A 144179-nucleotide genomic window follows, 5' to 3' on the forward strand; every position below is an offset into this window, starting at 1 on the left:
TGTTTTCCCCAGAATTTAAATTGATTAAATAAGCCTATATATGGTCACTTTAGGCTACATACTTTAATTTCTAACAAATCCTAAATTCATCAGTGTACATTCCTCCATAGAATGGTGGTGGATTACAAAGTAGAAAATACTGTACAAGTTTTGGTTGACAAAAATATTTAACTGCATAGACGTTGCTAGATTGTCCAGCTTCATGGTTCCAAAATAAGTTGGTTACTCTAAGAGGCAACATCAAATTTCTGATGTAAACTAAAACCTGATTGGTTGAAATTAATTTATGGGAATGCAAACTGTCTTAAGTCTCCCCTGTTCCAAGTCTGCCTGCTCTCCCCTATATAAGAAAGCATTGCTTGTTTGCCTATTATCGCAGTAAAACTCATTCTGGATCTGGAGAATATCATGAAGACATGCTCCAGTTTTTGTGTGTAATGTGTTGTATGCTAATAGCAGTCATTGTAAGACTTGTCCAGTGTTAATTACCTTGCATTTTGGATCTTTTTGCAACATTAGATTTGTTAAAGAAGTCAGTAATGTTCACTTGCTGCTTCAACATGTTGGATGTTGTGAGCAGAACATGTGCGGTTGCTTTCGTTTTCTGTAGAATTTTACCCACACAACAAACCCTCGATACCTCAATTATGGAACCACCATGGAATAAGTTTAGAACTTTCTGGTGCTATCTTATGGGGGGCTTTTACGTGACAACATTGCAACTGCCGATTTGTTTACATGGCCATTTGGCCGGGCATGCTTTGTGTTGGACAACGACTGGCACAAGTATACATGAGTGATTGTAATCCCAATTCAGTAAACATCTACAGATAAACTTGTAGAAGTTACATTTAAAAGAACAATCCCAGAGACCTGTAGGTGCTTTTGGATGTAATAACAGACATGAAAATAAGCCTGGTTTAACTTTTTACCGCTTCCCATTGAACCCAGAAAAATGAGAAAAATGGTGAGCTGCAGTTAAATGAGAAGGCTGGATGCCAACAAAACATTCCCATGTGTGTGTGGAGAACATTTTACATCAGGTTAGTGTGAAAGCTTTGTGCAACATTAAAATGTTTATCTGGATGTGGGCTTTGGATGCAATACATTTTATTCGACCTAATGCTTGGCTAGACTCACAGCATGTTTATGTACTGATCATGTAGACAAGGCTAAACACCATAAAATATGCTAGATCTAGGCCCTGGCTTGTTTATTACTATTATAAGTCCATGTTTCAGCTTACTTTTGTCATAATAAGGCATTTTTCTTTCTCGGTAATTTCCCATAACATTCCAGTGTGCACAAAACCTGCCTCGAAATATCAGTGGGCAGATGTACTTTTGTCTGCCTTTAGCATTTCTCTGGTGTATTTAGAAGTCCCAAATACTAAATAGTTCATGATGTCATAGTATCTCAAATCCAGTAGCTGGTTTGCTGTACACTTTTTTTTCAAGTGGAATAAATACATTTGTGGTTAAATTAAGAAGCCTTTATTTTTGTCACATGTACACTCAAGCACAGCGAAATTCCTCCTCTGCATTGTCATCTTTTTTTCAGCTGCTCCCATTGGGGTTGCCACAACGGATCATCTGTTTTTGTCCTGATTTATGGTCCACATATTTGATTTGGCTTTTTTTTTTTAAATTGGATGTCCTTCCTGACAACCTTCCCCAATCTATCCGGGCTTGGGATCGGCACTAAGAATGCACTGACTTCTGCAACTCCAGTGGCTGGGTGTACAAATACAAGAGATGATTAAAGTACTGAAAAACAGCAAGGCTCCTAGTTCTGAAAGCTATCCCTATGAGTTTTATAGAGCTGTTTCACAATCATGGTTGTCTTTTTGAATACCACCAACTAACTCTTGCAACTACTGTTGGTCCAGTGTATGTACAGTTGTGGTCAGAATTTTATGTAACCCGTGTCTCCAGGTAAGTGTACTGATAACTGATTTAATTAGCTATGAATTAAAGCTGGGCTAACATCAGAAAACTCTAGGTATGACTACGGAGCCTAAAATAATAAGAGGTCAGCAGAGAACAGACAACGCAGAGCAGGTAAGTTTGAAAAATGTATTATGCAAAATTATAGACAATTATTCACATTCCCTACCTATCTAAGCCAGCTTCCTGAGTGCACAGGCGCACATTAAAGGGCCCAAAAATAAATAATTTCAAAATAAAATGTCCTTTTGTGAGATTCTTCTTGGAGTTTAAGGAAACAAAGTTGATTCATTGTCTAGTTCTTGGTGTGTGTGTTTCTTGAAGTATGTATGTTGTTCTACTACCTGGGTAGGTTTACATGTGATCTTATCTGTATCTCAAATGAAGGAAAGTGATAATGATGGTTCCAAAGACGCCACGGCTGGCCACACCAGGCTCTTGGTCCGTTCACTGTCGACTTCTGCGGTTGGCTCGCCACTGACCGCCAGGGTCAGGTTCAAATGATCTCTCTCTCTCATCAAAAAACAAAACAATCTATGCATACAGTACAGAAAGTCGCAAGGTCACAAACTGCTGGTAATTTGTGTTACATGGTGAAAAATGGCCATTTTTTGATATTTGGGTATGTCAACAGGCTACTCAAGGGCTTTCAGAAAATGTCTTCCTTTCTCATCAATTATTATCCATTAACGAGAAAATGCTAATTAAGCATTAGGAAATAATAGGAAAATGAGTTAAAAGATAGAAACGTTTTCATTTTCTCAAAATGGAACACCGTCAGAAGATTGTTTGTAAAAACCTTAATATTTTACCTAACTAAGTTCTGTTTGTTGCATATTGGAGAGGAGAGTCTGCTCTATCAAATGCACTAAGTCACTTTTCCCTATCTTAAAGGGAAAGGGTTGATGTGGCAAGGGGAACATGAGTAAGAAAATACGCAACCCTATTTCCCTGAAAATGTAAGGTTTCTAATAATGACTCAAACAATGTCACCAGGCAAGTTCAACCAGTCAATTTTGCCTCTTTTCTGATGTGTGTGCCTACTTTAAACAGTTAAAACAAGTTTACAGAGTAAAGATTCCACACATGATGTCTTCATGGGCTACATTTTCAAGAATGTAATTCTGATCCTTATCTTGTGTCATTTCTATGCCAACATATATAACACAACCGGCTGGATTTAAGTTTCTCTCCTGACAGTATGCTTGACATTGGAGGGCCTTTTAAAATACTGGTTTTAACCATGGCATGATTCCAATCCTAAATTTTCTACATTGACAACGACCTGCGCAATGGCCCTAATGAAGCACCAGAGAAATGTTCACTTCATGTACTTGCTCCAATGCATTGCATGTGGATTATGCAATATCTGGCTAAAGGCTTAAAACATTTTACAAATAGCATGATAATGCAGTGGATCACATAGGACATCATGTTGCTTACCAATTGACAGGTCCGGATTTCGAGAAAATGCGATAAAAATCTTCGAATGGCTTCAATTGCCTCCACTGAATTGAGGTGACCCACATGGTAAAATGGCTTCCTGGGCTTTATGGCTTCACTAACAGTGACATCTGGTGTCAGAACAATGAACTAGACTGAAATGCTGCTGACAGAAACAGTGAAAACAGCTATCACCAAACCATCACCTCCACCGCCACCTGCTCCCCCACTGACTTATTTTTTTTTTCATCAGCCAGTACCATTACTATTAAGTGTGTTGCTTTGAATTTGGTGTCATTTGAAAGCTAACAAAACAAGCTTCAAAATGATATCTATCTCCCCTCCATAGCTTTCCTACTTCTCAAGAAAATTGCAATTGAATGACAAAAAAACATCATGAATGTAACAAATCCACCTTTTTCAATACAGCAGTATGTGACTCACGACCAGAATGCATTAGTTACTATTGTCATTTCAGTTTAAATCCGGGGCGGCACGGTGGTGCAGTGGTTAGCGCTGTCGCCTCACAGCAAGAAGGTCCTGGGTTCGAGCCCTGGGGCCGGCGAGGGCCTTTCTGTGCGGAGTTTGCATGTTCTCCCTGTGTCCGCGTGGGTTTCCTCCGGGTGCTCCGGTTTCCCCCACAGTCCAAAGACATGCAGGTTAGGCTAACTGGTGACTCTAAATTGACCGTAGGTGTGAATGTGAGTGTGAATGGTTGTCTGTGTCTATGTGTCAGCCCTGTGATGACCTGGCGACTTGTCCAGGGTGTACCCTGCCTTTCGCCCGTAGTCAGCTGGGATAGGCTCCAGCTTGCCTGCGACCCTGTAGAAGGATAAAGCGGCTAGAGATAATGAGATGAGTTTAAATCCGATCAATTTATTTCCATTCAAATATCAAATCAAGTATAACCAATTGTAAAGGATATAAATACTATACTCTAATCATTATGTAAATGAATAGGTACACATCACACCACATAAGATAGGTCAGTTCCATTGAAAAATCAGTCAATCATGTACTTCCATCTCACAGCATACAAATAAAATCATGACCGTTCTGAAACCAGATATTTGTTTTTTAACCCTTTAAATCTATTTATGCTTTTTAACTGCACTTTATAACATATTTTTAATCAAATGTGTCCTTTGAACATATTCTTAATCAACCACATATCCTTTAATATATTCACCTTTTTTAGACTTAAGATGAACTGCATAGCTCTTTTGTATTCATATCAAACACATTTTAACCATTAAAATGACATAAATCAATGATATCTGATCAATAAAAGGGCAAGTGCTCCTTCAATGAAATAACTTTAAACAAACAACTAGGTATAGGCACCTTCAATTGTGTGAAACTATCGATGATCTGCTACAGTGGTAACTAGCTTAGCTGGGCTAACAGCAGAACTAAACAAGTTCACATTCAAATGCTTTGCGATTACCATGCCGCCAACGCGAATAGCATGCTGCTAGCACGATTAGCGATCTTTTATAAGCATCTTCAACAACATAAAACCTGAATCTGTCTCTACATGGTATCAAACAGCAAGTATCAGGGTCACAACTCCGATTGGTTTTAAAAGAATGGTGTTCCATGACAAAATGGAGCTAGACAGTTAGCATAACACTCGCATTAGCATCCTTACTGGAGGTATCTTGAGGAGCTCGCAGATTCATGCGGCTCAACTCTCTCTCTCTCTCTCTCTCTCTCTCTCACACACAGCTTTCAACCTAATGGACACACAATATTTCTTTGGTACGAGATTTTATGATTTGCTATCCCTCAGAGGATATTTCCATACCAGTAGTTCTCAGTAGGATGACTGTGTGCTCTCGGGCAATGTCTCGATCCAAAGAGAGTGAATACAGGCTGAAGATTTTCTTTACAACGCATGCACCACCCACTGGCAGGGCAGAGGATTGCAGTACCTCACAAAAGCAAGCTCTGTAACCTGATGTGGGTTACACTCTCCCCTCCAATCTCATGCATGTCCCTGTGCCTGGCAATGTTCAGATGGTTATTACTTGAGGGGACAGGGCAGGGGAATGAGCTGGCACTTCACTCTTGCTTATGATGTCGTTCCAAACAGCATTCAGCCCTTGGAAGAAAGACTTCACCACTGTGACTAAGAGGTTTCCCAGTTCGGTATAGTCAAGGCACCTAGGTGGCTGACGATTCCTCTCAGACCTCCTAATGGGGTCATCAATGTCTGCTTGCTCCTCCATCTCATTAATCTCCTCTTCTCCTTCATTTTCAGGGACATTTGTCTCATCACATTCTGGCATGTCGGGGAGGAATGTAAGTTGTTCAGGATAGTCCTCATCTGACAAGTCCATCACAAGGCTGTCGTCAGGTAAGTTTGTCTCTCTTTCCGCAGGTTCACTTCCAGGTAATTTTGGTTTTTCCACAGGTTCATTTTCAGGGTTTTCCTTTTCCACAGGTTCATTTTCAGGTAGGTTATTTGCACTAGCTGGAACATTATCAGCCACCTTGTTGGGGCTTGTCATCAGATACTCTTTAGAGTGGCTTGGACCACGGTGTCTTGGAACATCTCACGAGACAATACATCTGGTTACCTCTGGAACTGGTTCTTTTTGGGACCAGGTAACAGGAATGGTATCATCCTCGTCTGAGGATTGATCAACTTCTCTTGGGTCACTGCGAGTGTTCTGGCATGTCTTGCGGTGCTTGGGTGGTTTGGGTTGTGTGCACTCTTCCGTTGTTACAGAGAGAAACCAACGTGGGAGCAAGAGGTCTCGATGCAGCATGCGCCAGGGGCCTTCTCTGGTCTCTGGTTTGACTGTGTAGACGGGGAAGTCTCCAGGTTTCCTCACTACCACATGGACAGTGGACTCCCATTTATCAGCGAGCTTGTGCTTTCCACAAATACATACGTTCCTGACAAGTACTCTGTCTCCAATGTCCAAAGCAGGAGTCACCTTGTCGAACCTTGTTTTGTTCTTTTCAGCTACCTTGGCAGCACTCCTTGTAGCTATTTTGTAGCTCTCCTCGAGGTGGGATCTGAGGTGCTTTACGTACCTCAGATCCCACCTCGTGTGACTTCCATTGCTCTTCTTTGACAGGTAAGCTGAATGCAAGGTCAACCGGCAGGCGTGACTGGCATCTGAACATTAGCTTATATGGTGTGAACCCAGTCACTTCACTTCTGGTACAATTGTACACGTGGACCAAAGGCTTCACAAAGTCCTTCCAGTGTGACTTATCCTGGTTTTCCAGAGTGCCAAGCATGTCTAACAGAGTGTGGTTAAAACGTTCCACCGGGATACCCCTTGGGTGGTACGGGATTGTTCGAATTTTCTGTATGCCTGCAACTTCACACAGTTCTTTGATCAGCTGCAACTCAAAATCAGGACCTTGGTCGTTGTGCAGTTTCTCTGGAATGCCATAATGGACGATGAAATTGTCCCATAAGCACTTTGCAACCGTTCGAGTCTTTTGGTTTGGTGTTGGGATAGCCACTGCATATTTTGTGAAGTGATCTGTGATCACGAGAATGTCCTTTGTGTTACTTCTGTCCGGTTCAATGGGCAAGTCGTCCATGAAGACCAGTTCAAGCGGTCATGTTGTCATGATGTTCACTAAAGGTGCGGCCCTCTCAGGTAAGGTTTTCCTGCGCACACACCTGTTACATGTCTTGACTTTCTTCTCAATGTCAGAGGCCATCCTCGGCCAGTAAAATCTGGCTCTGACCAAGTCCAGCATGTGGTCTCTTCCCATATGGCCCATGTTGTCATGCAGGCTCATTAAGACCGTCTCATGAAGTTCTTCAGGTAAGACTAACTGGTACTGTGTGTTGCCTTCTTCTTGGCGTGTTCTATAGAGGATGCCGTTTCGCAGTTCAAGCCTATTCAATTCTGTCAACAACAGAGATAGGTCTGGGAGCTCAGTTCTCACAGCGGGAGGTGCTTTCTCACCACACTCAATCTGGGAGATGACATGTTCAATGCACTGGTCAGCTCTCTGTTTGTCTCTGAGATCTGCCTTTGATAGATGCGGAACAATGGGAAGTCCTCCGAGCTCATCTTCCTGCTCAAAGCTGTCAGGTACAGCATCTCCAGAGATGGTAAGGCTCTCGACAAGGGAGATACTTCCATCACTGCCCATTCCATCATTGGCACAATAGACAAGTTGTCTCTCACAGATGGCATGAACGGCCCCATGGTCCATGGCCTCGATGTTATCTGGATCCAATAGATGGTGTTGTGTGAACTGGCGGATCCTGTCCCACTCCTTTTGAGATGAGGGGTCATCACACAGGTCGCCATGGGGATGTCGTGATAGTGCGTCAGCATCTCCATTCTGCTTCCCAGGGTGGGATTGGAGCTTAAAGGAGAAGGTAGAGAGGGCTACTAACCACCTGTAGCTGGTTGTGTCGAGTTTGGCTGAGGTAAGTATGTAGGTTAGAGGGTTGCTGTCGGTGACTACTGTGAACCGGTTGCCACAGAGGTAGTCACTGAACTTCTCTGTTACAGACTATTTCAGCGCTAAAAACTCTAGCTTGTGAGCTGGATAGCGTGACTCACTATGCAATAACCCTCTGCTTGCATAGGCAATGACATGCAGCTGTCCCTCCTGCTCCTGATATAAGGCTGCTCCGAGGCCAGTGGAACTCGCATCCGTGTGAAGGATGGAAGGCAGTACAGGATTTGCGAAGGCCAGAACTGGGGATGTTGTCAACTTGTCTATGATCATCTTAAACACCTGTTGGCAGGCAGGAGTCCAACGGTTCAGAAATGGTTCTTTGGGGTGGTAGTATTGTCCACTCCTTTCCTTGGACTTTGGATGCTTCCCTGGAGGTGGGTAGCCAGATGGTAAGTCATTCAGGGGTTTCATTATACTTGAATAGCCTTTAATGAACTTCCTATAATACCCACAGAATCCGAGGAAGGCTTTCAACTCTTTTAGATGCTGAGGGACTGGCGGGGTCTTTAACGCTGCAATCTTTTCCGGATTGGTCTCCACTCCCCACTCCAAGACCATATGCCCCAAGTACCAGACTGAGGACTGAAAGAATTTCCATTTCTCTGGAGACAGCTTTAGTCCATACTCCTTCAGGCAGTTGAGAACCTTGGTGAGTCTGGCTTCATGATCTTCTAAAGTTTTCGAGAAGACTATCAAGTCATCCAGGAAAACGACAACTTCCTTCAAGTTCATGTCTCCCATGCACTTTTCCATCAGTCTCTGGAAAGTACTTGGGGCGTTTGTCACTCCCTGAGGCATGAGATTAAACTCCCAGAAACCAAGTGGGCATACGAAGGCAGTCTTTGGCTTGTCAGCCTCGTCAACTTCGATCTGATAATAGCCAGACTTTAGATCAAGGATGCTGAACCACTTGGAACTGGAGATTGCTGTGAAGGTGTCATCCATCCTTGGGAATGCGTACGCATCTTTCACCGTCTGCAGGTTCAGTTTCCTGTAGTCAATACAGAGGTGTACCTGGCCATTCTTCTTCCTGACTACAACGATTGGGGATGAGAATGGAGACTCACTTTCATGGATCACCCCAGCATCGAGAAGCTCTTGAAAATGTTGATGAACAGCTTCTACTTCGTGTGGGTGTATCGGCTGAGCTCTGAGTTTGAATGGTGTCTCCTCGGACAATTTGATGTGATGCTTGACTTTGTCTGTCCTTCCAAAATCAGTGTCATTCAGGGCAAAGACCTCAGGCATGCTGCTCAGTTTTTGAGTGATTCTGTCTTTCCATTCTGGAGGGACTGGGGACTCACCAAAGTCAAAGGCTAGGTCAGCTGCCTTGGAGTGTTCTGATTCAGATGGCTTGGTCATGCTCTGTTTGTGGGACAGAATGGTCTGGATTGCACTGAGCTCTACAATCACAATCTTGGCTGGGATGGTAATGTCATGATCTGACTCATTGGAGATGACAACTGGTAGTTTGCCTGGCTGCCTGCTTTGTAGCTCAATGAGACAGGGCTTTACTAGCAGTCCTCCAGGGAGAGATGATGAAGGGTACTCCACGATGACAGACCTCTCAGTATGGAATTCCTTGACTGACACCATTCCCTCCAGAATGACTGTTCCTCCAGCTGAAATGACTTTTCTGTCTCTGCCTTGCATCCTCACCAGTCCGATGTTACTGTCATGGCTTTGTTCCCATCACAGTTGAAGTACCTTCGGCACCGTCTTGTAGCCATTCAGGACAGGATGGTGGTTTGCTGAGTTTCTCTCTGCACATGCCATACACTACATCGAGTGTGTTTGTACCAATCAGTAAGTGGTACCCTGAAGTGCCGCTGTCTGGAACAACCAAGCCCAACATTAGGACTTCGTATTCAGCTCCAAGGAACTGTTTTGGGAAGGTGATTGCGACTTCAACATATCCGAGGTAGGGCACAGGTTGACCATTGGCCCCTTCAACTTCCAGAAGGTTATAGAGTGGTTCGATTGGTTGTTCAGGTAAGTATTGGTCGTAGAAGGACTTGGTGACTGTGGTTACTTGCGAACCTGTGTCAAGGAGACAGCTGAACTGCTTGCCATGAATTGTGACTTGAGCTGTACTCTTCATGCCAATCAGTTTTTGCGGGACTTTGAAGGGGTGTTTTCTGACATTGGATTGGTTCAAGGCAGCACGGAACTTGGGCTTGACATCACTTTCATCTTTAGCAGGGCATTGGTGAACTGCTCCAGCCTCAGTTTGCCCTGCAACTGAGACTCCATCTAAAAATCCGTATTGTCTGGTGAGTGTTCTTTGGCCTCCCAGAGGCGCTGCTTTTCTCTTAACTGATCTCTCTTTTCATTGACAAGAGTAGGGTTTGGATTGTTACTGCAAGCTGAGGAAATGTGACCATCCTCGCCGCACTTGAAACAGTACCAAGGTCTCGGCTGGGTGCTTGTCTTTGAGTTGGTAGGCTTCCAGCTTGATGCTCTATGGTCAAGTTTAGATGGCGCTGGTCTGCTTGGTTGTTGTTCAGAGCTCACCTTGGGTGTCGGGGGCTTTTTGGCTTTCTTAGACATAAGCGTGGTGAGTTGGCTCTGCAGAGATGCCACCTGCTGTTTAAGCTCTGTCAATGGGTCGTACTCAGGCTGGAACACTGCTTGTTGACTGCAGGTGCATGCACTCTGAGAGCTTGCCATAGCCCGCTGCTGGTGTGAGCCAAGGTGCTTCTTCATACGCGTGGCTTTAGCTGCCTGCCTATCCTTTTCAGTGCGGATTAATAACAGGAGCTCTGAAAATGCTGAAGGCTGACTTTTCTTCGAGGTTGAGGTCAGAGAGCAAGGTGTTGTCCCAACACCCGTGACAAAACTGTTTGAGAATGTGTCTATCTGCTTCTCCAGCAGCAGCTCCTCCTCTCTTCACAGCAAGGTTCAGGGCAGCTTGAAGATGGCAGAGGTAAGTAGAGGCCTTTCACCAGGATCCTGAAGAGTATTCATAAACTGGGCGAAAAGCTCTTCGCCATCCTCAACGGTTCCAAAGGCTGCGTTCAGCAGTTGAAGGTAGGTTTCAGGAGTAGCTTCAGGGCTTAATCTTTTGACAATATCTGCTGCAGGGAAGAGCAAACTTTCAAATATTTTCTATGATTTCTGAAGACTAGACATGATGGGGTCTTTCCTGAGAAGCTCAACATGTGAACGCCATGTGTCGTAGTCTGTCTCACTATTGGGTCTGGGGATCTTTCCTGAGAATGAACGAAGCTTGATGGGAAAGTGTGAATGTGTGTTGAATTCATCTCTCCTCACAATGTGCTCAACGATGACCTTTTGAATTTCAGGTGGATTCAGGTCGCTCTCCACACTGGACAAAATCCGCCTCAAATCAGCTGGTGTACATGGCTCAGCACCACTGTGTACGAACCTTACCTGAGGAAAACCTGGGAGCACCTGGGGGTGTGGGGGTTCAACTGTGTTAAGAGATGTGTTGAGCTGTTTGGCTCCAGACTCATTATCACCACTGCCATCAGTCTCGATTGTCTCACTGATCTCTGACATCATGTCTTTCATCACTTCTTCAAAGCCTCTTCCACTCAGTTTCACTAACTTCTTTATTTCATCAAGGTAAGTTTTGGTAACACTGCAGCCAACTTTAGTAGTGTACACGCCAGAGCTTGAACATAGTATTTTACATCTGGATTGTCTTTAAGTTCATGCGTGTAGGGCAGAAGAGGGGCTAAGGCTTCAATGGCAACACCATCTTGATACTCAATAATCAGATTTTTATAAAACTCTGAGTTAACATCAGTGACTGGGACAAGTCTCATGGAGCCATACTTCTTAAGGAAGTCTATGATCTCCTTATCTTCTGGTGATTCAAGCAAACCACTCACCATCACTGCATTGGGGACTTTGATACCTGAGCTCATTATGAACTCCATTTTTACTAAAGAGTAACTTATACACAGATAACAAAGAACTTACACACTCAAAATTGTTTCACACCCTTGTAATGTGGTTTACTGCTGATACATAACTAGGCTCCTGGCTGGCTCGCCACTTGTAACCCGTGTCTCCAGGTAAGTGTACTGATAACTGATTTAATTAGCTATGAATTAAAGTTGGGCTAACATCAGAAAACTCTAGGTACGACTACGGAGCCTAAAATAATAAGAGGTCAGCAGAGAACAGACAACCCAGAGCAGGTAAGTTTGAAAAATATATTATGCAAAATTATAGACAGTTATTCACATTCCCTACCTATCTAAGCTGGCTTCCTGAGTGCACAGGTGCACATTAAAGGGCCCAAAAATAAATAATTTCAAAATAAAATGTCCTTTTGTGAGATTCTTCTTGGAGTTAAAGGAAACAAAGTTGGTTCATTGTCTCTAGTTCTTGGTGTGTGCGTGCGTGCTTCTTGAAATATGTATGCTGTTCTACTACCCGGGTAGGTTTACATGTGATCTTATCTGTATCTCAAATGAAGGAAAGTGATAATGATGGTTCCAAAGACGCCACGGCTGGCCACACCAGGCTCTTGGTCCGTTCACTGTCGACTTCTGCAGTTGGCTCGCCACTGACCGCCAGGGTCAGGTTCAAATGATCTCTCTCTCTCATCAAAAAAAAAATCTACGCATACAGTACAGAATGCATTAGTTACTATTGTCATTTGTAAAGGATATAAATACTATACTCTAATCATTATGTAAATGAATAGGTACACATCACACCACATAAGATAGGTCAGTTCCACTGAAAAATCATCAATCAATCATGTACTTCCATCTCACAGCATACAAATAAAATCATGACAGTTCTGAAACCAGATATGTTTTTTATCCCTTTAAATCTATTTATGCTTTTTAACTGCACTTTAAATATAACATTTTTAATCAAACGTGTCCTTTAAACATATTCTTAATCAATCATATATCCTTTAATATATTCACCTTTTTTAGACTTAAGATGAACTGCATAGCTCTTTTGTATTCATATCAAACACATTTTAACCATTAAATGACATAAATCAATGATATCTGATCAATAAAAGGGCAAGTGCTCCTTCAATGAAATAACTTTAAACTCAAACAACTAGGTATTTCACCTGACGTCACAGGGTCACGTGACGCCCCGGTGTCTGCCATTTTGAACGTCAAGCTAGCTAATGTCAACAACAGTAGCTGGTATGTTACTGTAGCAATGTTTACGTTCAGTCATTTGGATGACTGTTAAAACCTTTCAGTCTCAAGTTTTTCCTTTACTGGATGTACTAGTTTACTGAGCTAGCGCGCCGGCCGCCGGCAGGCTAGTGTGCGCTAGCTCCCAGCTTGCCCGAGCGCGCTAGCTCAGTAAACTAGTAAATCCAGTAAAGGAAAAACTTGAGACTGAAAGGTTTTAACAGTCATCCAAATGACTGAACATAAACATTGCTACAGTAACATACTAGCTATGATGTTGTTGACATTAGCTAGTGCTAACAGCTAGTTGCTAATACACTGCTACAACTACACTGACCCTAATAATACAGTTCTTGGTCATTGCCTGGTAACAGCAAATTTATAACGGGCCATGTCTCAACAGACTAAGAAGTTATTTCAATGACATTTAATAACATTTTGTTTATCCTGAGGACCAAAAGTAAATGAAAATGTGAACAAACCTTAGCTGTAATAAGATGGCGACCACCGGCTCCAGGGACGACCTGCTGATGTAGGCATGTTACCCAGCCTGACACAAAATATTTGTAGGTATCCAAACTCTTATACACTTTCAGGTCAATACATGTGTATGGCGATGGGTTTTTAACGACATAGGTATACAGATCATGTGGGCCGAAGTCAGGTAAAGACGAGGGCTTCATGTACTTCCGTACGTCAGTGAACAATCCTGGTGGAAGCAGGTAAACGTCATTCTCTAAGCCTGCTAACCTCAATTTTTGCAAATACCTCTCCCTCTGCTCACCCTGTAAATGCCCTACGTCGCTGGATAGTGAAGGTGTTTTCTGCATCTCGCTCCTTTTTCTTTTATGTTTTTTGTTTGTCGCCTTCCTCACATTCAAACTGATTCGAGCCGTTCCGTCCAAAATGGCAGCATCACATGACTTAGTCACGTGGGTGAAATACCTCAATAGGCACTTTCAATGGTGTGAAACTATCGATGATCTGCTACAGTGGTAACTAGCTTAGCTGGGCTAGCAGCAGAGCTAAAACAAGTTCACATTCAAATACTTAGCAATTAGCATGCTGCTAGTGTGATTAGCAATCTTTTATAAGCATCTTCAACAACATAAAACAACTTTAATCTGTCTCTACATGGTATCAAACAGCAAGTATCAGGGTCACAACTCTGATTGGTTTTAAAAGAATGGTGTTCCATGACAAAATGGAGCTAGACTCGCATAACGGTCGCATTAGCTTTAGCATCCTTACCGGAGGCATCTTGAGGAGCTCGCAGATTCATGCGGCTCAACTCTCTCTCTCACAGCTTTCAACCCAATGGACACACAATATTTCAATATTTGGTATGAGATTTTATGATTTTCTATCCCTCAGAGGATATTTCCATACCAGTAGTTCTCAGTAGGATGACTGTGTGCTCTCGGGCAATGTCTTGATCCAAAGAGAGTGAATACGGGCTGAAGATTTTCTTTACAGCGCATGCGCCACCTGCTGGCGGGGCAGAGGATTGCAGCACCTCACAAACGCAAGCTCTGTAGCCTGATGTGGGTTACATTTACATACAGTGACATGAATGTCATCTTGGATTGAATGTCATGACAATATTTGGGCTTTCAATAATTTCTTTGAACTGTTCTTTTTCTGTGGCAGAATGTACAGCATGCATCTTTAATTAAAAAAAACATGACTTTTGTGCACAAGTTTTAATTTTCTTTGAGTGTTCTGAAATCAACACAAGGTCAAAAATGTACATACAGGGTGAAAATTTACATACACTCACTTAGATTATTAATTCAGACATGCTGAAACTTCCAAAATGTCTTTTATCTTGCCAAGGCCGAGGTCTCTTAACTTCCTTTTAGTGATCATGATTGACTACAGCTGGTAGCTTCTCTGTGCCTTCATAAAAAGGGTTTGTTTACAGCACTCATTGGATTGACCAACACACAGTAAAATGGGAAAGTCCAAGGAGCTCAGTGCAGATCTGAGAAAGAGGATCGCAGATATACACAACTCTGGAAGCCACTTCTAAACAACTGCAAATTCCAAGATCAGTTCAAACAATTGTATGCAAGTTATTGTGAGGTGTAGTCACTTTGCTAAGCCACTTTGCTTCAAGAAAACCCAAACTGTCACCCTCAGCTGAAAGGAAATTGGTTTGGATGGTCAGGAACAACCTGGGAGCCACTATGGCACAGCCCTACCATGAACTGGAAGCTGATGGATCACTGCCTACAGTTCAGATCACCATGGACTAAGAGGCTGCTATCCAAGAAATAACTCCCTGCTCCAAAATTGACACCTTCAAGCTTAACTAAACTTTGAAGCTGACCACACGGACAAAGAAAAAGCCTTCTGGAGGATAGCTGTATGGTCAGATGAGACAAAGATTGAGTTGTTTGGCCACAATGACCACTATGTACAAAGGGACACTGTACCAGCTGGTGGTAGGATCATCATACTCTGGGGCTGTTTTGCTGCCAGTGGAACTGGTTCATTGCACAAAGTGGATGGAATAATGAAGGAGGAGGACTACCTCAGAATTCTTCAGCATAAACCATCAGAAACTTGAACACGACTTGGGACTTACAACAGGACAATGAACCCAAAAGCATCAGAGCTGGTTGTGAAGGATAAAACAGGCTAACATTAAGCTTAAAACAAGTCCTGACTTCAACCCTATTGAAAATATATGGACCATGCTTATAAGTAGAGTCCATGCCAAGAAAAAAAAATTAATTGAACTCTACCAATTCTACCATGAAGAGTCATGAAATATCCAACTAGAATTCTGCCAGAAGCTTGTTCATGGTAAACAAAAATGTTTGGTCAAGGTGAATCTTGCAAAGAGACATTTTACCCAAATATTAGGTGTGCTGTATGTATATTTTTGACTCTGTATGTATAATTTTGACCCTGTGTCGATTCCAGAAAACCCAAAGAAAATTAAAACTTTTGTACCAAATTCTAGTGTTTTTTTTAATTAAAGATGTATGCTGTACATTCTGCCACAGAAAAAGAACAGTTCAAAGAAATTACTGAAAGCCCAAATATTGCCATGACATTCATATCCAAGATAACATTTATGTCACTGTATGTAAACTTCTGACGACAACTGTATATAAGCTGGAGTTTCTTATACCTTATTTTACAGGGACGCACCAGCCCTACCTACAACAGTAATGTCTCTTATAAGTTATGTTTGTAAGTCAAATGTTTTGACATTTTGATCATTTCATTTAATTCTACTTTAAATTATTACACTTAGATTTTACTAGGTAAACCCAAAATTGCATTTTTATTTATTTTTTTTTAGCACTAACTAGGTTTTACTTTGGGATGGATACTTTCATTCACAATCGAAAGCTATTTAAGTGTAAGTTGTTGGGTTTTTTGTAAATTAAATGCCTCCAACAGTATCCTCTGTCCATCAAAAAGGTCCTCTTTGGGAAACACTCACCATGTGTCTGTCTGCTGCCATCCTCATAGTTGAGGATCAGCAATCCAGGAAGCCATCAACTAGCTTCCATGAATTCTCTTGGGTGATTTATAGCACACAAGAGGGGCCCAAACACAGGAAGGTACACATACATGCCTAGGGGTAATTTAGAGTAGTCATACAAAAAAAGTATTTGTATGACTACCCTAAATTACCCTGTGATGACCTGGCGACTTGTCCAGGGTGTACCCCGGCTTTCGCCCGTAGTCAGCTGGGATAGGCTCCAGCTTGCCTGCGACCCTGTAGAACAGGATAAAGCGGCTAGAGATAATGAGATGAGATGAGACTCTAAATTACCCATAGGCATGGTAAAAGATAAAAGTATTTAATCCAGCCACTGGGGGTGCATAAGCGTACTCTTGGTGATGGTCCCAAGCCCGGATAAATGGAGAGGGTTGTGTCAGGAAGGGTATCCGGCATAAAACTGTGCCAAATCTAACATGTGGATTGAAAAGAGAAATACCATACCGGATCGGTCGGGGCCCGGGTTAACAACGGCCGCCTCTGGTACTGTTGGTCAACAGGGTGCTGGTGGAAAGTATACTACTGTTGTGCCAAAATGGAGAAGGAGAAAGAGAGGGGGGAGGCGTGTTAGGAGAGAGCATGAAAGATGGAGGGGGAGGAGCTTAGAATTGAGGGTAGGAACATTGAATGTGGGAACACTGACTGGTAGAGCGAGAGAGTTAGCAGGTATGATGGAAAGAAGGAAGTTGGACATTGTGTGTGCAGGAGATAAGGTGGAAGGAAAGCGAGGCCAAGAAGATTGGAGGTGGATACAAGTTGTTTGATTATGGAGTTGATGAAAAGAGAAATAGTGTTGGTATTGTTTTGAAGGGAGAGTCGGTCAACAGTGTGATTGATGTGAAGAGGGTGTCAGATAGAGTGATAGGCATGAAGTTGGAGATTCAAGGAGTGGTAATTAATGTTGTGTGTGCATACGCCCCACAGGTTGGATGTGAGAATGAAGAGAAAGAGAGTCTTTCTGGGAAAAGATGGATGAAGTGGTAGAAAGTATACCGAGGGAGGAGCGTGTGCTGATAGGAGCAGATTTCAATGGACATGTTGGCAAGGGAAAGGGAGGAGATGAGGACGTGATGGCAGATATGGTGTAAGAGAGAGAAATGTGGAAGGGCAAATGGTGGTTGATTTTTCAAAGAGAATGAATTTGGCAATAGTCAATACATACTTCGAGAAGAAAGAGCAGCACAGGGTGACGTTTAAGAGTGGAGGAAGATCTACACAGGTGGACTACATACTCTGCAGAAGGGGTAGCCTGAAGGAGACTGAAGACTGTAAAGTGATGGCAGGGGAGAGTGTAGCTAGACAACATCAAGTGGTCGTGTGCAGGATGAGCTTGAAAGTGAAAAAGAGGAAGCGTGAAATAGTGGAGCCGAAGATTAAGTGGTGGAAACTAAAAGAGGTTGAACATCAGAAGGGGTTTAGGGAAGAAATGAGGCAAGCATTGAATGGTAATGGAAGTCTGCCAGAAGATTGGGATACTACTGCTATACTAGTAAGAGAGGCAGCAAGGAAGGTGCTAGGGTGGTCATCGGGAAGGAGGAAGGAAGACAAGGAGACATGGTGGTGGAACAAAGAAGTGCAGGAAATTATAAAAGAGAAGAGGCTAGCAAAGAAGAATTGGGACGATCAGAGAGATGAGGAAAGCAGGGGGTTATACAGAAACCAAAAAGAGCAGTAGCGAAGGTGAAAGCAAATGCATACCAGGAGTTGTATGAAAGACTGGAGACCAAAGAAGGAGAGAAAGACCTGTACAGACTAGCTAGGGATGTACAGCAGGTAAGAGTGATGAAAGATGGAAATGTACTGACAAAAAAAGATAATGTATTAAGAAGGTGGAAAGTACTTTGAGGATTTATTAAATGAGGAGAATCCAAGACAGAAAAGGTCATATTCATTGGATACAGCAAATCAGGAAGTAGAGTTGGTAAGTAAGGATGGGGTGAGGGCAGCCATGAAAAGAATGAAGACTGGGAAAGCCGTTGGACCAGATGGTATCCCGATTGAGGCTTGGAGATGTTTGGGTGAGATGGCTATGGCGTTCCTAGTGAGGTTGTTTAATAAGATCCTAGAGAATGAGAAAATGCTGAATGAATGGAGAAAGTTTGTGCTAGTCCCAATATACAAGAATAAGGGAGATGTACAGAGCTGCAGTAATTACAGAGGGATAAAACTGATGAGCCACACCATGAAGTTATGGGAAAGAGTATTGGAGGTGAGACTGAGAAGAGAGGTAGCAATCTGTGAACAGCAGCATGGATTTCTGCCAAGGAAGAGCACGTTGGATGCAATTTTTGCTTTAAGAATGTTAATGGAGAAGTACAGGGAAGGCCAGAGAAAGCTACATTGTGTGTTTGTAAACCTGGAAAAGGCATACGATAGAGTGCCGAGAGATAAGTTATGGTATTGTATGAGAAAGTATGGAATGAATGAGAAGTATATTAGAGTGGTGCAAGACATGTATGAGAACAGTGAAAGAGCAGTGAGGTGTGCAGTTGGAATGACTGAATGATTCAAGGTGAAAGTGGGACTTCATCAAGGATCTGCTTTGAGTCCTTTCTTATTTGCCATAGTGATGGATAGCTTGATAGACGAAGTGAGGCAAGAGTCACCATGGAACGTGATGTTTGCAGATGATATTGTGATATGTGGTGAGTGCAGGCAGGGTGGAACAGTTGAAGGATTTCGGGAGTCATTTGTGCTAGGAAAGTCCCAGCAAATGTGAAAGGTAAGATGTATAAGACAGTAGTGAGACCAGCTGTGATGTATGGATTGGAGACAGTACCCTTAACAAAGAGACAGGAGGTAAAGTTGGAGGTGGCAGAGTTGAGGATGTTAAGGTTTGTGATGGGAGTGACAAGGTTGGACAGGATAAGGAATGAGCACATAAGCAGGACAGCACATGTGGAGAGCTTGGAAATTAAGCTAAGAGAGATGAGACTGAGATGGTATGGGCACTTCCTGAGAAGAAATGCAGAGCATGTTGGAAGAATAATGTTGAGGATGGAGCTGCCAGGTACACGAAAACGAGGAAGGTCAAAGAGGAAATACATGGATGTGATGAGAGAGGACATGGAAGTGGCAGGTATGGTAGAGAAGGATACGGAAGACAGGGAGCAATGGAGACGAAAGATCCGCTGTGGTGACCCCTAATTGGGAGCAGCTAAAAGAAGATAGAAATAAAAGTATTTGTCTGGCATGCTTGAAACTGGTACAGGCTTTTATTTATTTTACCGATATTTTAAAGCTGTATTTATTTTAATTGTACTAGAAATGCCAAAAAAGGTCACGTTCATCTATCCGAACACAGATATCCTAGTGAGTTGTATCTTTGTTGTTTTTTCTCAGCCATCCCATCAATCCATCAATTTGTTGACTTAATGCATGTTTTATATATATATATATATATATATATATATATATATATATATATATATACACACACACACACACACACACACACACACACACACACACACACGTGTGCGCGCATGTGTACCATAAACAATTTGTACACTCTTAAAAAGAAAGGGTTCCTTAACAGCTAAGGGTTCTTCACTTCCATTTGGAACCCACTCTAACAATGTTATAGTGTTTATGTAGAGTTCCCCCAGAGAGACAAGGTGAAGAAACTATCAGTGTTCTAGATGCAATCTAGTGTCGCTAGCTCATGTGTGCTTTCTCTGGGAGTTTCAGCAGATTCAATAGCATTTGAATTTAATTAGCCAGTTTGCTCAATAATTTAGACTTTTTCTGTGCTTGTATCTGGCAATGACCCATCTGGATAAACCGTGCATGTTCTTAGCTATTACTATAGCACATGGGTCAGAAAGATGTTTACCAAACTGAAAATGAACACATCATAAATGTTTTGTTTTTAGTATACTTGATGTTTACAGTAGTTTTCAGGCCTAAAGCTAAAATATTTCCATAAACAGATCACATATGTGCATTTGTTAAACATATCATTAATGGTAAATGCAAATAGATATAACTGCCTTTTGCACTGTAGTTTTTGTATGTTACATGACACTAATGACACTGTCAGTGTTGAGTACTTTTACAAAAAATCAGTTTCCTCTTTTTGTTACCAAAAAGGTCAAATGTAGGAAGGAGATCATTTTGTAAAACAGGAAAAAGAGAAATAATGGACCTTCCCACACAACAGGAAGTGCATTACTAAAAGCTTCATAAAAAGCAAACTGTCTCACCCACGGGTGATTATCATCTCCACATCTTGATTATCATCAGCCAGACCTGAGATCAGCTCTCACAGTCAAGCAAACTGCTCATCCTGAAAACATGGACGAGGAGGTGATGGAGCATATATTTTTACTAGTACTGGTCACACTGCTGAGTGTTATGCAGAATGGTAAGAATTGTAAACTATCTAGAACGAAATCCAACATTTACTGTATGTTTTTAACTTTGAATATCAGCATTTGCAATTAAAATATTTGTTCCTTTTAAATTATTTCATTAAAGCATTGTTTGCTCAGAAAGTTGAAAAGGAATGTAAGGCAAATAATGGCAAATCAGCTGCATTTGACCGACTGTCTTGTGCCAGGTGAGTATGATAATTTGAATTTCCATCATATATTAACTAATTTGCTAAGAAAATAGAGTTCAGATCTAAAATTTTATATCATTATAAAGTTTTCATGTTACATCTCTGAGAATTCTTTGTGCTTGTGTAACAGCTCTTTTGCATAATACCACATATTCCACTTTGCATGTTATTTGCTTCAAGAGAACAATATTGACTTTATAGAAGAATCTGTCTTGCTCAAGGATTACTGCTTAATATAAACACACTCCCAAACTCCTACATAAATTAACTGAAAAGCTATCATACCAACCAAGCCACATTAAGTAAACATGTAGAAATTATGTGCCAAAAAAAAAAAGAACCTTGCCATAAGTTAGGGGTTTCTCCACATCCTGTCCACTTCCTGAATGTTGTGGGGCCAGCTTGTGTCAGTATTTATCCTGGCATTTATTAACTGACAATTAATTAATTAAGAATAACTTATTTATTCATTATGACTATTATATGCACTATGCATAAAGCAAGAGGGTGTGGAGTATGTACTGGAAGTATTAGCCCATAATACAAAAAAAAAAAAAATCCCTTATCTAACAGGATGTATATTCTTCGTATCAAGTCACTGACCTCTTTCTTCTCAGTCGAAACTGTATGGATGCATATCCAACATTCCTGGCAGTCATGTGGTGTGCTGGAATCTGTGTCAATCAAGGTAAAAGGTTTTGATTAATCTGCATCTGATGTTTATATGAAATTTAAGTTTTAATCGCTTCACATTCATATTTAAAACTTAATATATTATGATACAATAATTTAGTAATTAAAAATAACATTAATATGGTACAGATAAAATAGAAACTGGAGCTGAAGCTATAGATCAGCGTTCATCTTTATGGGAACATGATTACTTTGTCGAGGATAATTGTGATTCTTTGATCAACTGCATTATAGATGTGTGGGTGGTAATGTGAAAATTGGAGAGAGTGGTTTTCCTGAATTTAAAAAACACATAATAGTTTAAAACATGGCATAGATGACTATGAGGTTTTTTTTTTTTAATAAAACATGATATGCAAGTATCAGTTTATAGCTAACTGTAAACTAGTGATTGAGAGTTTGCAAGACGCAATAGCTGATGCATTTTTTAACTGGGCTTGTATGTTTCATGGAAACAGTTAGAAATATACCGACAAGTGGTAATTATCAGACTCCAAGTGCCTTCAACGAATACATCACCCCATCCCCCCAATGGCCAGTTCTTGCAAAGTTACAGTGGATATAAAAAGTGAACACACCGTGTTAAAATGCTAGGTTTTTCTGATGTAAAAACATGAGACCATGATAAATGATTTTAAAACTTTTCCCACTTTTAATGTGACCTATAACCTCTACAATTTAATTGAAAAACAAACAAATCTGTTAAGGGGAAAAACATAAAAAATAAAAAATGTACAATAAGCTGGTTGCATAATTGTGCACACCCTTAAAGTGCCATTCCACCATTGGATGTATTCTTTGGCATAAAATACAATATATTTTGACAACATATATAAATGGTATCACTAGATAGAGAAATCTTTTAGCTTCAAAATAATATATCAAACATAATTTTTTGACAACGACAAGTATATTAATTTTGCGACCAAAGTCACCTACCCTTTTAATTTCCGCGTGTGATGTTATCAGCAGCTTCCCCTTCTTGTGTACCACGTGATGTGTGACGTGGCACATATTATCAGCAATGGCGGATAGAACGCGATAAAAATAATACCAATAAATCTAGCTAATACCAATAAATCTAGCTAACTGAAAGATTAACTCAAAATTTTTCGCAATTTTTTTGGCCCCCATATACGAGGAGAAATGACTCTCTCACTTTGGGGGTTTCCTGGTCTAAAAATAGACCGACACGTGGTACACAAGAAGGAGAACCTGCCGATGACATCACGTTTCACTACCGCACGGAAATTAAAAGGGTAGGTGACTTTGGTTGCAAAATTAATATACTTGTCATTGTCAAAAAATTATGTTTGATATATCATTTTGAAGCTAAAAGATTTCTCTGTCTAGTCATGTTGTCATAAAATATATTGTATTTTATGCCAAAGAATACATCCAATGGTGGAATGGCACTTTAATACTTTGTTGAAGCACCTTTTGATTTAAATACAGCATTCAGTCTTTTGGGTTGGGAGTCTATCAGCCTGCCACAGCTAGACTTGGCAATATTTGCCCATGCTTCCTTGCAAAAGTGTTCCAAATCTGTCAGATTGTGAGGGCATCTCTTGTGCACAGCCCTTTTCAGGTCACCCCACAGATTTTCAATTGGATTTAGGTCTGGGCTCTGGCTGGGCCATTCCAAAACATTTTTGGGGTCATTGTCATGCTAAAAAATGAAATTCCTCTTTATCTTCGGCTTTCTAGCAGACACCTGATGGTTTTGGGCCAAAATTGACTGGTATTTAGAACTGCTCATAATTCCCTCCACCTTGACTAAAACCCCTGTTCCAGCTGAAGAAAAACAACCCCAAAACATGATGCTGCCACCACCATGCTTCATCATGGGTATGGTGTTCTTTTGGTGATGTGCAGTGTTGTTTTTGTGCCAAACATACCTTTTGGAATTGTGGCCAAAATGTTCAACCTTGGTTTCATCAGACCATAACACATTTTCCCACATGCTTTTGGAAGAGTTGATGTATTTTTTTTTTTTTTGCAAAATTTAGCTGGGCCTGGATGTTTTTCTTTGACCCTACCTTATTCTCCATATGTCTGGACTATACAGGAGATTGTTCTCACATGTAGTACACAACCAGTACTTGCCAGAAATCCCTGCAGCTCCTTCAGTGTTGCTGTAGGTGTCTTGGCAGCCTCCCTGACCAGTTTTCATCTTGTCTTTTCATCAATTTTGGAGGGACATCCAGTTCTCAGTAATGTCACTGTTGTCCCATATTTTCTCCACTTTTTGATGACTGTCTTCATTGTGCTCCATGGTATATCTAATGCCGTGGAATTTTTTTTGTACCCTTCTCCTGACTGATACCTTTCAACAATGAGATCCCTTTGATGCTTTGTAAGGTCTCTGCAAACCATGGCTTTTGCTGGAGGATGCAACTGAGTAAATGTCTAACCCCAAATAAAGTTCAATCAGAGTAATTTCAATTGATGGCAGGTGGGTACGCAAAAAGACTGAATGCTGTAATTAAATCAAAAGATGCTTCAACAAAGTCTTAGTTTAAGGGTGTGCACACTTGTGCAACCAACTGATTATACATTTTTTTAATGTTTTTCCCCCTAACAGATTTGTTTGTTTTTCAGTTGAATTGTACAGGTTATAGGTCACATTAAAGGTGGGAGAAGTTTTGAAATTATTTATCATGGTCTCAGGTAGGGCGGCATGGTGGTGTAGTGGTTAGCACTGTCGCCTCACAGCAAGAAGGTCCGGGTTCAAGCCCCGTGGCCGGCGAGGGCCTTTCTGTGCGGAGTTTACATGTTCTCCCCGTGTCCACATGGGTTTCCTCCGGGTGCTCCGGTTTCCCCCACAGTCCAAAGACATGCAGGTTAGGTTAACTGGTGACTCTAAATTGACCGTAGGTGTGAATGTGAGTGTGAATGGTTGTCTGTGTCTATGTCAGCCCTGTGATGACCTGGCGACTTGTCCAGGGTGTACCCCGCCTTTCGCCCGTAGTCAGCTGGGATAGGCTCCAGCTTGCCTGCGACCCTGTAGAACAGGATAAAGTGGCTAGAGATAATGAGATGAGAGATGAGATGGTGTGAGAAGGTAGCTCTGCCCTTCTCACGAGTGTAGTGTTTTATAGATTTTATGGTGTTTATATATGAATTATGGACATTTGTGGACTTTTTCCTTCTTTGATTAACTGTGTGTATTACGGTAGCACTGTGAGACAAGGAGGGGCTACGAGAGACATTGAGCGCCTGCACGCATGCATACACACGCACACTACACACATGCTACCCACATACACACAGTCTTTAAAGTTTGCCTACACTATTTGCAGCATGAAAGTTGTCTCCAGTTGACCTATAGCCCTCAGGTATGTGTTCCCAAACTCACTGTTCATTATGTTGCATTACCCCTGTCATTAAAAACAATTAGTGCTTGTCACACTAATAAACAAACCAGCCATAACACAGATATCTCCGGCATTAGGGTGAGGTACCCACTCTCATGCAACACTTTACACCCATATAGCCATCTAAATCTCCGGTTCATTCATGTGCACAAACGCCATACTCGCCTTATGTTTCCTCCATGCTCTGTCACCATATCTGTACTGTCAAACGGAAGCGCGCGCCATATTGGTAGTATTTCTCCAATCATCGTGACTTTGGGTAAGGGGGGGAAATGTTTGTGAAGGGGGTGTGAAAGTGCATGTTGTGTTTGTATTTTTTTTTTGGTGTGTCAAAATATGTATCACCTTTGTAAATAGTGTTTATAATGTGTGTGGTTTATGTTTGGGTTATATGGTATTGTTTTGTATGTGTTAGATTTTGTTTAACTGAGAGTGTATTTACCTGTCAGTTAGAGTGGTATGGGCCAATCATCCTATTACTCAATGATTGGTCCAATTTTGAGGGAATGGATGGGTGTATTTAAACTCCGCTCATTTTGCAGTTGGGGTGTGTGTAGGGAGGAACTGTTTACCAGAGAGAGCTGTGTAGTCTTGGTGCTAAGTGATTTTGAAGCCTAGTATTTTGATTTTGTGTTTAGTATTTTTGTATTGTTATTTTAAATACTTCCCGAGCTTTATTATTTTTGGACATTTTGGTTTGCTGGTGGAAAGTACATTTATAAATAAAACACCTATTTTTGAAACCTATTTTCGCGACTTTGGACATCTTGTTTTACTCCTTGTACCCCTGACTTCCAACCGTATCGGCATCCTGCGAGTCAGGTGGCCACTTGGTCCCTCACATTTGGTTTCCTGAAGTGGTTTCAAACACCAAGAGACACTGGAGTCAAAGGGGAAGCGGTATTTGACAAGGCAAGAGATGGCCTACCGCCGACTGATTAGAGATGACCTGGACAAGGATGCAGATCCAGCAGAGGACCATGAGGACACTGGAGTCATGGATCCAGGTGGGAGTCATACGCAGGAGTCAGAGCTGGCTGCTCTGCAACGGCTCCTGGAGAGGTCATTGCAGAACCAGGAAAAGGAGGCCTTCAAACAAGAGCAGTGCTGGAGGGGCATCCAGGTCCAGTTGCATCAGCTCCGCAATGACTTTGAAGTAGAGAAGCGGGCACCAGCATCACCACCGGCAACGGCGGCAGCAGCAGCAGCACCAGTACCACCACCAGTGGCAGTGGTGGCAACACCACCATCAGGGGCAGCAGCGGCAACAGCACCATCAGCGTCAGTGACACTACCACTCCAGTCATCCAGGGGAGTGGCATCGGCGGCAGCAGTACCTGAGTGGTCCAGGCATGCCATCCCTAAGTTGGAGGAAGGGGAGGATATTGAGCAATATCTTACTACATTTGAGCGGCTAGCATGGGTGTATCGTTGGCCAAGAGACGCATGGGCGGTGATTCTGGTCCCCCACCTTACAGGGAAAGCCAGGGCGCAGGGCCGGATTAACATGGCCAGGGGCCCCTAGGCTACAAGTTGCTGCAGCCCCCCCCCCGGCCACCACCATCTTATCCCATCTATCTGTAAAGAACTGTCTATTTTCTACATTTTAACATTTTTTTTTGGTTTTTTTTTTGGTTTTTTTTTTTCATTATTAAACTTTGTACAGCTGGGCCAGCAAAAACAGAACACCAAAAACTATAAGGTTTAGATTGACAACTTATCACAACTTATGCAACTGTCAATTGAATGTGCCTGTAGGCCTTTTAGGCAACTGAACCTCTCAAGTACATGATGAAGAGGCTATAATGAAAGGCAGTAAAGAAAAAGTAAACAAACTAATGATCAACAAACAGTATCATTCTTAAAAGTTTGTCCTCCTAGATTTTCTTGTAGAAAAGTCATCAATTAGACTTGAAAAATCCAATGAACACAGAATGTCACTTTCAAGAGACATTAGAGACAGGTGATTCAATCTGTATTGGCCCATGGTGGATCTCAGTCTACTTTTAACCAATCCCAGTTTAGAAAAAGACCGCTCTCCACTGGCATTAGTCACAGGCAAAGTCAGAAAGAGTCATAGGGCAATGTCAACATTTGGGAACACTGGCAGCAAGTTCCTCGTTCTCAAAACTTGCAGAAGAGATCTAGCAGAGGTGCCCTGGTTCTGCATTTCACTAACAAACTGTCTAAACTGCACAAGTTCTTCCACAAAATTTGCTTCCACATCACCAGAATATAGTTTCTGGAGCTTACAGGCATCCCTGTGGAGATCTGGCAAGGGCATGGACATGATGTTATTCAAAAATCCGAATGTTTGGTTAATTGTTTTGTAGGAATCATATCTCCGATCTAGTTCTGCATCAGTTCGATAAACTCCAGACACGTTGTTGACGAAAGGTAAGAGGGTACTCCCTTGCCAGCATTGCCATATTTCTCGATATGCATTTTCAGAAAGGGGTCGAATTCGCTAATTACTTCCAGCATTCCCATAAAGTTGCCATTATCCAATCTGCCAAAGATTTCACTATTCCCCCTGAAAGGCAGCCCTCGCTCTGCTAGATGTCTGACCACCACAACCACTCTCCTCAAAACCTCTCTCCAGTATGCACACTCACTATCAAACTGGCTTCTCAGCTCATGGTCAATGCATCCAACATTAGCACACCGTTTAAGGTAAACCATCATCACGTCTCTGTGGCACTTTGATCCTTCATGCTCAGACAAGTGCAAGTATGCATTTTTCCACTGTACCCACACGTCAACGGACAGTTTATACCGAATAATTTGCATGCAAAACAGAAGATTGTACCCTTTGAAGGAGAGTAGAGGAGCGACTCTCTCTGCACAAGTTCACCATTGCCAAGTTTCCTCATGAATAAAGACTTTGAAAAATACCTCTTCTGCTGCTTGTGGATCCTTTCGGTTGCTGCATTATCAGGGTCTTTGTTACGGCACTTATCAGGTCCCATTTTTATCCAGTATTTCCTAGTAGGTTCATCTATTTCGCCCCCAAACCCTGGATCCGAATTTAAGTTAGCATCAACATGGCTAGAATATCCCAGAGACATGTCACAGGCAGCCGCCTGGTCAGATAAGCTAACATTGCATGAGCTTGCGGTCCCAGAAACAGAGGGGGGATTTAGATGTGAAATGTTTGATGTTGATGCTTGAAGGAAACTATCATGCATATCAATGTCATCGGAGTGAGTGTGTGTGTGTGTGTGTGTGTGTGTGTGTGTGTGTGTGTGTGTGTGTGTGTTTGTGAAACTAGTGGCAGTGGCACACTCATCCACAAATGGGACGGGGTCTGAAAGGGATGGTCCTTCACCCTCACCAGAGTTAGTAGTACTACTGGCTGCAGCTGCAGCTAACATAACATTTGCTACGCTAGTGTCATGATGACTTGCACTTGCCAGTTGGGTTTCATTAGGTTTAAAAAACCCTGTTAGTTTTGGTATATTGCTCAATAGAGCTTTGTCACGTTGGGCTTTTTGCCATTGCGCCTTGCGCTTTTGAGCACTGCTCTCGTATTTTCTGTCACACGTGTTCACTGTTCAACCATGGAGTGACATCGTGTGTGACGTCTAACATTTATATATGGAAGGTGGATTTGCCTCACCCAATCAGCATCCGTTTATTTAAATATTCATTTTTGAGCTAATGAATATGAAGTTTTTTTTTTCTTTTGACCAATTGGGGGCCCCCCTGCGAGGCGGGGGGCATGGGGGCCCCTAGGCTGAAGCCATATGAAGCCTGTGCGGTGATCCGGGCATGCCAGGGCAGCATATGTGGCAATGGACCCTGACTGCACCATGAATTATGATCAGGTGAGAGAAGCCATCCTGCAAAAATATGAAATTAATGAGGAGACATACCAATGCCTGTTCCAAGGGCCCGACATAAAGCCTGGTGAGACACCTAGAGAGCTCTACAACTGACTGAAAGATCTGTTCCATAAATGGATTAGACCAGCGATTAAGTCGGTTGAAGAAATCTGTGAGGAGATGATACTGGAACAGTATCTGTGCACCTTGGCCCCAGATATCAGAGTGTGGGTCAAGGAATGTCACCCAAAGAGTGGCCAGAGGGTGGCGGAATTGGTTGAGGACTGTGTTGCAGCTCGGCAGGGACACACCAGCTTTCACCTGAACCATGACAGCAGACCAGCGGCCAGAGGTAGGTCTGATGGTTTTGGTCAGGGTGGTGGTCATCAGCCTAGCAGTCGCCCTAGAGATGGTACTCTCCCCATAAGGCCTAGTTATCCCATAGGTCCCAGAGCACCTACCCAGAGTTACCCCGTTGGTCCCAGAGCATCCACCTTGATAGTGTGTCATCACTGTAATAAGGGGGGACATGTTATGCATGACTGTCCAGCTCGAAAACCCAAAGGAGCTAGTTATAGCTGTCTTCCACGTCCAGAGGGGGAAACAGTGGGGGTCCTGGGGAGGTTGCAGACAGTGCAGGTTTTGGTTAATGGGAAGGAGGCCATGGCAGTGTTGGACACGGGGAGCAATCAGACACTAGTATAGCCACACCTGGTAGATAGGCGAAACCTGTTACCTGGTAGTAAGGTTTCTATTGTTTGTGTTAATGGAGATACCCATGATTACCCAGCAGCAGAGGTGTACCTTGAAGTTAATGGTCAGATTTATCAGTTGACAGTTGGGGTGGTAGAAAGGTTGAGTCACCCAGTGTTAATTGGTCAGGATGTGTTAGTGTTGCCAGAGCTCATACTGTCCAGTAGAGCGGTTAACATGGTCATAGCCAGGTCCCAGAAAGTTACAGGAAGGGCAGAGCAAGATGGTGCCAACACGTTACATGAGTTACCTTTTGCTAGCAGTGATGTAGAATGTGTTAGTAGGGGTAGACTCAGAAAGTCCCAGCAACAGAGACAGAAGGACAGGCTAGAGGGCACTGTTAAAAGAATCAAAGAAATGCAGGTCACTCAGCCAGATGAAGATTGAGAGGAATTGATAACTGATATTAAACAGTTGCAGCAGGAGGATGGGTCACTTAAGAAGGCTTTTGAGAGAGTCATTGAGGAAGATGGGGTCAAGACAGGGGTTCCACCTACTTTAGCTGGGGAGGGGTATGTCCTAAGAGGGGGAATACTCTACCATCAGCCAGAGGGGGGCAGAGAAGAGCAGCTGGTAGTACCCACACAGCTACGTAGCAAGGTGTTAGCCATGGGGCATAGCATTCCCTGGGCGGGTCACCTTGGTCTCCAGAAAACATATGCTCGCATTGTAGCAAGATTTTTCTGCCCAGGGATGTACAAAGAGGTGCAGGAGTTTTGCCAAGCTTGCTCAATGTGTCAGGTCACCAGTAAGCACAAAGCTAGCCCTTACCCCCTTCAGCCACTTCCTTGTATTGATGTACCATTCACACACATAGTCATGGACATTGTAGGCCCACTAGAACAAACACAGACTGTTTTTAAATATATTTTAGTGGTGTGTGACTATGCAACCAGATACCCTGAGGCATTCCCACTTCGCAAGATATCTGCAAGATCCATTGCACAGGCTTTACTGCAGTTATTTTCCCATATAGGCATCCCGAAAGAGATAATAACTGACCAGGGCACAGCTTTCCTCTCCAAAAGCTTGAAGCAGGTTTATGGCGTGTTGGGCATTAAGACTACCCCCTACCACCCTCAGACTGATGGCCTTGTTGAATGTTTTAACCAAATTTTGAAGAACATGTTAAGGAAGTTTGTTGTTGAGACCGGAAAGGACTGGGACCGTTGGCTGCCCTACCTCCTTTTTGCATATAGGGAGGTACCCCAGGTGTCTACTGGCTTCTCGCCGTTTGAACTGCTGTTTGGCTGGCCAGTGAGGGGGCCTCTGGACGTGCTGAGGGAGGCCTGGGAGGGTCCTCAGACTGCAGATACTCAGTCAATTTTGGCACATGTCCTCAAGATGAGGGAGAAGATGGAGCAGATGACTGAACTTGTGCGGACTAACATGGAGAAGTCCCAGACCAGGCAGAAGACCTGGTACAACCAGACGGCCAGGCAGAGGACTTTAGTGCCTGGGCAGAAAGTGCTGTTTCTTTTGCCCACGTCAGAGAGCAAGCTGTTGGCCAAGTGGCAAGACCTGTACAGGGTTGTCCGGCGGATGGGTCCAGCGACATATGAGATTGAGCTACGAGGGAGGAGGAAGCCAAGGCAGACCTTCCATGTGAACCTGCTGAAAGAATGGAAGGAGCCAACAGCTACCCCAGGATTACAGCTCAGGCTGCAGGTGGTGGTGCAGGAAGACGATAGACCAGAGCAGTTCTTCCCTAGCAGCCAACCAGCTATGGCCCTGGACGTGTCACACTTGTCCTCACAGCAGCAAGCAGAGCTGGCTAAGATCATCCCACCAGACCTGTTCCAGGAGGGGCCAGGTTTCACCACAGTGGTGGAGCACTCCGTCACTTTGAATGACACAACCCCGGTGCAACAGCGAATGTATCATGTGCCAGAGCATCTGTTGCCTTCCCTCAGGGCTGAGGTGGAGGATATGCTGGCACTGGGGGTGATTGAGAGATCGACCAGTGAGTGGAGTAACCCTGTGGTGCTGGTTCCCAAGAACCGGCTCACTGAGATTCTGCATTGACTTTCGGCAGGTTAACGCCCAGTCGAAATTTGATACATACCCCATGCCACGTCTGGAGGATTTAATAGAGCGGCTGGGAAAGGCCACTTACATTACAACACTGGCCTTATGTAAGGGCTATTGGCAATTTCCCTTGACAGAAGAGACCAAGCCCTACACAGCATTTCATACTCCCCAAGGATTGTTCCATTTTAATGTTATGCCTTTTGGGCTGCAGGGGGCGCCAGCCACTTTCCAGAGGCTTATGAATATTGTGCTCTCAGGTACAGAGTCATTTGCAGCAGCTTATTTGGATGACATTGTGGTCTATAGTGCCACTTGGAGGGAACACCTGGAACATCTGGAGGAGGTACTTCACAGGATTAAGCAGGCAGGCCTCACCATCCATCCCCAGAAGTGCGCCATTGCCTAGGAGGAGGTGCACTACTTGGGGCATGTGTTGGGCTGGGGAGTCATCCGGCCACAACAGGACAAGGTGGAGGCTGTGCAGAACTGCCCAAGACCTCGGACAAAGAAGGACATCAGGTCATTCTTAGGCCTGGTGGGCTGGTACAGGAAGTTCATTCCGGATTAACCTGACCCGGAAGGGTAGCAACCTTCAAGTGCAGTGGGGGGAGGAGCAGGAGAGGGTCTTTGTGGATTTAAAGGAGGTTCTGTGTAGGGGTCCAGTGCTGCAGAGTCCCGACTTCACCAAGCCTTTCACTGTACATACTGATGCCTCGGGTGTTGGTATTGGTGCAGTCCTTCTCCAGGGTGAGGGGGAGGACCAATGACCAGTGGCTTTTATTAGCTGCAAATTGTTTCCAAGAGAAACCAGGTACACTGCAGTGGAGCTAGAGTGTCTGGCAGTGAAATATGCTCTTGATTCATTCAGGTATTATTTGCTTGGTGGGCACTTCATGCTTGAGACTGATCATCGCGCCTTGCAATGGCTTGGGTGCATGAAAGACACAAACGCAAGGATTACTCGCTGGTTTTTGGCATTGCAGCCATACCGGTTCACAGTGAAGTACCGTGCTGGAAAGTACAACACTGTGGCTGATTTCCTGTCCCGTCACCCATGTGGGTGACTCCAGAGGCGGAGGGCCTGTCTCTCCACTCCTGGTTCTGAGACTGCAGAAGGGGGGGGGGGGGGGGGGAAATGTGAGAAGGTAGCTCTGCCCTTCTCACGAGTGTAGTGTTTTATAGATTTTATGGTGTTTATATATGAATTATGGACATTTGTGGACTTTTTCCTTCTTTGATTAACTGTGTGTATTACAGTAGCACCGCAAGACAAGGAGGGGCTACGAGAGACATTGAGCGCCTGCACGCATGCATACACACACACACTACACACATGCTACCCACATACACACAGTCTTTAAAGTTTGCCTACACTATTTGCAGCATGAAAGTTGTCTCCAGTTGACCTACAGCCCTCAGGTATGTGTTCCCAAACTCACTGTTCCCCTGTCATTAAAAACAATTAGCACTTGTCAGGCTAATAAACAAACCAGCCATAACACAGATATCTCCGTGCCAAGCATTTAGTCTAACATCTCCGGCATTAGGGTGAGGTACCCACTCTCATGCAACACTTTACACCCATATAGCCATCTAAATCTCCGGTTCATTCATGTACACAAACGCCATACTCGCCTTATGTTTCCTCCATGCTCTGTCACCATAGCTGTACTGCCAAACGGAAGCGCGCACCGTATTGGTTGTATTTCTCCAATCATCGTGACTTTGGGTAAGGGGGGGAAATGTTTGTGAAGGGGGTGTGAAAGTGCATGTTGTGTTTGTATTTTTTTTGGTGTGTCAAAATATGTATCACCTTTGTAAATAGTGTTTATAATGTGTGTGGTTTATGTTTGGGTTATATGGTATTGTTTTGTATGTGTTGGATTTTGTTTAACTGAGAGTGTATTTACCTGTCAATTAGAGTGGTATGGGCCAATCATCCTATTACTCAATGATTGGTCCAATTTTGAGGGAATGGATGGGTGTATTTAAACTCCGCTCATTTTGCGGTTGGGGTGTGTGTAGGGAGGAGCTGTTTACCAGAGAGAGCTGTGTAGTCTTGGTGCTAAGTAATTTTGAAGCCTAGTATTTTGATTTTGTGTTTAGTATTTTTGTATTGTTATTTTAAATACTTCCCGAGCTTTATTATTTTTGGACATTTTGGTTTGCTGGTGGAAAGTGCATTTATAAATAAAAGAAAACACCTATTTTTGAAACCTATTTTCGTGACTTTGGACACCTTGTTTTACTCCTTGTACCCCTGGCTTCCAACCGTATCGGCATCCTGCGAGTGAGGTGGCCACTTGGTCCCTCACAGATGGTCTCAGGTTTTTCTGATGTAAAAAACTATCATTTTAATGGGGTGTGTACACTTTATATCCACTGTACATAGGACAATGAAGATTCCATCAATGAACAATTAACATGGATGAACAAGTGTTGCCAGGCAAAACAAACCTCGCCCGGCAGCACTTATTTTATACCTATATGTTGATAATGGTAATATATCTCAGTCACCAGCTGTCAGGTTATAGTGCTATGAAAATCCATGACCTTGAGTTTGACATTTCAAATTCATTCAAGATCAAAGGTCATGGTGCCAAATGAAAGCCCATATGGCACTTCCTATAAGTTGATAATGGTAAATATCTGTCTACCATCAACCTTTTTCAAATTACAGCCCTCTGAAAATCTGTGACCTTGAGTTTGACCTTTCAACATCACAGATCATGGTGCCAAATGAAAGGCCATATGGGAGTTCCTATATGTGCATAATAGTAAACATTTGTTTATCGGCAACCATTTTTGAGTTATAATGGAAAATGTTATTTTGACCGAAATATTGACCCTTCCGGTGACTTTGACCTTTACCTTCACCCAATTACCCCCAAAATTTAATCAGGTATTTTACAGACCATTGGCTACCTATCCTGAAAATTTGAAGTCAATCGGTGCAACCATCTAGATGCTAAATTGTAAACAAACAAACAAACAGCACTGATTACAATACCTTGCCCCACTTACTCCATCACAGGTGAGGTAACAATGAACATATACCTCATCTCATCTCATTATCTCTAGCCGCTTTATCCTTCTACAGGGTTGCAGGCAAGCTGGAGCCTATCCCAGCTGACTACGGGCGAAAGGCGGGGTATACCCTGGACAAGTCGCCAGGTCATCACAGGGCTGACACATAGACACAGACAACCATTCACACTCACATTCACACCTACGGTCAATTTAGAGTCACCAGTTAACCTAACCTGCATGTCTTTGGACTGTGGGGAAAACCGGAGCACCCAGAGGAAACCCACATGGACACGGGGAGAACATGCAAACTCCACACAGAAAGGCCCTCACCGGCCCCGGGGCTCGAACCCAGGACCTTCTTGCTGTGAGGCGACAGCGCTAACCACTACACCACCGTGCCGCCTTGAACATATACCTATTATACAAATATTCATAAATTTGAGTCAGTTAGCCAAATTGTCCAAAGGCATTTTTTGTGTGTTTCCAGCCAAAGTATTATGAGGAAAGATATCTGTGAAGATTCTCAGCCATCCAGGTCATAGTAACCTGTGGGTGGTAAAAGAGAGAAACTGGACTTGCTTGAAGATTCTTGAAGACGTTTTACCTCTCATCCAAAAGGCTTCTTCAGTTCTGTCTGACTAATAGGGAGTATCAAGTATTTATCCTCTCATGGATGAAAAGCAATCCTAAGGTGTCGTTGAGTCATCCTGTTGGTGTGGGTCACTGGGTGTGAACGGTCTCGAGAGTTGTTGGGGTGATCAATGGATTGCTGGTTCTGTCTGTCCTCCTGTGAGTCACTGAAAACAGCTGGGTTTTGGTGTGCATTCAGTTGTCTGGGAAGTGTGCCAAGGACTGCATTGTGGGTGGCTGATAAATGATATCTTAGACCCCCACCTCTGTTCAGTGATGGCCGTTCCAGGTTGACAAAAATGGCTTCTTTAACTCCTCGCTCATACCAACGATCCTCTCTGGCTAAAATGCATACGTTGCAATCCTGAAATGAGTGTCCTTTGTTGTTAAGATGAAGATAGACAGCAGAGTCCTGGCCTGAGGAACTGGCTCTCCTGTATTGAGCCATGCGCCTGTGAAGCGGTTGTTTTGTTTCCCCAATATATGAGTCCGTGCATTCCTCACTGCACTGAATTGCATACACTATGTTGTCTTGTTTGTGTCTGGCTATTCTGTCCTTAGGGTGGACCAGTTTCTGCTTCAGGGTGTTACTGGGTCTGAAATGTACCGGAATGTTGTGTTTGTAGAAGAGCCTCCTGAGTTCTCAGATAGACCAGAAATGTAGGGAATGACAATGTTCTTGTGTTTGTTCCTGTTATCCTCCTTGTCCATTATGTTCCATTTTCTGCTCTTGAGGAAAGACCAGTTGGGATACCCGCAGTTCTGAAGTGCTTTCTTGATGTGATTCTGCTCCTTCTCTTTTCCCTCTACCGTTGTAGGAATGTTCTGAGCCCTGTGTTGCAAGGTCCTAATGACCCCCAATTTGTGTTCCAGTGAGAGTCGAAGAGTAGGTACTGGTCTCTGTGTGGGGGTTTCCGGTAGACCTTGATGCTAAGGCTTCTGTCTTGTCTAATGTGTACATCACAATCCAAGAAGGCTAGATTATTCCCACTGACATCCTCCCGAGTGAAAGTGATGTTGATATCCACTGCATTGATGTGCTTAGAGAAGGCTTCCACCTCATGGGTTTTGATTTTAACCCAGGTGTCATCCACATATCTGAACCAGTCGCTGGGAGCAACTCCTGAAAAAGTGGTCAAAGCTTTATGTTCTACTTCCTCCATGTAAAGATTGGCTACAATAGGGGACACCAGTGAGCCTATGGCACATCCATGCTTCTGTCTGTAGAAACTTTCATTAAACTGTAGAAACTTTCATTAAAGGCCCCAACTGGGCCTTATTCAAGAGCAGAAAAAGGAACATAATGGACAAGGTGTTAGGGTTTTGCTGGGATTCGAACCTGGTTCGTTGGTGTGATAATCCAGCAAACCCCCACTAGGCCACCAGGGGGATGACTCAAATGCAGAGGCGTGAGGCGGAAGTAGAAAAAGAATCAAAAGGTTTATTTAAACTATAAACACTATATACAGGGCAAAACAAAAGACAAAAAAAAAACCAAAGAGTATAATCCAAAAGAAAAGCAAAGTGCAAAAATACAAAAGCTAAGAAGATCAAAAAACACAGTACAAAGGAAACTGGAGATAAACATAACAGCACAAAGACTCCGTGACAAGAGGACTGAACTCAGGGGTATAAATAGACAAACTAATTAAGGACACAGGTGAAGATAATTAGGCAATTAACACAAACTCAAAACACAGGAACAGTGGCGGCCTCTAGAGGCCAAAATGAACACGACATGAAAAGGAAATAACAGCGGCCTCTAGAGGCCAAAACAGTCCTAGTCCTAACAGGACCCCCCCCTCTAGGAGCGTCTCCTGACGTTCCCAGGGCGATCCGGATGGGCCGAATGGAAGTCCCGACATAGTTCTTTATCAAGGACATCCCGAGCAGGAACCCAGCAGCGCTCCTCAGGACCATAGCCCTCCCAGTCCACCAGATATTGCAACCCGCCGCGGACCCGGCGGGAGTCAAGCAGGCGATTCACAGTGAACACAGTCTGCCCCTGGAAGATGCGGGGGGGTGGGGGGTTCCTAGGGGCAGGGGCATACGTAGACGTCAGTACGGGCCGTAACAGGGAAACATGGAAAGTGGGGTTGATCCTCAGAGTCCGGGGCAACTGGAGCCGGTAGGAGACAGGGTTCACCCTGCGCACCACCTTGAAGGGGCCAATGTAGCGAGGAGCAAGCTTGCGGTTCTCCACCCGCAGTGGAAGGTCCTTAGTGGACAGCCAAACACGCTGCCCAGGGCGGAAAGCGTGTGCAGGTCTTCTATGGCGGTTGGCCTGAGTCTGGTTGGTTCTGGAGGTCTGTATGAGGGTCTTCCTGACCTTGCTCCAGGTCTTGCGACACCGTCTCACATATTGGTTGACCGAGGGCACCCCCGCGTCCTCCTCCTGGTCCGGGAACAGAGGTGGCTGGAACCCGAATTGGCACTGGAATGGTGACAGCTTGGTGGCCGATGACTGCAGGGTGTTGTGGGCGTACTCCGCCCATGGCAGCCAGGTGCTCCACGATGTCGGGTTATCCATAGCCAGGCCTCGCAGGGTGGTTTCCAGGTCCTGGTTGAGCCTCTCCGTCTGACCATTGGACTGTGGGTGAAACCCAGAGGAGAGGCTGGCAGTGGCTCCGATGACCTTGCAGAACCCGTGCCACACTCGGGAGGAGAACTGGGGCCCTCGGTCTGAGACGATGTCCTGTGGAAGACCAAAGACTCGGAAGACATGATTAAACAAAAGTTTCGCAGTTTCAAGAGCAGAGGGGAGTTTGCACAGTGGTATGAAGCGGCAGGCCTTGGAGAATCTGTCAACTAAGACCAAAATGACCGTGTTACCTTGTGACTCAGGGAGACCCGTGATAAAGTCGACTGCCACGTGGGACCAGGGACGCCGGGGAATGGTCAGAGGATGCAGGAGACCCTGGGGACGCTGTCGTGGGTTCTTGGTTCTGGTGCAAACCTCACAGGACAGGACAAATGACCTTACTTCCTTCTCCATGTTAGGCCACCAGAAGCGTCTTTTCAGGAAGTCCAGGGTCCTCCGAGCTCCCGGGTGGGCGGTGAGAGGGGAAGAGTGACCCCACTGGAGAACCTTGGCCCGGGCTTGATGTGGGACGTACAAGAGGCCTGGTGGCCCCGTCCCAGGACCGGGGTCCTGGCGTTGGGCTCGTCGGACAGCCTCCTCAATACCCCAGCGGACAGGGGCCACAATCCGAGACACAGGGATAATAGGCCCGACTTCATTCTCCCTGTTAGTGGCAGAGAACAGTCTGGACAGTGCGTCAGGTTTGGTGTTCTTGGAGCCGGGGCGGTATGAGAGGGTGAAGTCAAACCGACTGAAAAACAGGGCCCACCTAGCCTGTCGAGGGTTCAGTCTCTTGGCTTGCTGGAGGTACTCCAGGTTCTTGTGGTCAGTCCAAACCAGGAATGGATGTTGTGCTCCCTCCAGCCAGTGCCTCCACTCCTCAAGGGCCAGTTTGACCGCTAGCAGTTCTCGATCCCCCACATCGTACCGGGACTCAGCAGGACTCAGGCGGTGGGAGAAGTAAGCGCAGGGGTGCAGCTTTCCTTCCGAACGTTGAGAGAGCACCGCGCCGACACCACTGTCCGAGGCGTCCACCTCCACGATGAATGGTTGGGAGGTGTCCGGGAGAACCAGAATGGGTGCCGTGCAGAAGCGGTCCTTGAGGTCTTTGAACGCCTTTTCTGCCTGAGGAGACCAGCCATAAGATCCACCTGTCCCTTTGGTGAGGTCTGACATGGGTGCTGCCACAGAACTGAAGTTCCTGATGAACTTGCGGTAGAAGTTAGCGAATCCTAAGAACCGCTGAACCTCCTTAACGGATTTGGGAGTAGGCCAATCCCGGACGGCCAGGGTCTTGGCAGGGTCCATTTGGAGTTGGCCTGTCCGTACAATAAATCCCAGAAAGGAGACCTCGGGAACATGAAATTCGCATTTCTGGGCCTTGGCGAACAGATTGTTCTGTAGCAGCCTCTGGAGAACCTGGCGGACATGGTGGCGGTGCTCCTGCACGGTCTTGGAAAAGATAAGGATGTCGTCGAGGTAGACAAAAACGTATAGGTTAATCATGTCCCTTAAGACGTCGTTGATTAGGGCCTGAAAAACAGCTGGTGCGTTGGTGAGTCCGAAGGGCATCACCTGGTATTCGTAGTGCCCAGACGGGGTGTTAAAGGCAGTCTTCCACTCGTCTCCCTGTCGGATACGGATGAGGTGGTATGCGTTCCGTAGGTCCAACTTGGTGAAGACGGTGGCGCCTTGGAGCAGGTCGAAAGCTGTGGACATCAGCGGAAGGGGATATCGGTTGCGCACAGTGATCTTATTCAGGCCCCGGTAATCAATACATGGTCGGAGCCCCCCATCCTTCTTGCCGACAAAGAAGAAGCCGGCTCCAGCAGGTGAAGTGGAGGGTCGAATAAACCCAGAGACCAGGGCATCTTTGAGGTATTCCTCCATGGCCTTGCGTTCTGGCTGAGAGAGTGAAAACAGTCTGCCACGAGGAGGGGTAGTCCCAGGGAGCAAGTCGATGGCACAGTCGTAGGCCCGGTGCGGAGGAAGAACGGCGGCCCTGCTCTTGCTGAATACCTCCTTGAGATCCCAGTACTCTGTGGGAACTTGAGATAACTCGGTGAGATCAGGGGGCTCGGCAGGAGACACAGGAGAGCTAGAGAGCAGACAAGAGGCATGGCATGCAGGGCCCCATTCCACAACCTGGCTTGTTACCCAGTCTATGCGAGGGTTGTGGCGAGTAAGCCAAGGAAGGCCTAGAATAACTGGGAACTCAGGTGAAGGAATCAGGTGCAGGGATATTTCTTCCTTGTGACCTTGAGACTGGAGGAAAACTGGAGAAGTAACTTGGGTGACTCTTCCATCACCTAACGCTTGGCCATCGAGGGCAGACACAGACAGTGGGACTTCAAGAGGTGCAGTCGGAATATTGATGCTTTGGGCGAAGTGAATATCCATAAAGTTCCCAGCCGCCCCTGAGTCTATCAAAGCTTGACAAGAGTGGACAGACTCACCCCAGGAGATGGAGACCGGGATGTAGATTCCTTGGCCAGGGAGTCCGGGAGAGAGGGTAGGCCCCGTCACAACCCTCCCTCGGCTGGACGGGGCGGTCCTTTTCCCAAGAGTTCGGGACATGATGCTCGGAAGTGACCAGGCTTGCCACAGTAGATGCAGCACTTGTCCCTCCTTCTGCGCTCCCTCTCAGATGCGGAGAGGCGAGTACGACCCACTTGCATGGGTTCTGGACAGTCACTGAAGGAGGTAGACGGTCTCCAGGTAGAGGTAGGGAGGCTGGGGGGGCTCAAGGCTTGGTGGCGTTCTCTCATCCTGTTGTCCAGACGAATAGCATGTGAGATGAGGGTTTCGAGGTCACTTGGGCATCCAATAGAGGCCAGACCGTCCTTGATGGGGTCAGACAGACCATGGTGGAAGGCTGACACCAGGGCAGTCTCGTTCCATCCACTTACTGCTGCGAGTGTTCGGAACGAGATGGCGTAATCTGCGACGCTTCCTCCTTGCCGGATGGACATGAGCTTTCGGGCTGCGTCGGTACTGATGTCTGCCTGATCGAAGACCCGAAGCATCTCTTCAGAAAACAGCTGGAAATCAAAGCACTCAGGTCCCTGTCTTTGCCAGATAGCAGTAGCCCAGGCTCGCGCCTTACCAGCTAATAAGGTGATCACAAAGGCAATCTTGCGGCGATCCGTAGTGTAGGTGGTAGGCTGAAGCTCAAAGGTGAGTTGACACTGGGTAAGGAACTCTCGGCACTCACTGTGCTTGCCGTCATACCTCTGTGGTGCAGGAAGGCTGGGTTCGCGAGGTGAAGAAGGCAGCATTGCAGGAGGCACTGGAGCAGGAGTGGGAGCTGGATCAGGAGCAGGAACTGGATCAGGAGCAGGAGATGCAGGCAGAGATGTCAGCTGTGCCAGGGTTTTCCCAATTTGCTGAAGCAGTTCCTCGTGGCGAGCGAGGGCCTCACGTTGGCTGGTGAGCGTACGTCCATGAGCGTCCATGGTCGCTCCGAAGCGTGTCAAAGCTGCCATAATTCCCTGAAGGTTGGCCGGGTAGACAGTTGAAGCAGCCTCTGCTGAGTCGGTCATGACGGAGTCTTTCTGTTAGGGTTTTGCTGGGATTCGAACCTGGTTCGTTGGTGTGATAATCCAGCAAACCCCCACTAGGCCACCAGGGGGATGACTCAAATGCAGAGGCGTGAGGCGGAAGTAGAAAAAGAATCAAAAGGTTTATTTAAACTATAAACACTATATACAGGGCAAAACAAAAGACAAAAAAAAAACCAAAGAGTATAATCCAAAAGAAAAGCAAAGTGCAAAAATACAAAAGCTAAGAAGATCAAAAAACACAGTACAAAGGAAACTGGAGATAAACATAACAGCACAAAGACTCCGTGACAAGAGGACTGAACTCAGGGGTATAAATAGACAAACTAATTAAGGACACAGGTGAAGATAATTAGGCAATTAACACAAACTCAAAACACAGGAACAGTGGCGGCCTCTAGAGGCCAAAATGAACACGACATGAAAAGGAAATAACAGCGGCCTCTAGAGGCCAAAACAGTCCTAGTCCTAACACAAGGAGGATAACAGGAACAAACACAAGAACATTGTCATTCCCTACATTTCTGGTCTATCTGAGAAACTCAGGAGGATCTTCTACAAACACAACATTCCAGTACATTTCAGACCCAGTAACACCCTGAAGCAGAAACTGGTCCACCCTAAGGACAGAATATCCAGACACAAACAGGACAATGTAGTGTATGCAATTCAGTGCAGTGAGGAATGCACGGACTCGTATATTGGGCAAACAAAACAGCCACTTCACAGGCGCATGGCTCAACACAGGAGAGCCAGTTCCTCAGGCCAGGACTCTGCTGTCTATCTTCATCTTAACAACAAAGGACACTCATTTCAGGATTGCAACCTACACATTTTAGCCAGAGAGGATTGTTGGTATGAGCGAGGAGTTAAAGAAGCCATTTTTGTCAACCTGGAATGGCCATCACTGAACAGAGGTGGGGGTCTAAGACATCATTTATCAGCCACCCATAATGCAGTCCTTGGCACACTTCCCAGACAACTGAATGCACACCAAAACCTAGCTGTTTTCAGTGACTCACAGGACGACAGAGAGAACCAGCAATCCATTGATCACCCCAACGACTCTCGAGGCCGTTCACACCCAGTCCCCAGTGACCCACACCAACAGGATGATTCAGCGACACCTTAGGATTGCTTTTCATCCATGAGAGGATAAAGACCTGATACTCCCTATTAGTCAGACAGAACTGAAGAATCCTTTTGGATGAGAGGTGAAACATCTTCAAGAATCTTCAAGCAAGTCCAGTTGCTCTCTTTTACCACCCACAGGTTATGAGGAAAGATATTTTATTATTAACCTTATTTTCCCAGAGATTTAAGAACAGTGCTCACAGTGGTCAATTTGAATGAGTCACATGAGTTATTAGTCCTGTACATGACTTACATTTTGTGTGAAACCATGAAAGCAATCATGAGAATTGTATGTGTAAATTAGTCCCCATGTCCTTTGATCAAATTATGGTGGCCATATTATTTACAGATTATGTTTTTGATAATTTGAGTTTTATACTCACCTGAGTATTTTAATATCAAGATTGTGGGCAAAAAAAACCCTAGAAGTAATTTGCAATATTATGCAAATTATCACACATTTCTGAAGGAATAGCTAAATGGTAAAAAAGTAGTTTTTTTTTAAAGAGATTGAGCAGATATTTTAAGGAGATATTGTTGTTGTTTGTGTGAAAAAAGGCATCTCCCAGTGGGAAATTTGACTAACACTACATCAGATTGCAGCGGTTCCCTACCCAAACATACCATTCAAGTTTTATGGCAATAGGTCAGTGTTAACCCTGTTAAATGCCTGCGGAAAGCTGATTAGCTGTTGGCAGTGGGTGTTTTTAAGTAATCAGGTCATTATAAACAGTCCACATACAGATTAGCCCAGATGTGCACTCTACAAAATTTTAGCTCAACAGGACTTGTGGTTTCTGAGAAACAGTTCTATGAACTTAACCCCTCCTCCTATATTTGACCACACCCAAAACTTTGCATACTTGTGTATACATTGAGGAAGACAATCAAGCTAAAAAAGAAATTTAACTGTAAATCTCATTTTCCAAAAATGTGCTTGATTTTGTTTGCCGAAGAATCTTGTCCTGTATAAGAATTTCAAGTTTTGTGCAAATCCATTCAAGCAATTAGGAGTTACAGCTGTTTGAATAAAATAGGCTCTGCCACCATCAGGCCTATATGGGTCCCTTCATGTGCCTGAGTAGTGAGGGGCATATTGCATCTTCCCTTCAAATTGGTGTACCTTTGACTTGCAGTGTTTGCTTCCCATACCATTTTAGTGGGGAATAATAATGATCCATCCATCCATTATCTGTAACCGCTTATCCTGTGCAGTGTTGCAGACAAGCTGGAGCCTATCCCAGCTGACTATGGGCAAGAGGCAGGGTATAGCCTAGACAAATCGCCAGGTCATCACAGGGCTGACACACAGACAAACAACCATTCACACTCACATTCATGCCTACAGTTAATTTAGAGCCACCAATTAGCCTAACCTGCATGTCTTTGGACTGTGGGGGAAACCGGAGCACCTGGAGGAAACCCACACAGACACGGGGAGAACATGCAAACTCCACCCAGAAAGGCCCCCATTGGTCACTTAGCTTGAACCCAGAACCTTCTTGCTGTGAGGCGACAGTGCTAAGCACTACACCACAGTGCCGCCAATAATAATGATACTAATAAATAAATATAGCCACAAGTGATCTGCGGAGTCCAAGCACTCTTCGCATGTCAGGTAAGCGGCAGTAGACGGATGTAATTGCAGGAAGTTTTTTTTATTTTATTTACAAGTGTGCATTATATACAGGACATGAGGCAAGGTCAGAGTCACAAACACTAACAAAACTGAAAGCAGAATCATGAACATAAACCAGTCATTAAAGGTGAGAAACAAATGTGACAGTAGCAGCCAAGATAATAATTTGCAGTCTGTGAGTGAACAGCATCCTTATAAACGTGCGGATTGTGCTCCAAATAAGCAACAGGTGTGTCCAATGATGCATCTAAGGGCATGCGCAACATGCTCCCTACGGCAAAGGCATGGCAGTGTCTGTCACATCTGAACCTGTGAGCACTCATGACTCCATTTCCCACAGTTCACCTCTGGCTACCAAAATGACTACCATGGACTACAGCACCCATCCTGCACTTCAATGCTCACAATCCCTGATTATTAATCACACACACACCTGCTCCTGTTCACAGCCACACTATTTAAGGATTCTTACTTTCACAGTTACTTTGCAAAGTAATGCTCAGTGTGATCCTTGCCTGATATTACCAAGCCTTAATAGTTCAGTAATATTCTGGGTTTGACTTTGTTTATTGTTTTTGGACTTTGCTTCTTGTCTCTGCCTTTGAAATTCTGTTTGTGTTTTGCCTGATTTTGATTCACATTTTGGATTAGTCTACCTGAGTGCCTTAATAAAGTCTGCTTTGCTTTTACCGTACATCCATCTGTTGCCTGCAGATCTGACAGGCCACACTCTCCTGAGTATTTTTCACCAAATATGTGACAATCTAACAAAAATCCTAAAATATTATGCAAATGAGCAAAAAAAAAAAAATCCATCATGGTGGAAATTAATGGGCAGGGTCTAGCTGAATTCAGTTGAAACACTCCATGCAAATAATGCACTCAGTGGCCAGTTCATGCCAAGATACACAGAACAATAGAGACCCTAGATGAACATATTTATCAAGTTTTATGATAACTCAGTGCTAGCTGTGTGGCTTTTTTTAGGATTGACTGAAGGTGGCCATGTTTTTGAATTAATTCAGTGATGAATAAAAATCCAGTTACAGATTAGGAGTTCAATCCAGCACAAGAAGTTTCAAGCTCAACTGGACTTTGGTTTCCTGAGAAAAAGTTATTTGGACCTAACTCCATCCCTAATTAACGACCAGCTCAATCTTTGCGGATGTCCTCAGATTCTTGTTCTGAACATGTCTTTCAAGTTTGGTTCAACTCCTTTTAACCAGTCATGAATCACATAATTATATATAAATAAATAAATAAAGCTCCATATAATTTATTGGTATATGGCAGCCATATTGTTGAAATATTTCAACATAATTTATTGAGAGTCATACTTTGTTGAGAAGTTTGGCACCACAAATGTGACGTTCTTAGGACTAGTTCACAAAAGTATGTTTAACATATGCAAATTATCACAAACCTAAGTATATTGGGCTCAAGTGTCCAAAAAGCTTTGTGTGTGTGTGTGTGTGTGTGTGTGTGTGTGTGTGTGTGTGAGAGAGAGACCAAACACATGAACCTAAAAATTGTCACTATACACCTTATTTTCCCAAGAGACATGCTTGGTTTTGTGTGCACAAACATGAATTGAAGTGCCCTCCACACATTGAAGTGCCTTGCAATATGGCAAAGGCTATTCAAAATAAAATTACCACACCATACTTGCCAACCTCCAGAGAATGAAAAGTGGTAGATCAGACTGTGCAATGCAGCCGTGCCCTTCTAGGAGGTCCGGGGCATCCCCCTCCCCAGAAAACTTTGGGGGGAAAAATGATGTGGTGATTAAACATCATTGCACCATTCCGTTGGCCCTCTGCTTCAATTAATATGACTATTTGACGCTATATACTTCTATCCCCTGTGCCGAAAATAGCTGAAGCAAGGTCAGAAGAGCAAATCCAGTGTTCGCATATTATTTTGTAATGCAGTAATTTTTTTAGAACTAAAATTGGTAGGCAGTATTCACCTGTCAAAATCGGTGGACTACTACATGAATCGGTAGGGCTGGCAAGTATGCATTGCATGTAATGCTAGTGCAGTAACAAGTGTTTGTTTTGGTTGAGATCTCACAAAATGTGAGCCATATAAACAAAATTCTTATTTCCACTGTTTCCTTGCATTCTCCCAAAAAAAACAAAAAAGAAAAATCTCATCAAAAATACATATTTAGCTTTGCCCACTTTTAATTTTTTGGTTGAAATACATGTTCTGTGCAATGTTTTGAGGATGTGTAGATTCTGTCTGCAAAGGATGGGGTGTGGTCGTTGAAGTGAGGGGAGGGGGGAGGTGAAGTTAGCTTAAAATAGCTGTTTTGCAGGAACCAAAAGCCAATTTGAGCTGAAATTTGCTGTCATATGCTACATCATTCTATTCAGCTGTAACTGGATTTTTAATCATCACTGAATTACTTCAAAACTATGGCTGCCTTCAGCCAGTCAGATTTCAGCAGGCATTCCACACAGTTAGCACTGAGCTATTGTCACAAATTGTTTAAGTATATTCACCTATGGAGTGTGTGTGTGTGTGTGTGTGTGTGTGTGTGTGTGTGTGTGTGTGTGTGTGTGTGAGAAAAGTTATATCTGTCAGGGTGCAGGCACTTACGGATGTATGTACAGGGAAGAGCGGGGAAAGCAAACTGGAAACAAAGCCAAAATGCAAGACTAGAATCAAGGCCGTGGGACAGGTGAGGGTTGATTGATCGGTGGACAGGGCTAGAGAATAACAAGAAAGATACAAGAGTGAGGGCTGAGAACACAATAAAGCAGGCAGTAAAATAAAGGCTCAGTATGACAGGAATGAACACTGAATGATACTTCGCCTCGAGTGAGAGTGGGAGAGGTGTTTATATAGCAGGGGCTGATGAACCAGAAAATGAATGACAGGTATTTAATAAACAGGTGATAGAGGGTGCTGTGGTTCGTGGGTGTTGTAGTTCTGAGCTGCCATGTTTGTAGTTGGGTTCGGACTGGCGCTGTCAACAGCATGACTGACAATATCTGAATGAGTAAATGGGATACATGTAATTATACAATAATCAGGCATAGATTCAGATAAATGCAAATATATGATGTGATAGAATAATGTATTATGAATGGATAAACATGAAGCCAACAAGCAATCAAATTTGCTGAGATGAATGGTGAGTTTGAATTAATGCTGTACTTGTGTATAATAATGTTGAGAACTACAAATCAGAATAATGATCTGTGTGACTATGAAGTGATGATGCAGTTTGTGATTGGATTGCCCAGACTCAGGTCATTTAAAGACAGCTAGAAATGCAGATCTTCATTATAGCAGTGGCAACTGTGGAAAAACAACTGAAGAATGATCGACATGGCAGTTTGAACTATCATGGAAACCATGGTCCACCCCATGATGACAGCCATGAATTCAAAGTCCAATAGCCTTCCTTGAGGGACTGCACCCATTTGTGAATATCTGTCACAAAAGAGGAAATGTTTGCGGAGGTGTCTGGAATGAATGTGCAACATTCCTTGCCAATAACTGCACAAGCCCCCCCCCTTTTCTGCTAACAAAATATCTAGTGCCATTGGATTTTGGAGAGACATTTTAATAACTGCTCCCAATTCTGAATATATTTGAGTGAGGGCTATAGCTGTGTCATTACCAATGCATTCCATAGTATGTATAATGACTATCATCTAGGGCTACATTTACACAATACTGTAAAATTAAAGCTGTAAAAAAGCATTGGGTTGGACTGGCTGTGACTTCAGCATTACCAAACAGGTCTTTTTTTGGGGGGGAATGTTTAGGGCATGGGCGCCGCCAGGGGGGGAAAGGTTAGAACAATTCTAGGGGCCCAGCACTGCCATGGGGCCCTTTAAGGGGCTGATAATATGCTGTTAATGATTTTAATAAGACTTTTGAAATAACAACAATGCAATATTCCATCTGGTAAAATGAGCTAATTGAACAAGGTTGTCTATTTCTTGAGTTCTTCAACATAGTCATTTAACCCTCCCCCTTTTGCGAAATGGTACGGTCCAGTTCTGGTAGAAGCGCGATGCATTAAATCTGTGTGCTGATCAGTGCAACGCTACTTGCTGCTGTGTTGCGGTGCAGCAGCCAGCCAGCAGTGGAGTGTGTACAGTCTATGATCGCTAAATATGAAGAGTGGCTGTCAAAAACATAAAGAAAGGCAGCTGAAAGCTGAGAGGGACCGGAGAGGCAGGCAACTGGTTACTCAGTTTTTCCCAAAGAAAGGTAGCTATTGCTCATATGTGTGTTCAAAATATTAGCGAATGGTAAATGAACAGTATGAACGTGGTTGGATTAGCTTATCAAGAGAACACTTTTACAGTTTGTACAGTGACATTTTTCCATTTTAATAACTGAACTGACTTGTGTGATAAACAAGATGAAATATTACGTTATGCTGGTGCTAATAACTAGTGCTAATAATCAGTTTCATAACTAATGGGGTGCCCTAAATAAGCACAGATTCAGCCTCAGGGGGACCTCCGCCCTACCAAACCACTGAACCCCCCTTTGGAGAAGGAGGTAAGCAGCAATACAACCCATAAATGCTTTAGGATTGAAGTTTTTAATGAGCGAGCGCCATATACAGTTTGCTAGATTAAAGTGTTGCTAATAACGGACACCAGTCAAGTGTTTGACATGGTTACGTGTGTGGAATGTTCACACGTTCTAAACCATTGGTTTCAAATTGAGGAGCTGGAGAAAGCGCAGCACACATAAAAGAGGGATAGAGGTTACAACATATGAAGAAGTACGTACATAATTTATCAAAATGAAATGCAAAATCTTGAATTTTCATTTGTGATTGTAAATGCACCAGAATTAGTCATTGACCAGTTTTCATCTAGTCCCTGGTAGGTTAATACATAAAATGTAATAAAATCACAAACTTAAGGTCCATGGGCTATCAAAAGTCAAATAATGACAATAGTGCAATTGTGACGAGGGTGGGCAAAGTTGGGGGGCCCAAAATTCTAATCTTTCATGGGGCCCAAAATTTCTGGCGGTGCCCCGGTTTAGGGTATGTCTTAAGGCTAGCACTGTATAACCATAATAGGATGATCCTGTCCAATGGAGCACTTGCATGTGACGTCACAGCCGATCCAGATTGTGACAGACACCATCTTGTAGGTCAAATGCCATATTCCACCTTCTACTTCTACTTCTGGTTCTACTTCTGCTTTTACTTCTACCTTTTCTTCTGGAAAACCCTACTATATACAATTCTACTACAACGGCTGCGGCTACAAGCTCTCCCTACCTGTGCACGTTTTTTATGTTTTTTGTGTGCATTTTTGCGTGTTGTTCATCTGTACCGGACTTCAATATCCACTACAACCGTATGGACTTACTGGACATTGGTTTCCAGCAGAAAATGACGGTTTGTAGCGATTTCCATCGCATGCACAACATTCCGGACGAGATAGATAGACCAGTGGGGTCTCCGTGGATTGTTATCAGAGGCAAAGCGAAGGGGGTGGTGTCGGGAGCGGAAACAACAGCGAGGCTGCAGGCAGAGCCGGCCTGTTGACTAAGCTCAGAAAACAGCCACTCAAACCTCCACTGCTAAGCCTCTACCTCTCCAACGCCAGATCCATGTAAACAACACGGACGATTTGGAATTACAGCTGGAATTACCTTATTCTATTCTATAATCGGCTGGTCAGTGCTATACTCAATATTTAAGTGACTTACCCATCCAATGAGGATTCTTGTTTACAAGATGCCACATCTGAGTCGCTGACAAATCCTGAATTTCTGTAAAGATAACTGTCCAGAGATTTATAAGCATGCAGTGCTTCACCACTGAACAGCGAGGGAAAGTTAATGAGGTAATTATACACGTCCGGGTATTCCACTGGCAGTTCAAAATCCAGTCATGAAAACTCCGTCCGGAAAGCCATAAGGGTCACTAATCTGTAGATCATTTATTTTAGACATATATCTAGTTATCTGTTCATTAGAAAAATGAGCCGTGTAGTCCGTCGGTTGAAATTGATCCATTCTGTACACGAGTGCAGCAGTATTCAGCGGTGTTTTTGACCAACAAGATGGTGGTTGTGTACTTTCCGGTCACGTGACTGCAAGATCTCTATTAGCAGGTAGCACATGATAACTGTGTCTACCACAAACAGAGTACCATTATGTGCTGGTTGGTCCTCACATGATGGTGACTTTAGAGGCAGTTAATGTGAAGGTGTCTGTGTCCCCGTGTAAGAATTTTAACACATTCAATGTCATTACCCAAATAGTAAAAACAATCACTGTGATCCATTTACGGGCCATTACCTGTATTTTGAAAACAAAGCAGACCTTTGGGCACATAGGACAGTGGAATGGGTTCTCTATCAGCTGTTAATGGTTTGAGATGGAATATGAAACCTGGTTGAAAATGTGGTCATGTTCTTCTCCGTAGGATGGTCATATGCTCATTTAAAGAGAAAGGGACAACTATTTGGGGGTAAGTCTCAGCACTTGTAGGCAGAAGGCCAAAGATCCAGCATTGGCTCTTGTTCAAGGCTTATGCAAAGCCATGTGCGGCTCTCCAAAAGGTATTGTCTATGGCCAATTCAGTGTGTTCATCATACACCTCAGACTGGCTTTGGTTATAACACATGAGGAACAATAGTATATTATGAGTGTTGTTATGTGACTGACTGAATGGGTGCTTTATCTTACCATTACTGATTCTTCCAAAACACTGACCAGTCTCAGCAATGTTAGTATGCACCATCTCTTAAATCTGTTTGAACTCAAAGTTCATGGTTAACAACTATTAACTAGAGAATAAACTTACCCCAGAAACAACAATTATAAGGTTATATAATGATTATATGGTGATTCAAAGAATTTCTCTAACTACATGGATTATATGATTGATTACATGTTATGACAGTGTAACTGGACTGCTAAAAGTTCTTGAAGATCTTGAAACTTCTTTATTCTGGCTTATTTATGACTTTACGCCATGTAGAACAAGCATGTGTAGGTCAACTGGGACAGGTTACGAGCACCTGACCCAATGACTTGTCATCTTGTTACTTCTTTTCATTGTCCTCTGGATCATCCACAAGCTTCACATGTATGGCTTGAATCCACCACGGTTTTCCTTTCACTGCTGCTTCAGTAACAAGGAAAATTTGATAGGGTCCTTCAAACTTTGGCCTAAGTGGTGTTTAAGTGTTGTGGTTTGGAGATCAGAACCCTCTGTGCTGGTACCAGGCTGTGTCCACTGGGTCCAGGCAAGGTCCAAGTGTCTATCACTTGCTTTCTTGCTATATGAATTGAGTCTGTAAGTTGGAAACACTACTTTAGCAACACATCACTTGTCAAATGGACATCAGCAGTACACAAATCAATTGTTCCCAGTAAAGACATGGGTCGGCCTGTAATGATTTCATTGGGGCTAAGCCCAGTGTCTTTGTTGCAGGTGGCTCTTATACTGCATAGCACTACAGGGAGTGCCTCTGGCCATGAGAGCCCCTCCTGATGCATTTTGGACAGTCTCTTTGATAGTTTGATGAATTCACTTGACCTTTCCTGATTGAGGATGATGTTGGGCAATGGAGATTCCATTCCATGCCTAGCATATGACACACTTCTTTACAGATCATGTCCATGAAGTGGGTTCCTTGGTTGGCGTCCACAGTCTTGGGGAGGCCCCAGGGAGGAATGATGTCTTTGACCAACACTTGCAGTGTGAGTAACTCTACCCTGCCTCATGGGGAATGCTTTCACCCATCTGGAAAACTTGTCCACCACAACTAGAACTTCAGAGTATCCATGTGACTTTGGCAGTGCTATGTAATCCACCTGTAGATGTTGGAATAGCCCTGGAGGGGCTGGAGTTCTCATCATAGGTGTTTTCATTTTCCCCAGGATTGTTTTTCAGACAGAACACATCATACGGCCACACTTTTGGCTTCTTTTCTGAATGCTGGATTCCTACTTTCACATGACCCACAGAGAGTATCTGTGTGGCCAGATATGGTAGTAGTTTTGTAAGAGCAAGAACTTTGTTTCCATGTTTCCATAATCCATTGTCATGTCTCTTTGCCCCATTTTCCATCTAGGTCCATTTTTCCTCTCAGCTACAATTGTCTTGTAACTCTTTATCAGAGTATGTGCTTGTAAAATCTTCACATTTGCTGTTTCAGTTTGTCTGGTGCTTTGTTAGCCCCTTCCTTGGTGGCTAATTTTGGGGCCTTGTCTGCTAGCGCATTTCCTTTTCCTTATTCTGTTTTGCCACATGTGTGCTTTGACTTTGATGATTGATGCTTCTTTAGGCAGCTGCAATGCAGCTAATAGTTCTTGGACCAACTGTCCATTCTTTACTTGGAGTTCCAGCAGCAGTCAAGAAACCTCAGCTTTTCCATAATAGACCCCTTGCACTGGCATCACATTTATGTTAGCAACTATTGCTACTCTATACCTGGGGGACAAGCGAATTTTGTTTACATACTATTCACATACTGAAGCCAAGCGCAGATGTCTGGCAGCTGGTGCTGTTGTTTGAAGAAAACTACAGCTAAAGAAGCTTTACTACTGGATTACTTGGATAATCTTAGTCAGAAAGAAGCAAAGGATAGATATATGTGGAAATTAGAGTTTATCAGCAGTTATGATCCATACAAAAGTCTATGAAACGACTGGAGTGATGTAGATTAGTGGCCTAGCATTAGCTACACGTTGGAATATAGCTTCTTTCCCTCCCAAAGAGTCCCAACATGGAAGAACAGTTTAAAAAAAAAACAACTACAAAAGCAAGAAAAGCTTCTTTGAGAAACGACTTTTTTCCCAACGTCAGCTTTTAGGAACAGAATGCTGCAAAAGCCAAAGCATTTACCTTCAAAGGACAACTACCTGAACTGTTGGCTAGATTGTATTCCTGGCCCTCCATGTCTCACCAACCCCAAGGACATCTAGTGACAGAGCTATTTGCACTCTGTCATTTATACATTGATACTTATTATTAAAACAATATCTGAAGTGTTATTTGTAAAATAAAATATATTGCTGTAGACTTTCAAACAATATTGTAATATTTTAAATTGATCCAATAGTGAATGGTTCAATAATTATAAACATGAACAGAATCAGCACACTCCAGTGTAGCTATAGTTATATAATAACTATAGTCACCCCTGTAATAATAATTTCAATAAACGGTTAATGTTCAGTTCCCTCTTCATTTATTCTCTATTCAAAAGGCACAACTGAGTCACACAGGTTGATAAGTGTGTAATGGACAATAACAATTTTACCCAAAACAGGGTTTCCTGCCTTTGTCAAATTATTTCCATTTCACATGCATGCAGCTATTGTAAAGTTCACTCTGTTTGTGTAGAACACTCCCAAACTGTACAGTGGTGCTTGAAAGTTTGTGAACCCTTTAGAATTTTCTATATTTCTGCATAAATATGACCTAAACATCATCAGATTTTCACGCAAGTCCTAAAAGTAGATAAAGAGAACCCAGTTAAACAAATGAGACAAAAATATTATACTTGGTCATTTATTCATTGAGGGAAATGATCCAATATTACATGTGAGTGGCAAAAGTATGTGAAGCTCTAGGATGAGTAGTTAATTTGAAGGTGAAATTAGTGTCAGGTGTTTTCAATCAATGGGTTGGCAACCAGGTGTTAGTGGGCACCCTGTTTTATTTAAAGAACAGGGATCTATCAAAGTCTGATCTTCACAAATGTTTGTGGAAGTGTATCATGGCATGAACAAAGGAGATTTCTGAGGACCTCAGAAAAAGCATTGTTGATGCTCATCAGGCTGGAAAAGGTTACAAAACCATCTCTAAAGAGTTTGGACTCCACCAATCCACTAGCCTGGGCCCGCCCATCCTAAGTGTGAAGCAACACGGGGGGCTGTTGCGAACTTAGTCTGGCAAGGCAAGCTATCTCCAGCTCCTCCAAGCTCCCGAAAAATCGGGAGCCAATCAACTTTGAGCATCTCCAACGGCCCTGGGTAGAGGCGTGTTCAAGGCAGTGACGTAGTAGAACTGCGACTGGAAGCCATAGATTGTTTACAGAATCTATGCCGGAAGCAGTGTTGCCAGATTGGGCGGTTTTAAGTGCATTTTGGCGGGTTTTGAACATATTTTGGGCTGGAAAACGTCAGCAGCATCTGGCAACACTGGCCGGAAGCGTTTCATTCGCTAGAAACATTACGAACATGGAGCAGCGGCAAGCCTTTGACACAGTGGTAGATGCTGTATTGAAAGCATTCAACGGGAAGTTTCTTAGTTTCTTGTTGCTCAGTTTCTATTTGATGACAAACCTGGCTAGTAGAAAGGCTCAATGGCTACTACAAACCACTAGCCACAGTGGCAAGTGAACTAAAAAGGTAGCCTAATGTCAAGCCCTCGATCATAATCAACCACACTTAGGTCAACTTCGGTAGGATAATATCAAACATCAGAGATAACATGTCATACAAGTGCCATGATAAACAGACTAGGCTGCTTTGTGGTTTTACATTTTACTCACAGCTCATGTATCGGATTAAGAAAAGCTCACCTGTGTAATGCTCTTCCGAGAGGAGCTCTGTTATTATCGTCCTCTTCCTCTTCAGCTCTTCCTTCTTCTTCCTGTTACTCAAGCAGTTTCCGTTGAGGAAAGAGTGATGTGATTGGTTTAAGCTTTGTCACAGCCTTTTCTGGCTTCAACCAGTAGCAAACTGAGGCATTTCAAGGAGGTGGGTCAACCACACGCTTTGAGAAACGGTTGGGCTTAATATCTATGCCAGACCAATGCTCTCAGAGCTTTGAAGTTGCGTTAGCCAGACTACCAATCCACAGTCAGACAGATTGTGTACAAATGGGGGAAATTCAAGACCATTGTTACCCTCCCCAGGAGTGGTCGACCAACAAAGATCACTCCAAGAGCAAGGTGTGTAATAGTCAGCGAGGTCACAAAGGACCCCAGGGTAACGTCTAAGGCCCTGTCCACATGGCAACGGATTCAGGTGAATCCGATAAAATTGTTTATCGTTTCGGCCTGGCGTCCACACGGCACCGGCATTTTGGGTGCCCCAAAACGAAATCTTTTGAGAACGGGTTCCAGAGTGGAAAGATCTGGCAACGGAGCTGTTGCGAAGTCGTCTGGATGAGTAGAACGGATTTGTTTACAATGATGTCACAACCACATGTGCTTCACGCCGGGTAGAAGTGTAATGAACTCGATGCGAGTTGTCAACAAATCCTATAACTTGGTTCATGAAACGCGCTTACAAAATATTTTCACTGTGAATATTTATTGTGTAATGGTGCAAAGTGAGAGAGAGAGAGTGAGAGTCAATCCCGCCAGCAAAAATAGGGAAAAAAAGGAGCGATCTCACCTCTTCAGATGTTGGTTTAAGTCCTACAATACATTCCTCAAAAAGGGCGTAGAAGAACAAATTAATCCATCAACGTGTAGCATTCAATTTATTCCGGACCATTAAAGACGCCGCCTTCCGCATAGAATCATACGTCATCCTCGCCGCCATATTGGATGGGTCAAAGCGGAGAATAAAGATGCCTCATTCATGTGCTGCGTTTAACTGTACCAACAGGTTTGCCGTCCAAACGAGATCACATGGGATTACCTTTCACAGGTGAGACTGGAAAAATACTTTTCATTGTATTTGGTCATTATAATGTAATTTTACGAACAGATTTTTCTGACTTTGTGGCTAATATGAAGTCTCGCGCATAATAGTTTATGTGCATGCGTCCTTACTTCTTCTATTGTTCTGGTGTCTCCGAAGGGACCGTCTTACAGCGCCCCTAGAGGTGTGGCATGTGTATTGCATCGTTTTCAGCAAGCGTTGCGTTGCCATATGTACCTGATATTTTACTGATCCGTTGCCCATGTGGACGCAATATTTTTTTAATAACATCTCGTTGCCGTTGTCGTGTGGATGTAGCCTAAGAAACTGAAGGCCTCTCTCACATTGGCTAATGTTAATGTTCATGAGTCCACCATCAGGAGAACACTGAATAACAATGGTGTGCATGGCAGGGTTGCAAGGAGAAAGCCAGTGCTCTCCAAAAAGAACATTGCTACTCGTCTGCAGTTTGCTAAAGATCATGTGGACAAGCCAGAAGGCTATTGGAAAAATGTTTTGTGGACAGATGAGAACAAAATAGAACTTTTTGGTTTAAATGAGAAGTGTTATGTTTGGAGAAAGGAAAACACTGCATTCCAGCATGAGAACCTTATCCCATTTGTGAAACATGGTGGTGGTAGTATCATGGTTTGGGCCTGTTTTGCTGCATCTGGGCCAGGACGGCTTGCCATTATTGATAGAACAATGAATTCTGAATTATACCAGCGAATTCTAAAGGAAAATGTCAGGACATCTGTCCATGAACTGAATCTCAAGAGGAGGTGGGTCATGCAGCAAGACAATGACCCTAAGCACACAAGTCATTCTACCAAAGAATGGTTAAAGAAGAATAAAGTTAATGTTTTGGAATGACCAAGTCAAAGTCCTGACCTTAATCCAATCGAAATGTTGTGGAAGGACCTGAAGCAAGCAGTTCATGTGAGGAAACCCACCAGTCCCAAAGTTGAAGCTGTTCTGTATGGAGGAATGGGCAAAAATTCCTCTAAGCCGGTGTGCAGGACTGATAAACAGTTACCGGAAATGTTTATTTGCAGTTATTACTGCACAAGGGGGTCACACCAGATACTGAAAGCAAAGGTTCACATACTTTTGCCACTCACAGATATGTAATATTGGATCATTTTCCTCAATAAATAAATGACCAAGTATCATATTTTGTCTCATTTGTTTAACTGAGTTCTCTTTATCTACTTTTAGGACTTGTGTGAAAATCTGATGTTGTTTTAGGTCATATTTATGCAGAAATATAGAAAATTCTAAAGGGTTCACAAACTTTCAAGCACCACTGTAGATTCATGACTACACTCTGGCTCCATGTTGACATTTTGCACAGGACTGGGTTCCTCTGATAACAGAAACAAAGCTTCAGTGCTCTCTGCTCTTAATCTTTTCTGTTCTTTCAGGATATATTGTGCATGTCACTCCTTGTTGGTTTTTTTACCGAGTTATGTCAGAGTGGTTTGAAACCAATCTGGGTTTTCCATGTCAAATAAGAAAGCTGCTTCACCTGTAAGAAATCAAACACACTCATGAAGAAGCTAACTTGAATGCGAGCAGAAAAAAATCAAACTAGATTCTTAAGCAAACTTTTTCATGCTCACTTCCAACTTTCTATTAAAAAAATACATTTTAAATATAATTGTGAATTTCTCTGGAGTATTCAGGCTTAGCTCCTCTGGTCATATTCTCTTTAACCACTCATTTCTTCATTGTCCTTGAAGAATTTGCTTCTGTTTGTTAACATTTTTCTTGATAGTGGGGAGATGGTAATACCTTTTATCTATTTCTCTATTTGAACAGCCAACAACACTGCAAAAATGAACATGTCTATGAAGATTCTCAGTCATCCAGGTCATAGTAAACTGTGGGTGGTAAAAGAGAGCAACTGGACTTGCTTGAAAGTTCTTGAAGACGTTTCACCTCTCATCTGAAAGGCTTCTTCAGTTCTGTCTGACTGGTAGGGAGCATCAGGTATTTATCCTCTCATGGATGAAAAGCTCATCTAAGGTGTCACTCAGTGTGTTTACATGCACATAGAGAAAATCGAATTTCTGCCGTAGCTCGACTGAAATCGAAGTTCTAAATGCCATGGAAACACCTTAGCTCGGCTGAAATCGAACCAAACTGGATTTCTCGTAATCGAGCTACGCGACTGTAGCAGTTCGTAGGAGGGGGAGGAGCACAGAAAGACGGCCGGCCAGAATAAAGTTCCGTAACTCAATTTATTTGTTCTTTTCAGACACAAATACTCTCCCAGTCTCACACACACACACAAGTTGGCTGGTTCAGGAGAGAGCTCACTTCCTCTGCTCTCTCTCTCTTTATATAGGGCGCGGTCACTGGGAAGACACACAAACACAGATTAATTGACATCAGGTGTAGTGATTCTGCCACTTACCTTCCATGACTCCACCCTCCAGTCACAGACCGGCACTTGACCACGCCCCCGCTGCCACATATCCCCACCGCCCGACTCAGGCCAGGCAGCCGTCCGGCCTGCAGCAGACTCCCCCCCCCTTGACGGGAGAGAAAGTCTGCCACAACCATCTGCGCCCCCGGCCTGTGGATCACCTTGAAGTTAAAGGGTTGGAGTGCCAGATACCAACGGGTGATCCGCGCGTTGGCATCCTTCATGCGGTGGAGCCATTGGAGGGGCACGTGGTCCGAACAGAGGATGAAAGGGCGTCCCAGCAGGTAGTAGCTGAGGGCGAGGTCTGCCCACTTGATCGCAAGGCACTCCTTTTCGATCGTGATGTAGCGCCCCTCGTGTACTGACAGCTTTCTGCTGATGTACAACACTGGACGGTCCTCCCCCTCCACCTCCTGGGACAAAACGGCCCCCAGCCCCCTGTCCGACGCATCCGTCTGTAACATAAAAGGGAGAGAAAAGTCATGGGAGTGTAACAGTGGCCCCCCACACAGTGCAGCCTTTACCTCAGAGAAAGCCCGCTGGCATTGCTCCGTCCACTGGACCGGATCTGGTGCCCCCTTTTTAGTGAGATCAGTCAGTGGGCTGGTGACATCCGAATAATTAGGTATAAACCTATGATAGTAGCCAGCCAGCCCCAGGAACTGTCTCATCCTCTTTTTGGTCTTGGGCCTCGGGCAGGCCGCAATTGCTGTTGTCTTGTTAATTTGGGGATGCACCTGCCCGTTACCCAAGTGGAAGCCCAGATACCATACTTCCACCTGCCCAATCGCACACTTCTTTGGGTTGGCGGTGAGACCCGCTCGCCTCGGCAACCTAAGGACGGCCCTCAGGTGTTGTAAGTGCCGCTGCCAGTCATTACTATAAATAATGATATCGTCGAGGTATGCGGCTGCATAGGTGGCGTGGGGGCGGAGGACCCTGTCCATCAGCCGCTGAAACGTTGCGGGCACCCCAAACAGCCCAAAAGGAAGTGTGACAAACTGGTGTAAGCCGAACGGTATGGAAAAGGCCATTTTTTCTCGGGATAATGGAGTCAAGGGGATCTGCCAATAACCCTTTGTCAAATCCAGCATCGAGTAAAAGCGAGCCGTGCCTAGCTGATCGAGCAACTCATCAATACGAGGCATTGTGTACGCGTTGAATTTAGACACCGCGTTGACTTTTCTGTAGTCCACACAGAACCGGACCGACCCGTCGGCCTTGGGGACCAAGACCACTGGGCTGCTCCAGTCACTGTGGGACTCCTCGATGATGCCCATTTCAAGCATGGCCTCGAGTTCTTCCCGAACCACTTTTTTCTTGTGTTCAGGTAGCCGGTAAGGGCGGCTGCGCACTACCACCCCCGGGGGCGTCTCAATGTGGTGCTCTATGAGGTCGGTGTGGCCGGGCAGGGGCGAGAACGCATCCGAAAACTCGGTCTACAATTGGGCAACCTCCGCGAGTTGGGTCAGGGAGAGGTGGTCTCCACAGGGGACCAGAGAGGTATGTGATGCCAATGCTCCCTTTTGAACCTCCGTCCCCAGCTCCGCCTTCTCCGGAACCACCAACACCAACGCCTCATTCCAGAGTTTGAGCAGACTGAGGTGGTAAATCTGTAGTGTCCCACCCCTGTCCATTCGCCTCACCTCGTAGTCGACGTCCCCGACTCCTTTTCTAGTTGTTGCAGGCAGCTAACAACTTTCTTTTTGTAACAACAAAACAACTTTCAACTAACAACTAACTTTCAACTAACAACTAACTTTCAACTAACAGCTTTCTTTTTGTTGTTACAAAAAGAAAGTTAGCTGCCTGCAACAACTAGAAAAGGACCAAGCCATCAACCAATCTCTGTACTACAGATTGTACCCTGGGGAAGCTGTTCCTCTCATATACAGACTCCCCAAGATTCACAAGGAAGGAGCTCCACTCAGACCTATCATCAGCAGTATAAACTCTGTTACTTACAACATTGCCAAACACCTAGCCACCATCCTGGCTCCTCTCATTGGGAATACGCCACATCACGTCAAAAACTCCCAAGATTTTGCTACTAAAGTTGCAGACCTCAAACTAGACTCAGATGAAACCATGGTTTCCTATGACGTCATTTCTCTGTTCACCTGCATTCCCACCACAGAAGCAGTTGAATCTCTTAGAAAATGACTCCTTTGAGACAGCACCTTATTGGATAGAACGAACCTCACCACGGACCAGATTTGCACCCTGCTTGACCTCTGCCTGACTACCACTTATTTCCAGTTTAATGAAAGTTTCTACAGACAGAAGCATGGATGCGTCATGGGCTCACTGGTATCCTCTATTGTGGCCAATCTTTACATGGAGGAAGTGGAACATAAAGCTTTGATCACTTTTTCAGGAGTTGCTCCCAGCCACTGGTTCAGATATGTGGATGACACCTGGGTTAAAATCAAAACCCATGAGGTGGAAGCCTTCTCTAAGCACATCAATGCAGTGGATATTAACATCAACTTCACTCGGGAGGACGTCAGTGGGAATAATCTAGCCTTCTTGGATTGTGATGTACACATTAGACAAGACAGAAGCCTGAGCATCGAGGTCTACCGGAAACCCACATGCACAGACCAGTACCTACTCTTTGACTCTCACCACCCACTGGAACACAAATTGGGGGTCATTAGGACCTTGCAACACAGGGCTCAGAATATCCCTACAACGATAGAGGGAAAACAGAAGGAGCAGAATCACATCAAGAAAGCACTTCAGAACTGCGGGTATCCCAACTGGTCTTTCCTCAAGAGCAGAAAAAGAAACAGAATGGACAAGGAGGATAACAGGAACAAATGCAAGAACATTGTCATTCCCTACATTTCTGGTCTATCTGAGAAACTCAGGAGGATCTTCTACAAACACAACATTCCGGTATATTTCAGACCCAGTAACACCCTGAAGCAGAAACTGGTCCACCCTTAGGACGGAATACCCAGACACAAACAGGACAACATAGTGTATGCCATTCAGTGCAGTGAGGAATGCATGGACTTGTATATTGGAGAAACGAAACAACCGCTTCACAGGCACATGGCTCAACACAGGAGAGCCAGTTCCTCAGGCCAGGACTCTGCTGTCTACCTTCATCTTAACAACAAAGGACACTCATTTCAGGATTGCAACGTACGCATTTTAGCCAGAGAGGATCGTTGGTATGAGCGAGGAGTTAAAGAAGCCATTTTTGTCAACCTGGAATGGCCATCACTGAACAGAGGTGGGGGTCTAAGACATCATTTATCAGCCACCTACAATGCAGTCCTTGGCACACTTCCCAGACAACTGAATGCACACCAAAACCCAGCTGTTTTCAGTGACTCACAAGAGGACAGAGAGAATCAGCATTCCATTGATCACCCTAACATGCAATCCATTGATCATCCTAACGACTCTCGAGGCCGTTCACAACCAGCCCCCAGTGACCCACACCAACAGGATGACTCAATGACACCTTAGATGAGCTTTTCATCCATGAGAGGATAAATACCTGATGCTCCCTACCAGTCAGACAGAATTGAAGAAGCCTTTTGGATGAGAGGTGAAACATCTTCAAGAACTTTCAAGCAAGTCCAGTTGCTCTCTTTTACCACCCACAGTGCAAAAATGAACCAAATTGAAGACAGATTAAGCCTTGCTTACACAAAAGATGGTTTCGATGACACCTGGGGGTCAATCAATCACATGATGCATGATATCATGCACAAGGGGTCTATTGTCTAAAATCATGTGTCACTCCAAAAGCGTATCTGATTCTGTGTAGATGTTCATGGTGCACCCGTTGGCTAAGTTACATGCTTCAATGAGTCCTTTCAGTTCTGCTAATGTATTTGTTGGCAGGGCCCCTTACGCCAGTACTTCATATGTCGATGTTACTGCCCAGCCTGCCCAGCCTGATTGTTCTGATGTTACTGCCCAGCCTGATTGTTCACCACTTGTGAAGACCCGTCTGCAAACATCAGTTCTGGATTATGCAGAGGTTCTTCCTTGAGTTGTCTTTGTTCCTCCATCATCTGAACAAGTTCAACACAGTTGTGATCTTCATCGACTTATAGCTCTGAATTTGCTGGGTTGACTTTTCAATGATGACATTGGGCAGCTCCATCATGCTGCAGTGACTTGTGACATGCGACTCATTGTGATCATGTGTGTATCTCATTGTGAGCCTTTGATCCATCACGATTGTTAACCTTCCTCTGGTGTTAGCTTTCTGTTACTATCTCTGATGTTAACGGGTCGATTTTGACCCGTGTCTTAAATCAGCCATAAAATACCCTAAAAACAATTATTTATCATCCAATTTGTTTCTTACCTCTTGGTTACCTTGTTAGGCTCCCTTATCCATGAAAAGATTGGTTTTAATATTTTTGTTGTGGCCCCCTGGGCCTTTCTTTTAACAGCATACCCCTCGTTTTCAATATAAAAAAGTGGTCAAATGAACCTCAAGAGAATAATGTAAACAAATAAAAGGTTGTTCTGTTACCTGACTATTACTGAGGGGTATTAGATCACATCTCTTAAATGTTCAAAAAAAAAAGTTTTTAATTTTAATATTATCAACTATAGTAACATCTATGGTGTTTCAGGTCAATTTCGACCCATATATATATTTACTTCAAGAAAAGGGCAAAAAACAAGTCTTTTTTTTCTGTTGACTATCAGTGGCCTCATTGCTGGATCTGTACACTCCAGCAAGGAGAAGAACACCAATGTAGGCATCCAGGCATGCCCAGATTTTTATGCCATATTTGCCTGGCTTACTGGGCATGTATTGCCGGAACAGGCATTTTCCACAGAAAGGGAGAAAACATTCATCTATTGTCACCTCTGGCCCTGGGTTGAACATCAGTGGAAGGAGCTGCACCCATCTTTCCCAGACATCCTTGATGGGAGCAAGCTTGTCAGATTTTGCTCTGGTGTCTCTGTTGTCAAATCTAAGGACTCGATATCATTTGAAAGGTCTGAAGTGACATTGTTGCCCGGAAAATATTCCTGCCTGTCGATGCATCCCAGAGACTATCAGTGGCCTCATTGCTGGATCTGTACACTCCAGCAAGGAGAAGAACACCAATGTAGGCATCCAGGCATTCCTCATCAATGTCATTCCACATGTTGTCATGGACTTTTTTTCCTTCAAGGTTTGTCATAGCAATTATGACTTTTTTTTAGTGACAATGGCATAAACAGATCAAAACATGACTTGATGTCACTTACTCTCATCACAGCAAACCTTGTGATCCCAGGGGTCATTTTGATGACATTTGCAGCAGCTGTCCTGCCATGTACGTCAGGAGGTACTGAGCTCCAACAGATGTTGCCACTTTTGGATCTGAATGTTTCAGCAGGAGCAGCTTCAGCACCGGTGACGACCTCATCAGACTGATCAGATGTGTCTGTGTCTTCCGGTTGATACGCCACATCATCTTCCTCCTCAGAGACCTGCTCATCTCCATCGGTATACTACTCTGTGTCCTCTGCCTCATTATCAGCAAAGATATGATCCAGAGCTTGGCTTACATTCAGTCCTCTTCTCATTGTTGCATGCTGTAAATTGGAGATGTGTACTCTGCAAGTCACCAACTCTAAACTCAATTGGCCTTACATGCCTGGACATGTCTGTCTTTGTTTGTTCTGTCAAACAGGCAAAGAGAAAAGCCCCTGACTGAAGCTCAAGTGGTTGGAGGAAGAGCTGGCTTGTAGGCTGTTGGCTGATTGTGGGTTTATGATTTCAGTTTTGGCATTTATTATTGTTTTATAATCTTATATTTTAACTGGGTTGAAATTGACCCTAACCACACAAAGGTCACAATTTTCACCAGAGCATTTTATAATTTAGTAAAATTATTTTTTGGGATTTTATTTTGTTTAAATAGAAGTTCCTGACAAAGTCAAAAAGTCTTGATGCAATAAACAAATTTATGTAGTACTTTTATGCACGCTAAATGTAAAAATGGGTCGGTGCCAACCCGAACACTAGAGGAAGGTTAAAGCAGACTTCACGGCCAAATATGTGGCTTGAATCACTATCAGACATGGCCCCCATCCCTGTGACACTTCATCCAGTCTTGCTGAGTAATATGAGACTGGTCTGCTTGTTCCTCTGTGTTTCTGGGTCAGGACCACCATCATGTACCCATTGTGTTCATGAACAGACAAGATGAAGGGTTGATTGGTGTCAGAAATTCTGAGAGCTGGTGTTGGCACAAAGCTTGTTTGAGGGTTTTGGAATGCTTTCGTCTGCTCACTGTTCAGCTGCAATTTTTCTCTGGGGTCCTTTCTTCCTTTCAACATGTCATTCAGTGGTTGAGCTATGATTGTGGACAAATCAACCCATGCTCTGTTAAAATTGCAGAGTCGTAGGAATGATTGTAACTCATGAAACGTTGTGGGTGGTTTGGCCTCATAGACTGCTTTTGTTCAGTCAACAGTCATCTCTCATTTCCCTTGTGAGATTTTCTGTCACATATAGATCACCTCTTGTTGACAAAGTTGAGTTTTGACAAGCTTGCCTTGTGGCCCTTTTTTGCCAAGAAGTCCAGGATCATCAGTACATTCTTCTTGTGGTGGTGTTCTGTTTCAGACACAATATGTCATCCATGTAATTCATGATTACATGATATTTCTGGGGCTTCCCTGAGATGATTAGATTAGATTAGATTAGATTAGATTAGATTAGATTAGATTAGATTAGATTAGATTAGATTAGATTAGAAAGGTCTAATCTAATAAAGATCTAATAAAGGTCTGATCTAATAAAACTTTATTGATCCCTTTGGGAGGGTTCCCTCAGGGAAATTAAGATTCCAGCAGCATCATTACAGATAAACAGAGAAAAGAAATAGAGAAAATTTATTTTAATTTATCTAGAAGTTAAGTGCAGGTATTTACATATACAAATATAAAAGAATAAAATATGGGGAAGGGAGGAAGGGGGAGGGGGAAAGGGGGGAGAAGTGGGGTTAGGGTAAGTGTGTGTGGGGGGGGGAGAACAGGAAAGATATTGCACATTATATTGCACATTGTCCGGTATTGCTTATTGTTAGGCTAGGCTACTGCTCCTTCCCGTCCTCTGTCCTCCTGTTACCCCTCCTCCCCCTCAGAAAGGAGTTATACAGTCTGATGGCATGAGGGACAAAGGAGTTTTTGAGTCTGTTTGTCCTGCACTTGGGAATGAGCATTCTGTCACTGAACAGGCTCCTTTGGTTGCTGATGATGGTGTGCAGAGGGTGACTGGCATCGTCCATGATGTTCAATAGTTTGTCCCTAGACCTCTTCTCCAGAATGCCATGCAATACACTGTAGGGCTATTGTGAAGACCTTGAGATAATCTGATCTAGGTGTACTGTGTTCCATTCACTGTGAATGTTAGCCATGGCCTAACCTCTTCAGCCAGTGGCACCAACCAGAAACCATTTGCCAGGTCAAACACAGTAACCCACTGATGTTCTGTCTTGAGAACATTGAACAGGGTTGAATTGTCTGCCACCAGTGGATTTTGTTTGTCAATATGTTGATTGACAATGTGGTAATCCACTGTGAGCCTCCATTCACCTGAGGTTTTCTTCACTGGGAACATGGGACTGTTGGACACACTGAGTCTTCAACAGAATGCCTCTGTTTTCCAGTCATTGAATGATAAGAAGGACTCCATCCATCGCCATTTTACTGAATGGATTTTGCTTGGTGTAAGGAGGAACTTAGCCTGTGAATGTCACTGGATCCATTTGAAGGTTTCCACAGTCATCCTAATCCTTAGACCAAATCAGACGATTTTCTCACTGAGGTTTTCCCCAGTTTTTTCAGTTTCCAGACAACTTTGCCACTGAGTCTTCCTTCAAGCTGTAACAGAACGTCCAGGCCTCCAAGTAGGTCTGTGACATCACCCACTCAAACTGGGTGTCAATAGACTTTGGCCCAAATGACAAACTCACTGGCACACACTCTTGTAAAAGGATGTTTTCTCTTCTTGCTCCAGCAGCTTGTTTTGTGAGATTCCAAATTCTTTGTGTACCTAGATGGAATACATATAAGTTCTGCTTCTATGTCCAATAAAATGTCATGTTCTTTTTGTCCATTCACATTAGTGCATACACAGGCCATCTGCTCGATGTTGAATAATGCTAGTAGGAGCCTGAAGGAAGGGACCTCTAAAAATACCCTGGGTTTCTTGGTGATGTATTTTGTAACACACCTGTTAGCTGAGACAGTTGTTTTGCGATCTGCATGAAGGCATTCAAATCCAGAGTGTTTGGAGAATGTGTGCCCTCTTTCTCAGTCCTCCCAAAATTTCTGTTTCCTGATCTGCAGTATTTCACAAAGTGACCCATTTTCAAGTCAAGTCAAGTCAAGTACATTTTTATAGCACTTTTAACAATAGACATTGTTGCAAAGCAGCTTTACAGAATTTTAGTGACTTTAAACATGAGCTAATTTTATCCCTAGTCTATTCCCAATGAGCAAGCCTGTGGTGATGGTGGTGATACACTCCGAAAAAGGGCAAGTACCAGCATTCCTTTGTGTCATCGATTGGCGGTGCAATCTCTGCATGGGTGTTTTCAAACAGCTTTTCCATGAAGGAAGAAAACTGCTGCTTAATCTCAGCATTTTTGTTCAGAGTGCGCCGTAGAGAGCTGAGATGGGACAACGCTTGCTCTCTGTTGCTCGGGAGCAGAGGATGAGGTGACTTGAATGGTAGGGGAGCTACCCAGTTGTTTTCATCCTGCTGGAATTCTTTTTCCATTATTTTCAAAAAGAGTTCATCCTCAAAGGATATGGCACACTTGTTGTCACTGTCTGTCCGTTGGAAAACAGTCAGCACGAGCTGTTCCTCAGCTGGCATAGGCTTCAATGTGTGCGTAGAGTGGCCATACCTGTGCTCCCCGCCGTAGCATGGTTTCTCTTTCACGCTGATGCTGTTGTGGCAAGGAATGAGGAGTGACGGACGTCCATTCTGGAGCACGTGTGTTTTGAAGATGATCAGGGCTGGTTTGTGAACATTTTCAAGGCAAATTCCACATATAATGACCCAGCCTAAGTCTAGATGCTGAGCGAAGGGTGTGTTATGAGGACCATTGACTTGATCTTTCACCTTGTACATACGTATCATGTCTCTCCCTAACAGGATCATCATCTCGGCATCAGGATCCAGTTTGGGAATATGAGGAGCAATGTGTTTCAGGTGAGTGTGTGTGAGGGCTACCTCTGGAGTTGGAATCTCAGATTTGTTGGTCATTATTTCGTTGTACTCAATGAGAGGTGGAAGGTCTAGGCACACACCTCCATTCACTGCTTCAATCTGAAAACCTGCTGCCTTTCTTCTGGTCATCTCCATGATGCCGGTGCAGGTCTTCATCAGATAAGGGAAGAGGCTGCTCTTGACTTTGAACAGATGGAAAAATTCAGAGCAGGCCAGTGAGCAGTTACTCTGATTGTCGAGTATGATGTACATCTTGACGGAGCGCTCTGGCTGGCCCCGAGGGAAGACGCGCACTAGGCACACCCTTGCGCATGAATGTGGGAGGTTGCCCTTGCCACAAATCTTAGTGCATTGTGATGTCACTTCAAGTTGGGAACTGCCTTGTGCCGCTGTGTCTGTTTGTGGAGGGGGCGATGGATGGGAAGGCAGAGAGGTGTCTGGGTGCATTGCAGAGCAGTGTCTTTTGCTGTCACACACCACATTTCAGTGGTGCCTGACAATCCTTGGCAAGGTGATTTGGGGCGCAGCATTTAAAGCAGTGTTCCTTTAGAATGTCTTTTCGTTCCTGCAATGTTTTTGTCCTAAATGATCTACATTTTTCTAATGGATGTGTTTTCTTGACACACAGGGCAATATTGAGCTGGATCACTGTCTTTCTTTTCAGTGTCTGCGGAGCTTGCGGTGTCTGCGTCAACGGTAGCAGATAGGTCTGTCTTGTGCACAGATACAGCAGTCTTGAATCCACATTGCTTGAATGGAGTTCTCACCTTTGCTGTACGGCTGGCTACTGATTGATGGTGAAGTTTGGATCATTTCGGGCTTTGGCTTGGCCATAGATGAAGTCCACAAAAAATGAAAAAGGAGGAAAAGTTGTTCTGTGCTGTTCCTTGTACTTCGAATGTATGCTGAGCCATTTTTCCTGCAGGCCCATAGGCAACTTCTCCACTATGGGCTTTATCCCATGAGGCGTGTCAAGGTAGGCCAGACCAGGGAGATATCCATCATTTTTGGCTGCTAACAGCTCCATGAGAAGATCACTGAGCAATCTCAGCTTTGTGTTGTCTCTAGCAGACAGATGGGGAAGCTATCAAGTCTTTTGAACAGGGTGTTTTCTACTATTTCTGGTGTGCCATAGCATTCTATCAGTCTGTCCCAAGACAGATGTAGGGCAGCTTTGGGGTTTGTGACATGGACGGCACGGACCCTCTTCACATGTTCAGATGAGTCTTTACCCAGCCACTTCACTAGGAGGTCCAATTCTTCACTATATGATAAACCTAAGCCCTGTGTTGCATTAAGGAATGATGACTGCCACGCCCTAAAGTTCTCTGGCATGTCATTGAATTTTGTGAGGCCAGTAGTCACTAATTCTCTGCGTGCAAGAAACTTGGCAAGTCTATCATAGGTGGAGTGCTGGCACGAGGAGGAGAGTTACTGACCCTGTTGTATATGTGAACTGTTCATTGGCTTTGGGGCAAATGTGTGTCCCATTGCATATGGAGGCTGTGCTGAGGGTCTGAAGTCATCCACGGGAGGCCTCGTTGTAGCTGAGGGTGCTGACTGTCATGTGGAGCTATACTCACATTGCCTGACTGCACTACAGGATGTGGAGCCATAATACTGCATGCTGATCCCCTCTAGGCACTGCTCACATTCCTCACGCTCATTCACTGATGGTCTGAAGGAGTTCCGTGAGGGCATCTCCTCAGCTGCTACAGGCGGTGGCCTCTGTGTGGAGTTATTCTCACTGCGCCAGACTCCATTGTAGGCCAAAAAGGACCGTGAGTTGAGCTATAATTGGCATTGCACATAATCTTCAGTGCGCTTTTGAATCACGTGTGGCGGCACATGACTTCTCACACTTAGCACGTCTTCATTTCCTATAGCTGCAGCTGCTTCTAAAACTTCTGCTTTCACCCGTGCAGCTTCTGCTTCCTTTTCAATTTCTAATTCTTCTAAATCTATGTTTAACCTAGCTCTTTGCCTTTTAATTTCCAACGGCTTCTTAGCATAGGCTACCTTGGTTGCCGCTGCTTCAGCCGAAGCTCTGGCTCTGGCGACAGCCTCCAGAACAGATTTGTAAGAAGATGAGCACTTGGAGCTAGCGCTAGCTCTCGATGTCCCGTTGACCGATGACTTAGGGGAGGGCGGTCGTCATGAATTGGCGATGCTGGATACATCGTTGGTGGCCATGCTTGAGTCTTTCGTCATTTCTTCAACTCACTGTGGTGTGGCTTTTTACTATACTGGTCTCCCTGTGCGTTAGGTACTTTTGTGTATGTTATCACAGTTCAACAGTCAGCCAAACTCAGGTATACCACTACACTTGAGCCAGGTTCAGAGCCTCTTGCTCCCTTTATTCCTTTTTTAAATGGTGAAATACCACAAGTAAAACTGCAAATGGAAACAATACAAACCCATAGTTTCTTTTACAGTATGTCACAAATAAACAGTATAAAATTATGCTATTTTCTAGTAATGCACAAGAACTACACGCCAAAGGTGAGCCCTTCATATTAACAGGCTAATACGCTAATCACTGCTAGCACACAACATAGTTACACGCTTACATTAGCTCATAACATCAACTTGTGTATGACTTTCCAATCAATAAACTTCAAACTTTATAATGCTTAAAATTACATCACATATTCCTATTTACTCATATAAACTTCTACATTAATAAACTTACAGCCATTGCTTTCGTGAGCAAGAGAAGATTCATTGAGTGACCAACTTCCTTACTGCCGGCTGCTACGTGCCTCAAATATAAATATTCATTGCTTACTGTTGTGTTTCAAAATAAAAGTCCAATTCACTGCAGAACTATTGAGGTTTTTCACCTGACGTCACAGGGTCACGTGACGCCCCGGTGTCCGCCATTTTGAAGGTCAAGCTAGCTAATGTCAACAACATCATAGCTGGTATGTTACTGTAGCAATGTTTACGTTCAGTCATTTGGATGACTGTTAAAACCTTTCAGTCTCAAGTTTTTCCTTTACTGTATTTACTAGTTTACTTTAATTATGATCCAGCAGCTATTTACACCGGATCCAGTGTAAATAGCTGCCGGAGCGCGCTCCGGCTTGCTCCCCCTCAAATTAAGCAGCGTGCTCCGGCTTGCTCCCGGAGTGCTCCGGCCTAGGTTCCGGAGCGCGCTCCGGCAGCTATTTACACCGGATCACATTCCACCCTTCTCCCATACAGTGATCACTCACTTGAGTGCTTTACCATTGAAACGGTTGATTAAATTGAACAATTCTCTGTTGGGCTGTGGTCCCCATCTCATCTCATCTCATCTCATTATCTCTAGCCGTTTTATCCTGTTCTACAGGGTCGCAGGCAAGCTGGAGCCTATCCCAGCTGACTACGGGTGAAAGGTGGGGTACACCCGTCACCAGGTCATCACAAGTCATATAGACATATAGACATATATGTGTCTATATGTCACAAGTCACCAGGTCATCACAGGGCTGACATATAGACACAGATAACCATTCACATTCACACCTATGGTCAATTTAGAGTCACCAGTTAACGTAACCTGCATGTCTTTGGATTGTGGGGGAAACCAGAGCACCCAGAGGAAACCCACACGGACACGGGAAGAACATGCAAACTCCACACAGAAAGGCCCTTGCTGGCCATGGGGCTCAAACCCGGACCTTCTTGCTGTGAGGGACAGCGCTAACCACTACACCATGGTGCCACCCTGGTCCCCATCTGAGAGGTGAAAAACAGGGAGCATTAGAGCAGCAATCCCTTGCACTCAGATACTTCTCCTGAGAACTTGTCAAGATGTGGAATAAGTATGCTGGAATTCATAACTGGCACAGGGCTCATAACTGGCACAGGGCACATAAGCATTGATTTCGCCCAAGCATTGCTGCTGCTGTTGTCCTAGGAGATAGTCCTGTGTGTACAAGGTAGTGTGCCAGATTTTGGATACTATGGCATCCTGAACTATTTAGTATTTGGGATTCCTAAATACACTGGAGCAATGTTAAAGGCATGCAAAAGTACAAATGCCTACCAATATTTTGAGGCACGTTTCATGTGTGCCAAAATGTTATGGGAAATTCCTGATAGAGAAAAATACAAAGGTAAGCTCAAACATGGACTTCTAATAGTAATAAACAAGCCAGAGGCTTGAACTAGCATATTTTAGGGTGTTTAGCTGAGTCTACATTATCAGTACATAAACATTCTGCTAGTCTAGTCAAGCACTAGGTCTAATAAAATGTCATACAGGACAAGACGCAGTAAAAACGAATGCAAATTTCAGGTTTGTATATAAAAGTTTGAGTAAATACAACCCCGATTCCAAAAAAGTTGGGACAAAGTACAAATTGTAAATAAAAATGGAATGCAATAATTTACAAATCTCAAAAACTGATATTGTATACACAGTAGAACATAGACAACATATCAAATGTCGAAAGTGAGACATTTTTGAAATTTCATGCCAAATATTGGCTTATTGGAAATTTCATGACAGCAATACATCTCAAAAAAGTTGGGACAGGAGCAATAAGAGGCTGGAAAAGTTAAAGGTACAAAAAAGGAACAGCTAGAGGACCAAATTGCAACTCATTAGGTCAACTGGCAATAGGTCATTAACATGACTGGGTAAAAAAGAGCATCTTGGAGTGGCAGCGGCTCTCAGAAGTAAAGACGGGAAGAGGATCACCAATCCCCCTAATTCTGCGCCGACAAATAGTGGAGCAATATCAGAAAGGAGTTTGACAGTGTAAAATTGCAGAGTTTGAACATATCATCATCGACAGTGCATAATATCATCAAAAGATTCAGAGAATCTGGAAGAATCTCTGTGTGTAACGGTCAAGGCCGGAAAACCATACTGGGTGCCCATGATCTTCGGGCCCTTAGACGGCACTGCATTACATACAGGCATGCTTCTGTATTGGAAATCACGAAATGGGTTTTTAACGACATAGGAAGAATCTCTGTGTGTAACGGTCAAGGCCGGAAAACCATACTGGGTGCCCATGATCTTCGGGCCCTTAGACGGCACTTCATCACATACAGGCATGCTTCTGTATTGGAAATCACGAAATGGGTTTTTAACGACATAGGTATACAGATCATGTGGGCCGAAGTCAGGTAAAGACGAGGGCTTCGTGTACTTCCGTACGTCAGTGAACAATCCTGGTGGAAGCAGGTAAACGTCGTTCTCTAAGCCTGCTAACCTCAATTTTTGCAAATACCTCTCCCTCTGCTCGCCCTGTAAATGCCCTACATCGCTGGATAGTGAAGGTGTTTTCTGCATCTCGCTCCTTTTTCTTTTATGTTTTTCGTTTGTCGCCTTCCTTGCATTCAAACTGATTCGAGCCGTGACGTCCAAAATGGCAGCCTCATATGACTTGGTCACGTGGGTGAAAAACCTCAATAACTATAACTGTCTGTGTGTGTGTGTGTGTGTGTGTGTGTGTGTGTGTGTGTGTTTCTTATGCTGAATTCCTTACCATAAATTTAAGCAAATACATTCATTAAATCATTTCAAGTACCTTACATTTTACATCAGGAAAATAACTCTGAGGGCAGAACAAAGACCATGCAGTTGGCTATCTGTGTGCATGAGCATTCCTCTTTGTTTTGTCGATAGCTTCTGTTTCAACTCATCCATGCTAGGTTTAGACCAATACAGCTTTTTCTCCAAGTCAGCCTTAGATTCAAGCTGTTGCTCTAATGCCGCTTTTCCACTACAAACGCGGCTGAGCCGTGCCGTGCTGAGTTGGGCTGAGTCGAGCTGAGCGGGGCTGTTGGAGTTGCATTTCAACTACAACCGCGCTGAACCGTGCTGGCTGGAAGTGGGTGGACACATTGGGTGGAGTTAGCGAAAGTGGGTGGACGTCACGTGATGTCGTTAAGCAGCGCAAACAGTGACATCAGTGGTCTTTTAAGCGGTAGTCTCACGACCCGAATAGTAAACAATAAACATGGAGGACATGGAGTCGTTAGTGTTGCTGGTCTTGGTGCTGTGGCTTGTTGTCACCGACAACGCCAACAGATACTGGCAAGAGCGTATAGATGAGGCAAGGCGCATAAGGCTTCAGAAATTCTCGTAATTCGTAATTCTTCTTCTTCCGGGTTTACGGTGTTTACAGATCCCAGCGTGCTCGCAGGGCGTGTGTGGGCATGTGAGGACACTCCTCCTCACCAATCAGTGCACAGGGGAGTGTCTGCTCACGCCCCCAGCCTCACTCGGCTCGGTTTGGCTCGCTTCAGCCCTACTCCAAAACCGTGCGATTTTTAGGGGCTAAGCGGGGCTGAAGCGAGCTGAGTCGTGCTGTTCTTTGGTAGTCGAAACGCGAGCCGTGTCAGGCTAAAGTGAGCTGAAGCAAGCTGAAGTGAGCTGAAAAAGGGTAGTGGAAAAGGGCCATAAGTTGGCTTTTGACTCCAGCAGCTGTTGCATTTTACTCAATCTCAGCATAATGGTTCCTTCCATGCTCTCTCTCTCTCTCTCTCTCTCTCTCTCTCTCTCTCTCTCTCTTGTTTCATTCATAGTAGACAGATGGCTCTCAATCTTTGAACCTTCTATCCATTTCAGATTTCATCTGAATCTCCTTGCGCTTTCGAATATGTGACAGCCATGAAAGCTTGCTTAAGCCGTTTCTGCTTGTCACGAGTTGCTTTTGTTTCTTCATAGGCTTTTTTTTTTATTTCTTCTGTGCACCACAATGATTTGTGAGCTATGCCACACTTTTGAGCTAGCTTTTCTTCCATCTGGCTTAACCCTACGGTTTTGTCAATAATGTCAGAGTTCATTTGCCACATCACCCTTGCTGAGTGTGCTGTTAGGCTCAACATTAACTCTTCCTTCTGCTATGGCTCTTTTAATCACTGGACACTTTAAACATCTTCACTCACACAGAGGGAACATGGAACAGAACAAGATGTGAACAGACAAAATGTGCCGACACACTTAAATACTTCTGCAGGAATTCACGTCATGTGCTTCAGAGCTACACACACCTTCCTTCACAGCAGTACACAACTGACTCATGTGCATATATAATCCAGTATATGCCTTGGCAGTGTCACATGCAAATTCAACACTTCGGCAAACAGACATCCCCATTCAACACTGCTGATCCAATCTTTGATTGAAATCCAGCTTCACACAGAATCTTCACCAGGAAGCATTCCACTGAAGTTTAAGATTTTTTCCATCGCATGCAGTAGCCATCCACAAAAACTTGCTTGCAAACTTTATTCACCCTTTACTCCACACTTTGCAGGTAACTTTGATATGGCCTGAGGCATTACATGTTCCACAGCAGGAAATAAGCAAATGATGGCTTACCTCCATGATGTGCACTTTATTTCCCATTGAAAAACACTCACTGGATCTCAGCCAAATTCTGTTTATAATGCTAGTTGTTAAATTGTGAAGTGAATTTTCTGTTTCTCCTTCAATAAAGATTGTAGACAGGCACAGAGACTTAAAGAAAGAGAAAGATAGATTTTATTGAAGAAACTTCATGTATGTACACTGGTGTTATCTGAGAGGCTCTCTCTGCCCGAGACGCTCCCTCTAAATTCCCCCCCCCCCCAAAAAAAAACAACATCACTTACTGATTTCTCACAACAAAAGCTCTCTCAGAACATTTAATCCATAACACAAGGATGTTACTGTGGGCACACACACCATTTTTCTCCATCAGGCAGAGGATTACAAATATTCTGAAATAAGAATTTTATGAATCCATTAACAATTCTTCAGGCTTCTTGTTGAAACTTGACACATGATGTGTGGGGTCACCACACTAGAAACAAAGTCTCTCGGAGTCTTTGCTTGTGTTCAGAAAGGTTTAGCTTGGTGCGTGAGATCTCCATGGGCTCTAGGTTCTCTGTGACATGTGGGATGTGTATGGGGGTTTAAGGTGATGGCTGATTCCAGAGTAGGTTGTCAAGCCAAATGGACACATTGATAAGAGAGTTGAGTGAGGCTTGATCATCCCAACAGGCTAGTTCGGTGAGAATTTTGGGATTGAGGTCTAGGCAAAATGCAGCTTTGAGGGCGGCTTCATTCCAACTGCTTCCTGCTGCGAGCATGCAAAATTCAAGCGCATACTCAGCAACTTGTCTCCTCCATTATTTAGTGATGAGTAGCTGTTTATTGACCTACACCGCTTCAGGACTGTGATCAAAAACTTGGCAAAACTACTCAATGAGTTGCTTGTAGGTTTTCCACCCTTCTCCCATACAGTGATCACTCACTTGAGTGCTTTACCATTGAAACGGTTGATTAAACTGAGCAATTCTCTGTTGGGCTGTGGTCCCCATCTCATCTCATCTCATTATCTCTAGCCGTTTTATCCTGTTCTACAGGGTCGCAGGCAAGCTGGAGCCTATCCCAGCTGACTACGGGTGAAAGGTGGGGTACACCCGTCACCAGGTCATCACAAGTCATATAGACATATAGACATATATGTGTCTATATGTCACAAGTCACCAGGTCATCACAGGGCTGACATATAGACACAGACAACCATTCACATTCACACCTATGGTCAATTTAGAGTCACCAGTTAACGTAACCTGCATGTCTTTGGATTGTGGGGGAAACCAGAGCACCCAGAGGAAACCCACACAGACACGGGAAGAACATGCAAACTCCACACAGAAAGGCCCTTGCTGGCCATGGGGCTCAAACCCGGACCTTCTTGCTGTGAGGGACAGCGCTAACCACTACACCATGGTGCCACCCTGGTCCCCATCTGAGAGGTGAAAAACAGGGAGCATTAGAGCAGCAATCCCTTGCACTCAGATACTTCTCCTGAGAACTTGTCAAGATGTGGAATAAGTATGCTGGAATTCATAACTGGCACAGGGCTCATAACTGGCACAGGGCACATAAGCATTGATTTCGCCCAAGCATTGCTGCTGCTGTTGTCCTAGGAGATAGTCCTGTGTGTACAAGGTAGTGTGCCAGATTTTGGATACTATGGCATCCTGAACTATTTAGTATTTGGGATTCCTAAATACACTGGAGCAATGTTAAAGGCATGCAAAAGTACAAATGCCTACCAATATTTTGAGGCACGTTTCATGTGTGCCAAAATGTTATGGGAAATTCCTGATAGAGAAAAATACAAAGGTAAGCTCAAACATGGACTTCTAATAGTAATAAACAAGCCAGAGGCTTGAACTAGCATATTTTAGGGTGTTTAGCTGAGTCTACATTATCAGTACATAAACATTCTGCTAGTCTAGTCAAGCACTAGGTCTAATAAAATGTCATACAGGACAAGACGCAGTAAAAACGAATGCAAATTTCAGGTTTGTATATAAAAGTTTGAGTAAATACAACCCCGATTCCAAAAAAGTTGGGACAAAGTACAAATTGTAAATAAAAACTGAATGCAATAATTTACAAATCTCAAAAACTGATATTATATTCACAGTAGAACATAGACAACATATCAAATGTCGAAAGTGAGACATTTTTGAAATTTCATGCCAAATATTGGCTCATTGGAAATTTCATGACAGCAATACATCTCAAAAAAGTTGGGACAGGAGCAATAAGAGGCTGGAAAAGTTAAAGGTACAAAAAAGGAACAGCTAGAGGACCAAATTGCAACTCATTAGGTCAATTGGCAATAGGTCATTAACATGACTGGGTAAAAAAGAGCATCTTGGAGTGGCAGCGGCTCTCAGAAGTAAAGACGGGAAGAGGATCACCAATCCCCCTAATTCTGCGCCGACAAATAGTGGAGCAATATCAGAAAGGAGTTTGACAGTGTAAAATTGCAAAGAGTTTGAACATATCATCATCGACAGTGCATAATATCATCAAAAGATTCAGAGAATCTGGAAGAATCTCTGTGTGTAACGGTCAAGGCCGGAAAACCATACTGGGTGTCCATGATCTTCGGGCCCTTAGATGGCACTGCATCACATACAGGCATGCTTCTGTATTGGAAATCACAAAATGGGCTCAGGAATATTTCCAGAGAACATTATCTGTGAACACAATTCACCGTGCCATCCGCTGTTGCCAGCTAAAACTCTATAGTTCAAAGAAGAAGCCGTATCTAAACATGATCCAGAAGCGTAGACGTCTTCTCTGGGCCAAGGCTCATTTAAAATGGACTGTGACAAAGTGGAAAACTGTTCTGTGGTCAGACGAATCAAAATTTGAAGTTCTTTATGGAAATCAGGGACGCCGTGTCATTCGGACTAAAGAGGAGAAGGACGACCCAAGTTGTTACCAGAGCTCAGTTCAGAAGGCTGCATCTCTGATAGTATGGGGTTGCATTAGTGTGTGTGGCATGGGCAGCTTACACATCTGGAAAGACACCATCAATGCCAAAAGGTATATCCAGGTTCTAGAGCAACATATGCTCCCATCCAGATGACATCTCTTTCAGGGAAGACCTTGCATTTTCCAACATGACAATGCCAAACCACATACTGCATCAATTACAACATCATGGCTGCGTAGAAGAAGGGTCCGGGTACTGAACTGGCCAGCCTGCAGTCCAGATCTTTCACCCATAGAAAACATTTGGCGCATCATAAAACGGAAGATACGACAAAAAAGACCTAAGACAGTTGAGCAACTAGAATCCTACATTAGACAAGAATGGGTTAACATTCCTATCCCTAAACTTGAGCAACTTGTCTCCTCAGTCCCCAGACCTTTACAGACTGTTGTAAAGAGAAAATGGGATGCCTCACAGTGGTAAACATGGCCTTGTCCCAACTTTTTTGAGATGTGCTGTTGTCATGAAATTTAAAATCACCTAATTTTTCTCTTTAAATGATACATTTTCTCAGTTTAAACATTTGATATGTCATCTATGTTCTATTCTGAATAAAATATGGAATTTTGAAACTTCCACATCATTGCATTCCGTTTTTATTTACAATTTGTACTTTGTCCCAACTTTTTTGGAATCGGGGTTGTATATGCATTTGTAGTTAGTGCCCATATGGGCCAGTTGTTTTGAAATTTGAGGGGTGGCCAGAGTGTGTCCTACTATTTATTGCAAACTAATAGATTATTAGACTTTGCATCCAGAAAATACAGCTTTTGTAGTGTGTGTGTATATATCTCATCTCATTATCTCTAGCCGCTTTATCCTTCTACAGGGTTGCAGGCAAGCTGGAGCCTATCCCAGCTGACTACGGGCGAAAGGCGGGGTACACCCTGGACAAATCGCCAGGTCATCACAGGGCTGACACATAGACACAGACAACCATTCACACCTACGGTCAATTTAGAGTCACCAGTTAACCTAACCTGCATGTCTTTGGACTGTGGGGGAAACCGGAGCACCCGGAGGAAACCCACGCGGACACGGGGAGAACATGCAAACTCCACACAGAAAGGCCCTCGCCGGCCCCGGGGCTCGAACCCAGGACCTTCTTGCTGTGAGGCGACAGCGCTAACCACTACACCACCGTGCCGCCCGTGTGTGTATGTATATATATATATATATATATAGAGAGAGAGAGAGAGGCAGTTTTGGGACCAAAAGGTTGCCAGTTCAATTCCCTGGACCAGCAAGAATTGTTGAAGTGCCTTGAGTAAGGCACAGAGGTGGAAAAACTGGATTGACAAAGTAAAAGTCCTGCTTAGGTTTTCCTTCTGCCTGTGCTCTCAACACAGGTGATTTCACCAATTAGCTCATCAACCTGGCTTAGGAGATGTGGTAATTAGGATCAGCTGGTTCATTGAATTGGCTGGAGCAAAAATGTGGCAGGGTTTTTACTTTCTGCACCCGGGTTTTTCCACCTCTGGTAATCTGACACCAAAAAATTGTGCAGATCAAGCAAAACTTCTAGAATGAGTTCTCAGTAGTAGGTTTTGCACATTATGCAAATTAGCAAAAAATATAGGTCGGCAAAACTAAATGGTTCTTGAGGCTTTGTTCAGGATAACCCAAGAAAGAAGTAGCAAAAAGACTTTACAGTGTAGGATGGTATTTGAGATATACAAAACATTTTAAAAAATCAATAGTGCCACCATTCTGCCAAATTGGCTCATCTCTCTTGCCTTCATAGCAGGAATGAAGACTAGTATGATCCAAGTTTCATGTCTGTAGGACTACAGTTTGGTCTGCAGATTGATGCAGCACACCACATTTCAGCTTAAAAGGACTTTTGGTTGCTGAAAAAAACAGCTAATTGAACATAATTCCATCCCCTTTCAGTGATGGCACCCCAATTTTTGAAGAAGTCCTCAGATCCTTGTACTGAATATGTCTTTCAAGTTTAGTTCAAATCCAAATCACCAATCATGAATTACAGCTCTGCTTTCTTACAAATGGTTGATGTATGGCAGCCATATTGTTTAAAAAAGGTCAAGATGGTTTATGATAATTATTGAGATTCACACAGTCCATCAAGTTTGTGAAGATTGTTCAAAAATCCTAGGACCAGTTTGCAAAAGTAGGTTTTGCATATAATGTAAACTCAAATTTACAATCCCAATTCCAAAAAAGTTGGGACACTGTGGAAAACAAAAAGAGAATGTGAAGATTTGCAAATCATGGAAAACCCATATTTCATTGAAAATAGTACAAAGACACATATCAAATGCTGAAACTGAGAAATTTTGGTCTTTGAAATATATATGCTCATTTTGAATTTGAGGTCAGCAACATGTTTCAGAAAAGTTGGGACAAGGGCAACTAAAGACTAAAAAAAAGTTGTGCAATGCTAAAAAAAAATCTAATTTGGTTAATTGGCAACAGGTCAGTAACATGATTAGGTATAAAAAGAGCATCCCAGAGAGGCTGAGTCTCTCAGAAGTAAAGATGGGGAGGGAGTCACCGCTCTGTGAAAGACTGCGTTGGCAGACAGTACAGCAATTTACGAATAACATTCCTCAATGTAAAATTGCAAAGAATTTGGGGATCACATCATCTATGGTACATAATATTTAAAGATTCAGAGAATCTGGAGAAATCTCTGTATGAAAGAGACAAGGCTGAAAACTGACATTGGATGCCGATGATCTTCAAGCCCTCAGGCAATACCTCATTAAAACAAACCCATGTCTGTAGTGGAAATCACTGTATGGGCTCAGGAACACTTCAGAAAACTATTGTCTCTGGAAATGGTTCATTACTGCATCCTCAAATGCAAGTTAAAACCACTTATAAAAAATATCCAGAAACACCGCTAGCTTCTCTGGACCCGAGCTCTTTTACAATGGACTGAGGCAAAGTTAAAAAATTGTCCTGAGGTCTGATGAATCAACATTAGACATTCTTTTTAGAAATTGTGGATATCATGTCCTCCAGACTAAAGAGGAGAGGGACCATCCGGCTGGTTATCAGTGCAAAGTTCAAAAGCCAGCATCTGCGATGGTGTGATGGTGCATTAGTGTACATGACATGGGTAGCTTGTACATCGGGAAAGGCATCATTAATGGTAAATGATGTATACACATTTCAGAGCAATATGCTGCCATCCAGACAAAATCTTTTTTCAGGGAAGGCCTTCCTTCTTTCAGCAAGACAATGCCAAACTGCTTTCTGCACACATCAAAACTGCATGGCTCCATAGTAAGAGTCCAGGTGTTAAACTGGCCTGCCTGCAGTCCAGCCCTGTCTCCTATTTAAAACATTTAGTGCATTATGAAGCACAAAATACAGCAAAGGGGACCCCAAACTTTTGAGCAACTGAAACTGTACATCAGGCAAAAATGTAACAGCATTTCTCTTTCAAAACTACAGCAAATGGTCTCCTCAGTTCCCAAAATTTGTTTACAGAGTGTTGTTAAAAGTTGAGGTGATGCAACACAGTGGTAAATATGCTCTGTCCCCACCTTTTTAAAACATGTTGCTGACCTCAAATTCAAAATGAGCATATATTTTTCAAAAAACAATACATTTTTCAGTTTCAACATTTGATATGTTGTCTTTGTACTATTTTCAATTTAATATAGGGTTTCCATGATTTGCAAATTATCACATTCTGTTTTTATTTACAGTTTACACAGCATCCCAACTTTTTTGGAATTGGGGTTGTGCATGGGCAGAGCCGAATGGTCCAAAAAGCAATGTGTAGAGTTTGTGCAAAGAAATTAAGCTGAAGAAGAATTTTCTCTTTACACGTTTTCCAAGAGTTAGACTTGCTTTTGTGCTCACAAGCACGAATAGCACCCCCAGTGGTCTTGTTCAATGAGCCTGCAACATGTATCATTGGGTTAGTGTGGGAAATAAGGCCAGACCGGTGGACATTGACCGGTACTTTTCACATTTGTCCATCTGTATTTCAAAAGCATCAAACCGGCTGGCCATTGAAAAAATTGCAAAGATATGGGTCTAATCTACTTCCAAATGTTACACTGGGTGAATATATTGTCATAACACAGCCTGTGAAACGGGGGGTCCCCGTGGGCATGACTTTAAAAATTCATAACTCAGCCGCCAATGGTCCTAGCTCCGTCAAAATTTACAGGCCCATCCTTCTCTATGAGACCTTTCGAACCAGCACAGGCACGGCATGCTGTGACCCCACCTCAGCCCATTATTCACCCCTGAAACCGCCATGCCAGCATTGCTGCCAAAAACTTTAATATGAGCCCTGGCTCGAGCCAGAATTTAAAAATTCATAACTCGGCCACCAAGTACACTGGGCGAATACATTATGTCATAACACGGTCTGTGAAACAGGGGCCCCCGCGGGCATGGCTTTTAAAAATTTGTAACTTGACCACCAATGGTCCTAGCCCCACCACAATTTACAGGCACATCCCTCTCCCCAAGACCTTTCGAACCAGCCCAGGCTCAGCCCGATCCAATGTCAGGAGCAAGTGCGGATCATGGAAAGCTTTAGCATGAGCAATGGCTCCAGATGCTCACGCGCGCAGGGATTTAAAAATTCATAACTCGGCCACCACCAAAATGTACAGGCACCTCTCTCTCCCCAAGTGGCACACTAAATAAGACAATAATAATAATAATACACTCAGTATTCACTGTTGTTTTTATTGCATGATACAGTTGAACTAGTTTTTTAAGGTTGACAGTATCTGATTGACTCAGTCAGTTGATTAAGAGTTCAGTTGACATGAAACTTTGTAGTACAGTATTAAGTGCCAAACTGCCAATCAATGGTTATGTTATTATCATGTGCATTTTTTCATTGATAATAAGAATGACAGTCATAGTCATATGCTTTGTAGGATGTAGATTTATATTTTAATAGAGTTTTTATTTTCTTCTATGTTCTAAGTTCTGGTCCAGCAGATTTTAGTCTGAATGCTAAATGATATTACCATGTCTAGTTTTGAGCCATTTTAAAAGTCATTTTGTTACAAAATCATTTGGAATCTCATACTCAAATTTTTAACTGTATTATATAAGGATAGCTGTATTGTTAATTACTAAATTTCTTACAGACTTATTAAAAACATGGTATAAAAAATAGTCATTGTTGACATAATGCTTCATGAGTGTTATTATAGTACCTACAGTATATATGAGTACCAGTAAGTTGTAACCAAACTGGAATACCCTTGCCTCCCATACTTTTTTCTAGACATGGAACTAACCTGTGCGTACTACTGTTTTCTTGGGTATAACTTTAAGCATGTTTTTCTTGAATTTTCTGACATTTTCTTGTAAATTATATTCAATTTGTAGTGTAATAAGCAACTAATATCTAGTGTAATTTGGCCTTTGAAGATCACAAAAATCTGCCTGAGAAGCCATCTCCAGGCATCTAAGGCTACATCCACACGACAACGGCAACGAGATTTTTTTTAAAAATATCGCATCCACATGGGCAACGGATCAGTAAAATATCAGGTACATATGGCAACACAACGCTTGCTGAAAATGATGCAATACACATGCCACACCTCTACGTGCACTGTAAGACGGTCCCATCGGAGACACCAGAACAATAGAAGAAGTAGACGCATGCACATAAACCCCTTCTTCTGTAGCATCAGCCACATAAAGTTTTGATTATTAATCTGTAGCGTAAAACGAAAGATGCGGAAAGAGGAATGAATGGGGGTAGATGGAAGCCGGTACGCCAACATTCTGATATCCTCCAGAATTCTTTAATGGTCCGGAATAAATTGAATGCTACACGTTGATGGATTACTTTGTTCTTCTACGCCCTTTTTGAGGAATGTATTGTCGGACTTAAACCAAGCCCTTCAGTTTCCCCCAGCCGCATTGTTCCAGGCCTTTGCCCCATCATTCGGACAGGCTGAAATTTGGGTGGACAGACAACATTTCAGACTTGTCTGTCCTGTGAAAGTCTCCTTAAAATTCCTTCTTTCCCACACTGTAGTGAGTCCTTAATGAACCTATGATTCAGATTTCATGATGGTTCAATATTAACCCTGTCAAAAGCCAACATAAAACTAATTGGCCAATGGTGGCCATGTTTTTTAAGTAATTTGGTTAGCATAAAAAATCCAGATGGTCATAACACATGTTTTTAGAGTGTGAGGATACAAATTAACTTTAAAAAAAATTTATAATAATTAAAAATAACTATACATCTCAGGGCGGCACGGTGGTGTAGTGGTTAGCGCTGTCGCCTCACAGCAAGAAGGTCCTGGGTTCGAGCCCCGGGGCCGGCAAGGGCCTTTCTGTGTGGAGTTTGCATGTTCTCCCCGTGTCCGTGTGGGTTTCCCCCACAGTCCAAAGACATGCAGGTTAGGTTAACTGGTGACTCTAAATTGACTGTGAGTGTGAATGGTTGTCTGTGTCTGTCAGCCCTGTGATGACCTGGTGACTTGTCCAGGGTGTACCCCGCCTTTCGCCCATAGTCAGCTGGGATAGGCTCCTGCGACCCTGTAGAAGGATAAAGCGGCTAGAAATAATGAGATGAGATGAACTATACATCTCATTTTTCAAGAGATATGCTTGATTTATATGTGCACATACAAACAGCAACCCCCAGTGGCCAATTTAAATGTGTTTGCATTGATAGTAGGGGTCAATGCCCGAACCTACTATTCAAATTTTGGGTGCTTGGTGTTTGGACCCCTAATAAGAAAAATCTTAACAATACTTTTCCAGCACCTTCAGTAACAATACAGTACCATAACAATAACTTGTTACAATCATGTGCCTCTGTTCCTGTTAAAACATAGCAACCCCTGTGCCTAAATTATTATTTGATTTTTAACTTACCCTTTAAACTGTATGCAATATTGAAAGTGTTAGAAACACTTAAAATGGGATCCTTTAAATTCATAGAAAATCAGCAAATCCTGCAGCTTTGGGGTTAATTATGTTAACCAAACAATCAAAAAATTTGGATCAGAAACTCCAAGCATCTTTAACATGTTTACACTTTCAAGTGAAACATCACATCCTAGAAACATAAGAACTGAATCTACAATGAGTTCATCAGCAGCTCATGTATCCAATTAGGGGACAAATTGGTAATGTCAACATTTATTTATTTTAAAATATTCATTAAATCATTTTAATGATACTGATTTTTTCTTTTTTTCTGAAAGGGACAACTTGGTCATGAAGATTGTTTGTTTGGTTTTCTAGCTATTTTGAAAACTGAGTTATGCATCTTTTAGGCTGCATTCTATAAGGAACTGATTGGGTAGCTCCTTTCCTATTTCCAAGGTCCTCAATGAAGTTTGTGCAACAGAGAGCCAACTTGTAGGCATCAGCAGACACTAAGAATTACAAACTGCAACTTTAAATGAATTTCTAATATCTTTATACATTTCTCCACCAGCAGCCGCAGCCTTTGCTGGAATTGTATATCTTGTGGCCAGACAAAAGTACTTTGTTGGATACATGGGAGAGACATCACAGAGGTAATCAAAAACTTTAGTTTGTATAACATACAAATGTTGACTACAAAGATATTACAGATTATATGGTTTTGTTTGTTTGGGTTTTTTTTTAATGATTTTTAATGCTTTTCATACATTGGCATGTTGTGCCATTGTCTGATTACAGTCAGGGCTGATGATAACTGTCGAACCCAAACGCAGGACCAAGATGACAGACTAATTGATTGATTGATTGATTGATTGATTGCTTTATTCAGAACAGTAAGGAAGATATAAAAACAAACAAAAAAACAACAAAAATGTAAACTGCAATCATCAAAACATCATAAACAAACAGAATAGCGTAGCCACAAGGCAATAACATAATAATGTTTGGAAAGGATTAGGAAGAAGTAAATAACTTATCAAATCTTAACCCTCTATACCACCGTTAATCAAACGTCACTTTCCACCATAATAAACTATATATACAAAAGAAAGCAAAATCAACAAAAAAACATACCAACATACAGTACCAAGACATACCAACATGGTATAATATCGACCAAATCAAATCATATATACAAATACTTATGTTATGCATATATACACACATACAATACATGTATACAGTACATACATATACACATACCTATAACTATACACATCCATACGTACACAGACACCCATATCATAATTATGCATATTATGCCTATATATAATATATGCATAATTGTGTGTGTGTGTGTGTGTGTGTGTGTACACACACAAAAAAACTCAATTTTTATATAATATATCCGTATGTACCCATACCCACATATATACACATATTATCAATAGCATGCTATTGTAATTGTTTTGTAACCTTTTCCAGCCTGATGAGCATCAGCAATGCTGTTTCTGAGGTCCTCAGAAATCTCCTTTGTTCGTGCCATGATACACTTCCACAAACATGTGTTGTGAAGATCAGACTTTGATAGATCCCTGTTCTTTAAATAAAACAGGGTGCCCACTCACACCTGATTGTCATCCCATCGATTGAAAACACCTGACTCTAATTTCACCTTCAAATTAACTGCTAATCCTAGAGGTTCACATACTTTTTCCACTCACAGATATGTAATATTGGATCATTTTCCTCAATAAATAAATGACCAAGTATAATATTTTTGTCTCATTTGTTTAACTGGGTTCTCTTTACCTATTTTTAGGACTTGTGTGACAATCTGATGATGTTTTAGGTCATATTTATGCAGAAATATAGAAAATTCTAAAGGGTTCACAAACTTTCAAGTACCACTGTACATAACTGACTGGACTGGTAGTACGCCCTTCTTGTTAGATACTTTCAGCATTGTTAACTGCTGAGCTTTTTTCTTTTTTTGGGGGGGCGGGGGGGGGGGCATGGCCACTGCTTGTGCATAGGGCCCAGAATTTGGTGCTACGCCCCTGGGTCTGAGGCTGCTGCTTGAAGGTTAGGGAGCACTGGAGGATGAAGCCTTGGCACTTTCCCAGCTCTCTGGAATAGGTGGCCAGTGTCAATACTAGAAGGAAGCAGCTGGATGATCTGATGTGATTGGCTCTCTGGAGTGGCAAACAGGAGAACTTGGTTCTCACTGAGAGCAGTTGGAGTGTGGAGGCTCTCAGTGACCTGCTGAAGGCGCTGTTCCTGGCATGCAAGCATTGCTCCCTGACTGGAAAGGGCTTGGAATGTTGATGTCTGCTGGGGCCATAGATGGCCGGTTTGTTCTGTCAGGGTTGGTGATACCTGTCAAACTCAAAATGCAAGACACAGATGACAGAATAAAGTAAATAGTGCATGTTTGTTTACAGTGTAGAAGTGGGGGTGGAGAGTGAGGTAGGGAGAGTGATTGACTTGGTTGGATCAGGAATCAAAACTGGGTCATAGTGTTGAGAGTGCAACATTTGTCCAATGTGCCAGCGGAGATGGGGAGCGTTGTCTAGGGAGAGCCTGGGGGGAATAAGCAATTTGGCTGGCAGGCAGGCAGGCAGGCAGGCAGGTGGCTGGAGATTGTGAATGAGGTTCCTGGAACAGAGAGAGGGAGAAAAAATGCAATGAGGAATAGTAACTGGAAAAATAGTAATGAGAAAAAGACTGAGTACACGCGCTACCATGATAGCTGGAACAAAGAACTGACAAAGATCTGGAATGATGCTGGGATTTAAATGTTGAGTTGAGGTTCAGGTGTGCTGAAATCAGGAAATGTGCCCAACCCATGTGTCACTGCAAAAGACACACACACACGCGCGCACACATGCAAAGAGAGAGGAAGGGCACATCTGGCCAGGACCATGACAATTACTACCTTTCATGAAGTTACAAAGTTTGCTTCTTTGGCAAACCTTCAAGAATTACAATAATTTTGACTGTTATTGCTCAACTCTCCCCTTGCAGATGACCATCTTAGTATCTTTCCAGTGTTGATGACATTCTGACAGACTTTTGATCCTACTAAATGTGAAATAAGCAAGTAATGTCATTAATGTCATACTAATGAGTAATTTTGTACTGCTTTATTGCTACAGCACCCCTGGTTTTCTGTTTGGAAAACGAGTCCTCTCCTTCCTGTCCCTCATGTGCATTGTGGGTGTCCTGAACTACCTGCTGGTCACCTATGGGGGCAATGACTATAAAGAGTACATCCAAACCATCACCAAAGCAGCCTCTACTCTTCTCCTTATCCCTTAGTCAACCTGAGGAGACCTTTCCATTGCTTTGCATTTTGATCCTGTGCTAATCTTTGTTACATTTTTCAGATGGAGCACAGTTACACCTACATATCAAAACATTGATGGTTTTATGGCTGTTAAGACCTCTGTAAGCTAGTATTGGGTTGGTTATTTGCTCAATAGCCTGAAGAAAGTAAAGGTCACTTTAGTCAGTGTTACTGACGTGCATGATTAATATCCCATCTGCTGTATCACAACTATATTGTATGTAAATTTTCTTGGCCAATGATTTGGAGAAATTAGCAGGACAATTGGTTTAATAAACCAGCTTTCTTGTCAAGTGAAAGCTTTTTTTTTTCCAACCACCTAAGAAATTGTTTTAAATTTCAGTTGCATCAGTGACCAATCTGACACAGTTTTAAGTCATTTTAGCTGCTTAAAAGCTCAAATATTTTCATGATTTCTTTTTATCCTATGTATATACCTATGTATCATGTATCCATGCAACCTATATTGCTTCGGTTTACACAATTGCAACATTCTATTTCATGTAATAATCAGGAAAAAATATGTTGATTAATGTGTCACTCATTAATAAACTAGAATCTTTTCATTTAATTTAAAAATTGGTTTCCATGAAGTGCTGATTGTGTTTTGCAGTAATTCACGTTATCATGTTTCTGTTCCCAACATGATTCCTCTGTTGTATGTTCTAGGTTAAAATAGTTTAGGTTTAAAAAGTTATTTGTTTAGTCATATATATATATATATATATATATATATATATATATATATATATATATATATATATACAGTGCCTTGAAAAAGTATTCATACCCCTTGTTTTCACATTTTTCCACCTTACAACCATGAACTTAAAAGTTTTTTATTGAGATTTTATGTGATAGACCAACACAGAGTAGCACATAATTGTGAAGTGAAATGAAAATGATAAATGGTCTTCAAAATTTTAAACAAATAAAAATCTGAAAAATGTGGTGTGCATTAATATTCAGCCCCCTGCGTCAATACTTTGTAGAGCCACCTTTTGCTGCAATTACAGCTGCAAGTCTTTTGTGGTATGTCTCTACCAGCTTTGCACATCTAGACACTGAAATTTTTGCCCAGTCTTCTTTGCAAAATAGCTCAAGCTCAGCCAGATTGGATGGAGAGCGTCTGTGAACAGCAATTTTCAAGTCTTGCCACAGATGCTCAATGGGATTTAGGTCTGGACTTTGACTGGGCCATTCTAACATATGAATATTCTTTGATCTACAGTAAACCATTCCATTGTAGCTCTGGCTGTATGTTTAGGGTCATTGTCTTGCTGGAAGGTGAATCTCCTTCCTAGTCTCAAGTCTTTTGTAGCCTCCAACAGGTTTTCTTCCAGGATTGCCCTGTATTTAGCGCCATCCATCTTCCCATCAACTCTGACCAGCTTCCCTGTCCCTGCTGAAGAAAAGCATCCCCATAGCATGATGCTGCCACCACCATGTTTCACAGTGGGGATGGTGTGTGCAGGGTGATGAGCAGTGTTAGTTTTCCGCCACACATAGCGCTTTGCATTTAGGCCAAAAAGTTCAACTTTGGTCTCATCTGACCAAAACACCTTTTTCCCCATGTTTGCTGTGTCCCCTACATGGCATCTGGCAAACTGCAAACGGGACTTCTTATGCCTGTCTTTCAACAATGGCTTTCTTCTTGCCACTCTTCCAAAAACGCCAGATTTGTGGAGTGTATGACTTATAGTTGTCCTGTACACAGATTCTCCCACCTGAGCTGTGGATTTCTGCAGCTCCTCCAGAGTGATCATGGGCCTCTTGGCTGCTTCTCTGACCAGTGCTCTCCTTGCTCGCTCTGTCAGGTGGATGGCCATGTCTTGGTAGGTTTGCAGTTGTGCCATACTTTTTCCATTTTTGAATGATGGATTGAACAGTGCTTCTTGAGATGTTCAGAGCTTGGGATATTTTTTTATAACCTAACCCTGCTTTAAACTTCTCCAGAACTTTATCCCTGACCTGTCTGATGAGTTCTTTGGTTTTCATGATGCTGTTTGTTCTTCAGTGTTCTCTAACAAACCACTGAGGCCTTCACAGAACAAGTGTATTTATGCTGAGAGTAAATTACACACAGTAGGACTCTATTAACTAATTAGATGACTTCTGAAGGCAATTGATTGCACTGGATTGTATTTAGAGGTATCAGAGTACAGGGGGCTGAATACTAATGCACACCACATTTTTCAGATTTTTATTTGTTTAAAATTTTGAAGACCATTTATCATTTTCATTTCACTTCACAATTATGTGCTACTCTATGTTGGTCTATCATACAAAATCTCAATAAAAAACTTTTAAGTTCATGGTTGTAAGGTGGAAAAATGTGAAAAAGTTAAAGGGGTATGAATGCTTTTTCAAGGCACTGCGTGTATATTTTATACACACACCAGGGGCGATTTCTCAGAGACAACAAGGGAAGCTGAGCTTCCCCTAAAATTCTCTCCCCAAACTGCGGCATCTACGACGTTGAATTCTCATTAAAACAATAACTCGCATAACATAATATATGCCCAAGATTGTATTTATGTTCATAACTATCCTGTAACTTATTTGAGTGATGTCTGACAAACTTGCAGTTCGCTACGAGAATCACGTTTGCTGCCAGGCTGTAACCTTTCTTATTTCAATGGGCTCTATGGACTGGCAGCAGTGTTGCCAGATTGGGCAGTTTTAAGTGCATTTTGGCGGGTTTTGAATATATTTTGGGATGGAAAACGTCAGCAGTATCTGGCAACACTGACTGGCAGCCGGGTATCCGTTGCAGTCTACGAGACGGCTCTGAACAGCCAATTTCGGCTAGTTGTTATTGGTTAAAATCAACAAAATCGTCACTTCCAGGGAAGCCGGGCTTTTCTGGGACTAAACGAGACAGTGGGAGGGACAAGAAGCCGGGCTGATAAAGGATTATTGGAGGTAGTGTTTGAAAGACATGAGGAGGGCGGTACTTCGGCTAGGAACACGGAAGTATGATTAGTCAGTCCCTAGCGGATGTTGAGAAAGTGCAGTCATGTGCCAAAGTGCTGTCCGAATTTCTTTTCATATAAACGGTTCTTCTCATTGATGTCTCTGTACATTACTCTGTAAATAAATGTAAATATTACTCGTTGTGCTCCGTTAACTTTCATCCATTCTATCAGTTTGATCATTCGCGAATTCACTCGTTTATTTCATTTGTAGTTCAATCTGGTTGTAGGCTAGCTTGAGCCTTATTGGGATCTGCAGTGCTAGCTGCTAACAGAAATTGGTGAAGTCTCTGGAAAGCACAACCAGCTGGTATGACAGGGTCACAGACCATTTTCTGGAAAAGGAGCGGAGGGCAGAATTTGTGTATAAATAGTGTTCATGTTCATGAATCTGAAGTGTGTATATTGTTCAGTAATGTTAAAAGAATGGTGGACTCTGTGTTATAGGTTATACCTGGGTATAATATTCAAGGTTCTGTGTGTTGCATAGCCTACCTGGTTATGAATTTCCAGACTGTGTTGCAGAAGATGTTCAAGGATGTGTTGCACAGCTGGGTGTTGTGTTAAAGACTCTGTGTTGCATATCAGGGTATGATGTTCAAGGCTCTTCGTTGAATAGCCAGTGATTTTTGGATGTTTGATATTTTTGATTAAGGATATGAGGCACTAGCCTGGCAAGCCAGACTACGACATGAAATGTACAAGCAAAAATACTTTCTGCCACTAGGTAGGGTTGTCTAGTTCACTGTGCTAATGGGGCACGCTTTTCTATGCTTTGATATCCGGCCTACAGGTTTTACGATGAATGCGTAAAATGGGCTTCCCCTGTTTTAAAAACCAGCAGCCGCCACTGACACATACACACACACACACATATATACACACACACACACACACACACACACACACATATATACACACACACACACACCCTTTGTGGGATAAAACATATCTAATAATCTGTTCTCTCTTTTTATTGGGATATATGTGTGGAGTTTGCATGCTCTCCCTGTGTGTCTGTGTGGATTTCCTCTAGGTGCACCAGTTTCCTCCCACAGTTAAAAGACATGCAGATTAATATCCAGCCACTAGGGTTGCACAAGTCAGTACATACTTTGTGCTGGTCCCAAGCCTGAATAGACTGAGGAGGGTTGCAATAGGAAGGGCATCCAGTGTAAAGATCTATGCCAAATCAAATATGCGGCTCATGATGATTCACTGTGGTGACCCCTAACGGTAGTAGCCGAAAGAAGTAGTAGTATACTCCTACCTGATCTTGACATACTTCTGCTGCTGTGGTTTCTGTGGTGCTGCGATTCATCATGATACTTCTACTTGGAGCTTCTGTAGAAGCACTTGTAACTCACTCTCTGCTGTTGGAAATGGTCTCCAGTGGTAGGAGTACAAAACACATTGTGACGAGTAAAAGTACTGCTACACTTGTAATAATTCCCTTGAGTAAAAGTCATCAAGAAAATTACTCAAATAAAAGAAACTAAGGCCAAGTTTACATTAGACCGTATCTGTCTTGTTTTCTTTGCGGATGCACTGTCCGTTTACATTAAAACGCCTGGAAACGCCGGGAAACGGGAATCTGCCAGGGTCCACGTATTCAATCCAGATCGTGTCTGGTCCGGTGCTGTGTAAACATTGGGAATACGCGGATATGCTGTGCTGAGCTCTAGCTGGCGTCGTCATTGGACAACGTCACTGTGACATCCACCTTCCTGATTCGCTGGCGTTGGTCATGTGACGCGACTGCTGAAAAACGGCGCGGACTTCCGCCTTGTATCACCTTTCATTAAAGAATATAAAAGTATGAAAATACTGCAAATACTGATGCAAATACTGCCCATTGTGTAGTTATGATTGTCTTTAGGCTTGCCATCCTTCCACTTGCAAGTGGTAAGTGACGCACATGCCGATATGCACTGGGATCACACACACAGCGGCTCAGTCCCGAATCACTGCTCGTGCGCTTCACTCGCGCGCTCTGTGAGCTGCGCAGGGCCGGAGTGCGCACCCTCCAGAGGGCACTCGCTGTTCAGGGCGGAGTGATTTGGAGCGCAGGATGCCTGCGGAGCCGAGCGTATCCGTGTATTGGCGTTGCTGTGTGCACGCGAATCGTGTATTGGCGTTGCTGTGTGCACGCTAATCATTTTAAAAATGTTAATCTGATGATCCGCTGATACGGTCTAATGTAAACCCCACCTAAGAATTTTGGTGAAAAACCTACTTGAGTATAAACTAAGTTTATTTGTATAACACTTTTAACAACAGACATTGTTGCAAAGCAGCTTTACAGAAAATTAAAGACTTTAAACATATGAGCTAATTTTATCACTAATAAATTTATTTATCCCTGATGAGCAAGCCGGTAGCAAGGAAAAACTCCCTCAGATGACACGAGGAAGAAACCTTGAGAGGAACCAGACTCAAAAGGGAACCTATCTTCATTTGGGTGATAACAGATATAACTGTGTCCTATATAGTCACAAAGCACAACTGTGCAACCAGGAAAATCATTATAGTTTTAGCATGAAGTCAATTGTTTTGCAGTTGTCAACTGTCTATTGATGGAGACTTGAGTGCTAGACTGTTCAAGACAACTGCATTCCTAAAGTTATCATAGCAATTGTAGTCCTCAGCCATCATACCAAAACTGTAGGTGTCCAGAGCCATCTTGCAAGTCCAAATTTCGACTGTCTATATGGGGCCATCCTCCACAGGAGTGATGTGATGAGACTCCAGCCAGATGTAGGGCATCAGGATGGATCAGGCAGGTCCGAAGAGCAGAAGAGGTCAGCATCACTGGTGTCTCAGTATCAACATGCAACTCGACAGAGAGAGGGAAGGGGGAGAGAGAGAAAAGACAGGATGGGCTCCACCAAGTTTAAATGCCCTAGACACACCAGTGATGGACTGTTTAAAATGTCATCTGTGGTGCCCCTATGGTCCTTGCTGGTTATGGGATGAAGAAGAACTATGACAGCATAACTAAAAGGGATAGCCAGAAGGTAACACAGACATGAGTGAGCCCTGGGACATACAACAGCCAGCCACTTGCACTGCAAGTTGAGCCATTTTAAACCGAGATTTTAGAGCATGCAGGCACACACATACACTTTGCCACACACACTTTCTTATAGTGCCTTGCAAAAGTATTCATCCCCCTTTGTGTTTGTCCTGTTTTGTTGCATTACAAGCTGGAATTAAAATGGATTGGGGGGGGGGGGGGGGGGGGTTAGTGCCATTTGATTTACACAACGTGCCTACCACTTTAAAGGTGCACATTGTTTTTTGTTTTTTTTTTATTCTGACAAACAATAATTAAGATGAAAAAACAGAAATCTGGAGTGTGCATAAGTATCCCTGCCAACTCAATACTTTATAGAGCCACCTTTTAGCCACATGCTAGGCTAAAGGATAGAGCTACAAGACCACCGCTACCTAGCCTTCTGCTAGCTAATGTTCACTCGCTCGAGAATAAGATGGATGAGCTGAGAACCAGGATAACATCTCAATGTGAGATCAGAGAGTGTTGTGCCCTGATTTTTACGGAAACCTGGACTACTGCAAGCCTGCCAGACCCGGCCATTGAACTACACACCCACTCCATGCACCGCAGAGACCACACATCTGCTTCCAGTAAAAACAAAAGGTGGCGGTGTGTGTGTTTATGTTAACAACAGATGGTGTACAGACATACAGGTGGTTGAAAAACACTGTTGTGCAGACATTGAAGTGCTGATGGTGAAGTGCAGACCCTTTTATCTACCAAGGGAGTTCAGTGCTGTGTTTATGCTGGCTGTTTACATCCTGCCGCAGGCCGACCGCACTACAGCGCTAGGACTACTACATGACATCATCGGCAAATATGAGACCACACACCCAGATGCTGTGTTCATCGTGGCCGGGGATTTTAATCATTGCAACCTCAGGACTGTGCTACCAAAGTACCATCAACATGTGAGCTTTCCGACAAGGGACAACAACATCCTGGACCATGTCTGCAGCAATGTGAGAAATGGCTACAAGGCTGTGCCCCGCCCCCACTTTGGACAGTCTGACCACATCTCTGTGTTCCTCTACCCAGTTTACAAGGCCCTTCTCAAACAAGCCCCCCCAGTGAGTAAAACTGTTAAAGTTTGGAATGAAGAGACTGATCTAGTGCTCCAGGACTGCTTCAGTTCTACAAACTGGGATGTGTTTAAGACTGCTGCTTTGAGAGAAGACTGTTCTGTGGATTTAGAGGAATATGCATCTGTGGTCACCAGCTACATCAGTACGTGTATTAATGACATTGTCCCCACCAAGCGCTGCAAAATATATCCTAACCAAAAACCTTGGATTAACAGTGAAGTACGCTCCATGCTACATGCACGCTCCACCGCTTTTGCCTCTGGCGACACAGATGGATATAAAAAGGCCAGATATGACCTATGCAGATCCATCAGGGAAGCCAAGAGGCAGTACAGACTGAAGCTGGAAGGTTATTACAACACCTCAGACTCCAGATGCATGTGGCAGGGCCTGCAACACATCACCAATTTCCAGCAGAAGAACAGCAGGGTCACAGCCAACCACAACACATCACCAGATGAGCTGAACGAGTTCTATGCTTGCCTTGACACCCTCAACACCAACCAACACAGAGGGATTCTACCAACAGAGGCAGCACAGAGCTCTTCACCTATTGTGACCATAACCGAGGTGAGCAAGGTCTTCAGGAGGACTAACCCCCGAAAGGCAGCCGGCCCTGACAACATCCCCGGCTGTGCTTTGAGGGCCTGCTCCACACAGTTAGCAGAGGTCTTCACAGACATTTTCAACCTGTCCCTCTCCATGTCTTCTGTGCCCACATGCTTCAAGACCACCACCATAGTGTTCCTCCCAAAGAAAAACAATATAACATGCCTGAATGACTATCGCCCAATTGCACTCACTTCAGTTGTAATGAAGTGTTTTGAGAGGATAGTCATGTCATACATCAAAAAGGGCATCCCAGACACAATAGACCCCCTTCAATTTGCATATCGTCAGAACCGTTCAACTGATGATGCTGTCAATGCAGCCATCCACACAGCCTTGTCACACCTGGAACACAGGGACACCTATGTTCGAATGCTGTTTGTGGACTACAGTTCAGCCTTCAACACCGTCATCCCCAGCAGACTGACAGAGAAGCTCTCCACCCTTGGACTGACATCCTCCCTCTGCTGCTGGGTCCTGGACTTTCTCACAAACAGACCCCAGGCTGTCAGAGTCGGTACCAGAACATCCAGCACCAAGACAGTGAGCACAGGGACCCCCCCCCCCAAGGCTGTGTGCTCAGTCCACTCCTGTACACCCTCTTCACCTACGACTGCACCCCCACCCAGAGCAACACTTCCATCATCAAGTTCACTGACAACACCACTGTCATTGGGCTGATCACCGGCGGAGATGAGAGCGCCTACAGGGAGGAGGTGGCTCAGCTGGTCTCCTGGTGCCAGGAAAATAACCTCTCCTTGAATGCTGAGAAGACCAAGGAGATGATTATTGACCCGAGGAAGAGGAGGAGAGACCAGCACGCCTCGCTGCACATCAACGGGACACAGGTGGAGAGGGTGAAAACATTTAAATTCCTCAGAACTCACATCAGTGAGGATCTCACCTGGACACACAACACACAGCAGACCATCAAGAAGGCTCAACAGAGACTCTTCTTCCTGAGGAAGCTGAGGAAATTTGGACTGTCCTCAGGTGCACAGTGGAGAGCGTCCTGACAAATTCCATCACTGTGTGGTACGGGAACTGCACAACTCAGGACAGAAAGGCTCTCCAGCGTGTCATTAAAATGGCACAGTTCATCTGTGGAGCTGTCCTCCCCCCACTACAGGACATTTACAACACCGGGGTCACAAAAAGGGCACAGAGCATCATCAGGGACCAAACACACCCACAACACAGACCATTCACGCTCCTACCATCTGGCAGATGCTACAGGAGTGTGAAAGCAAGGACTACTAGACTGACAAACAGTTTTTACCCCCAGGCCATCACGCTTTTGAACCATGGATTATAATCACCATCTACCTCTATATTTCCATCAGGCTTTGAACCACGGATTATATTAGCAATTTTGCACAAGACATTGCACAGTATATCTACCTCTATGTTTGCACATTGTTTGTTTGCCTCTCCTTTTTTTAATGTTATCTTCATTTTTTCACTCTACCTTTATATTTTGCATTCCATATGCACTTTATATATTTTATATATATATATATATATATATATATATATATATATATATATATTTCTTTTTATATTGGTAAGTGTAGTTTGGTCGGGCAGTTGCAAAATAAGAATTTCATTACCCAATAATAAACCGCTGTGTCTGTTATTGTGTATATGACAAATAAACACTCTTGAATCTTTTGCTATAATTATAGCTGCAAGTCTCTTGGGTATGTCTCTATTAGCTTAGCACATCTAGCCACTGGGATTTTTGCCCATTCCTCAAGGCAAACCTGCTCGAACTCCTTCAAGTTAGATGGGTTGCATTGGTGTACAGCAATCTTCAAATTATGCACCATATTCTCAATTGGATTGAGGTCTGGGCTTTGACTAGGCCATTTCAAGACATTTAAATGTTTCCCTTTGTTGGGGTCAAATTTTATTATATGTAGATTATGATCAGAATATGAATCAGAATCAGTAGGTTGAATAAGGATACAGATATATGTAGGTATATGTAAGTTTAGTGAAATAGTAATTCTTAGCTTATTCTGTGTCAAAATTTAGTTTGAAATGACCTTAGGTCCGGCTGGACATTGTTTGGGAACATTTTGTTTATGAATGTGTATTTTGAACAGAGAAGTGTCTGAAGGTCTGTTTTAGTGTCAGATCGACTCATACCCACTTTGAAATAGTAGAATTAAAGTTCATGATCATGCTTATTCATTCAGTTGAATCTTAGGTCATGGCTTCATAAAGGCTATGAAATATACTGAAATATATTGAAATATACTATTCTATTCATTACTATGGTAATGATTAATGTTAGTTTTATAGATCCCGTAATTAATGAATACATTCCGTGATTAATGTTAGTTTCATAGTTCTAGATTAGTTTCATAATGACATTATAATTATAATTAAGATCTTATGATTCTAAGGATTTTTAGTTTAAGAGCATTAACCTAATTTAGTTATAAGTTTAATCCTGTTAGTGGTTTAATTGTTCTCTCTCTTTCAGACATATTCTCATTGTTCTTGTGGTTAAGTTGTTCTTATTTTTTATGTTTATTCTCTTATAACATTCATTATTAAGAGCATACTGTTATTTGTTATTTTACTTATGTTGATGGAATCAAGATAATCAAGATGTAATTTACTGACTGACCACACATTCATGTGTTAAGAATTATTCATGTTAATTATTAAGAATTAGTAAGATCCTTTCTGTGCAAACTAGTGTTTTTTGACCTTCTTCGTAGGCAAGACATTATCTATGTTTAACATTCCAAACTATTCCACGAAGAATCAGACATAATATTGATTATAAGCCAAAATTCTGATATCTATCTGTACCTTACTGTCAGCAAAAATGTTATTATATTATTATGATTGATTCAAGATCATTACACACTTCTACATAGACACACACCCATAGACACACACACACACACACACACACACACGAAGACAAAACATAAACATAGCAACACTATAAGACATTCCCACAAATGTTTTCATTCTGACGAAGCGAGCGAATAAACTGGCATGTGAACAACCCACACGTGTTCTCCTGTCCGTTTCTGAGCGATTGACTCGTCCTCGGGCCCGAAGGGAAGGCATCAGCACGAAGGAATCGGGGTCTCTTTCTGGGTGAACCCAACACCCTTTAAACCACTCCAGTGTAGCTTTAGCAGTATGTTTAGGGTCATTGTCCTGCTGGAACGTGAACCTTCGTCCCAGTCTCAAACCTCTGGCTGACTCAAATGGGTTTTCCTCCAGAATTGCCCTGTATTTAGTGCCATCCATCTTTCCTTCAGTCCTGACCAGCTTTCCTGTCCCTGCAGATGAAAAACATCCCCACAGCATGATGCTGCCACCACTATACTTCATTGTAGGGATGGTGTTCTCAGGGTGTTGGGTTTGCACCACACATGGCATTTCCCATGATGGCCAAAAAGTTCAATTTTTGTCTCATTTGACCAGAGAATCTTCTTCCATGTGTTTGGGGAGTCTGCCACATGCTGTTGGGCAAACTCCAAACGTAATTTTTTTTAACTCTTCCATAAAGCCCCACTCTGTGGAGTGTATGGCTTAAGGTGGTCCTATGGACAGATACTCCCATCTCCACTGTGGATCTTTGCAGCTCCCTCAGCATTATCGTTGGTGTCTTTGTTGCATCTCTGATTAATGCCCTCCTTGCCCAGTCTGTGAGTTTTGGTGGGTGGCCTTCTCATGTCAGGTTTGTAGTGGTGCCATATTCTTTCCATTTTGCTATGATAGAATTAATGGTGCTCCCTGGGATGTTCAAAGTTTGGGATAGTTTTTATGACCCAACCCTGATCTATACTGCTCCACAACTTTGTCTCTGACCTGTTTGGAGTGCTCCTTGGTTTTCATGTTTTTTGCTTAGTAGTGTAGCAGAGTCAGGGTCCTTCCAGAACAGATTGATTTATACAGACGACATGCAACACTGATTGCACACAGGTGGATCTTAATAATCAACTAATTATGTGACTTATGAAGTGAATTGGTTGGAGCAGCTCTTATTTAGGGGTTTCATACGAAAGGGGGTGAATACCTGTGCACACTCCAGATTTCTGTTTTTTCATCTTTATTATTGTTTGTCTCTCAATAAAAATAAATAAATAGAAAATTCACCTTTCAAGTGGTAGGCATGTTGTGTAAATCAAATGGTGCTTACCCCTCAAAAATCCATTTTAATTCCAGCTTGTAATGCAACAAAACAGGACAAACACCAAGGGGTATGAAAACTTTTGCAAGGCACTGTAGATCATGTAAAAGAAAAAAATTATAGCATGAGGTCTCAATGTCTGATCCAGTTTCTGTTGGTGGCTCTCTGTTCCAGTTGAGCAAGCACACTTCACATTTTCTCTGCAGAAATGCAGTCTAGTTCCAGCTTGTGCTTTCTTTTTAGCATCATTGTGGTATTTCTATGCTATACATACATACGTACATACATACATACCAGGGCTTTACATTAACTTTTTTGCTCACCGGCCACTGTGACTAGTGGTTTTCCCGAGTCACTAGCCATTCAGCCTTTTCACTAGCCACAATTTTGTTGCCAGGAAATCACAGTTTTTTCTTCAACATGATACATTAAAGTTCGGAAGATCTAGATTTAATTATGAATGGCAGTGTGTAATATATCTCTACAGTAGCACTCAAGTATTCAGTGCTGTTAAGGTAGCTCCCTATATGAAAACATGCAACCAATTCAGACAAAAATATAAACAGAGTATTCTGTTTATTGAACTCAAATTCAAGCCCCTTACAATATGAAATATTGTATAATATGAAAAATAACTTTCAGTACAACTGAACTGATTCTAATATTAAAAGTCCAATTCAAAACATTTATCATTGTGTATTATCAAGTATTATGTATTATCTATTAAGTGTGTGTGTGTGTGTGTGTGTGTGTGTGTGTGTGTGAGAACATGTGTAGAGAGAGACATTAAATGTCCTCATTACATTAATCAGATGAGTCTGAATGGTCCATGAAAAATGGTCTTCGTGACCTGAGGCTTCCAGCAGGCCATAAGTTGATAGCTGGGGCGAGATCAACTTCTTTGCAATCATGTGAACATTTCTAAACAGCAGCTCCATCCTCTCCAGCTCAGCCGACTTCATGACAGCCAGGGACTGAAAGCAATGCTGTCCTGTAGTGAACCAGCCATCTTCGCCAGTTTTGATGTTATAGTACCGATGTGTGCATTTGACTTTTCGTGGTCCTTTATAGTTTCAAGTTTAAAATTGCTGGTGTCTGTCTTTGCCATCTTTCTACAGTCTTCGCAGTACATGGTATTTTCGGTTTTGCTATGAACTAGCCAATCTCACCCGAACTTCCATTTGTCATTGAACTGTCTTATCTTCCTATTCGCGTCTTGTTCATCTCCATGGCTGCAGCCAGCTCTGAGGCCCCCACGGTCTGGACCTCAGTCATACATCTGAAAATACATTTGTACGCTCCAACTGGATTAAAAAATAAAGAATAACATTAAAATGTCTCTGTAAAAAGTGCATTGTTAATTATGTTAAATGCTGATTCTGCCTTCTGTGTCTGTTTTGTTAGGACTTGGACGATCTTGGCCTCTAGAGGCCGCTATTATTCTGTCTTGTCATGTTTATTTTGGCCTCTAGAGGCCGCTATTGCTCTTTATTGCCTGTTTAGTCCTCATTATCGTCACCTGTTTCCCATTTATTTTGTGTATATATACTCCCTCAGTTCAGTCCCTAGTCACGGAGTCTTTATGCTATGCTGTTAGTGCTAGTTCCCTCTGTCCCATGTACCTTGCCTGTGTCCTAGTATTCTTGGTTTTTGTTGCTTTCTTTTGGACTTTGTGGATTTTTGTTTTGACCTTTGGATCTTCTGAGCATTTGGGTTTTTACCTCTTCTTTTCTGGGTTTGGATTTTGGATACTGAACCTTGGGATATTTTTTATTTTGTATATCTTCTGAGCTTTTGGACTATCCTTTTTGTTTTTCCCCTGGATTGTATATATTGTAAATAAACTGTTTTTGATACTCTACTTTCGCCTCACGCCTCTGTACTTGAGTCATCCCCCTGGTGGCCTAGTGGGGGTTTGCTGGATTATCACACCAGTGACCTGGGTTCAAATCCCAGCAAAACCCTAACATGTTTCATGCGGCTCTGAGACCAAGAACACAAAAGTGACTCAGCGGAGGAATGCAGTGCAGCAGACACGGGGTTTTTCATGGGAACCATCAGTGCACTTTCATCAAGCTGTTAAATTTACATTTTCGAAGCAGCGCAGTTGTAGCCTGCCTTGTTTGTGATCTTAAAAATAAAATCATTTGATAAGCAATAGAGTGGAAAGTTTCAACTTATGTTTGCCTTGGATAACTTTGCCTAAAACATGGTGGTGTAGACTGATTTTTTTTCCCAGAATTTTTTTTTTTTTTTGTGTAGGTGTAATGGATGCCAGATTATTAATGTATCTTAGTTCCATAGGCTACATGGTTAAGGTATCTTTTGTCCTCATTGCTTGGGCCAGATCAAACCATTAAACAAGCTTAAATTATTCTTACTCTTGCCACATACATGATTTTTTTTTTCAAAACTGATGCTATTCAGTTCAAACACCATTAAAAGTAATTTTAGGAACAGATCTCTTGTGTGACGTGTAATTCACCCCTCTCATTTAAATATGGTGAACATTTTTCGGCGTGCGCTTTGCGCATCACGGACCTCAGTGATTTCAAAATGCTGCTCCGGCCCTGCTCATCTCTGCCCCTTTTTTCCTGAGCAGCAGGGTTTGAAACTCCAGCTATATGCCGCCACATAGTGCGTTTGTCAGTCGTCAGCAACTTTGTCGCTTCGTTCATTGATACAGTAACCTGCAGTTACTGATTTTATCTGAGACGTTAACGAACGTTCTAAACAATTCTAACATGTTGTGTCAGAATATTTATGCAGGTGCTCATGGGAGTTGTAGGCATGTAATATTACATTGCAATGCGTTTATAATGTCAGATGCCTTCAGAGAAAACTACAATTAAAATATATTGTCATACCACAGAATAAACCACCCGCCAAAGTGGCTAGTGAGACTAAAGTCATTACCCGCCAAAGCCAAATTTTACTCGCATTTGGCGGGTGGGCGGGTGCTAATGTAAAGCCCTGATACATACATACATAACATACATGAGGCATAATTATTTAAAAACTGATAAATTCAGTAAAATACATGTAAAACTAGCAAAACTACAATGTAAACAGAGAATATAAACAGCTGAGTTGCTCCAAGCAACCGCTACCTGACATCATCACATACGTCAAGCCCACCTGGCATTTTAAAGAAAATTATTTTTTCTCGAACACTATTTGGTCTCCAAAAATGAAAGTTTGATTTTTGAAATCTGCGACTACTTTTACTTAAAAGAAGTTTGAGAATAAATCTGCTGGAGGATCCCTTTAAGGTGTGTGTGTGTGTAATTGTAATACCAGGGTGCTAGTTTTTTCTTCTCTGATCATTTTTAAGTGGCGCTACAATATCTAAAGTATAGTGGAAAGATGACTAAGCTTTCAGTTACCTAATCTGTTCTGTGGCGTCTGACGGTGATCCAATCAAAGTTGATAACTCTATTTATAAAACTTTGTGAAGTAGTTAATGTGAATGTATGATTGACACAGTAGCGTGGTGAGGTGCATATATAATTGCTCAGACATATTTTGAATAAGATGAAATAATGATCTGAGGTAGCTTCAGACTGTGGAAGTGTGACCATATTTTCTATATTTAACCTGAATATTAGTATTAGCTCAACAGTATGAGTAGGTCCTATGACGTTCTGATTAACCCCTACTGAATCTAAAATGGACATGAACACTTTTCAGAGGGTCTTCTGAGTTATCAAAGTGAATATTAAAGTCTCCAACAACTAAGGCTTTATCTCCAGAAATAACCAGGTCTGAGATGAAATCCGTAAATTCATAACATGGCCTGAGGGGCCTGTAAATAATCTCATCTCATCTCATTATCTCTAGCTGCTTTATCCTGTTCTACAGGGTTGCAGGCAAGCTGGAGCCTATCCCAGATGACTACGGGCGAAAGGCGGGGTACACCCTGGGCAAGTCGCCAGGTCATCACAGGGCTGACACATAGACACAGACAACCATTCATACTCACACCTACGGTCAATTTAGAGTCACCAGTTAACCTAACCTGCATGTCTTTGAACTGTGGGGGAAACCGGAGCACCCGGAGGAAACCCATGAGGACACGGGGAGAACATGCAAACTCCACACAGAAAGGCCCTCGCCGGCCACGGGGCTCAAACCCGGACCTTCTTGCTGTGAGGCGACAGTGCTAACCACTACACCACCGTGCCACCTCCTGTAAATAATAAGCAATGGAATTGACTGGGTAGACTTATTTTTTGTGGCAACATATGCTATGTATGAAGAACATCAAACGTATTGAATTTATGTCAGGTTTTTGTGTTACGCCTAGATAATTATTATAAATAACTGCAACGCCTCCTCCTCTGTGAGTTAGATGCAGCTGGTGTATATAATTGTATCTAGGAGGACTAATTTCATTTAATGCTACATACTCATTTAGTTTAATCCATGTTTCTGTTAAACGTTAAATTCCTGATCATTTATAAGTTCATTCACAATTAGCAGTTTAGGTGCAAGATATCTAATATTTAATAGACCTATCTTTAGATCAAAGATGCTGGCAGTGGCTGTACAGTCAGTATGACCTAATTTTATATTCATTAGATTACTAGAGCAAACTTTGAGTATTTCTACATTTTTGTGTAGCTCAGGAAACAGACAGTCTTGATACAGTGGAACCTGAGTGATGACTCTCTGTGCAGCTAGCAGACAGTTGGTTTAACCTGTTCATCTGCTCCTTGGCCTTGGCTCCAGATTGTCACAAGCTAACAAGGCCTGTACTGAGACTATGAGCTATGCTGCAAGAAACGAGCTTCCCAAGTGGGATGGATACCATCCCACCCTAAAAGGCTAGCCTTGCCCTCAAAACTACTCTAATTATCTATGAAGCCAACATTGTTTTCAGAGCACCACCTGGACAATGAGCAGTTCAGCAACCATAACCTGCTGTAAGCTACATTGCCATGCCACTTTGGAGTTGGGTCAGAGCATACTACAGCATCCGACATCACCTTCACTAATTGAAACACCTCTACAAAGTTACTCTTAGTAACCTCAGACTGACGAAGGTCTGTATTGTTAGCTCCTACATGGATAAATATCTTTGAAAACCTGTGCTTGCCTAGGACCCTAAGGTTACCTGCTATGTATGGCACCCTGGCTCCCAGTATAGACTTAACTAAAGCTGCTGGTGCCCCTAAACACCTAGCTAATTGCATGTGCCATAAGATAAAGTCTCCTATAACCAGAACTCTTTCAGGTTTCTCAGTGGGTGCTTCACTGAGGAGAGCAAACCTGTTAGATACGTGGAGAGGAGTGGTGCTCCTGTTGGCGAGCCTCAGTGGTAGCTTTGGCTTTGTAATTATGCTGCAGAGTCATCACCCATTCACCTGGCCATGAGGGCTCTAATGCCAGAGTTGAGGGATTGCTAACTCCACCTTGGGCATCCAAACTTTCCCTTTCAGAAACTACACTGCTCTCATTCTCACTAACCCTCTCTAGAGTCTGGATGCACACCTCTAATGCTGCAATTTTCTCCATCAGAGCGCTAACTCTGTGTTTCTCAATCTATGGGCCGTGGACCGGTACCGGTCCATGAGAAGATTACTGTCGGTCCGCAAGCCTGCCTCTGCACTAGTGGTCAGTATTATAATTTCAAACTACTGGTCACTGTCAGTCAGGTTATGTAGAAGAGCGATTGGCTGGCTCTGCTCTCAGTGCTTTTCAGAGGTGGAAAAACTGGATTGACAAAGTAAAAGTCCTGCTTAGGTTTTCCTTCTGCCTGTGCTCTCAACACAGGTGATTTCACCAATTAGCTCATCAACCTGGCTTAGGGGATGTGGTAATTAGGATCAGCTGGTTCATTGAATTGGCTGGAGCAAAAATGTGGCAGGGTTTTTACTTTCTGCACCTGGGTTTTTCCACCTCTGGTGCTTTTGTCACTGTGTGCCACGTAGCGCAAGTCCTGCCCCCCATTCTAGAATGTTAAGCGTTCCCACCTGTGCAAGGTTGCACACTTGCACTTATTCATTCATTCTGTTCCAAGTCCAGTCATTCACGCACACACGCTTTATGAGAGCAAGATCATGGCATGTTCAGAGCAAGTTACTCTTGACTCTTTCTTTGGAAAGCGCCCATCTGACAGTGCAGATACACAACATGAGCCAGAGGCAAAAAAATATCGCCCATTCACTCGCAATTACAACCCTTCATACATACAATTTGGCTTTATTTCAAGTGATAGTTGTCCCCCAAAACCAATCTGTGTTATCTGCCAAACCATGTTAAGCAACGAAGCTATGAAGTCATCCAAATTACGCTGGCATTTGGAAACTAAACATTCACATCTCAAGGATAAATCAGAGGATTTTTTCAGAAGAAAACGTGATGAATTGGCCACCCAAACTAAAGTGTTGAAAAGTAATTTGACCGTGAATGAAAAGCTAACAAAGGCATCATACATGATTTCACACCACATTTCCAAATGTCAGGCACCCTTCACAATTGGGGAGAAGCTAACTATGCCTTCGATTGTTACTGCTTGTAGTGACGTGTTGGGTCCGGCTGCTGCAGCCAAAGTAAAAGAGATTCCTCTGTCAAATGACACGGTCTGTCGTCGAATTGACGATATGGCGGCAGACATCGAAATGCAAATTTTAGAAAGGGCGAAGTCATCTGACTGGTTTGCCATTCAATTGGATGAGACCACGGATCTCTCTAACTTGGCTATGCTTCTGGTCTACATCAAATATGCTCATGAGGGCCGGTTTCATGAGGATTTTTTGTTTTGTAAGGTGCTTCCAGGGACCACAACCGCTGAAGAAATATTCCGTATGCTTGATGGGTACATCTCTGGGCATGGGTTGATATGGGGGTGTTACGTTGGTGTCTGCACAGATGTGGCAGCGGCTATGACCGGCAGGCACAACGGAGTTGTTGCTTGGGTAAAAGCCGTTTCACCATCAGTGCAGGTAACGCACTGTGTTATTCATCGAGAGATACTTGCCTCTAAACGCCTGTCCACAGAGCTTCATGAAGTTTTAAATCAAGTGGTCAAAATAGTGAACTTCATTAAGACCACTCTGACAAATTCCTGTCTATTTACAGCTCTGTGTGATGAGATGGGTGCAGATCATGTTCATCTGCTCTTGCACTCTGAGGTTCATTGGCTGTCACGGGGTAAAGTGGTGAACAGAGTGTACGAGTTGAAGCATGAGGTTGAGGCATTCTTGACAAATAAACAGTCCAATCTTGCCGATCACCTGCAAGATCAGTCTTGGCTTATAGGTAGCTTATCTTTCTGACATCCTGGACCATTTCAATATGCTAAACCTGTCGATCCAAGGCCAAGCGTGTGACATTTTTCAAGCCAATGGCAAAGCCAATCATGGCTTTCAAAAAGAAGCTCTCAGTCTGGACCAACAGAGTTAAAAGAGGTGTGTTTGACATGTTCGGCTGTCTGTCGTCTCTGGCTGATGAAGGTGTGGATTTGGGGAAGGTGCCGGCAGTGATCGCACAACACCTTACCGAAACACTGCGTCATTTTGATTCATACTTCCCCTCAAAATCTCATCTCACGGAAGAGCAATGGGTAAGAGATCCATACACCAACCCAGAAACAAGCGCTCTGCCACCTGTGGTGCAGGATAAACTTCTGGAGCTTTCGTGCGATGCTGGTCTGCAGTCGAGATTTGGTCGACTTTCTCTGTCTGAATTCTGGCTGTCATGCTGCGATGAATATCCCCAGCTAAGTGAGATGGCAGTGAAAACACTGATGCCTTTCCATTCAACATACCTCTGCGAGACCGTATTTTCACATTTGACAGCCACAAAGACAAAATACCAAAACAGGCTCAACTCGGAAAACACGCTCCGAGTGGCCTTGTCACCCTGTCTTCCTCGTTTCGACCTGTTCGTGGCAAGAAAGCAGGCACATTCTTCGCATTAGAATGCTGACTTTTCTTTTACCAAATCTCTGTGGGTGACTGGGCCTGTCATTTGAGGTTAAAAATCAGCACGTAGCCTACATTCAGTCCTCCCTTCTTCATACTGGGACTGTGTAATCAGTCAGTATTAGGGCTACAGTGGGTCTTTAGGTTTCTCGGTTTGAGGTCCCATGTTCCTGGTAGACCTTTTTATAAGTGTGTGTATGTTATTGAGGCACTGTTTGTCAATGCTTCAAGTTCAAAGGTGTACTTTAAAAAAAAAATCTAAAAACACAAAAGTAAAAAAATATATTGGTTTAATGGTTCTTACGCAAATGGTAATAATAAGTCAAATTATTGGGCCTACAGTACATATCAGTATATTATGTAATTTGGCAATAATCCCAAAGCCAAAGCACTTCTGCTAGTTTCCCTTGTTTAATAATAGTTTAGGCCTAAGCAATAATAATAATAATAATAATAATAATAACATTATCTCTAGCCGCTTTATCCTGTTCTACAGGGTCGCAGGCAAGCTGGAGCCTATCCCAGATGACTACGGGCGAAAGGCGGGGTACACCCTGGACAAGTCGCCAGGTCATCACAGGGCTGACACACAGACAACCATTCACACTCCACACCTATGGTCAATTTAGAGTCACCAGTTAACCTAACCTGCATGTCTTTAGACTATGGGGGAAACCAGAGCACCCGGAGGAAACCCACACGGACAGAACATGCAAACTCCGCACAGAAAGGCCCTCGCCGGCCATGGGGCTCGAACCCGGACCTTCTGGCTGTGAGGCGACAGCGCTAACCACTACACCACCGTGCCGCCAATAATAATAATAATTATAATGGCATATCTTTGGACAGCTATTGGTCATTTTGCAATTTTCTACAATTCTGCCAATGCACTCCTGTTAGGTCTTATTTAGCCAAAATATTGTTATGCTGGTATAAGCCTGCTACTTGTAACAAGTACTACTAACAAAAAAATAAAATAAATAATAATAATAATAATAAACTATGTATGTATGTATCTATCTATGGAGGTGCACACGATGTGTGTGTGTGTGTGGGGGGGGTTCAGGGGGGCGCACAGAGGCATAGGCCTATGCAGAGCCTTGCAGCACCAAGGCCTAACATTACTGGGCCCCAAAGCAAAGAAGCTTGAGAAACCCTGAGCTAACTAATATACACTTACGGTATCACAAATAAAGCTTTATGAATGATGGAGGAAGAATAACTAAACATCCTGCACTCAACACACTGAACAAGCTGAATGTGTGTCATGATAATGGTTACCTTAATTGAAGATCTGTTAATATTAAGGCAGATCTGACGTGAATGGCCTCTGATTGCTATCTTTGCACGGGAAGGAAAAAACTTCTGGTCTTTGGCATTCTCTGAAAAAATTTAAATGCAGAAAAAGGGAAATGGAAAATTATTTGTAGATAAGATGAAAAAGATTGTAGATTAAACACCAACACCAAAAGAAAAAAGACTCACGGCAAACAACTCGCAAACAGGAATTATGTCACAAGCAACTGCATCATAGCATCACGTGTCACCCAAGCATCCAAGCAACCAAGCACTTTACAAATTTTTTTTTTTACTGATCTACAACTGACACAACTCATTTAAAAGTGTTCTATGTACTGATCTGTTTTTATGTTTAACCAAGTGAACTATGTTAAAGTGAATACCACTTTATCAACACATATACAAAATGGTAACTTTAGCTGACTAGCTAACATAGCCCAATGCTTTTGGGGTTTCAGTAGGTTGCTATGGTGATCAGCTTTATTAGATGAGATAAAACTTTATTGATCCCTTTGGGAGGGTTCCCTCAGGGAAATTAAGATTCCAGCAGCATCATTACAGATAAACAGAGAAAAGGAATAGAGAAAACTTCTAGATAAATTAAAATAAATTAAGTATTTACATATACAAATATAAAAGAATAAGATATGGGGAAGAGAGGAAGGGGGGAGGGGGGAAGAAGTGGGGTTAGGGTGTGTGTGGGGGGGGGAGCAGGAAAGATATTGCACTTTATATTGCACATTGTCCGGTATTGCTTATTGTTAGGCTAGGCTACTGCTACTTCCTGTCCTCTGTCCTCCTGTTACCCCTCCCCCCCAGAGAGGAGTTGTACAGTCTGATGGCATGAGGGACAAAGGAGTTTTTGAGTCTGTTCGTCCTGCACTTGGGAAGGAGCATTCTGTCACTGAACAGGCTCCTCTGGTTGCTGATGACGGTATGCAGAGGGTGACTGGCATCGTCCATGATGTTCAATAGTTTGTCCATAGACCGCTTCTCTGCCACCGTCACCAGAGAGTCCAGCTTCATGCTGACCACAGAGCCAGCCTGCCTGATCAGTTTGTCCAGCCTGGATGTGTCCTTCTTGGATGTGCTGCTCCCCCCCCAGCACACCACGGTGTAAAACAGGACACTGACAACCACAGACTGATAGAACATCCACAGGAGTTTCCTGCAGATGTTAAAGGACTGCAGCCTCCTAAGGAAGTATAGCCTGCTCTGTCCCTTCCTGTATAAGTGATTGGTGTTGCAAGTCCAGTCCAGCTTGCTGTCCAGCTACAGCCCAAGGTACTTGTAGGAATCCACAGCCTCCACCTCGACTTCCTCGATCAGAACTGGTCGTGACCTTGGTCTGGACCTCCCAAAGTCAATGACCGGCTCCTTGGTCTTCGAGGTGTTGAGCTGCAGATGGTTCCTGTTGCACCACACTAGCTAGCTAACTGGTGTTAATTCATACAGGTTTATCCCTACATATTTAACTATCTAGCAAAGAACCCCTTACACATTATCCCGAACGGTACCAGTAGTATCAAAATCAGATTCTGCTTGGGCAACATCATTTTTGTAAGCCCTTGAAGGACCATAATATGAGGCTATTCCTTTTCAATTTATTTGAATCCATTTATTTGTTTAGTGCTACCAGTATCAATATAGATATATAGGATGTGGGGTTGCAGGGAGCCAGACTCCACAGAGCCATGAGGGAGATTTCAGAGGAGGCAGCGAAGGCAAGTTTCTGGCTTTGGCTGAGAAGATGAGGCAAGTCTTGAGGAGGTAACATCTAAGGAGGGTAGCTGCAGGGGGTGACAGGGAGATGTCCCTGGAACTGCCCCGCCACCAGGAGATTTTCTGGGATGAGGGGCGAAACATCGATGAGCCGTGGTCCCCAGCTGAGGACTCTGCAGCTATCTAGTATGTGGTCTGGCCTAGGCCAGACTCAGGAAGTGGATGCCCCGGTCATGCACAGTCTGCCACGGGTACCGGTGGAGGTGCAACAAGCCCAGAGCCCAGCAGAAATACCATCTACTCTGTATAGAACAATGCATTCCTGGAAACAGTGACTACTGTGAATAGAGCAGTTGGAATCCAGGGAAGACTGGAGGACAACCAGGAGAGGCTGGTGGCAACAGGATAGACTGCACCCAGGAGAGGCAGGTTGGTAACCCTACCCTCTAGTTTCCCAAGTGGAAACACCCAAAACCCACTACGATAAAGAAAAGAAAACAGCCCGAAGGCCCTCTGAGAGGCAGGATGGAAGAAGGGCCTACCAGGACGGATTTAACGGTAACGAACGCAAGGACAACAAAAGAGATGAAGATTTTACGGAAGTGTGGGTGTGGATGGAAAAAAATGACAACACTCAGAGGGCTTCGTATCCACATGGGAAGGGTGAAATGTGGAGGCGTTAGCTGTAAGCAACCTTGCACTGCCCAAAGGGCAGGTCAGACAATTGGGATCCATGGCCAGGACGATAACCACGGTGCCAGTGGGCCCAACATTGCGGAGACAGAGCAAGAGGAAAAGAGGGAAGTGGAAGAAAGGGATGGCGAAAACCCCCAAGGAGTGGACCCATTAGCACCCCCGAGCGAACCAAGACCGCTATCAAGCCAGAGAACCAGAAGCTTGAGGACCCCAGGCAGAAGGAATAAGATCAAATGGCCAAAGACAAATAACACGCAGGAGTGGATCAATTTAGATGAACATCTGAGCAGCTTGCTACAGAAAACCCTGCATGGCCCAGTCAAAGCCAAGCTAAACCTGTTTGGGGAAATCTTGTATGAGGAGTGCAGCAGCAGGTATGGTGAGGTGACCTCCAGGGAGCCAGCAGCGAGGACAAAGGGAAGGAGAGAGAAAGAAATTGATGACCTGGTGATGAGTAGAAGGTAGCTCCGTAAGCGCTGGAGGAAAGCAGAGGAGTCTGAAAAAGAAGGCCTGAAAGCTCTGTGGGATGACATCCAAGGAAGGCTTGCTAACCTAAGGAGAGCAGAGTGCATCAGACGAAGGAGAAGAAGGAAGGAGAAAGACAAAGCAAACTTCTTCAGGGACCCATTCCAATACGCACGTGGGCTCCTCGAGGAGAAGACCAGTAGAACCTTGGAAGCCTCCAAAGAAGAGCTCGTGGAATACATCCGCACACAATATAGCGACCCTGCCAGGAACAAGCCACTGGGTTCTCCCAGGTACGTTTCCAAACCCTCTGAACCATCATCCCTATTCGACATATCGCCACCCAAACTCAATGAGGTCAGGCAAGTGGTCCAACGAGCAAGACCTGCATCAACACCAGACCCAAACGGCGTACCCTACAAGCTGTATAAGAACTGTCCAAGAGTGCTGAATATCGTATGGACCCTGATGAGGGTTGCTTAGACCAAGCAGAGTATTCCATCGGAATGGCAAGGGGCAGTGGCTGTCTACATTCCCAAGCAGCAAAACGCCAGGACCATCGACAAATTCAGAAGCATTGCCCTTTTTAACGTTGAAGGGAAGATCTTCTTTTCTGTGATGGCAAGAAGAGTGACCACCTACCTGATGGAGAATGATTACATCGATACCAGCTGTCAAAAAGCTGGAATCCCAGGGTTTCCTGGTTGCGTGGAGAATGCTTCAATGATTTGGGAACAGATCCAGACCACCAAGAGGGAGAGGAAAGATCTGCACACGGTGTGGCTGGATCTTGCGAATGCCTATGGGTCAGTACCACACTAACTCGTCACCTTTGCACTCGAGTTCTTCTATGTCCAAGAAAATATCAAGGCCATGGTCAGGAAATACTTTGAAGACCTGAAAATGTGTTTCATGTTGAGGAACGTCCCCAGTGGCTGGCAACAACTGGAAGTAGGGATTGCAATGGGGTGCTTCATCGCCCCAATCCTCTTCGTGGCAGCTTTTGAGGTCATTCTGATCGGGGCAAGGTAGGTGGTGGATGGTGTCCGGATACCCACAGGCTGGAGACTTCCCCCTCTCAGGAGTTACATGGACGACATTACCTGCCTGCTACGAACTGCGCCATGTACATCTAGGCTCCTGAAGAGGCTGGACGAGCTGATTTCCTGGGCGAGAATGAAATTCAAGTCACAGAAGTCAAGGAGCCTGTCCTCACAGAGAGGTGAGTGCAATGATAGAGTTGCCTTCTCTATTGGTGAAGACATCCCCCGCATCGTGGACCAACCTATCCGAAATCTGGGAAAGCACTATACATCCGACCTCTCAGACAAGGAGATGGGGAAAACCATTCTTTCACAGCTTTCAGAAGGCCTGGCTAAGATCAGTGCAAGCCAACTACCCAGAAAGTATAAGGTGCAGTGTTATACCTTCACCCTTTACCCAAGGATAATGTGACCTCTGAAGCTGTGTGAAGTCCCTTCATCATCCACAAGCAAGATGGATGCCGAGGCCAACTCTTGCATCCGTAAATGGCTTGGGCTGCCACGGTGCTTCTCAGCAGCAGGCCTGTATGGGCATAATTCTCTCCAACTATCCCTGAAATCCATCACTCTTGACTACAGGCAGGAGAAGGCCAGGCTGGTGATGGAGTTAAAGGTCATAAGGCAATGGTCGGAGGTGAAACGTAGAATATCAACTTTATTGTCTAGAAGAATGACCCAAAAAGAGAATTCAATTTTCCTAGTGTCTAATTTGCACCCTAAAATTGAATAAAACGGTTCAAATATACTGTTTTGCCCAATTTCTTAAGGTTTGTTTACATCTCACTTATGTGCACTTTCACCGCCAGGGGACCGTGGCCGTGACATCATTTAAGCCAAACAGACTGGGAGCAGCTCTGTGTTTACCTGCAAACCGAGCACACGTGTACAGACTTTGGTCATGAGAGGTTGTGTAAAATGTCTGAAAGCGATAGCGATTTTGAAGTAGGAACTCTCCAAATTAAAATATTGAGAGGTGAAACCATATATGTATGAACCTATGGCTGTTGCGAAGCAATCGGTGAATGTGGCTCACTGGTTTGACCATGCAGTCTCAGAATCGGACAGTGACTCGGCCGACTCTGATCACGGTGACCCCGGACCTCAACAAGACTTGCACCCAAACGATTTATACTGGTAATTATGATAAATTCCTACTTTCGTCGTAACACTAAATAAGAGCCCTTTTGAAGAATAATTAAACCGCCCTCCCTAGTGGATACAGGTAACGATTACTTGACAGTGCGCCGGTAGGCCACATTAGCCTGCCATCCATGGCATTATACTATTTATAGCCTACTCTAAGCGAGAAAATATCCCTTTGTCTCATTTCCACAATGATTCTACAGGATCCCACAGGATTCTTGACTTGTCAATTGCAAGCAAAAGTAAAAATGTTTACCTCCAATCTTTTCCTTTTTGCTTGAGCGTTGCTGGTCCGTTTCTTCTTGGACTGCTTGATTTTGTTTCACGCACACAGTCCACTCTCTCCGCCTCATCTCGTCTCGTTGTCTTCTGCTTATCCGGGGCCGGGTCGCGGAGGCAGCAGTCTGAGCATGGAAGCCCAAACTTCCCTTTCCCCAGACATCTCGGCCAGCACCTCAGGAAGAACACCAAGGCGTTCCCAGGCCAGCCGAGAGACATAGTCCCTCCAGCGTGTCCTGGGTCTTCCCCAGGGCTTCCTCCCAGGGGGACATGCCTGGAACACCTCCCCAGGGAGGTGTCCAGGAGGCATCCAAAAGAGATGCCCGAGCCACCTCAGCTGATTCCTTTTGATGTGGAGGAGCAGCGGCTCTACTCCGAGCTCCTCTCGAGTGACTGTGCTTCTCACTCTCTCTAAGGGAGCGCCCAGCCACCCTGCGAAGGAAACTCATTTCTGCCGCTTGTATCCACAATCTTGTTCTTTCGGTCATTACCCAAAGATCATGACCATAGGTGAGAGTCGGAACGTAGATCGACCGGTAAATCGAGAGCTTCACCTTTTGGCTCAGCTCCTTCTTCACCACGACGGACCAGTAAAGCGACCGCATCACTGCAGAGGCTGCACCGATCTGCCTGTCGATCTCACGCTCTATCCTTCCCTCACTCGTGAACAAGATCCCGAGATACTTAAACTCCTCCACTTGAGGCAGGACTTCTCCACCAACCTGGAGAGGGCAAGCCACCCTTTTCCGGTCGAGAACCATGGCTTCAGACTTGGAGGTGCTGATTCTCATCCCAGCCGCTTCAAACTCGACTGCAAACCGCCCCAGTGCATGCTGAAGGTCCTGGTTTGAATAAGCCAACAGGACAACATCATCCGCAAAAAGCAGAGATGAAATCCTGTGGTTCCCAAACAGGATTCCTTCCAGCCCCTGGCTGCGCCTAGAAATTCTGTCCATAAAAATTATGAACAGAACTGGTGACAAAGGGCAGCCCTGCCGGAGTCCAACATGCACTGGGAACAGGTCTGACTTACTGCCGGCAATGCGAACCAGACTCCTGCTCCGTTCGTACAGGGACCAGACAGCCCTTAGCAAAGAGCCCCGAACCCCATACTCCCGAAGCACCCCCCACAGAATACCACGAAGGACACGGTCGAATGCCTTCTCCAGATCCACAAAGCACATGTGGACTGGTTGGGCAAACTCCCATGAACCCATGAGGACCCTATGAAGGGTATAGAGCTGGTCCAATGTTCCACAACCAGGACGAAAACTGCATTGTTCCTCTTGGATCCGAGGTTCGACTATTAGCCGAATTCTCCTCTCCAGTACCCTGGAGTAAACTTTCCTTGGGAGGCTGAGAAGTGTGATTCCCCTATAATTTGAGCACACTCTCTGGTCCCCTTTCTTAAAAAGAGGGACCACCACCCCAGTCTGCCACTCCAGAGGCACTGTCCCCGACCACCACGCGATGTTGCAGAGGTGTGTCAGCCAAGACAGCCCCACAACATCCAGAGACTTGAGATATTCAGGGCGGATCTCATCCACCCCCGGTGCCTTGCCACCGAGGAGCTTGCAAACCACCTCAGTGACTTCGGCTTGGGTAATGGACGAGTCCACCTCTGAGTCATCAGCCTCCGCTTCCTCAATGGAAGACGTGATGGTGGGATTGAGGAGATCCTCAAAGTATTCCTTCCACCGCCCGACAACGTCCCCAGTCGAGGTCAACAGCTCCCCACCCGCACTGTAAACAGTGTTGGCAGAGTACTGCTTCCCCTTCCTGAGGCGCCAGATGGTTTGCCAGAATTTCTTTGAGGCCGACCAATAGTCCTCCTCCATGGCCTCACCGAACTCCTCCCAGTTCCGAGTTTTTGCCTCTGCAACTGCCCGAGCTGTGGCACGCCTGGCCTGCCGATACCCATCAGCTGCCTCAGGAGTCCCGGAGGCCAACATGGCCTGAGAGGACTCCTTCTTCAGCTTGACGGTATCCCTTACTTCTGGTGTCCACCACCGGGTTCGGGGATTGCCGCCACGACCTTGCGGCCACAGCTCCTAACAGCCGCGTCTACAATGGAGGTAGAGAACATGGTCCACTCAGACTCAATGTCCCCTGCCTCCCTCAGAAGCTGGGAGAAGCTCTCCCGGAGGTGGGAGTTAAAGACCTCCCCGCCAGAGTGCTCGGCCAGACATTCCCAGCAGACCCTCACCATACGTTTGGGCCTGCCAGGTCTGTCCGGCTTCCTCCTCCGCCAGCAGATCCAACTCACCACCAGGTGGTGATCAGTTGACAGCTCAGCCCCTCTCTTCACCCGAGTGTCCAAGACATAGGGCCGGAGATCAGATGAAACGACAACAAAGTCGATCACCGACCTCTGACCTAAGGTGTCCTGGTGCCACGTGCACTTATGGACACCCCATGCTCGAACATGGTGTTTGTTATGGACAAACCGTGACTAGCACAGAAGTCCAATAACAAAACGCCACTCAGGTTCAGATTGGGGAGGCCGTTCCTCCCAATCATGCCCCTCCAGGTATCATTGTCGTCGCCCACGTGAGCGTTGAAGTCCCCCAGTAGAACAATGGAGTCCCCAGTCTGAGCACCTCTCAGTACCTCTCCCAGGGACTCCAAGAAGGCCGGATACTCTATACTGCTATTCGGCCCGTAGGCACAAACAACAGCAAGAGCCCTCTCCCCGACCCAAAGGCGCAGAGAGGCGACCCTCTCATTCACTGGGGTAAACTCCAACACATGGTGGCTGAGCTGGGGAGCTATAAGCAAGCCCACACCAGCCTGCCGCCGCTCACCATGGGCAACTCCAGAAAAGTGGAGAGTTCAGCCCCTCTTGAGGAGCTGGGTTACAGAGCCCAAGCTGTGTGTGGAGGTGAGCCCGACTATCTCTAGCTGGTACCTCTCAACCTCCCACACAAGCTCAGACTCTTTCCCCCCCCAGCGAAGTGACATTCCATGTCCCAACAGCTAGCCGCTGTGTTTGGGGATCAGGTCGTCGAGGCCCCTGCCTTCGACTGCCGCCCAATCCACACTGCACCGGCCCCCTACAGCTACCTCTGTGGGTGGTGAACCCACAGGAGGGTCAGGCCCACGTCATCGCTTCGGGCTGAGCCCGGCCGGGCCCTGTGGGCAAAGGCCCGGCCACCAAGCGCTCACATACGAGCCCCAACCCCGGACCTGGCTCCAGGGTAGGGCCCCAGCTGCGCCATACCGGGCGACGTCACGGTCCTTAATCTTTTTTCCATAAGGGTTTTGGTCAATTGCAAGCAAAAGTAAAAATGTTTACCTCCAATCTTCTCCTTTTTGCTTGAGTGTTGCTGGTCCGTTTCTTCTTTGACTGCTTGATTTTGTTTCATGCACACAGTCCACTCTCTCTGCCTCGTCTCCTCTTCCGGAAAAAAACAACCATCTGGCTTCACGTGCACAATCCACTCTCTCCACCTCGTCTCCTCTTTTGGAAAAAGCCAACCCACTCGCTCCGCCTCTTCTCTTTTTTCAGAAAAAGCCAACCCTCTCGCTCCGCCTCTTCTCTTTTTTTGGAAAAAGCTAACCCTCTTGCTCTGCCTCTTCTCCTTTTTCAGGAAAAGCCAATCCTCTCGCTCCGCCTCTTCTCTTTTTTTGGAAAAAGCTAACCCTCTTGCTCTGCCTCTTCTCCTTTTTCAGAAAAAGCCAATCCTCTCGCTCCGCCTCTTCTCCTCTCCCGGAAAAAGGTAAAAACTTCTTCCTGAACCAGTCCCATTGTTACAATTCACTGCACAACAATAAGGCATGTTTTTTTCCTTTGGAAATTCCCGAACACACGTCTGCATTCAAGCCGAATGGCAATGTAAGTAAACGGAAGTGGACTCAACTCAAGCGGTTTGTTTGGCTTAAATGACGTCACGCGCCGAGTGGTCATGAAAATAGCCGAACAGAAGTTCGCTGCAATCTGCGCTAACTTATTTTAATTATTACTTATTAACAATACTTCTTGAGACCAGAAGAAAATTACAGAGGGTTTTTTAACATATAAAGTTTCAAATGTGCATAAAATTAAAACCATTGCCTAAGGGACTCCTCGGACAGTGCTGTGAGAGATATGCAGGCCAATGTACCAACTGGAAGGAAGTGGAGAGCTGAGGAGGAAGTGCAGAAGGCAATGAGCAGACTGCAATATCAGGAGGTGGTGGGAAGAGTCCAAACAGGGTGGGGAGGCCTTGGTTGGGGTGAGCCACCCACCCTATGGTCCAAGGCAACCAAGAAGGAGAGAAAGGATTTGGTTATCTCCGAAGTGACCAGGATGGAGCAGGAGGAGCACAGACTGAAGTCTGTAGCCCAGGCTCAACAGGGGAGATGGACCACATTGGAGGGTGTCATGAGCCGAGCGATCACCTGGGCAGACGTCTGGAAGATGCCACAAGCTCCCCTCAGTTTTCTCATTAGGGCAACCTACGACACCCTACTCAGCCCCCAAAACCTCCACCAGTAGCTCGGAACTGAGCAAACTGTGACCTTTGTGGGACCTCCAATGCCACTTTCCAACACATCCTATCCGGCTGTAAAACTGCCCTGACCCAGGGTTGGTACAGATGGAGACACGACCAGGTGCTCAGGAAGCTGGCCAAGGTGGTTGAGGAGAGACGGCAGGAGGCAAACCACGACAGACCAAGAAGTATCCAGCAGAGCATCCACTTCCTCAGATGGGGGAGGCTCCCCAAAACACCAGCAGGAGACCAGCTCCTAACCTTTTAACATCAGAGGTGGAGTGGAGCATGAAGGTGGACCTGGGAAGGCAGCTCCACTTCCCAAGGGAGATCTGCAGCACCACGTTATGGCCAGACATTGTGCTGTGGACACCAGTCAGAAAATCTGCTCTACTAGTAGAACTGACGGTGCCATGGGAAGAGGGGCTGGAGGTAGCCCACAAAAGTAAGAAGGCCAAGTATGCAGACCTGGTTGCGGAGGGCAGGGAAGGTGGATGGAGAGTGAAGCTCTATCCAGTGGAGGTGGGGGTCAGAGGATTTATGGGAGGCTCCACATCATGTCTACTGAAGGATGTGAGGTTGCAGGGAGCCAGACTCCACAGAGCCATGAGGAAGATTTCAGAGGAGGCGGAGAAGGCAAGTTTCTGGCTTTGGCTGAGAAGACAAGTCAAGTCTTGGGGAGGTAACATCTAAGGAGGGTAGCTGCAGGGGGAGATGGGGAGACGTCCCTGGAACTGCCCCGCCACCAGGAGATGTTCTGGGATAAGGGGCGAAACATCAATGAGCGGTGGTCCCCAGCTGAGGACCCTGCAGCTACCTAGCTCCATGGTATGCGGGATGGTCTAGGCCAGACTCAGGAAGTGGATGCCCATCATGCACAGTCTGCCACAGGCACCAGTGGAGGTGCGACAAGCCCAGAGCCCAGCAGAAATACCATCTACTCTGTATAGAACAATAGCCCATTCATATTGAGAGCATCATGTAGCTGATATTTGGCAGACATTTTTTTTTAGCTGTGGTGGAGTTAAAACTAGCTTTATTTTAACATTAAAACAGCTATTTGACCACACAAATGATATTTCCTAGCTAAATTTTTATTTAACATTGCATTAACAATTTATATAATTCCTGTGTACTTACACACTTGTACATCTAGTCTACTTACAGATTGTCATAATTAGGCTTTTTAGCAGCTGTAATGTTACTGTATAGTAAAATGGGTTTGGATGGTTCAGTACTTTTATTTGCTCAGACAGTTTTCCAAGTCCCTGTGCCCTTGCTGTGTTATACAACATAGGTGACAGAGTACTGCCTCCCTTACCATCCATCCATCCATCCATCCATCTTCTACTGCCTATCTGGATCCAGGTCATGGGGGTAGCAGCCTAAGCAGAGCAGCCCAGACTTCCCTCTCCCTGGCCACCTCCACCAGCTCTTCTGGGGGAATACCGAGGCGTTCCCAGACCAGCCATGAGATGTAATCTTCCCAGCATGTTCTGAGTCTGCCCCAGGGTCTCCTCCCAGCGGGGCATGCCCAGAAAACCTCCCTTGGGAGGTGTCCAGGGGGTATCTTAACAAGGTGCCTGAACCACCTCAACTGACTCCTTTCGATGTGGAGGAGCAGTGGTTCTACTCTGAGTCTCTTCTGAATGACCAAGCTTCTCACTCTGTCTCTAAGGGAGAGCCCAGCTACCCTGTGGAGAAAACTCATTTCTACCACTTATATCTGCCATCTCATTCTTTCGGTCACTACCTATAGCTCGTGACCATAGGTGAGAGTGGGAACGTAGATGGACCAGCTTTGCCTTTTGGCTCAGCTCTCTCTTTACCACAACAGACCAGTTTAGCATCCACATCACTGCTGATGCTGCCCCGATCCGTCTGTCCAACTCCTGCTCCCCCTTACCCTCACTCATGAACAAAACCCCGAGATACTTAAACTCCTCCACTTTAGGTAGCAACTCCCCCCTGACCCAGAGTAGGCACTAACATGGAGGTGCTGATCCTCATCCCAGCCATTTCACACTCAGCTGCAAACCATCCTAGCACATGAGGTGAGTCGCAGATTGATGAAGCTAACAGGACCACATCATCCGCAAAAAGCACAGACGTGAGCTGCTGCCACCAAACTGGACACCCTCCACCCCTTGGCTGTGCCTAGAAATTCTGTCCATAAAAGTTATGAACAGAACCAGTGATAAGGGGCAGCCCTGGTGGAGTCCCACATGCACCGGGAACGAGTCCAACTTACTGCCAGTAACGTGAACCAAAACTCCTACTCTGGTCATACAGGGTCCAAATGGCCCACAGTAGTGGGCCCTGAACCCCATACTCCCGAAGCACCCCTCACAGGGCACCACAAGGGACACAGTCATAAGCCTTCTCCAGGTTCACAAAACACATGTAGACCGGTTGGGCAAACTCCCATGCACCCTCCAGTACCCTCACAAGGGTAAAGAGCTGGTCCAGTGTTCCACAACCAGGACAAAAACCGCATTGTTCCTCCTGAATCCAAGGTTCGACTATCGACCGGACTCTCCTCTCCAGCACCCCAGCATAGGCTTTCCCAGAGCGGCTGAGAAGTGTGATCCCCCAATAGTTGGAACACACTCCAGTGTGAGTGTGCCTCCCTTACTTTATTGCTTAATTATGCTACTTTTTTTACACAGTTCCCACACTTTTAAACCATGTGAAAGTCATCATCAACATCTCCAAATAGTCTCATCACCACCTTCCTTCTCTGTGACACACACATGTTCACACACGTTAGAAACAGAAATAAGTGTCTGATTTGAACACAGTCCAACTATGGATGCACACACGACTTGGATCCTCATTTCAAACATTTGTTGTTTAAAAAACTGTCTGATGGACAGGAGGACTATGTACTTCTCTTTGATGAGAACCCATCCATCCATCCATCCATTATCCGTTGCCGCTTATCCTGTTCTACAGGGTCGCAAGCAAGCTGGAGCCTATCCCAGCTGACTATGGGCAAGAGGCGGGGTACACCCGGGACAAGTTGCCAGGTTATCGCAGGGCTGACACAGAGACAAACAACCATTCACACTCACGGTCAATTTAGAGCCACCAATTAACCTAACTTGTATGTCTTTGGACTGTGGGGGAAACTGGAGCACCTGGAAGAAACCCACGCCGACATGGGGAGAACATGCAAACTCCACGCAGAAAGGCCCTCATCGGCCACTGGGCTTGAACCCAGGACCTTCTTGCTGTGAGGAGACAGTGCTAACCACTACACCACCTTGCCGCCTTGATGAAAGCCTTAATAGAAAAATACAGTCAAAGCAGTGTCACTTCCATGTTCATTTATGGGATGGGGACAAAGTTGTAGTGAGATTTTCTGATTATAAATTTATGGGATGTGATTGTGTTGGACGTTAAAACAGTCTATGAGAAAGAAAGAACATGGTTGAAATATCTATGGTTGAACCAAATGTAATTTGGACACTTTACTGAAAGGTTGAGAAGTCCATCCTAGATTTTGATGTACACCTTATAAACATTGGCTGTGGTCTGCATATTGAACATGAAGCATTTCAAAAAGGAGTAGAAGAAACAGAGTTGAAAGTCAACAGTGTTCTGCATGCTATGTGCCAATTTCTGAAGGATACTCCAGCCTCCAGGGAGGACTGTTTTAACATCATTGGATCACTAGATCCAGTGTAATGAAAATTACATAATAAAATCCTGAGTTTTCTGTGTGTGATATGCTCAAAAAGGTTGTAAATTTCAACGATAAATAAAAAATTTGTTCAAAAAAATTTTTTTTGCATCTGAATTCTGTTCCAAAAATCAGTAAAAGCTTGTCCGCCATTATTAGATCGCAATGATTTATAAGTCAGTGGTGCTGCATGTGTAACATCATATATGCCACTGCCTTTTTTTGTGTCCACACAGAACTGTACTATTCTCTGCAATGGTATGCATTCTTGATACTGATTCTTTTGAAAAAGATGACAAAAGCTTTCAAATTCGTCCTCAAACTTTGGTTGGTTGTCTGAGGATGATTTAGAAACTATAGCCATGGAGAAAGAGGTGGACGAATACACAAGCCAAGTCACTCGTGAAGAAGAAGAGCAACAACTGCTCCATCAGTTTTCTGGAACCCAGTAAGTTAATACATTCTACAAATCATAGTTTGCTTATTCTTTTTTTTTTTTACTGATTTGTTCAACTTTCACAGTTATGATAAAGCAGTGTCTCTTTGTAATTGTCATCTTTGTAACCTCACTTGATAGGCACAAGGCTAAATAATGTTAACAAATAGGCACTTTCACTTTTAGTGTTGGAGCCGGCAGGAGCGGGTGGTGTGTTGTGCCATATGCATTGTGTGCAGTGAGTGCGGAACAGCCAGGAATTTGTTCAGGTTCACCTCCAAAACTAAGTTGCTCATAAAACTACAACCTTTTCTAGTTCTAACAGTACCAATTAGGACCATGTAGACCCTTTCTATTTTGTGCTACAACGTTAAGTAGAGTGTTGTGTGTGTTATTTTAATTTTTTTGTTGGGGGGGGGGTCCAGTGCACAATTACCATTATTTATTTTTACTAAAATATCTCTGCAACTATAAAAGATTTTTTTCAAAATTCCAAAACCTATGATGATCTTACATTTCGCCCATGTTGTGAGAGAATCTCTTTCAGAACCTATAAATACAGAAAAAAAAATGATGAGTTAGTTGACAGAGATAACAGGATGGCATGTCCATTTATTTGATATTAAAATCATGGTTTTAGATGCAATATAATGTCGCACATGTTTCAGTGGACAAAAGGGCAACAACAAGATTCAGATATATACAGGAACATTTATCATAGAATGATTAATTTAGAATCTTGCAATGGCCTTCTCCTTTGCACCAATTCTGTGATTATTGTAGGGACTTTAAAATTTCAAACAGGTTCAATTCACCTTAAAATCAGCTCTCTGTAAAGGGACACCATAAGTGTCAGGGAAAGGTTGGAAATGGCTGTATGTGCAGAAGATGGTTGTATTTATAAAGGTGACAACAAACAAATAATCCAAATCAGCAAGCAGAGATCAAAAAAGGTAAGATTAGATTTTTTTTTAGATTAGAAACTTTATTGTCTGTTCTTCAGTAAAAAAATATAAATTTGTCTTAGACACGGCTTCAACAGAAATTAAAAACACACTTACAAACACATATACACACACAACAACAAATAGTGCAACCTATTTTGTGCTGTTTAGAACAGTTATTGCAAAGGGGATGAATTATTTCTTATAGATGTTTTTCCGGGCCAGTGGGGTTCTGTATCGTCTGCCAGATGGCAGCAACATGGAGTAGTGCAGGGGGTGGGAGGGGTTTTCAGTGATGAGGGTGGCTTTCCTCATCACTGAGCGCCTATAGAGATCTTGCAGTCACGTGACCGGAAAGTACACAGCCGCCATCTTGTCGGTAAAAAACACCGCTGAATACTGCTGCACTTGTGTACAAAATGGATAAATTTCAACCGACGGACTACACGGCTCATTTTTCTAATGAACAGATAACTAGATATATGTCTAAAATAAACGATCTACAGATTAGTGACCCTTATCGATTACTGGACGTAGTTTTCACGACCGTGTCAGTGGATATTGAACTGCCAGAGGTGGAATACCCAGACGTGTATAATTACCTCATTAACTTTCCCTCACTGTTCAGTGGTGAAGCACTGTGTGCTTATAAATCTCTGGACAGTTATCTTTACAGAAATTCAGGATTTGTCAGCCGCCCTCAGATGTGGCATCTTGTAAACAAGAAAATAACAATCCTCATTGGACGGGTAAGTCACTTAAGTATTACTAGTACTGATACTAGATATATCAGTAGTATCTAGTATAGCACTGACCAGCCGATTATAGAATAGAATAAAGTAATTCCAGCTGTAATTCCAAATCATCCGTCTTGTTTACCATGGATCTGGTGTTAGAGAGATAGAGACTTGGCAGTGGAGATTTGAGTGGCTGTTTTCTGAGCTTAGTCAACAGGCCGGCTCTGCAGCCTCGCGTTTGCTTCCTCTCCTGACGCCGCCTCGTTCGCCTGCCAGACCCGATAACAATCCACGGAGACCCCGCTGGTCTCGCTATCTCGTCCGGAATGTTGTACATGCGATGGAAATCGCTACAAACCGTCATTTTCTGCTGGAAACCAATGTCCAGTAAGTCCATATAGTTGTAGTGGATATTGAAGTCCGGTACAGACAAACAACACACAAAAATACACACAATAAACATAAAAAACGTGCACAGGTAGGGAGAGCTTGTAGCAGCAGCCATTGTAGTAGAATTGTATATAGTAGGGTTTTCCAGAAGAAAAGGTAGAAGCAGAAGTAGAAGTAGAAGGCAGAAATATGGCGTTTGACCGACAAGATGGCGTCTGTTACAATCTGGATCGGCTGTGACATCACATGCAAGATCTCTATACAGTTCAGTCAGAGGTAGTTGGGCTGTTCTGGTTATTTTACTGGCCTGATTTATTATGCGGGAGAGTTTTGTTTTGGTGGTAGTAGTGAGGAAATTGAACCAGGTTGAAATATTGTAGATGAGAGTGGATTCAATGAGTGATCTATAAACAAGTGATAAAATGTCTTTGCTGACATTAAAAGTCCTCAATTTCCTGAGCAGGTAGAGATGCTGTTGTGCCTTTTTGTAAACAGAGTCAGCATGTTGTGAAAAGGACAGGCAGGTGTCGATCTCTGTCCCAAGATACTTAAAAGTCTGTACCTGCTCCACCAGCTGACCGTGGATGCTGAGTGGTTGGAACAAGTGCTCTGGGTTTTTTCCCCTGGACCCACAGCACAGTTCCTTCGTCTTTGAGATATTCAGCTCTAATGAGCTTTCAGCAAAGGTTTGGACCAGGGCGTGAACTTCCTGCTGATAATGTTGCATTGCCTGGGAGTCAGTCAGATGGGCTACCAAGGCCATGTCATCCGCGTACTTTAAGAGAGTCATTCCTTCTCTGCTACAGGAGACGTTGATGGTATAGACAGAGAAGAGAATGGGAGACAGAACACAGCCCTGGGGCAGCCCTGTCTTTAAAACCAGTGTGCTGGATTTAAAACTGTTTAAAAACACATGCTGTGGTCTGTCTTTTTAAAAGTCCTTTATCCATAAAATAAGTGCAGGGTTGACCAGGAGATCAGAGATGCAGTGCAGCAGAGTTTTGGTGTTAACAGTGTTAAAAGCAGATGAGAAGTCCATAAATAAAATCCGTGTGTATGGGTGTGTAGAGTCCAGTTGTTTGGTGACTGTGTCGAGAAGCATGAGGCTTGCATCCTCAGTGCCTCGTTTTGCTTTGTAAGCAAACTGGAGTGGATCCAGTTTGTCTGACAGCTCACCTAACAATAACGTACACACTGCTCTTTCCATACAATTGCACAGGATCGATGTCAGGGCCACTGGCCTGTAGTCCTTCAGATCATTTGATCATGTCTTCTTTGGAATTGGAATGATGGTGGATTCCTTCCACTGGTCGGGGACACTGCTAGTGTTCAAGAGGTGCTGGAACAGCCTGGTTAACACCCCACCTAGCTGGGTTGAGCATTCCTTGAGCACCCTGCCTCTAAGCCTGTCAGGACCAGCGGCTTTATCAGGGTTTACTCTATGCAAGATGGAGATTACCAGCTGCTCATCAATGGTGGGAGCTTGGAAGGAGGAGCTGAGGGTTTCAGGAGTCCAAGTTACTGGTGTACCGTTGTTGTTGAAACAGGTGAAGAAGCAGTTTAGCTGTTCAGCAAGGGAGGCGGGATCTGAACAGGCAACCACTGCAGGTTTGGATGCTCTGCTCATCATGATATTTAATCCCTGCCATGCCTTTTTCACATTTCCTGATGTTAGTTTCTTCTCCACGCTGTCTTTATACTTAATTTTAGCCAGACTGGCTTTCCTCCTGAATTCCTTCTGCAGCTCCCTCACTCTGACTGTGTCACCCTGTTGAAAAGCCTTTTTCTTCTTGACTAAACAGGCTTTCATGTCCTTGGTAATCCACTTTTTGTTATTTGGATAAATAGTTGCAAGTTTAGTGGGAGTGACCGTTTCTTCACAGAATAAAATGTATGCAGTAAGTACATTGGAAAGCATGTTAAAATCATCCCCACAGTCATCAAAGAATACATCCCAATCTGTCAGCTCAAAACAGCCCTTTAATGTCTCTGATGCATCCTCATTCCAGGTACTGATGGCTTTTGTTATAATTTCCCCTGTCTTTAATTGTGACCTGTATTTTGGTAGCAGCAGGATGACATTATGGTCAGACAGACCCAGAGGTGGGCGTGGTTTTGAAATGTATGCTCCAGGTATATTCCCAAAGCACAAGTCAAGCATGTTATGTTTCCTTGTTGGAGTTGTGACATATTGTTCCAGACTGGGAAGATATATGGAGATATCACACGTGTTAAAATCACCCAGTATGAATACTGGCTGCTCTCCAGTCTTAATGACAGCTCTGTTATAAAAGTTTCAGCTATGCGCTCAGCCGCCAAGTTAAAATCAGGACCTGGGACATACACTAAAATAACAGTGATCTGTGAGAATTCTCTAGGTAAATAAAATGGTCTGAAGGCAGTGTTTCCCACAGACCAGGTAGCAATTTGTGGTGCTCCACTGTGCCGATGAGGGAATCGTGCGCGGTGGTGTCGTGGTGGTCGGTGGAGTCGGTCATTGGGGTGTATGCAAAGTGTTTACAGCGGGCGGTGTTCAAACACACAGTATTTTTCTTCAGAGTCACCTGCTGGGACTATTTTAAAGCTACAAGAAGCATTTGAGATTATTCAGTTCAATCTAAATTCTTTTAAGTTCTTTAAGAGAAGACAGCTAAAACAATTTTTACCAGAACCGTGCCTGGTTTCATTCCTCGACCCAACTTTACATTACAGGGCAGGCCATTAGTTTGCTGGACTTGATGTTGGTGGAAAACCTGTCTTTTAAATTTATGAAAATTACTCACCAAAATTGAAGTTAAAGTTTAGCTTTTACTAGAGATGCACCGATTGCAATTTTTTGGGCCGATTCCGATTTCCGATGGAGTGTGACCTGCCGATACCGATTTTGGCCGATTCCGATTTCATTTTTTCAAACCTCTTCACAGCACACACAAAGACTATTTTCTTTTTATCTTTTCTTTAATAGAACATTCTGCCAGATTTTCAGTAATAAATTTTCAACACCTCAAAGGTTGAAAACAAACAAAAAGACATTGTTCTTTGTAAAATCTTTCTTCATGTTTGGTATTAACATATTAATTCCTGAAATAGGAAATTCACACAAACATTTTTTCTTTTCCCATCCAATATCTGGCACAAAAACAACCTCCCCCTCATATATTATTTGCCTACTGCTATGAAACACACTTTCATAAGCCTATTTAGATCTGAAAACTTATGCCTTATACAGGACTGTGAAATAGAAACGACAAAATCCGAGGAAACAATTTTAGCAGGGGGTCTGGGGGGCGCATCCCCCCAGAAGCTGAACAGATTTTGTGTATATTGATAGATTTGAAGCATCTCCTGAAAGCAAATATTTTCTCAACCATGCCATTTAATTTGAACTGTTATTATTATGTTGAAATAATACAATATGAACTGATTTACCTTTTAACTGATAAGGGTTCACTTGAAGAATGAAAATATATCAATAACATACCTCATATTGTAAATTAATTTATATTCTTGTGTCGATTCGTATCAATTCATTGGGTACCATAATGTCTTTTCCAGGGGGAAATTCTAGACTGACTATTAAATAATAGTCACTAATGTTCTTGTTTTTGAACTGATTCAATACCAAACTGTCTTTCTTGTCCATGTTAGACAGATTCTAGTCAAAAACTATATACAACTATTTACAAGTCAATATTTATATTTATTTCCTTTTCTTTGTTAGCAGTTTCTTCAGCTTAGAAAGACTACTCTTTTCTTTCTGACTTTCTATATGGCTTTTCCTTGCTCTTTTGGTCTCTTTCATTACGTATTCATGATGACAATGAACATTATGAACAATAACATAAGTTAAAACTACATAAATAATAAATGTGAACAAGATGGTCTACCTGGTAATCTATAGTTCGACAGCTTCAATTTCACCAATTCCGCATGTTTTTTTTTTTTTCCTTTAACATGGTCAACTAAACGTGTTCTTCCACCAGAACCGTACTTCACATCCTGATGGCACAAGATGCAGTAAGCTTTCCCCGGTTCTTTTATCTTCCGTATGTGCTCATGGAGATATTCACTACCGGCTTTAAACTCCAGCCATCGCCAATTCCATGGATTTTTGATGCCGTTTTCCTTGTCAATGTTTTTGACATTGTCGGTCTCACCGTCCTCCCTCTGAACGATGTCCCTCCGTGACACGGACATACCGCGAAATTCTCCTTTTCAAAACCGTTGATATCGAAAGCGTGTTTAAAGAGCACAATGGTAAAACGAAAAGAACACAAGATTCGCGCCGTGGTTTGTAAGCATGGCACAAATGCCGTAAACTGGTCTGTCATTGTCACAAAAGAAAAAAAGATACCAAAAAATTACGATGTCATTACAGAAAGAACAATTTGTGGTAGGCTCTTTCCCAGACTCGCCGGCTCGGTGACACTCGCTGTACGAGACTACTAGCGGTCGGTAGACAACAACCCCTACCCCCCCCCCCCCCCCCCCCCCCATTTTTTTTTTTTTTGAAAAATTAGATGATTTACTAAAATTATATTTTTGGCGGCCAAATTCGCAGAATTCCGCGGATCCGCAGATTTTTCACAGCCCTGCTTATAGAACAACCCATTTCTTCATTCAATATCAAAATACAAAAATAATTTCCAGTCATACTTATACCATAGCCATTCTATCATCTTTGTCAAATGTGTATTTGTAGAGTAATTTCCAATGGAATTAAGTGCAACCAAGGTTGTAAAACAAACAAAAAGAATTTTTTTTCTCTCTCTCTTTGTACAAATCTAACTAGATGTTTAGTAATAGGCTAACGTATTTATTCCTGTAATGGGAAATTCACACAACCACAAACATTTTCTTCTTTTCACATCCAATATCTGGCACACAAAAAATTCACTATATTTGGATATATAATATATCCAAATATAGTGAATTATTATTATTATTATTATTTTATTTTTTAATTGTTAACGGCGCACACGCCGGAGCTCGTTAGGCACGCAGGACTGACACTGTTCTGCGCAAGCGCAACACAATTGCACTAGAAAGCATGTTCAAGCTGCCAGTGTAGCTGCAGTCTTTGTAGTTGCGAATTACGAGTATTTCCATTTTCATCTCTATGTGATACACAAATTTTGATCAGCAGAAAATCGGCATATTTTAATTTTGACCGGCTGGTCGCCGGTCATGGCCAATCACGTGAAAATCGGCCGATTCCGATCGGCAGCCGGTCAATCGGTGCATCTCTGGTTTTTACCTTAGTTTTTTGCCTTTTTGGTGGCAATCTTTCAATCATTCTTTAGTTGACATTCAAGGAATAAATTGCAAAAAACAAGCTGGAGGTTTTTATTTTAAATATTGAACTCAACACTTACCTCAACCAATACTAAAATGAAATAGTGTAATGTAGCAACAAAATAATAAAATAAAATATCATAATTAGATGTAAGAAACCACTTAAGCTAACACCAAGGCAACTAACAATAATGAAAAGCATTACCCTAATTGGTGCAAAGCCTGCACGCCCTATCAGAACATTTAATTCTGCGTGGCTTCCTGAAAAAAAAAAAAAACTCAAGTGCCCTATCGTAAGGGAAGCCATTGCTGAAGCGGGATAACCGGGATAATGCAATAAGGCCGGTTCCTCGTGTCAAGCTGCTGCTGTATGCATCAAAATTGGTTTATAGCCTGATTCAGGGATGTACGTTTCCTGTAAGCCAAGAAGGCTATGATAAAGCTCATCACGAGCACGACGTAGGCTACCTTTTAAAATAAGGGGTTGGAAGGCGAATCGGGAAGGCTGTGTTATTTTTAATTAGCCTAACAGGCCTACTTGCAGTCCAGGTATGGAGCACTTGCATGTGACGTCACAGCCGATCCAGATTGTGACAGACGCCATCTTGTCGGTCAAACGCCATATTCCGCCTTCTACTTCTACTTCTGGTTCTACTTCTGCTTCTACTTCTACCTTTTCTTCTGGAAAACCCTACTATATACAATTCTACTACAACGGCTGCGGCTACAAGCTCTCCCTACCTGTGCACGTTTTTTATGTTTTTTGTGTGTATTTTTGCGTGTTGTTCGTCTGTACCGGACTTCAATATCCACTACAACCGTATGGACTTACTGGACATTGGTTTCCAGCAGAAAATGACGGTTTGTAGCGATTTCCATCGCATGCACAACATTCCGGACGAGAAAAAAAAAAAAACATTCCGGACGAGATAGCGAGACCAGCGGGGTCTCCGTGGATTGTTATCGGAAGCAAAGCGAAGGAGGCAGCGCTGGGAGTGGAAGCAAAAGTGAGGCTGCAGGCAGAGCCGGCCTGTTGACTAAGCTCAGAAAACAGCCACTCAAACCTCCACTGCTAAGCCTCTCTCTCTCCAACGCCAGATCCATGTAAACAAGACGGACGATTTGGAATTACAGCTGGAATTACCTTATTCTATTCTATAATCGGCTGGTCAGTGCATCTAGTATCAGTACTAGTAATACTTAAGTGACTTACCCATCCAATGAGGATTCTTGTTTACAAGATGCCACATCTGAGTCGCTGACAAATCCTGAATTTCTGTAAAGATAACTGTCCAGAGATTTATAAGCACGCAGTGCTTCACCACTGAACAGCGAGGGAAAGTTAATGAGGTAATTATACACGTCTGGGTATTCCGCTGGCAGTTCAAAATCCGGTCGTGAAAACTCCTTCCGGAAAGCCATAAGGGTCACTAATCTGTAGATCGTTTATTTTAGACATATATCTAGTTATCTGTTCATTAGAAAAATGAGCCGTGTAGTCCATCGGTTGAAATTGATCCATTCTGTACACGAGTGCAGCAGTATTCAGCTGTGTTTTTGACCGACAAGATGGCGGTTGTGTACTTTCCGGTCACGTGACTGCAAGATCTCTATATGTGCACCGGCAGGCCTGTGGACACGCCTCTCCGTCTCTGTGTGCGCGCGTGAACGAGAAGAAAGAGCACTATGAATGAACGGAACGATACGCAACGGATTTTTTTTCTTCCAAAATCGCGAGTCTGATTGTGTGGCGATAGGAATCCATTGTGTGGCACTGCGCCACACAATGGTCTATGTATGGGAAACCCTGGAAGGACACAGTCAATATTTCATAATGTTTGCAGCACTCCGTCTCCCTCACCGTGTAATTGGTAGCCCGCCCCCAATCGACTTCCATGTTTTGACTATATCTCTGTCAAAGCGGATGATGTCAAATCCTTCCAGCTGAAAAGTCCACATCTTTAGAGAGCCATGTCTCCGTAAAACAAAAAATGCTGGCTCGTTGATAATCCAGGTCAGACTTGATCAGTGTACAGAGTTCTTCTGTCTTGTTTCATAGCGATCGGACATTTGACAGAGTGATGGCAGGTAAAGGTAGCCAGCTGCCTCTCCTCCTCAGCCTGTTGCGTATCCCTCCTCTGGAACCTCTTCTCTTCCGTGATTGCTTCTGCTTTTGACCTTGTACTATCTCCAGAGGTATGTTGTTAGCGTAGTGGAATGCATTGGCTGGCTCAGAGTAGGGGCCGCGTAGCCCTAACAATAAGTCCCGGGAGTAGGTGAGTCTACCTGGAGCGGCGGTAAATGGCTGCGGCGATTGCAAACAGAGTCCATTTGCGGGCCACAGACCCATGATTATGAGCCACATGCAGGCCAAGTGCAGCATTATTGCCATCCACATAACAACGGATCAAAACAAGTTGACAAACACAAAATAACATGAATAAAAAACACCATAACAAATAAAAACGCCATAAACCACACGCATACACAAGCCGTGTCAGGAGTCGCCTTCCTCACAGAACAGCGCCCCCTCACAATTTGCAAACTTGTAAACAAGCAAAAGGTCGGGTGAGGTACAAACAGATTAGCACAGGCAAAGACTGAAAAGAAAAGAAAAACGGGAATCAGGAAAACAGGAGACAAGGCTCAGTAATGTGTACGTAACGTAGCGCAATACTTTGTCGTGAGCGTGTGTTTTCAGAAACTTTATATAAGTGCACTGACTGCGCCTTCATCTTGTGCAGGTGTGTATAGTTAATGGCCCAGGTGTGAGAGTCTGCTCAGAGTGCGCCCGAGAGTCTGACTGATGCACGTGCCACAGCGTGCAGGTGTAAGAGGAAAAAGATCATAGGTTTTGGAATTTTAAAAAAAAATCTTTTATGGTTGCAGAGATACTGTGATTTTAGTAAAAAAAATAACAGTAATTGCGCGTTCTCCCCCACCCACCACACCTCTACTTAACATTGTAGCACAAAATAGAAAGGATCTACATGGCCCTAACTGGTACTGTTAGAACCAGGTTGCAGTTTTATGAGCAACTTAGGCCATGTACACACGTAGCCGGGTATTTTTAAAACCGAACATTTCCCCCCCCTCCGTTTATAAAAATGTTTTATCCACACCACCTCGTCTTCGAAAAAAATCCCTTCCACACATAACCATTCCAAACCTGTAGATGGCATTATTTCCCCAAATCCTACCCCCTAATCACATCAGAATAGTCCTCTGTTGGCGTCACTTCCGCCTAAACATAAAACATCCAACAGCTGGCAGTGCGTCCCGGTCTGATCCAAAAGCGGCGTCGACGATTTCGGCGAGGAACATGCCTACGTGGAGTGGTTAAGATGGGGTAAATCACCGACCCGCAATGTTGTCCGTCGCCTGTGCTCTTGGAGCAGTAGTTGGGCTTCTAAAATTGAACATGTAAATAGCACCTGCACAATAATTAACGCTTTCAAGGCACTACTCCAATCCATTACTCTTTGTCCATGCTTAATCTGGCTTCTGCAGTAAACAAAGGTCGCACATTTGACGTCAGGGCAGATTTGTTGTCATTTTTTTGGCGCAGATTGTGACTTTCTAAAACGCAAAACTCCGGTTATCTCTGTCTACACGAAAAGGCATACATGGAGTTTTCAAAAATCTTCACTTTGCCCGGAGTTTTTTTATATATTCGTTTTTGATGTGTTTTCATGTGGATGACAGGCCAAAACGTAGAAAAATATCTTCGATTTAGCAGATACCCGGCTACGTGTGGACGGGGTCTTAGTTTTAGAGGTGAACCCTAACAAATTCATGGCTGTTGCATGCTCGCTGCGCACAATGCATATGAGACAATGCCCCACCCGCTCCTGGCCGCTCCAGCACTAAAAGTGAAAGTGCCTAATTACTGCCATTATTTAGCCTTGTATAAAACTTCAGAACTGTTATCAATGAAAAGGATAAAAGACTAAGGACAACTAGTAAATTCAAGCAACAGGCTAAACACAAGCTTGACACACTGTGCAGTGAGCTCTTTGGGATGGCGCTTCTGACTTCCGTTTCCAGATCAACTGCTCCACGTACCAGACATTGCTCAAATCCTTCTATATAAATCTGCCTCACAAATGTATCTTTTTCAAAATGTATGGAGCAAACACTAAACCATCCTGTCAGCTTGAAGTTACCTCTCTTTGTCCGTACAAATCGACCCTATTCATTCTGTAAGTGTCCTACCGACTTTGGGCTATAATGGATCGAAATTCCACTTTTTTATCGGCTACACTTGAACACCCTTGAATGACACACCTTTTAGGAGACATGCTTTTGTTTTAGTTTTGTTGTGGAATAAAAAAGAAAATCGTTAAAAACATGCTACACTTTGCAAAGCAGATGAAGCCAGAAATGCTGTGAATTTTCAAGCGTGCATGTGACGTCACTTCCTTTGAATAAACAGTAACTTACCAGGAACACATTTGTGTAATGGTGGACTCAAAGAGCCAAATTTAACTGGCTAAATAGAACATGTTCCCAGTCTCGTATTAAAATACAATTCAGACAGTAAACTATTTAACATGTCTAGTTTTATAAGGTATAATTTCCAGGGGGCGGCACGGTGGTGTAGCGGTTAGTACTGTCGCCTCACAGCAAGAAGGTCCGGCCAGCGAGGGCCTTTCTGTGCGGAGTTTGCATGTTCTGTCTGTGTGGGTTTCCTCTGGGTGCTCCAGTTTCTCCCATAGTCCAAAGACATGCAGGTTAGGTTAACTGGTGACTCTAAATTGACCGTAGGTGTGAATGTGAATGGTTGTCTGTGTCTATGTGTCAACCCTGGCGACTTGTCCAGGGTGTACCCTGCCTCTTGCCCATAGTCAGCTGGGATAGGCTCCAGCTTGCCTGCGACCCTGTAGAACAGGATAAAGCAGCTAGAGATAATGAGATGAGATCATTTCCAGGGGTGATGTCATTTTCGTAAGACTAGCACTTTAAGTTTTGCAAAACATGGTGGGTGTGCCCATGCTGGAAAATTTTGCAAAACAAAATGTGCCCATGCTGGAAAGGGCTATAGAGGTTGTACCCCATATGGCAACATACAGCATGTAAAGGCTGTAGAGGAGATGCCCAAATCCAGGCACAAAGTCCTTTGAGATGATTCAGGAGGTCATTAAGGACATTCTCATAACAGCAAAACTGAATTTCTTCTCGTCAGTGAGCAAGGAATTCACACCCTTCCTCACACACTAACAGACTGATAAGCCCATGGTGCCATTTCTCTCTACAGACTTGTTCAAGCTGCTTAAGAGCTTGACAAGTAGATTCATTAAGCCAGACCTCATGAAAGAAGCAAAGACCCCTCCAAAGCTTTGTTATGTTGAGGTGAGCCAGTCAACCGATCACTTTGCCTCCTCACAAGTCAACTTGCCCTTTGTTACTCAAGTAATTTTGAGAAACTTGTCCACAGGGAAGAAAATTGGACAAAAACATTGATGGACTTCAAAATTGCTTGCAAGAAGGGTATGCTCAACCGTTAACAAACTCATTGAGAAATCTCTCTTGAAATACGCTCTGGTCTTGCATCTTTCTTTCTTGGATTCAAGGGAAGTAAGAGGCACAAATGGAAAGATACTGTGTACAGCAAAATTGAAGAAGGCCCTGACAAAATCATGCAGACTTGTATCTGCATGATTTTATGCATTGTGCTGCTGTCAAGGGATTGGCTAATTAGATAACTGCATAAAACAGCAGGTGTATGGGTGTACCTAATAAAGTGACTGGTGAGTATGTCACTTGTAAATTGCCACTGGGTGAAGGAAAAAGATTGTGATGACATCATTCAACAATACTCACATTTTATTAATGACATTGTCTAGGCCAATATTCAGAGTTTGTAAACTCTGATCCTGTCCAAGACACCAGGGATACATTTTTTACATGAGTATACTCACTTTAATAGAAACTTGCTCTTGATTCTAATATTCCTGTTCTTGGCTGGCAGGAGTGGAACCCAATGTGGTCTTCTGCTCAGCACGGTTATAAAAAGTGATTATATGAGTTACTATATCCTTCCTGGCACTTCAAACCAATCTGGCCATTTTTCTCTGACCTTTCATCAACAAGGCGTTTCCACCCACAGAACTGTCGCTCACTCAATGTTTTTTTAGGGCCCGAGCCCTATGGGCGAAGGCCCTATTGTTCTTGTAAGAGTTCACTATTGTTTTTTTTTTATTATTATTATTCCGTCTTCTTCTCTTCTTCTTCTTCTTCTTCCGTCTTCTTCTTCTTCTTCTTTATTTTTCTCCGCTGTTGGGCCATTTTCGGGGCGCTTGCCATGGGCGAAAACGCACGAAATTTGGCACCAGTTCCGAGAATTGCCACCGCTACTCAGAACCAGAAGCCCAAACTTGGCCGGGGCTCCGGGCCTCTATAGCGCCCCCTAAGTCGTTGTGATTTTGGCCTCCCGCATTAAGGTGCCTGGGTGCCATGTAGTTTGTAGTAGTGGCATGCCATTTGGTACGCATATGTATCTCACTAAGCCGGACAAAAATGTAATGCCAATGCATTAGCCACGCCCAACAGGAAGTGAGGTAATTTCACTTTTGTGCGAAATGCATGGCCACGAAGACGGCGCAACTCCTCCTAGACCGTTCATAGGAATGTCACCAAAATTGATACACATCATCTACAGACATGGCTGACAAAAGTTACTAAATACGTTTCACGTAGGATACACCGTTCAGAAGTTATACGTCAATCAAATTTCGATGCAAAACTTTACATGCTTAAAAATTCATAACAAATCTTCTGATTGCTCAAAACTGCTCATACTTCACACGCAAATCACTCATTGGGCTTCTGACATGTTACCCAATTTCTGTGATATTTCGCCACTGGGGGCGCTATTTTTGGGCAAAAATTCCAATCTTTCCTCAAATTTGGTCAAACTTCACGGCCACCCTCTTACTACCTCCCATGTCATGTATACCACGTTTTGGAAATTTTCGTCCATGGGGGGCGCTGTTTTTGGCCGACGCAATTGCTCCAAAACGGGTTTTTGGTAAATAATTCCATAATGCTTTTCCTTCACACCACTACCTTGTGAGAGTACGTTGCTGTTGTAGACACTTATTTTTCCAACTCATAATCGCTCATGTACAGCATAGCGCCACCTACTGACATGGGAAAAACCAAAAAATTTATTCTTCAAAAATCTATATCTCATCTTCTATTTACTCAATTGTCATCAAACTTCATACACAAACTCTTCATAGCTCACCTGACGTCTACACCAAATTTTGTGCACTTTCGCCCCTGGGGGTGCTGGTTATGGCAAACATGATATTGCAGCTTCTGATTTGTCAAACTTGCCAAGCAAACTCTTTACAAGACCCTTATTGGGGCGCTTGCCATGGTCGACAACGCACGAAATTTGGCTCCTTTTTCTTAGACTGCCACCGCTACTGAGAACCAGAAGCCCAGATCCAGGCGGGCCTCAGGGCCTCTATTGCACCCCCTAACTCGTTGTGATTTTGGCCTCCCGCATTAAGGTGCCTGGTTGCCATGTAGTTTGTAGTAGTGGCATGCCATTTGGTACGCATATGTATCTCACTAAGCCGGACAAAAATGTATTGCCAATGCATTAGCCACGCCCAACAGGAAGTGAGGTAATTTCACTTTTGTGCGAAATGCATGGCCACGAAGACGGCGCAACTCCTCCTAGACCGTTCATAGGAATGTCACCAAAATTGATCCACATCATCTACAGACATGGCTGACAAAAGTTACTAAATACGTTTCACGTAGCATAAACCGTTCAGAAGTTATACGTCAATCAATTTTCAATGCAACATTTTACATGCTTAAAAATTCATAACAAATCTTCTACTTGCTCAAAACTGCTCATACTTCACACGCAGATCACTCATTGGGCTTCTGACATGTTACCCACTTTCTGTGATATTTCGCCACTGGGGGCGCTATTTTTGGGCAAAAATTCCAATCTTTCCTCAAATTTGGTCAAACTTCACGGCCACCCTCTTACTACCTCCCATGTCATGTATACCACATTTTGGGAATTTTCGTCCATGGGGGGCGCTGTTTTTGGCCGACGCAATTGCTCCAAAACGGGTTTTTGGTAAATAATTCCATAATGCTTTTCCTTCACACCACTACCTTGTGATAGTGCGTTGCTGTTGTAGACACTTATTTTTCCAACTCATAATCGCTCATGTACAGCATAGCGCCACCTACTGACATGGGAAAAACCAAAAATTTTATTCTTCAAAAATCTATATCTCATCTTCTATTTACTCAATTGTCATCAAACTTCACACGCAAACTCTTCATAGCTCACCTGACATGTACGCCAAATTTTGTGCACTTTCGCCCCTGGGGGTGCTGGTTATGGCAGAAATGATATTGCAGCTTCTGATTTGTCAAACTTGGCAAGCAAACTCTTTACAAGACCCTTATTGGGGCGCTATTATTATTAGGGCCCGAGCACCGTACAGTGCGAGACCCTATCGTTGCCATGTGTCCAATTCTGTGCTTTGTCGCCATTGCGGGAGTAATGTCTCTTGCCGAAGAAGCTGTGGAAGGTATTTCGCGGGGACGCATGCCCCCGCCCCCCTTGGCCGCTGGCGCGAGGGCCCGTCGAGGCCGCTTGCGGCTTTAATTTTTGTTTCTTACTGTGTAAACTATAGAGACTGTGTTGTGTGTGTGAAAACCCAAGGAGATTGGCAGTTTCTGAAACACTCAAACCAGTCTGTCTGTCCCCAACACCCGTGCAACAGTGAAAGTCACAGAGATCACAATTTTTCCCATTCTGATATTTGAAGTGAACATTAACTGAAGCTCTTGACTTGTATCTGCATGATTTTATGCATTGTGCTGCTGTCAAGGGATTGGCTGATTAGATAACTGCACAAAACAGCAGGTGTATGGGTGTACCTAATAAAGTGACTGGTGAGTATATCAAAGAGCTCAAAAATAGTATCCAGTCATTTAGCACAAAAGTATTTTCATACAAGTCTTTTAGGACAAATCTAAGGTTTTTTGCACAATTGTTGTAAACAGCCCTGAAGATGCAGGAGTGTCAAGCGTTTGGATGTAAAAATAAGCCCGATCATTGAAGCAGTGAAAACACAGACACACAAGTAAACAGTGAGCGCACTCACCCAGACTTTGGGAGCATTTTGCTGATTTTTTTTTTCCCAAAAAGTTAAAAATTTCCTTGTATTTTATGTAACATGCTTTTGTTTGTTTATATTCACTGAGAGAAGTGTTCTTTTTAGATGGCAAGAATCACATTGCTAAGGCAATGAGATTGTTTACTAGTTTCTATGTCAGTACTGCATCTGCGTTATCTAGCCGAGTAAAATTTAAACTTCATAAAAATGAAGTCTGTTGATTCACGTATTTTGTTGGCAGTAAAAATCACATGGTTACAGAAAATTTCTGATTAGATTTTTAGAATTAGAAGCCTTTATTTTTCACATATACATTACAAACCTGGAAGTCAACTGTAGCTGAACTGTGTACTGTGTTAAATTGTTTGGAGGGAGGATTGGTGACTAACATAAGGGCTACATCAAACATGGCGGTCTCAAGATGGTGGAGTGGTGAAATACAGTCGCTTGTATTCGATCAGAATATCAGCAGCTTCCATTAAAAAAAAAATCCATCAAACATCTTTAAACATGGGGCAGCATGGTGGTGTAGTGGTTAGCACTGTCACCTCACAGTAAGAAGGTTCTGGGTTTGAGCCTAGTGGCCAACAAGGGCCTTCCTATGTGGAGTTTGCATGTTCTCCATGTCTGTGTGGGTTTCCTCCAAGTGCCCCGGTTTCCCCCACAGTCCAAATACATGTAGGTTAGGCTAACTGGTGGCTCTAAATTGAATATAGGTGTGAGTGTGAAAGGTTGTTTGTCTCTGTGTCAGCCCTGCAATGATCTGGCTACTTGTCCAGGGTGTACCCCGCCTCTCGCCCACAGTCAGCTGGGCTAGGCTCATCTAGTGGTTAGCACTGTCGCCTCACAGCAAGAAGGTCCTGGGTTCGAGCCCAGCGGCCAGCGAGGGTCTTTCTGTGTGGAGTTTTCATGTTCTCCCCGTGTCCGCACGGGTTTCCTCCGGGTGCTCTAGTTTCCCCCACAGTCCAAAGACAAGCAGGTTAGGATAATTGGTGGCTCTAAATTGACCGTAGGTGTGAATGTGAGTGTGAATGGTTGTGTGTCTGTGTGTCAGCCCTGCAATGACCTGGTGACTTGTCCAGGGTGTACCCTGCCTCTCACCTGTAGTTAGCTAGGATAGGCTCCAGCTTGCCTGCGACCCTGTAGAACAGGATAAAGCGGCTAGAGATAATAAGATGAGATTAAATGTTCTTAGAACTTGTGCTAAAAGACTTGTGCGAAAACACTTTTGTACTAAATTACCATAAACCCTCAAAAATCTATGAAGACTTTGCCACCAACTTCCCTTTCTGCCACATGGACATTACATTACATGACATTACAGGCATCTTAGCAGATTATCTTATCTAGAGTGACGTACAACATACCCAGAGCAGCCTGGGGAGCAGTTGGGGGTTAGGTGCCTTGCTCAAGGGCAATTCAGCCATTCCTACTGGTGCAGGGAATCAAACCGGTGAACTTTTAGTCCCAAAGCTGTTTCTCTATTCTTTAGGCCATGGCTTCACCTCTGGTCAAGCCTCATTAGAGCATGGATTCTACAACAATCAGTAGATTGAAGTGGAGAACTTGAAGGAAGGTTCATACATAGCACAGAAATGTATAGTTGACCAAATAAGAGCTGTGGGTGATATGCATAATATGGTCATTGACAGACTGCTACTGATGTCAATGGTTCCAGAACAAGATGATGGCATGGCAGTAGCATGCAGCAGCCTCTCTAAATCCAAAATGTTGCTTTTTTGTTTCATTTTGTTCCTCTGCTTGACCCTGTACAGCACATGGGCATCAGATCAACTGGTGTTCATGTCTACCATCGCCAGGCACTCCTTCAATACAGATACCATGCAGAAAATATCATAAAAGATGGTCTGCTGGAGAAGCTATGCAACCTCGGCCTGCAGCAAGGAACAGGCCTCCAGTCTTCAGCCTCATCTGAGGCTGGTGACATGGGGAGGAGTCATCGGAAGTGATGTGCAAGAAGGCAGAAACACAGCAAGAAGGATCCATCTCTGCTCTCCAGGACTGTTTTGAGAGAACTGACTGGGACATGTCTGCAACCAATGGTGACTGCACTAACTTAGAGGAGTACACAGCATCAGTGACCAGCTACATCAACAAATGCATTGGTGATGTTACTGTCTCTAAGACTATCACCACTTGCCCCAACCAGAAGCCGTGGATGACTGCAGAGGTGCATGCACTACTGAGGACCCAAGGTGCTGCCTTCAGAGCAGTGAGGGCCAAACTGTCTAGGGCCATCACACAGCTACTTCCAGGACACAGAATCCACAGCTACTTTCAAGACAATGACGACACACCATGCATGTGGCAGGGCATCCAGGCCATCACAAACTACAGGACAACACCACCTGCCTGTGACAATGATGGCTCCCTTCCAGATGTGCTGAACAGCTTCTATGCACAGTTTGAGGCACAGAGTTGTGTGACAGCATGGAAGGCCATCCCTCCTCCCAATGACCAGGTGCTGTGTCTGACCACAGCCGATGTGAGGAAAAACTCGACACAGTCAACCCACGGAAGGCTACTGGACCAGACAACATCCCCAGTAAAGCGCTCAGAGGATGTGCAGACCAGCTGGCAGATGTTCTCACTGACATCTTCAACATCTCCCTGAGCAGCCAAAGTGCTTCAAGACCACTACCATCATCCCCATGCCAAAGAAGTCTTCAGTGTCCTGCCTCAATGACTACTGTCCCATTGTACTCACACCCATCATTATGAAGTCCTTCAAGAGGCTCGTCATGAGGCATATAAAGACCCTGCTGCCTCCCTCACTGGACCCCTTGCAGTTTGTGTATCACCGTAACTGGTCAACAGATGACACCATAGCCAGCACCCTTCATCTGGCCCTTAGCCACCTGGACAAGAAGGACACATGTATGAATGCTGTTCATAGACTTCAGTTCAGCATTCAACACAATCATCCTTCAGCAGCTAATTGGAAAGCTGAGCCTGCTGGGCCTGAACACCTCCCTCTGCAACTGGATCCTGGACTTTCTGACTGAGAGAACTCACTCAGTCTGGTTTGGGAACAGAACTTCCAGCACCACCATACTGAGAACTGGGGCCCCCCAGGGCTGTGTGCTCAGTCCACTGCTGCTCACTTTGCTGACTCATGACTATGCAGCAACTCACAGCTCGAATCACATCATCAAGTTTGCTGATGACATGACTCTGGTGGGTCTCCTCAGTAAAAATGATGAGTCAGCATACAGAGAGGAGATGTAACAGCTATTGGACTGGTGCAGAGTCAACAACCTGTCTCTGAACATGGACAAAACAAAAGAGATGGTTGTTGACTTCAGAACAACACAGAATGACCATTCTCCCCTGTACATCGATGGTTTATTTGTGGAGAATGTCAAGAGCATCAAATTCTTTGGTGTTTATCTGGCAGAGAACCTCACCCAGTCCCGCAACACCAGCTCCATAGTCAAGAAAGCCCAGCAGTGCCTCTACTTCCTATGGAGGCTGAGGAAAATCCATCTCCCATCACCCATCCTCACAATATTCTACAGAGGGACTACTGAGAGCATTCTAAGCAGCTGCATCATGGTCTGGTTTGGGAATTGCACCATCTCAGCTTGCAAGACCCTAGAGTGGATAGTGAGGACAGCTGAGATGATCATCGGGGTCTATCTTCCCTCCATCATGGACATTTGCACTATATGCTGCATCTAGAAAGCCACCAGCATTGTGGCTGACCCCACACGCCACTCACACAATCTCTTCACCCTCCTGCCATCTGGAAAAAAAGTACCAAAACATTTGGGCCTTCACAGCCAGACTCTGTAACAGATTCTTCCCACATGCCATCAGACTCCTCAACTCTGAGGGACTGGACTAATTCACATGGACTGTTGAACACACCACTCATACTGCAGTCTTTGCACAGTGGACAATTCTCGAAGTTGGCGTGACGTCACGATCATGTGACACACCTTGACAACAGGCCCGCCATATTTGACTAGGGGAAAGAGAAAGCATACATGTTAGGGGAATTAGGGGAAGCACGCAGCACTACTAGGTTTTGGTACATCATGTGAACCTTTGTGTGACTGATAAGTTTGGGAATGAGTTTGTTTTCGGCTGGTGTGTGTTGCGGGCCGGTGTCACTTCGGCTTCATGTTGAAAACTAGCCAGTGAGCTAACAATGAAGGCCTAATCCGACATCTGTGGGACTTAAACCTCTCTGCACTGGTCCATGAAAAGAGGACGAATGAACTCAGGTACGCCTGCCTTCCAGCTAAGTAATATATGTTTTGTGGTTGTATATTTTCCACGCCATTTCTTCTTAAGCAGCTGTTCTCTGTGGTGTTTTTGTGAAGCTGCACTGCAACCAAAGCATCGTTTGTCTGTAGCTAATGTTGGTTTTGAGGCTCTGTGATAACGAACGGCTGAGCTCTAACTGACTCTCTGTGCCTTATGGAAAAATACACTGCATTGTTTTATAAATGATGGCTTCTCCGGTGTGTATAGCCCAGAGATGGGACCAAGTCACA

At 43.7% G+C, this 144179-nt stretch overlaps 1 protein-coding gene across 3 annotated transcripts; it reads left to right on the forward strand.

Annotated features, from left to right (window-relative positions):
* The first annotated feature begins 20706 nt into the window (after positions 1 to 20706).
* Positions 20707 to 88648, forward strand: alox5ap (arachidonate 5-lipoxygenase-activating protein). 3 transcript variants are annotated; one of them, XM_060909520.1, is made up of 5 exons: positions 20707 to 20868; positions 20982 to 21063; positions 21684 to 21754; positions 85292 to 85373; positions 87879 to 88648. In XM_060909520.1, exons 1-5 carry the CDS (start codon positions 20799 to 20801, stop codon positions 88039 to 88041), a joined length of 468 nt encoding a protein of 155 aa, XP_060765503.1. In that variant the 5' UTR covers positions 20707 to 20798; the 3' UTR covers positions 88042 to 88648. The 3 variants fall into 3 exon arrangements, with proteins under 3 accessions (XP_060765503.1, XP_060765504.1, XP_060765505.1); XM_060909521.1 differs by having other exon boundaries at positions 85295 to 85373; XM_060909522.1 differs by having other exon boundaries at positions 20723 to 20868; positions 20996 to 21063.
* The last annotated feature ends 55531 nt before the right edge of the window (positions 88649 to 144179 follow it).

The sequence above is a fragment of the Neoarius graeffei genome, chromosome 25 (genome assembly GCF_027579695.1).
Source record: "Neoarius graeffei isolate fNeoGra1 chromosome 25, fNeoGra1.pri, whole genome shotgun sequence".
In the NCBI taxonomy this organism is placed as follows: domain Eukaryota; kingdom Metazoa; phylum Chordata; class Actinopteri; order Siluriformes; family Ariidae; genus Neoarius; species Neoarius graeffei.

Excerpts from the sequence above, each read along its gene's own strand:
- alox5ap (XM_060909520.1), top strand. The coding sequence starts at position 20,799 with ATGGACGAGGAGGTGATGGAGCATATATTTTTACTAGTACTGGTCACA. Across the intron at positions 20,869-20,981 it reads GCTGAGTGTTATGCAGAATG|CATTGTTTGCTCAGAAAGTT; the intron begins GTAAGAATTGTA and ends ATTTCATTAAAG. Across the intron at positions 21,064-21,683 it reads GACCGACTGTCTTGTGCCAG|TCGAAACTGTATGGATGCAT; the intron begins GTGAGTATGATA and ends CTTTCTTCTCAG.